The 144,179-nt window shown below is 42.0% G+C and overlaps 2 protein-coding genes across 2 annotated transcripts in view; both read left to right on the top strand.

Annotated features, from left to right (window-relative positions):
* The window catches only part of LOC136629118 (zinc finger protein 585A-like), a 24,758-nt gene extending 3,756 nt beyond the window's left edge, over nt 1–21,002 (top strand). Inside the window, exons 2-7 of the mRNA XM_066605253.1 lie at nt 2,567–2,670; nt 16,137–16,316; nt 16,399–16,522; nt 16,605–16,669; nt 17,167–17,269; nt 17,945–21,002. Of these exons, the coding sequence (XP_066461350.1) occupies nt 2,567–2,670; nt 16,137–16,316; nt 16,399–16,522; nt 16,605–16,669; nt 17,167–17,269; nt 17,945–20,043 (2,675 nt within the window). The 3' untranslated portion in view covers nt 20,044–21,002. The remainder of the gene's footprint in view (nt 1–2,566; nt 2,671–16,136; nt 16,317–16,398; nt 16,523–16,604; nt 16,670–17,166; nt 17,270–17,944) is intronic.
* A 13,512-nt stretch (nt 21,003–34,514) lies between these two features.
* On the top strand, nt 34,515–136,329 carry LOC136629178 (zinc finger protein 773-like). Its single transcript, XM_066605342.1, has 7 exons — nt 34,515–34,532; nt 111,561–111,664; nt 132,851–133,030; nt 133,113–133,236; nt 133,315–133,379; nt 133,880–133,982; nt 134,658–136,329. The coding sequence occupies exons 1-7, from the start codon at nt 34,526–34,528 to the stop codon at nt 135,578–135,580; spliced, it is 1,506 nt and encodes a 501-aa protein (XP_066461439.1). The 5' UTR covers nt 34,515–34,525; the 3' UTR covers nt 135,581–136,329.
* The last annotated feature ends 7,850 nt before the right edge of the window (nt 136,330–144,179 follow it).

Here is a 144,179-nt window from a genome sequence, read left to right as displayed (position 1 = left end):
AGGATCAGTATATTAGTGTAGTGTAGGTGTAGTAGGATCAGTATATTAGTGTAGCGTAGGTGTAGTAGGATCAGTATATTAGTGTAGCGTAGGTGTAGTGCGATCAGTATATTAGTGTAGTGTAAGTGTAGTGCGATCAGTATATTAGTGTAGTGTAGGTGTAGTGCGATCAGTATATTAGTGTAGTCTAGCTGTAGTGTGATCAGTATATTAGTATAGTGTAGGTGTAGTGGGATCAGTATATTAGTGTAGGGTAGGTGTAGTGCGATCAGTATATTAGTGTAGTGTAGGTATACTATGATCAGTATATTAGTGTAGTGTAGGTGTAGAGGGGTCAGTATATTAGGATGGTATAGGTGTAGTTTTATCAGTATATTAGTGTAGGTGTAGTGTGATCAGTGTATTAGTGTAGTGTGATTATTATTAGGGAGTGACAAAAAAACTAGCTGGCAAAAAAATAATAATTATATACTCACCTCTTTGCCGCTCAGTTGTGTCCTCCGTCTGGCTCCCCATTGATGAATGGCTGTGCGCTGCTTGTGATTAGCTGAGCGCTCAGCCAATTAGCACAGTCCATTCAGTAGGCAGGGATTTTTAAATCCCTGCCTGCTGAATGGGCTTCACAGCAGTCCCGGGGAGCCAGCCGGAGCCAGCCGGAGGAAGCGCCAGAGCGGCGGAGAGGTAAGTAAATAGTTTTTCTTTTTTTCACCAGCCAGGGATGATTTTCAGAGAGAGGTGATTTTCAGCTAGGGATGATTTTCAAGCCATTCCCCAAAAATTATTGTTGCAGGGGTTGCCTGAAAAACCACTGCTTTCAATGGGGCCGCAGCAGCGCTGATCCCATTGAAAGCAATGGGATAGCATCCTGGACTTCTGCCACAGCTGTGATAGAGGACTCCTTCATCCCCACAGTGACCGCAGAGATGAAGGAAACCTCTGCCATAGCTGTGGCAGAAGTCTGCGAATACTCATTATGTTTTCAATGGGGCTGGTGTTGCTGCTGCCGGCCCCATTGAAAGCATTTAGTGATATTGCAGAGTTTTCTATGCGCAGTAAGACGTGTATTTTTACTCGCTCTCACAGCGCAAAAAAAAAATATCGCTAGTGGGTCGGCAGGCACCCTTAGGATGGAAAAGGGAGGTTTTTTGTTGCATATATTTCAGGCTTCATAAAACTCCTAATAGGTTCTCTTTAATATCTACTCAAAGGGGTTTTCCCAAAATGTGCTTAACTATCATTCTATCATCCTTGGTTGCTGCTGACCAGGACATGTGACTGTGGCAGCCAATCACTGGCCACAGCAGTGAGCTTTTATAGTCAGTGATTGGCTGCAGCAGTCACATGTCCTGGTCAGCAGCAACCAGGAAGTACACAGGGGTTTGTAAGTAATTTTAAGTAATGGGATAACTCCTTCCCGCTGCAGGGAAAACATTTATGTTCTTAAGCATTGGGGTATGTATGGCAGAACATCGTGTGGCAATCTCCCATCTCCCGGGTGCCGGCTGTTTCTGACAGCCAGCTGATTAAAGCTGCTAACCCTTTAAATGCCGCTGTCAATTGTGAGATTGCAGGGAGCTGTACAGGTGTCATGGCAGAATGCCCATGAAGCTGTCCCCATAGGATAGCCTGATAGACTGTCTGGCGAACGCAGTATGATGTAAGGCTATGGCAGGTTGTTGTCCCCTATGGGGACTAAAGATAAAGTAAAAACAAGATCAATAAAGTTTTACTAATTGTAGAAAAAAAAAGCAATTAAAGTTTAAATCACCACCGTTTTGCCATATTTATAATAAAGGAATCTAAATCATAAATTAAAAATACATGTTTGGTATCGCTGCATAAAAGTCTGATCTATCAAATTAATGCCTTATTTACCCCGCACGGTGAACGTCATCAGAAAAAAAAATAACACCAGAAATGCTTTTTTTTGGTCATCGTGTCTCCAAGAAACAATGAAATAAAAAGCTATTAAAAAGTCGTATGTATTACAAAATAGTACCAACAGAAACTACAGGATGTCCTGCAAAAAATGAGCCCTCGCACAACTATGAAAAAAATAAAAATGTTATTGGGCGCAGAAGAGGACGGCAGAAAATAATTTAAAAAAATTAAATGTACAATATGTGAAAACCAATAAAACTAGTATGGCCAAAAAAAAAAAAGTTTTGTATCATATTAATTGTACTGACCTATATGATTAAATTATCATGTCATTTTTGTTGCCGTAGAAACAAGACGCACCGAAAAATGTTGGAATGTCATTTTTTTTTTCCCTTTTACTACACTTAGATTTTTTTTACAGTTTTTCAGTACATTATATGGTACATTAAATAAAAGCATTGAAAACTACAACTCGTCCTGCAAAAAACAAGCCCTCATACAGCGACGTCGATGGATAAATAAAGGAGTTACAATTTTTTTAAAAGGGGGGGAGGAAAAAACGAAAGCAGAATAAAAGGCCATGTCCATAAGTGGTTAAATGTTTCCTATTATTATCACCAGTAAATGTATTTTTATGTTGTTGGTTTTTGTGGTTTTTATATTTGTTTATATTTTCTCCATTCAGGCCCCTACATGATTGATTCATTAATGATGGAGGAAGACAGAAAGAAGATGGCAGAAAGTGTATTAAGAGTCACCTTAGAGATACTCTTCCAGCTTACTGGAGAGGTGAGCGATTCTGATGATGTCACATTACTTCATTCTAATCTATGGTAATAGCAATTTATGTCACTGGAGAGGTGATGGAATCTAGAAATGTCTGTAGCATCGGCATACTGTTAAGAGTCACAGTGGTGACCAGGCCCCTGCGCTGAGGGAGCCCAGAGGCCACCTTCTGCCATATACAAATGCACATTCAGTGCATTACCGGCTGGTTGCACTGTCAGCCGCACCGCACGAAACACGCAGCCAGCAGTGCGACTAGCCTGAGAGAAAGCTGAAAAAAGGAAAAGGGAGGCAGACATCGTACTGAGTGAGAGGAGTCGGGTGATGATGTCATCACCCTGCTGCTCCTGCATACACAGTGTGCAGCGGCCACATCTGCCTGCCCTGCTGCTCTCCTCACACAGAGAAGTGGCCCGGCCCGGGGTATGCATGTATCTATTGTAGCAACGCAGGGGGACACACTTGAGGCCACAACCAGAATATTGTCCGCATTTTTTTCTTTATTTACGGGCTGAACATAACATAAATGCACTCGTAATCTCTAGATAACAGAAAACAGGAAGAAAACGTCCTTCTTCAAGCCAACAGTCCAACAAAGCAAAACATACAAGTCCTAAATCAGGGTGGCAAAGGCCCAGCAAACCTCAGTTGCAGTGTGTTGTGGTGTCTCCAGTTCAGCTTGCTTTGCGTCTGTGTCTCTCACACCAGGCAGCTCTGAACTCCCCCTTCACACTGCAGCCACTTATACACCTCACCTGTCTGGGCAAGGTGGAACTCAGTACTGGAGTGAGGAACAGATTGGGTTTACAACCCGGATGCTAGTAGTCTCCATGATATGTACCTTCCGTCCCACACTTCACCTCTCACTCTACTACACTATCTATCTGTCTATCTATCTATCTATCTATCTATCTATCTATCTCTCATATCTATCTATCTCTCATATCTATCTATCTATCTATCTATCTATCTATCTATCTATCTATCTATCTATCTATCTCTCCATCTCTCCGTTTCTCACATCTATCTCTGTTTCTCACATCTATCTCTGTTTCTCACATCTATCTCTGTTTCTCACATCTATCTCTGTTTCTCACATCTATCTCTCTTTCTCACATCTATCTCTCTTTCTCACATCTATCTCTCTTTCTCACATCTATCCCTCTCTCATATCTATCTCTTTCTCATATCTATCTCTTTCTCATCTCTCTCATATCTATCTATCTGTTGCTGATATACATCTCTCTTTATATACTGTATACAATTGCAGACTTTCCACACAATTAAAAAACGCATCAAAAACACATGCAGTTTATAATAGTGTATGCAGTTTCTTAAAAACGTATGTGGTCTTTAAGGCCTCATGTCCACGGGGAAAATCAGGCCCGCTATGGATTCTACATGGAGAATCTGCAGCAGGTCCCTCCTGCCCCGCGGACATGAGCGCTGAAAATAGGAATTTAAAAGAATTTACCCATCCGGAGCGGACCGGGAAGGTCTTCTCTTCCTCACAGACGGATCTTCTTTTTCGGCCGGCGGATGGACTCGTCACGCCGGCGGCACGTCACCGACGTGCCACGCGCATGCGCCGGGCACATCTGCCGAGCTGAAGCAAGAAAGATCAGGCCGTGAGGAATAGAAGACCTTCCCGGTCCGCTCCGGATGAGTAAATTCTTTTAAATTCCTATTTTAGGTCTCCCGCGGATCCGGACGGCTTCCATAGGCTTCAATTAGAAGCCCGCGGAGACCTGCACGAAAATGGAGCATGGTCCAGATTTTTTCATGCTCCATTTTTTTTAAAAATCCCTTTTATTGACCATCCGCGGGTATTTATCTACCCGCGGGTGGTCAATGCATCCCTATGGGGTGCGGATCCGCGCGCGGGAGAAGAGTTCAAATCCGCTGCGGATTTTAATTCTTCTTTTGCCCGTGGACATGAGGCCTGAATACTGCATGCAGTTTTTTCTTAGATGTTTTTCTTAATTGTGGTTCAAAAGAACAACAATAAACATGAACCACCCTAAGGCCACTTACAGATGCATCCAGAAAACGCAGGTCGATATCGTGGCATTTTTGCAGCAGTTTCAAGCTGCATTTTTGAACTCATGGAAATAGCAAAAGGGGACATTAATCACCGCCTCATCATAGGAAACATCATTCTCCAATGTATGCCTCCAATAAGTAATAAATAGCACTCACGTGGTGCTCAGTATATTACCCCCTCAGGAATATCCCCCGGCACCTAGTATGCTTGATTGCCTTTCATCCTCCTAAATCCTTGGTCTCTGATAATTCAAGAAGCCGCATGGGAAGGTAAGCACATTGGATAACAAGGGCTTAACACAGATCACCACAAAAAAAGCAAAAATCTTCCCCGCGCTCCAAGGGTTAAACCAAAAAATACAGACCACGGGTCCGTAAATTACCAATACTATTTCTTTTGCTACGCGTTTCAGCGTTCAAAATACGCCTTTTTCAAGCAACATATACAAACACATTAACAAAAATCTGTCTTATATACACACAAAATATAACACAGTCCTAAAACTGACCCGTGTGGTAGTCGCAGCGGACGCCATCAGAATGTCCGCCCTCCCTAGGGAGGTGATCCGAACATGTGACCTAGTCATGTGTCCATGATCACATGACTAGGATTCTCTACATGTGGAATGCATAATGCGTTCCACTCGCACTTCCTAAAACCATCTGCAATTAAGCCATATTTAACATATAACATATGGTAACTCCATCTGTATCAATCCACCTCATCAATATCAAAACTCTAGAACTATAGAAAAATAAGAATAATAAACATATATATATTTTTTTCTCATTAAAAAAATAACTTGCTAATGTCTCCTATAAAATAGGATTTATGTAAAAAAAAATTTGAATTATTTTTTTGATTATTTTTGTAAAAAATCTCAAACGATATATTTCTCCTTTTCCTCAAAATGTTTTTATATATAAATATATTTCAAGAATAATGACCATTATTCTTTATAATAAATGTAAAAAAAAACTAAAACTATTTAAGCTATATAAAGATGGATACATATGTATAATATATAATATATATATTATATGAAAACAGATTTAATACCATTAAAATTTAATTTCCTCTAAAACCTCATCCGAACCAGCTGGTATTCGTGTATTTAAAGGCCCTTTATTCCAGCATCCCACACAAGAAAGGGATCGGGGCAACTGAAAAGATTCTTCATGAAGATCCTCTCATGCCCAAGAACCAGGCTTCATTCATTAAGGAATCTTTATCGTTCATTCTTAAGAACAAATATTTTACCTACAATAAAAAATTCTATAAACAGCAACAGAAAAACGGCGATGGGAGCGAAATTCACCCCCCCATATGCAAACCTGTATATGGGTACATTCAAAGAAGAGTTTTTTAATGATAGTAGAATCAAGTGTCACAAGAGATTATTGACGATATTATCATTATATGGTAAGGGAACCAGGATGAATTAGGGAATTTTGTTAGAGAAGAAAGGGGTTGTCCCGCGGCCAAAACGAAAAAATGTTCACACCCCAGTCCCCCATGTTAAGCAAGCATCACAAACTACCCATGTAAATCGTTTTTTTAGAGCGTTTCTACTCACCTTGAAGCTGTTTCATGAAGTTATAAAAATCTTCTTCCAAGATGGCCGCCGTCATTTCCCAAGGTGCACCGCTGGTCTTCTCCCATGGTGCACTGCGGGTCTTCTCCCATAGTGCACCATGGATGTTCTTCTCCAGTCTGAGCTCCACTGCCGATTACAGCCACCTCATTGGCTGATCGGCACCACGTGATGGGGGCGGGGCTACGCGATGACGCTGAGAAGGGGGAGGAGCCAGGACGCAGCTCGTGAGCCCGGAGCCACCAGGAGATGATTCTTCTTTGCGCAAGCCCGACTGTTGCAGCGACCAGAGAAGAAGGCTTCAGTTGTCGCCATGGAGACGGGGACGCCAGCTCCGGAGGGGGTAAGTGTATAACTTCTGTATGGCCAATATTTAATGCACAATGTATATTACAAAGTGCATTAATATGGCCATACAGAAGTGTATACCCCCACTTGTTTCTGCGGGACAACCCCTTTAATAGCAATAATTATAATCTTAGATTTACTGATAATATTAATTCAAGCCAAATAGTATTTCTGAACCTGGAACCTAGTCATGATTCACATAAAATGATCACTAAAACCCATTTTAAGAAGGTCAATAGCAGCAGTTATGTTGACTTCTATAGCTGTCATGCGCGACATTGGAAGGTAAATAATTCAATTAGACAATTAAAAAGAATACGCAGGAACTGTTCTAGGGATGAAGATTTTAGAAATCAAGCCCAGGATCTGAAGAAGCGCTTTTTAGAAAAGAAATATCCAGAAAATTAATTGATTCCGCCTATGGTAGAATATTAGAAGAAAAAGAAGTAGGAGAGAAAGTATCTATTAATAGGGCCAAGCATGATGGAGAAAAGGGGACATAAAAAGGGATAAAGTGAAAAATATGGGACCGTGTTTTATCACTACGTCTTGTAGCCACCAATTAGGAAAATTATTACCAAGAATTGGAGTATTTTGGGTGATGAGCCGATCCTCACTGAATCCGTTAGTAAGAATACCAAATTAGTGTTTAGAAGAAATAAAACGATACAGAACATCCTGGCTGTAGAGTAATATGACACATAGTAGTGATCTGGGGGCGGAGATATTTAAGTGAAAGAAGAAAAACTGTAAATGTCGTCCGGATATTATACAGAATAGAAAATGTATTGAAATGGGGGGAGGAAAAAACCAATTTTATCTAGATAGAGATTGAGCTGTGACACTACATTTGCTGTTTATTTATTAGAATGCCCTTGTGGCTTGAAATATGTCAAAAAATGTACTTAGAGGTCAGGTTTGTAGCCATAAGGGTGCATTCACACGAACGTATATCGGCTCGGTTTTCATGCTGAGCCGATATACGTCGTCTCTCTCTCTGCAGGGGGGGGGGGGGGGGATGGAAGAGCCAGGAGCAGGAACTGAGCCTCCGCCCCCTCTCTGCCTCCTCTCCACCCCTCTGCACTATTTGCAATGGGGAGAGGTGGGATGGGGTCGAGGCTAATTCTCGGAACTTAGCCCCGCTCCCGTCCCACCTACTTTCATTGAAAATAGTGCAGAGGGGGCAGAGAGGGGGCGGGAGCTCAGTTCCTGCTCCTGGCTCTTCCATCCTCCCCCTCTGCACACGAGGACAACGTATATCAGCTCGGCGTGAAAACGAGCCGATATACATTCGTGGGAATGCACCTTAAGTTTAATATTAGAAGGGAAGTCAATAAACATGGTGTATCCTGTCATTTTTCGGAGGTCCATAATCATCAGACGACATGTCTCAAAGTCACTCCACTAGAGCGTATACCGTCCCATTCCATTAGTCAACTGAGAAGAAAAGAAATGTTCTAGACTTAAATACACCAATACCAGCTGGTCTGAATGAGGTTTTAGAAAAAATGTAATTTTAATAATGGTATTAAATCTGATTATATCATATATATATATATCAATAATCTCTTGTGGAACTTGATTCTACTATCATTAAAAAACTCTTCTTCAAATGTACATATATATATAGGTTTGCGTACGGGGGGGGTGAATTTCGCTCCCATCGCCGTTTCCTGTTGCTGTTTATAGAATTTTTTACTGTAGGTAAAATAATTGTTCTTAAGAATGAACGATAAAGATTCCTTAATGAATGAAGCCTGGTTCTTGGGCATGAGAGGATCTTCCTGAAGAATCTTTTCAATTGCCCCGATCCTTTTCCCGTGTGGGATGCTGGAATAAAGGGCCTTTAAATACACTAATACCAGCTGGTTCGGATGAGGTTTTAGAAAAAAATAATTTTAATAATGGTATTAAATCTGTTTATATCGGCAGAGCCGAAAGGTGATGGCAGCTTAGGCTGAAAGATCCATCACAGAGGCGCCGATACAGACATCCTGCAGAAGCTACACTAACCCAAAATGGGTAAAATAAGCAAAGAAAAGAGTGGAAAACAGATGGGGACCCCTCGCAAAGCTCGGGGCCAGACGGGTATGCAGAAATACCCGAAAGAACGGAGCGCACGCTCCCCCCGTCCCGCAGGCAAGTTGACGCCAGTCACCGCCGCTATGTCGGAGGCTGAGAGAGGGGATGAGTCCTCCTCGGAGGAAGAAGATGGGGTCCAGATTTCCAGGGGATTTATGAAAGAACTGATGGCCAAAGCTATGAAACCTGTGAGAGCCGACTTAGCAGAGATCAAGGAGGACTTGAGACAGCTGGGGAGACGGATAGAGGACCTCGAGTGCACATCTGCAGCTATAACATCACATTCCCTGGAGATGGAGCAAATTCTGAAGGACCAACACTCATATTTAAACAAAACGCTCCTCATCCAAGAAGACCTGGAGAACCGCAGCCGCCGCAGCAATGTGCGTATAAAAGGCATCCCAGAATCGTGGGCGGCAGAGGCAATACCGAAAGTGCTGAAGGAAATCTTCTCCTCACTAGTGGGTACAGATAGAGCGGCCACTATGGCAATCGAGAGAGCACATAGGGCGCTGAGACCACAACCTGCAGCCTCTGACCCACCGAGGGATATCATATGTAAATTTCTGGCCTTCCCGGATGCCGCCGCCATCCTAGAAGCAGCAAGGAATAGCAGAAACTTGAAATACGCCGATGCGGACATACAGATCTTTCAGGACTTGTCCCCCACAACATTAGCTAAGAGACGCCTACTACGTCCCCTATTGGACATCTTGAGGTCCAAGAATATCAGGTATGCGTGGTTGTTCCCCTTCGGGCAGGGAATAACGTACAAGGGCAAGAGACACAACATCCGCACACCTGAGGACCTTCAGATGTGCTGGCAACATTTGGACTTAGAACTCATTGATCTCCCTAACTGGTTGCCGCTCCCGGAATTCCCCAGCATGCCCAAATTAGCATTACCTGACACGTGGAGCCTAGTGGGACAAGCAAAATCCCCAAAGAACAAACAAAAGAAAAGAACCAAAGAAGATGGGGAAAACGGCGACACCTGAAGGAACAACTAGGTCCTCAAGGTGGACTTTGAACCCCAGCTTAAAAGGATGAGTGAGGGGAGAAGACCCCTCACCTAGCATTATGCAGTTAACCCCCCCCCCCCACCCCCCCCCCACTGTTGGTTTGTCCAGTTCAGCATTCAGGGCAACATAAAGTTTGACAGAAGCTTAGGCTCGCTACGGGTCTAACCATTCCACTTGCACCTGAAGAAGGAACTTGAAACGTTACCCATCAAGGATCAGGATGCCTGGGCGCCTCAACCCGATCAGGCAGAGAGAAGTTTAAAGAGGACTTTATAATAAAAGCACCTCTCCAAGTTTTTTACGGACGTAGCCTAGAGTTTACCGCATACGTCCGTGCCCTCGCTAGAGGGTGTTTGTTGCTATACTTCCGACCGTAAAGTATACTAGTTATATTTACTTTCTACACCTTCCTATTCCCTTCTTCCCTTTCCAAGTCCCTTTTTCGCCTACCTGCTCTTCCTCCCAGTCTCTTTCCCAGAGCAGCTTATTTCATCACTCCCCATTGAAACGAAAACGCTAAATCTCCACCTAAATTGAGCCAAGATAACAAAGGGTTAGAACGACTTGATAGGAGAGTATAGAAACAATATCATTAACGTATTTTATTGCTATAACCTCTGTATCTCTTGAGCAGGATTCGAGACTTCCTTCGGCTGTCACGTCCGACTTGGAACGCAATGTCCACAGAAGCACTTCGCATCACGTCCTTCAATGTCCGGGGCCTCAACACGCCACAGAAGAGATTCAACATAGCACAGCTTGTGAAAAGGTACAACACCAAAATCCTCCTTCTACAGGAGACACATTTTAAGGGGGGAAAATGCATTGCCTTGCCAGGTAAGGCATTCTCCCAGGCCTTCCACAGTTCACATCCTCACTCCGCTTCCAAGGGTGTCTCCACACTATTCCACAGATCCATTAACTTTGTCCATACAGGGGAATACTCAGACGAAATGGGGAGGGTCCTCCTACTAAAAGGCACAATTAATAACGTAAAAATAACCATCGCCAACATGTACGCCCCGAACGTCAACCAAACCGAGTGGTTAATCAAACAGATTAAAATATTAAAGGAGTTCGCAGAGGGGTATATAATAGCCGGGGGAGACTGGAACGTAACTCTGAACCCTATCCTAGACTCATCAAGGTCTCGCGGGGGTGCCTAAACAAATTGAACAAAGCATTACTAGAATTGGGCACCGTAGACGCATGGCGAATGCTAAACCCCTCCTCGAAGGACTTCACATTTTATTCACAAATCCATCTATCCTATCAGAGGTTAGACTATGTTTTTATCTCCTCGAGCCTCCTGACAAAAGTAGTAAAAACAAATATCGATATAATATCAATCTCAGACCACGCCCCCCACACACGTAGATGTTAAAATAGGCTCGGAAGGGCCCGGGGAATGGAGATGGTGATTAAATGAGTCTTTGCTGGACTCGGAGACGGAGAGAGCCAAACTAACTGAATTAATAGAAGAATACTTCCACGTGAACACTACTGAGGATATGGAATATCCCGTGGTGTGGGAGGCTCATAAAGCCGTCATGAGGGGGGCCCTCATATCACTGGGATCCAGACTGAAAAAACTTCAACAGAGGGAGATTGATAGCCTATTATCGCAGATAGCAAAATTGGAGCAAACATCAAAATTGTCACATACCATAAAGGTACAGGAGGAACTGACTTCCAAGAGACGAGACCTTAAACGTCTATTGGAGGTAAGGTTCAACAAGAGACACCTCTTCCTGAAGCAGACTGTGTATTTTCATGGAAATAAGGGGAGCAGGTTTATGACAGCCATGCTCAAAAAATCAAGGTCACGGAATTTCATTAGCTCGGTCAAAAACCAAACAGGAACCAAGGTTACCTCATCCCAGGAAATAGCTAAAGCTTTCCAACACTTTCATTCGCAACTATACAATCTAAGAGGAGGGGAAGGAGCGACCCAGCAAGGGGCCCTCAAAAAGAGAATTGATCTATTCTTGAGCACAGTCAAATTACCAAAATTAGGGGATGAGGTCTCACAGACCCTGCTGTCCCAAGCGACAGATCAGGAAGTTGAAGATTTAATCACTTCGAGTCCGTCGGGTAAATCCCCAGGGCCTGATGGCCTATCATCGGCTTATTACAAAACCTTCAAAACATCACTAGCCCCAAGACTAAAAGAACTATTTAACTCCCTACTACAAGGAAGTAGATTACCCACACAAGCACAGGAAGCCCACATAATACTCATCCATAAGGACAACAAGGATCCAGAAGCATGCGCTAGTTACAGACCCATTTCTTTAATTAATTTGGACGTAAAACTGTGGGCCAAATTTTTATCTAAGAGAATGGAGGACCTTATCCCTTCTCTGATAAATAGGGAGCAGACAGGTTTCATTAGAGGCAGGGAAGGAAAAGAAAACTGCTACAGACTGCTTCATGCGGTCAGATACGCACAATCAAAAAAGATCCCAATGTTATTGATAGGAACAGACGCTGAAAAAGCGTTCGACCGAGTCAACTGGTTGTATATGAAGATCGCTCTAGAGAAATTTAATTTCCCCCCAGCATTCATATCTGCAATATTTGCATTATATAGTAACCCGCATGCAAGATTGAGTATTAACAATACCCTCTCCCCCACCTTTGACATTCGGAATGGCACCCGCCAAGGGTGTCCACTTTCCGCGACGCTGTTCGTGCTAGCTTTGGAACCCCTTCTACAAAAAGTGAGATCTCACCCAGGAATAAAAGGGATCTCTGTCGGGCCGCACTCGCTCCAGCTGGCCGCGTTTGCGGACGATATTATGTTCCTGCTCACGGAACCGGAAAAAGGGATCTCGAACCTAATATCACTTTTAGAGAAATTTGGAGAAATCTCAGATTTTAAGGTCAACTACTCCAAATCCAACATACTAAACGTCTCAGTCCCAAAGGCCAGCAGTGAATCATTAAAAGCTAATACACCATTCGTGTGGTCCGAATCCTCCATAGATTACCTAGGCATAAAGATTACTAAAAAAGCCGAAAACCTCTTCGCCGTGAACTTTCAACCACTCCTCATACAGGTCAAGAATCTGCTCCGCTCATTTGATATTCCATATATCTCTTGGTTTGGTAGAAAAAATATCATAAAATCTTATGTTATGCCAACCATTACCTACAAAATACGCATGCTCCCTATCCATATACCCAATGTATTTTTCAAAAACATACGCATGACATTCTCCAGCTACGTATGGAAACAGAAAAGACCCCGCTTAGCCCATAACACGCTGATCAAGAGGAGATGGGAGGGGGGGATTGACATGCCATGCGTTTACGAGGTATATAGAGCCTCACAGCTGAGCTACTGGCTGGAGCTGGTGAGCCCCGTAAGAGACCCAATGCTGCAACAATTAGCAGGGAGCACATACGGAGAGACCCTGATAGAAGATCTCTGGCTCCCAAGAAGGACCCAATATAATTCCAAGAATTTCCACCCTTTGCTGAAGGGCCCCTGTGAGGCCTGGGATAAACTGAAAAACACACTAGCCCCAGACCCATCCCCAGTGGCCCCAATAGGAACCCTATGCAAACTAATGAACATCCCCACAGACCCTGTGACTAGAGGGATTTGGAAGCGTTTGCCGGAGCTAAGAGTGGGGGACATCCAGGTACTAGCACACAAAGAAGCTGGTGAAATCCTACAAACACTATGCCCGGATGTCCAACTCCCATTTCTACAGAAAGCACACGTGATAAAGACTCTAGAGAACTTTCTTAAGTCTTACAAATCAACTAGACCAACAACTACATTTGAAAAAGCAATAGAAAAGGGATTCCCGCGCCATAAAATAATCTCACACATCCACAGGAAATTTATCTCAGCATCAACAACCTCTAGACCAGGTTTTATTAACTCATGGGAGAAGGAGCTGAACGTATCCCTATCAGAAGCAGAGGTAAAACTCACCCTTAAGCTATCCTTCGGCCTCTCTCCGTGTGTCCTTCTTCAAGAGGGACATTACAAACTACCATCGAGGTGGTACAAAACCCCTCAATGGCTACACGCATACAAATTAGCGCCCCACGACAGGTGCTGGAGGTGTGACATCACGACGGGATCCTTTCGACATATCTGGTGGGACTGCACAAAACTACTTACCTTCTGGAGAAAGGTGGAGAATACACTGAGGACTATAAAACCGGGTTTGGTCCTAACAGCAGAAAAAGTTTTCCTGTGGAAAACATCTGCGGATTTCCATCCGCTCAAAGACAGATTAATTGCAATTCTTATTGACGCAGCGAAAGCACTGATTCCTTTAATGTGGCTACAAAAATCTCCTCCCTCAATCGCACAGTGGAAAGAGAAGGTTGACTTAATTTGCAACCTAGAGGAACTCTCCAGCTGGAAAAGCGGGAGGCGGGACGTTTTTGTGGAAATGTGGACACCCTGGAAGCGGATACCTTAAAAAGAAGCATTCAAACATAACATAACGAATACGCTATCAGAAAGCCCAACGGGTCATAAAGATAGGAAAGAGGGTAGAGACCCCACCTCTTCACATGTGGTTGCCGAACACGGAGATGCCCCGGACAGAGGATGGACGGACGAAGTGGATATTAATCATACCAAGCAGGTCGGATGGGAGAGCCCCGGGAACCCTTTGAAACAAACAAAGAGACTGGAGATGGAAGATAGAAGGTAGGAGCATTTACCCCCCCCCCTCCCTTCCCCCACCCCAACCCCTCGCCCTGTGAGTTTCCCTTACCCCCACCCCTGTTCTTTATTTACAAATGTTTAGAACACTATTGTTTCGCAGATATAGATGTGTTAATAGAGGTTCAGACATACTGACTTATAGTCGTACAATAGTGGATGGCAAAGGCGAGATTTTGATGTATTCCATTCCATTGAAGTTCGTCATATTAATGTGCTACTATGTCTAGACCCTCTGGGTTTAATGTTGGAAAAAATATAAAACTCAATAAAGATTGATTTATAAAAAAATAAAAATCTGTTTATATCTTTATATATATGTATGTAGAATAGTCATTTACCACATTAGCAATGTATAGAGTGCATTTGTTTAAAGTTAGGACTAGTTTAAAGTTATCTTCATTGAAAAGTTCAGTGCTTTTCCTTCAAAAATAAGGACATTATAATGTGACCCCAAACTTTTGAACGGTAGTGTATATATATATTATATATTATACATATGTATCCATCTTTATATAGCTTAAATAGTTTTCGTTTTTAGAACAAAATTATTATGAAGAATAACGGTCATTATTCTTGAAATATAGTTATATATAAAAACATTTTGAGGAAAAGGAGAAATATATCGTTTGAGATTTTTTACAAAAATAATCAAAAAAATAATTCAAATTTTTTTTTTTTACATAAATCCTATTTTATAGGAGACATTAGCAAGTTATTTTTTTAATGAGAAAAAAATATATATATGTTTATTATTCTTATTTTTCTATAGTTTAATGAGCGTTTTGATATTGATGAGGTGGATTGACACAGATGGAGTTACCATATGTTATATGTTAAATATGGCTTAATTGCAGATGGTTTTAGGAAGTGCGAGTGGAACGCATTATGCATTCCACATGTAGAGAATTCTAGTCATGTGATCATGGACACATGACTAGGTCACATGATCGGATCACCTCCCTAGGGAGGACGGACATTCTGATGGCGTCCGCTGCGACTACCACACGGGTCAGTTTTAGGACTGTGTTATATTTTGTGTGTATATAAGACAGATTTTTGTTAATGTGTTTGTATATGTTGCTGAAACGCGTAGCAAAATAAATAGTATTGGTAATTTACGGACCTGTGGTCTTCATCTTTTGGTTTAACCCTTGGAGCGCGGGGAAGATTTTTGCTTCTTTTGTGGTGATTTTTGAACTCGTGGTACAGTGTTTAACAGTGTTTATTAATGCACCCCATCATTGTGATGGGTAAGGAGGTGCGTTAAAAAACGTGAAGCCACAAATATAGAACAGACAGCTTTTGAGAATCATAACATTAAAAAACGTGCGTTCCAGCTCAGGTCTGAGTAACCCCATTAAAATCAACCAGAGCGATCTACCGCAGTTAATATGGTGCTCAGGACGCTGCACTGTTAGCGGTAAAAAGCGGTCTGTGTGTCTGAGAGTGGCCTACGGGGCTACAAACAAATTGTCATATAGTGTAAGAAATGAGTCATGTTTGGAATGATTACACCAAGGGGCAGATCATGTATGGAAATTTGTTTTGCAGCTGTATGCAGCATGGTTTAGGTATGGGTACTGGGGTGGGGCAGAGCTGAACTTTTTGCATCCAGGCCCCTGGGCCTTTAATTACGCCCCTGGTCTGTAGTGATATTAATCAATGTCTCTCAATATACAGGATTACACAGTAGTGAAGAAGACCTCTAGTGATGGCTGTTGGGCCCCCATATGTGATGGATGGGGAAGACCCCTGAGCCCAATCACAAGGCCCCCACCTCACCCCCTGATACATGAGGACATCAATGTACAGAAGATTCTAGAACTCACCAAGAAGATGATTGAGCTGCTGACTGGAGAGGTGATGGTGCAGGGAATGCTGGGACATTATACAGTAACAGCACTGGAGGCTTCTGGGTGATGACTGTATATTGTGTTGTCAGGTTCCTATAAGGTGTCAGGATGTCGCTGTCTATTTCTCCATGGAGGAGTGGGAGTATTTAGAAGGACACAAGGATCTGTACAAGGAGGCCATGATGGAGGACCACCAGCCGCTCCCATCACCAGGTAATAGACGGGACTAAATACACGGGGACTTTATTATCTGTATGTAAAGAATGACTTCAGTGTCTGTCTGTGTTTCCTCCAGTTCCATCCAGTAAGAGAAGCCCACCAGAGATATGTCCCCGTCCTCTTCTTCCACAGGACCATCAGGTAGATGGAGATGTCCCTCTAAACTGTAGAAGGCTGTGAAGCTCTTGTCTTCAGTCTTATTAGATGTCTTCTCCTTGTCTGATGAGGCCGGTGGAGATGGCAGGATTACCGCTGACCAGAGACATTACATGTTGTCTGGATCTTCTCCCAGTTTTCTGGCGGTGGAGACTGCTGGTGGGAATAAGGAGCCAACAGGTTGGATTTATATCTATCTGCTCCTTCATTTCCCCCGAGACAAACAGTGGATGTATCTGGTAGACGCTGATCTCCACTGAGACAACGTGCAGCGTGTCTAGCCATGCCAGATATACATGTGTATGAGGTTCCTGGGGGGTCATTGACCCGTCATCTAATATCTATGTCCGGCTTCTAGACCTGCAGCTATGTGGCTCAGATAACTACTCCAGTCAGGTCATTTGGAGTTTTCATGATGATTAATGATCATTTCACACGACTTCTCCAACCGTCTGCTGACTTTTACAATATTTGTCTCACAGCTTTTGGATCAGGATGAAGATCTGACTGATATTAATACTACAGAGACAATTGTGATGGTCAAAGAGGAGTTTGAAGAGGAGATTCCTACAGGTAACCGCCCAGGTGAGTAGTAACCACTAAATACAGCAGAGAGGAGTCACCGATTCTCCTCGGTCAGCGGCTGCAGATAGTTCTGTAGATTCATAAGCTCTGGGATCTGTCAGTTTCCGCTGGATGTTCCCCAATTCATCCAAAGTACAAACTAAATGTGGATGACATGTGATACCGTTCTAGGCGCTAACACATGATGGGCATCTATAATATGGGTGTAATTATGTGCACCACATCATAATAATGACCCGATTATCTTGTGTATTGTATCCATTATTTAGAAGAATAAATGTTTTGAAATAGATGAGTGTAAAATCCATCTGTAGTCCGGATATATAATATATCTATGTGAACGAGGCCGATTCCTTCATTGTTTGCTGTGAGTACTATTGAGAGAAGAATATCTTCCCAATTTTAGAACTAAGTAAACCCTATTACTCTATCTCCTAATGAAATGTTCTCTTGCACATTGGTTGTCATGGAGATGTGGAGAGGGAGGAAGATAACACCTTGGTGTCAGAACATCAAGATCTACTGGTCCTCTCTCTGAGGTCTACTGTTAGATTGTGATCTAATTGCTTATTTCTGTCTAATTGCATTTTGCTATGTGACCTGTAATTTATATAGAAATGTCAATATCATTTTTCTTATGTTCAATAATGGTAAAATCAGCTTTATACTTGACAGGTGATGGTACCAGGAGCTCAGAGGGACGTCTGATATCTGTAGATTTTGAATTGGATGATAATGGTAGACAAGATGCATATGAAGAACCTGCCATTATCCCAAATATACCTTCAGCCCTTCATAGCAAAGATCCATCATCTAGTGCTTTTATACAGGCCCCATCCTCTGATCCATCACAGACTGTTAAGCAGAAGAAAAGTTACAGAAGAGGAGAACATCAAAGAGCTCACACAGGGGAGAAGCCATTTTCATGTTCGGAATGTGGGAAATGCTTTACTACCAAAGAATATCTTGTTATACATCAGAGAATTCACACAGGGGAGAAGCCATTTTCATGTTCGGAATGTGGGAAATGTTTTACTAGCAAATCAAATTTGGTAAAGCATCAGAGAACCCACACAGGAGAGAAGCCGTTTTCATGTTCAGAATGTGGGAATTGTTTTACTAGCAAAGCAAATCTTGTAACACACCAGAAAATTCACACAGGGGAGAAGCCATTTTCATGTTCAGAATGTGGGAAATGTTTTACTAGCAAAGCATATCTTGTAACACACCAGAAAATTCACAGAGGGGAGAAGCCATTTTCATGTTCAGAATGTGGCAAATGTTTTATTCATAAAGCATATCTTGTTGCACATCAGAGAACTCACACAGGAGAAACGCCATTTTTATGTTCAGAATGTGGGAAATATTTTACTAGCAAATCAAATCTTGTAACGCACCAGAAAATTCACACAGGGGAGAAGCCATTTTCATGTTCAGATTGTGGCAAAGGTTTTACTAGCAAATCAAATCTTGTAACACACCAGAAAATTCACACAGGGGAGAAGCCATTTTCATGTTCAGATTGTGGCAAAGGTTTTGCTCATAAAGCAAATCTGGTTATACATCAGAGAAGTCACACAGGGGAGAAGCCATTTTCATGTTCAGAATGTGGGAAATGCTTTACTACCAAAGAATATCTTGTTATACATCAGAGAATTCACACAGGGGAGAAGCCATTTTCTTGCTCAGAATGTGGCAAATGTTTTACTAGCAAATCAAATCTTGTAACACACCAGACAATTCACACAGGAGAGAAGCCATTTTCATGTTCAGATTATGGCAAAGGTTTTGCTAGCAACGCAAATCTGGTTATACATCAGAGAAGTCACACAGGAGAAAAGCCATTTTCATGTTCAGAATGTGGGAAATGCTTTACTACCAAAGAATATCTTGTTATACATCAGAGAATTCACACAGGGGAGAAGCCATTTTCTTGCTCAGAATGTGGCAAATATTTTACTAGCAAATCAAATTTTGTAAAGCACCAGAGAATTCACACAGGGCAGAAGCCATTTTCATGTTCAGAATGTGACAAATGTTTTACTAGCAAAGCAAATCTTGTAACACACCAGAAAATTCACACAGGGGAGAAGCCATTTTCATGTTCAGAATGTGGGAAATGTTTTACTAGCAAAGCATATCTTGTAACACACCAGAAAATTCACACAGGGGAGCAGCCATTTTCATGTTCAGAATGTGGCAAATGTTTTACTAGCAAATCAAATCTTGTAACACACCAGAAAATTCACACAGGGGAGAAGCCATTTACATGTTCAGAATGTGGCAAATGTTTTACTAGCAAAGCATATCTTGTAACACACCAGAAAATTCACACAGGGGAGCAGCCATTTTCATGTTCAGAATGTGGCAAATGTGTTACTAGCAAAGCATATCTTGTAACACACCAGAAAATTCACACAGGGGAGAAGCCATTTTCTTGCTCAGAATGTGGCAAATGTTTTACTAGCAAATCAAATCTTGTAACACACCAGAAAATTCACACAGGGGAGAAGCCATTTTCATGTTCAGAATGTGGGAAATGTTTTACTAGCAAAGCATATCTTGTAACACACCAGAAAATTCACACAGGGGAGAAGCCATTTTCATGTTCAGATTATGGCAAAGGTTTTGCTAGCAACGCAAATCTGCTTATACATCAGAGAAGTCACACAGGAGAAAAGCCATTTTCATGTTCAGAATGTGGGAAATGTTTTACTCTGAAATCAAATCTTGTTAAACATCAAAAAGATCACACAGAAGAGAAGGCTTATTGATGTTCACTAGGAAATCACGAGTTTTTAAATATCCAAGTACTCACACAGAAAAGTGACTATTTTTTTGTTAAACTCCTCTGATTAGCAAATGCTCCAAAACAAGCAAAAACTGCTACGATTGGATGTTAACTAAAGGTCATTAAGGACTTTTTTAGATCTGCTGTAAACAGTGCCTTTTTTTACAACCGCAACAGGGCGAAGGTTTAGAACTTCTTATTCTGGCTTTTTTCTAATAGCTATTTTACTAAGGCAGCTGCACACGACCATATTTCCGCGCAAAACGCATAGCATACAGTCCATTGATTTCAATGGGTTCATTCTTGGGCCCCTTTCACGTGACCCAGAAAATCGTGCGATTTTTGTGCGGTGTGAGATGCACAAATCTGGCATGCATATGAACGCAATTGTTTTGAATGGGGTCATTTACATGAGTGATTTTTTTTACATCAGGGAAGTCATACAGGAGAAAAGTGTTTTTCATGTTCAGATTGTAGGAAATATTTTTACTATCAAATCTTGTTACGCCCCTGCGTGTGGACACTGCATGTGGTACGCAGGAGAAATAAATTGAACATGCTCTATTTCTCCACATATCATATGTGGCCCTTAAAGGGCTGTTCGTATGCAGGCATTGCGAAGGGGCAGCAATTCCCCGCAGAGTGGGGGAATTTGAAAAAACATAAACCACACTGCTACTCAGTCCCGAACAGCAGAACGAAAGGTCTGCGATTAGGGATGAGCGAGTATACTCGCTAAGGCACTACTCGCTCGAGTAATGTGCCTTAGCCGAGTATCTCCCCGCTCGTCCCTAAAGATTCGGGGGCCGCCGCAGCTGACAGGTGAGTTGCAGCGGGGAGCAGGGGAGAGCGGGTGGGAGAGAGAGATCTCCCCTCCATTCCTCCCCGCAGCTCCCCGCCCCGCGCCGGCCCCCGAATCTTTAGGGACGAGCGGGGAGATACTCGGCTAAGGCACATTACTCGAGCGAGTAGTGCCTTAGCGAGTATACTCGCTCATCCCTATCTGCGATGCATACAATGCATGGGATACTCGCAGCGTTACATGCTTACACTCGTGTGAATGAGCCCTAAAGATAGTTTCACATGGGCGAGGGCAATATCGGGCCGTGAATCACCCATGTGAATGCCCAGTGATGTGAGGCATTTTCATGTGAAACAAACCTCGCATCACTGCAGGGATGAAGGGAATCGCAAAGCTCTGCCATAGCTTTTAACGGGGCGGCGCTGCTGCCGATACGCTTTGATTTGTTGCCTGCAGAGCATCGCATTGCGGTGGTATGCAGGAAAGCATTGCTCATGTGTATGACTCACAACGCACAAATCTGGTGGAGTCTTCTCGGCCGTATCAAACCAGCCTAACGGAGAAACCACGTCATACAAGAGAAAAGGCAAATAGTCTCCAGGGCAAAATGATGGGGATAAAAATAATCGAAAGATTGTTTCCAACTGATCCCTATTTTATTTTTGGCTCCACGACCGTGAGGGATGGTTAGGAGTTCTGTTTATTTAATGGCAACATCTTGGGGTATGATAACTTATATTTTCTACCATTCAGGGCTTATTCATACGTCCGTATATTGGCCTTGTTTTCACGCCCGGCCTATATACGGTGTCTCTATCTGCAGGGAGAGGAGGCAAGCCGGGCCGGGAGCAGTGCAATAGGAGGGGTGGGGGCGGAGCTAAGTTTCAACCCGCCCCCTCCCATTGGAAATAGTGGCGGAGAATGGGCGGATGCTCAGTGCACTGCTCCTCCCCCTGCAGAAAGAGACACCGTATATCTGCCGGGCGTGAAAACCCGGCCGATATACGGACGTGTAAATAAGCCCTCTGTCTGTGACATAACTAACGAGTAATCTTCATTCTGCAGGTGAGTGCAGTTACTGCAATACCATGTGTTTAGAGTTATATAAAAAATAGGGTGAGGCAAAAGTCAGGACACACCCATTTAACTGGTGTAATAACGAAAAAAGTTTTAATTGGGAGGGAGGCTGCATTTTTTTTATGGAGATGTTTTTATATCTATTTTATCTATATCTATAATGTATTCCTGGGAAAAACTGGGCACTCCACGCCCTCTTTGGATTCTATAGATTTATATGGAGATAAGAAAAATAAATCTGGTTTTTAGAAGGTCTTACAATTAGGTGAATAGGGTCAACTACTCAAGAGCATTTGGCATCTGGTTGCTACTTTCCCTCTTACTTCCTATGGAAGCCGTAAAGGTGGTTTTAATTTTTCACACACTGCTTCTGCATTTTGCCCTACGTTCTCTTAATGACTCGGTGTAATTTGTCATGTGTTCTTCATCTGAGGTTATATTTACCTGATGTTAAGATCTGCCTATAACCAGATGTTTATTATGTCCTGAAACCTATATACTTGTGTACAATAAAAGCATTTCTCATTAAAGATAGTTAGCATTAATATGTTAGAACATTTTTATTTTTCTATCAGTTTAGCTTAGTGCTGGCTTGTTTTTTGGGGGGCAGTATGTATTTTTTTATTGCAAGCATTTTGGGATACATGCAATTTTTTGAACCCTTTATTTTCAGGAAATGCGATATGTACTTTTTAAGCGTTTTTCCTTCACATAGTAAACCAATGTGACGTTTTTTTGTTTTGCTTATTTTTACATTCTATTAAATTTTTTTCAATTTAAAAAAAAAAAACTTTTTAAAAACAACGATGGAGTAAAGATAATAAAGACTCATTCTGTGCAATATGATTTCACATGCAAATAGAGTTCAATATGTATCGAAAAATAAAAAAAGTATGAAAATCTGAACTCAAAGCCTGATATTATTAAATGTGGGGAAAAAAACTAGAAATGGGAGGAGTTATAGGAATATTAGTTTTTCCTCCAATAGAAGGACATTAAGCAGACTCGGGTTAGACGGCCTTTTTACCCCTTAGTGACCAGCCCATAATGTTTCTACATCCTAGTTAAATGGGCTTTTTATCCCCGAGGACGTAAAAACCAGCTTCCTGTGGGAATTAAAACCGCGTGGCCTATGGACATGACAGCTCCATGCTGTCAGTGCCAAGAGGTAGATAACAACATGGAGCTGTCATGGGGGGCCTTGGGGAGTCTCCCACCCTCCGGCAATGCAATCGGCGCAAAGATTCAGCTGCCCTCATGGATTGAATCTATGGGGCAGCTGAGATTACTCACCCTGGTCTTCCATGCCATCCTGTGGTGATTTGGTCCTCCAGCACCTGACGCCGCTTTCTCTGCATGTGTGACAGGCATCATATGTCAGCCGCATGCACAGAAGGCCATAAGCCTTGGCAAATTGGAAATCTCCTGGCTGCCAGCTCCTGAAGGTAGCCGGGAGGCAGGAGATGTCACCGGGATACTGCGGTGAGCGGTGCCCGAGTCTGTGATCGCCGTTACCCACGTCATCACTGTGCGACGGAGGATGGGGGGGGGAATATAAACAAAAAAAGGTGTACTGCGCATGACCGCCTGTGTGAATATGCAGTTATGCGCAGTACATTACGTGGCCGTACGCAGGGCCACAGCCAGGTTCACAGCTGGTATCTGCTGTGGGCCTCTGCAAGCAGATCCCACATCCGGCCGTATGAGCCGGGCGTTATTGAGACCGCTACCTGTAGTACGTAATTTACAAGAAGCCTTGGGAACGCTCGCCTTCCTGCAGTTCCAGGAGCAGCTTGTTGGGCGCCTTCTGTGTGAGACCGTCGCACCTCATCAAGCTTACGAAGCCTCACAGAGCACCACTTTTTACACCCCATCCCTGCCGCTGGGGTCAAGAAATAACCCCCAAAAAAGCATGGGAGGAAGAGGGGATACTATGTTTTGGTCGGAATACATCTAGCCGCTGCACAAGCTCCTATGGGAGCCCATGGCAGCGGCCGTAGGTGGGAGGGAGTTTAGCAGCATGGCTGCTAAACTTCCTCCCTCTGTTCTCCCCCCCCCCCCCCCACTCGTGCAGGCTTACCTCTCCCCCCCCCCCCCCTTTAGTTCTGTGCAATGGACATTGATGTTATGGACAAGAGGCGGGATGGCCCCTCCCATTGCACAGAACGAAAGGGGAGGAAGACAGGTAAGCCTGCAATGAGGAGGGAGGGGAAATGGGAGATGGCCTGGAAATGGGAGATTGCGCCGTCCTTACCAGGCTATATAAACGGGCGCACAAACGTTTGAGTTGTGCGCCCGTTCACCCAATCTTTCACTTACAACGAAGCGTATATTGGCTGGCTGTGAAAACAGCCGGCCAATATGCGCTCTTGTGAACGAAGCCTTAGGGTGAATTCACATGAACGTATATCGGCTCGGTTTTCACGCCGAGCCGATATACGTCGTACTCGTGTGCAGGGGGGGGAGGATGGAAGAGCCTTAGAGCAGGAACTGAGCTCCCGCCCCCTCTTTGCCTCTTCTCCGCCCCTCTGCATTATTTGCAATGGGGAGAGGCGGGACGGGGGCGGGGCCAATTCGCACCACTTAGCCCCGCCCTGCCCCGCCTCTCCCCATTGCGAATAGTGCAGAGGGGCGGAGAGGAGGCAGAGAGGGGGGCGGGAGCTCAGTTCCTGCTCCTGGCTCTTCCATCCCCCCCCTGCACACGAGGACAACGTATATCGGCTCGGCGTGAAAACCGAGCCGATATACGTTCGTGTGAACGCACCCTCAGTTTGTCTTTTTTTTATCAGTAGTTCCACTACTGCGTTTGTACACAGAATACACAGAATGATGAAAAAAGGGAATTTCCCTAATTAGTTACATGCTATGTCATTTACATCTGCTAATTGTAATTAACATTGTGGTCAAAAGGTCAAGAATAAACAATAAGTAACATAATTACCGACATCTTGTTGTAAAATCTGATTAATTAGAGATTTCACACAGAAGGAGTGTCAGGACAGGCTATGTGCTCCGCAGTACAACAGTCCATGCACTACTAATCCCAACATTCTGGCCAAAAAGGTCGGCCTATCTGAGTCAAACTCAAAGGATGAGCATGATGATGATACTGACCCTGGTATGCCCTAGCCCCTGGATCTGTAGTAGGTCTGGTGCAGAGTACTGGGGTAGAAAGGGTTAATATGGCCAAACACTCCATCTCTGCTTAGGGAATCTGTTAAAAATGATGTTGAAAAGGACAAATTTGGGATTTATGATGTAATGTTGGAATCTGTAACACTGTATAGATAATGATGTGATAACGTCTGGTGTGTGAACTCTTTATATTCATAGTTGGGGTCCCGTTTCACCTTCTCCATTCTTTGTAGTAACATTATACTCGTAATATGGGACGTGTAGTATCCTTGGTGAGATGTATCGTTGGAAAGCTCACATGTCTAGTTCCATTATAATGCCATTGCAACGGTTAGAATACTGCATTGCAGAATCCTCATGCGTATCATTATAATATGGCCCAGGCGTTATTTTGGATCTGGTATGGTGCTGTAATTCTGACATATGGAGTCTCAATATAATATCATATTTGTTATGTTTTTATGCCTTTCCTATTTTTGTTCACCATTACTATATGGAACGTATAAGTGATGTGGCACTGTGAAATTCACACACTTGCTCAAGGTTTACTATTGGAATTAGAGATGAGCGAGCACATTCGTCCGAGCTTGATGCTCGTTCGAGTATTAGGGTACTCGAGATGTTCGTTACTCGAGACGAACACCACGCGGTACTCGAGTCAATTGCATTTCCTTCCCCGCATGTTTAGCGCCATTTTCTAGCCAATAGACATGGGGGGAAGGCATTACCACTTCCTGCTGTGATGTGCCAGCCCTCTCTTCCCCCCAGTAGTGAGTGGCTGGGCCGATCAGGTGACCGCCGAGTACTTAAACTGGTCCCGCCCGCGGCTCGCCTCAGACGCATGCTGGCAGAGGTTAGGGGAAGTGCTGCTGCTTATACAGGGAAAGTGTTAGCATAGGATCCTGTCTTCAAGAACCCCAACGGTCCTTCTTAGGGCTACTCCTCATCGTGTGCATTATAGTTGTGGCTGGCTGGGAGCAGGAGTGCACCAATTTGTTTTTTTAAGCATCCCGGGCTGTGCAGACCATTTCAGCTATACCGTTCTGTGTGTGCTGTGCATAAGGCAGAGTGTAGGGACAGAGCTACTTATATAGGGAAAGTTATACAGTCCTCCATACAAGAACTCCAACGCTCCTTCTTAGGGTTACATCTTACCATGTGCATTATAGTTGTGGCTGGCTGGGAGCAGTAGTGCATCAATTTTTGTATTATGCATCTAGGCCTGTTCTCAGCCTTTCAGTAATAGCTTTCTCAGCCTGCAGTGCCGTACAACCAGCTCTCACCGTGAAACTGCTCTCTAATATTTCCTAGCCTACTGCAAACTACCGTTCTATGTCTGCAGTGCATTAGACAGAGGTCTCACCGGTAAACAGTACTGTAATATTTCCTGGGCCACTGCAACATATTTCAGCTCTGCCGCTATGCAGAGCGTCTCACAATACCCTTTCCTTGGTGGGGTTGAGATAGCCGCAGTTACCAGCACTATCCACTGGCTTTAGAGTCTTCTCTCACTCCACACAGCCTCTATTATCTACAAGTCTCTGTGAGCAGTAAATTACCCCTAGGTATCAGCGCAAGACAGCGGGTTACTTTTTTCAAGTCACAGCATAGAGCCTCCGCTATCTACGAGTCTCTGCGTGCGGTGAATTAAGCCACAGTTGTCAGTACTGTACAGTGGGGTAATTTATTTGGGCCCTGCTCTATCCTTAATCCGCCATAATGAGGAGTAGGGGTAAGGGTCGAGGATGCGGACGTCCAAGTGAGGGTGTGGGCATAGGCCGAGTTTCTGGGCATGGTGAATCACAGCCGGCTGCTGCGGGATTAGGAGAGGGGCAAGTTTCTGGGCTCCCTAGCTTCATATCACAATTTATGAGTCAACGTGGTAGACCTTTATTACAAACAGAGCAGTGTGAGCACGTCCTGTCATGGATGGCAGAAAACGCGTCCAGCAATGTGTCGACCACACAATCTTCTCCGCAGTCCACTACTCCCGGCCTAGGGACTGCAACTCTGAATCCAATGGCTGCTGCTCCTCCTTCCTCCCAGCCTCGTCACTCCGGGAAAAGGAGAGATTCTGAGCAGGCAGACTCCCAGAAACTGTTCTCGGGTCCCTGCCCTAAGTGGGAAAAAACGGTTCCTCACCCGAGTTTCTTGTGAACGATGCCCAACATTTGGAAATTTCCCTGAGTCCGGGTGATGAGGCTGGGCACTTCCGGCAACTGTCTCAAGAGCTTTTTGTGGAAGAGGAGGATGAAACACAGTTGTCTGTCAGTGAGGTTGTTGTAAGGGCAGTAAGTCCAAGGGAGGTGCAGACAGAGGATTCAGAGGAAGAGCTGCTGGACGATGAGGTGACTGACCCCACCTGGCTTGCTAAGCTTCAGAGGGGGAGGCAAGTGCAGCAGCAGGACAGGGCCACTGGAAGAGGCAGTGGGGTGGTCAGGGGGAGAGACAGGGCCAGAGCAAATAATCCCCCAACTGTTTCCCACAGCACCTCCTCACAGCAAGCCTCCGTGCAGAGGGCTAGGTGTTCAGAGGTGTGAATGTTTTTTAGTGAGAGCGCGGACGTCCAATGAACAGTGGTGTGCAACCTGTGCTGCACTAAGATCAGTCGGGAGCCACCACTACCAGCCTCACCACCACCAACATACGTAGGCGTATGATGGCCAAGCACCCCACAAGGTGGAACGAAGGCCATTCATAGCCTCCGGGTAACACCACTGCCTCTTCCCTTGTGCCACAACCTGGCACACAGATCCAATCCCCCTCTCAGGATGCAAGCACAAGCACCTCCTGGCCTGCACCCAAACCCTCACCTCCATGGTCCTCCACTGCCTCCAGCAATGTCTCCCAGCAGAACGTTCACCTGTCGCTAACACAAGTGTTGGAGTGAAAGCGGGAATACGCCACCACCCACACGCATGCACAATCTTTAAACGTGCACATTGCAAAATTACTAAGCCTGGAGATGATGCCATACAGGCTAGTCGAAACTGAGGCTTTCAAAAACATGAATGCAGTGGCGGTCTCCAGCCACTACAATTCTTCCTGGTGCGCCATCCCCGCCCTACACCAGCATGTCTCCTGCAACATAAACCGTGCCCCCACCAACGCTGTTACTGGGAAGGTCTACTTAACGATGGACACGTGGACAAGTGCTGCCGGGCAGGGACACTACATCTCCCTGAAGGCATATTGGGTGAACTTGGTGGAGGCTGGGACCGAGTCAGAGCCTGGAACTGCTCATGTGCTACCCACACCGAGAATAGCAGGTCCTACCTCGGCGATGGTTACTCCGTCGTATTATCACTCTTCCTCCTCTGCCACCTCCACCTCTCAATTAAGAAGTGTGAGCACATCACCAGCAGTCAGTAGCGCGCGGTGCGGCAGCACTGCGGTGGGGAAGTGTCAGCAAGCCGTGCTGAAACTAATCAGCTTAGGTGACAAGAGGCACACCACCCCCAAGCTGTTACAGGGTCTGACGGAGCAGACCGATCTCTGGCTTTCTCCAACCAGGCATGGTCGTGTGTGACAATGGCCATAACCTGGTGGCGGCTCTGCAGCTTGGCAGCCTCACACACGTGCAAAGCCTGGCCCACATGTTCAATCTGGTGGTTCAGCGGTTTCTGAAAAAGTACGCCCCCTTGTCTGACCTGCTCGGCAAAGTGCGCCACGTGAGCGTACATTTCCGCAAGTCCACCATGGATGCAGCCAGGACATTGCAACATCGCTTTCAGCTGCCAGAGCACCAACTGCTGTGCGACGTGCCCACGCGCTGGAATTCTACGCTGCACATGTTGGCCAGAGTTTATGAGCAGCGTAGAGCAATTGTAGAATACCAGCTGCAGCATAGCCGGCAGAGTGGTAGTCAGCCTCCGCAGTTCTTCACAGAGGAGTGGGCATGGATGGCCGACATCTGCCAGGTCCTCGGAAACTTTGAGGAGTCTACACAAATGGTGAGTGGCGATGTGGTCTTTATTAGCGTTACCATCCCGCTGCTTTGCCTGCTGAGAAGTTCGCTGCTAAGCTTTAAGGCTGACACTTTGTGGTTAGAACAGGAGATGGGGGATGACAGTATGTTGCTTTATAGCCAGATCACCCTCACGTCTGTATCTCAGTGCATTTTGGAGGAGGAGGATGGGTTAGAGACTGCTGGCCACACTGCAGAGGGTACCCATGGTGCTTCCCTCTCATCTGTTCAGCGTGTATGGGCTGAAGAGGAGGAGGATCATGAAATTGATCCTTCTAGTAAGGACAGCGATGTGTTGCGTACTGTGATTCTAGCACACATGGCTGACTTCATGTTAGGCTGCCTTTCCTGTGACCCTCACGTTAGATTCATTCTGGCCAACACGGATTACTGGGTGTACACCCTTCTCAACCCACTGTATAAGGAGAACCTTTCCACTCTCATTCCCGAAGAGGAAAGGAGTACGAGAGTGATGTAATACCACAGGGCCCTGGGGGAAAAAATGATGCTAATGTTCACATCTGCCAGCGCTAGCAATAGAAGACGTAGTTCAGAGGGCCAACTAGCAGGGGAGCCGTGGGGATCAAGCAGCATGTCCAGCGCAGGCAGGGGAACACTCTCCAAGGCCTTTGCCAGCTTTATGGCTCCCCAGCATGACTGTGTCACCACTCCCCAGTCAAGGCTGAGTCGGAGGGAGCACTGTAAAAAGATGGTGAGGGAGTACATAGCTGATCGTACCACCATACTCCGCGATCCCTCTGCTCCATACAACTATTGGGTGTGAAAGCTGGACACGTGGCACAAACTTTCGCTGTACACACTGAAGGTGCTGGCCTGCCCTGCCGCTAGCGTGTTATCAGAGAGGGTGTTTAGTGTTGCTGGGGGGATCATCACGGATAAGCGTACCTGCCTGTCAACTGACAGCACCGACATGCTTACACTCATTAAGATGAACAAATGCAGGATTTCCCCAGACTTCTCTTCTCCACCAGTGGAAAGCAGCGGATCATAAGATTTTTTAGCTGCAACAGGAGAAATATGCATCCTCTATCACCCCAAAAAAGGGGAGAAGTAGCTTGGTCTATCCCTCTCGGAACTTATTCCTCCTCCTCTTAAAACAGCATGTAATCATGCTGAACTGCCAATGTTTCTGCGGGCCAAAAGGCTCTGTTAAAACCAATTTTTTTGGAGGGCTGCCTCCAGGCTCTGTTGCGAATTAAGCAACAATGAGCTCTAGCTTTAAAAAATGTTTATGGGTTTCACCTGCCCTCCGGGTAAACCAATTTTTTAGCGGTACACTTATATTTTTAGTACACCAATTTTTCAGGCCTTCGCTTATACTCTTCGCAAACTAATTTTTCCAGGCTTCGCCTATACTCTTGGTAAACTAGTTTTTTCTGGTGTTCGCCTATACTCTTGGTACACCAATGTTTCAGGGGTTCGCCTATACTCTTGGTACACAAATTTTTTTAGGTATTCGCCTATACTCTTGGTACACCAATGTTTCAGGGGTTCACCTATACTCTTGGTACACAATTGTTTTCAGGTGTTCGCCTATACTCTTGGTACACCAATGTTTCAGGGGTTCGCCTATACTCTTGGTACACCAATGTTTCAGGGGTTCGCCTATACTCTTGGTACACCAATGTTTCAGGGGTTCGCCTATACTCTTGGTACACAATTTTTTTTCAGGTGTTCGCCTATACTCTTGGTACACCAATGTTTCAGGGGTTTGCCTATACTCTTGGTACACCAATGTTTCAGGGGTTCGCCTATACTATTGGTACACAAATGTTTCAGGGGTTCACCTATACGCTTGCTACATAAAGGTTTGAGGGGTTCGCCTAGTCTGTGGGTACAGAAATCTTTCAATGGTTCGCCGATACACTTGCTACAGAAATGTTTGAGGAGTTCGCCTATACTCTTGCTACATAAATGTTTCAGGGGTTCACCTTTACACTTGCTACAGCAAGGTTTCAGGGTTTTGCCTATACTCTTGCTACAGAAATGTTTCAGGGGTTCGCCTATACTATTACTAGAGAAAGGTTTCAGGGTTTCGCCTATACTCTTGCTACAGAAATGTTTGGGGGGGTTTGCCCATACGCTTGCTGCAGAAATGTTTCAGGTGTTCGCCTATACTCTTGGTACAGAAACGTTTCAGGGTTTCGCCTATACTCTTGCTACAGAAATGTTTCAGGGGTTCGCCTATACTCTTGGTACACCAATGTTTCAAGGGTTCGACTATACTCTTGGTACACCAATGTTTCAGGGGGTTCGCCTATATTCTTGGTACACCAATGTTTCAGGGGTTCACCTAAACTCTTGGTACACACATTTTTTAGGGGTTCGCCTATAATCCTGGTACACCAATGTTTTAGGGGTTCGCCTATACTCTTGGTACACAAATGTTTCAGGGTTTCGCCTATACTCTTGGTACACCAATGTTTCAGGGGCTCGCCCATACTCTTGGTGCACAAATGTTTCAGGGATTCGCCTGTACACTTGCTACATAAAGGTTTGAGAGGTTTGCCTATACTGTGGGTATAGAAATGTTTAAGGGGTTCGCCGATACACTTGCTACAGAAATGTTTGAGGAGTTCGCCTATACTCTTGCTACAGAAATGATTCAGGGGTTCGCCTCCACACTTGCTACAGCAAGGTTTCAGTGTTTCGCCTATACTCTTGCTACAGAAATGTTTCAGGGGTTCGCCTATACTATTGCTACAGAAAGGTTTTAGGGTTTCGCCTATACGCTTGCTACAGAAATGTTTGAGGGGTTCGCCTATACGCTTGCTATAGAAATGTTTCAGGTGTTCGCCTATACTCTTGGTACACCAATGTTTCAGGGGTTTGCCTATACCCTTACTACATAAAGGTTTGAGGGGTTCGCCTATACTGTAGGTACAGAAATTTTCAGGGGTTCGCGATACACTTACTACAGAAATGTTTGAGGAGTTCGCCTGTACTCTTGCTACATAAATGTTTCAGGGGTTCGGCTTTTCCATTGCGGTGTTCAGCTGTCTGGCACATAAACAGAATAAATTGGGCAGAAGTGTGGGCAGAGGCCGAGGTCCTGGGCGGGGTGAAGCTCTGCCATGTTTGGGCACTCTCATTTCTTCATGTTTAATACTGGCCTTGGGTTTCATGGGCTCGCCTATGCTGTGGGTGCACAAAAGTTTTCAATGGCGGTGTTCAGCTGTCTGGTACAAATACACTGAATGACTTGGGTAGGGTGCAGTCGGCTTTCCCATCGTGGTGTGCAGCTGGGTCATACAAGGTAGGGGCTGGGACCGAGCCTGACCCTGGGCCCGCTCATGTACTTCCCACACATAGGATGGTGGGTCCTGCCTCGGTCACGGTTTCTTGGGCTTATTATGCCACCTCCCTCTCCTGCTTGGGGTCTGGGGATCAGCGCTGGTTGACATGTATTTGCTGTTGTGTTACCACAGTTATCTGAGACACTGATTTGGACCAATCTGAAGAAGTGTAACTGAATGAATGAGACGTTCACAGCAGTACTAGCATCCAAGTCCACTTTATGCCCACGATTGTAGAGGGTGTGGGCAGAGGCCGAGGTCCTGGGGGGGGAAGGGAATGCAATTGTGCCAGGTTTGGCCTGTGGAACTTCTTCATGGTACATCCAGTCTTTGGAGCAATGAAAGCAACCGTAACTGATTTAATGAGACGTTCACAGGATCACTGTATACCTGTGGTAGCTACTTTTGCGACAACTCCTGCTTCAAACCAATCTTTGGTGTTAGTATGCGCTGCTGCATTGTGGAGATGTGTAGAAGTGCTGGCATCTGAGTCCCCTTTATGCCAATGTTTGTGGCTCCTGACAATTTTGTGACGGAGGTGGCACTGTATTGGAATGATGATCGTACGTCAATCTATCATCATTTCTCATTAGCATTGTGGGCTATCACCCACACTTTCGAAGAGGGTCGCTGCCAGGCCCTGCCAACCCTCTGCAGTGGGTGTCTCTGGTTCCTCCCCATCCAAGACGCACTTATAAATAGACATGAGGGTGGTGTGGCTATCAAGCCAGCGTGTGGTATGAGGGCAGCTGAACGCTGCGCAGGGAAAATTTTGTGTGCACTGTGGACGCAGGCTCGTGCGGAGACTTGGACAGCAATGCCAGTATGTAACCCAGGAGAAGAGGCAGCGGTGTCATCCGCAGGCGGTGATTGGCCTTCATTGCACCTAGTGTGGTGCTTAGCTAAGATGTGCCAGTGCGTGTGCCTTGCTGCTTATGGTCGGCCCCAAGTAAATTGTTAGGGGGGTGACGCCAGGCTCTTGCCCCCAATTTGGCTTATTAGTGCGACCTGGGAGCCTTAGATGCTGCCCCTGCCATCCCCTATCCGCTTCTGTGGTGTTTCCGTGACTTTTTGATGTTTTCAGGTGATTCTTTAAATCAGGTAAATGCTTTCGTCTCCCATTTACTTCAATGGGGTTCGTTACTCAAAATGAGCTCTCAAGCATTACGAAAAGCTCGACTTGAGTAACGAGCACCTTTGGTACTTGCTTATCTCTACTAATGAGGTTTTTTTAAAGTTGACAGAAAAATAAACTTAAAAAAAAACGTGAACAAGGTAGCAATCTTTTTTTACCCCGCATTCACACTGAACAATTATTGCTCAAATTCTCTGAATTCGCTAATTCGACTGAACTAATTTTGAGCGATAATTGTTATGTGTAAAGAGGCCTTATATGTCGGTCGGCACCAGATGGATCTTTGGCTTTTATCTAATCCTGAATTAAGGGGAGCATCAGTCTGGTTTGGGTAACACAGGCCCCCTCGGGGTTCTCTCCGTCTTCTGCTGGCAGCTCTATTTCTGCTCCGGTTAGTCTCATCTCTTCCAGGGTTATAAGAAGATCTCCAGAACCTCCAGGACGTCTTCTGGCACCGAGCCTTGGGGGCTCTGAGGTCTGCTGGGGATAGCTGTCCTGTTGGAGGGTCTGATGCCTCCCGAGCTTCAGCCTCCTCACAGCAGACATGACGGTCTCTCCTGTGGCTTATCTATCTGGTTTTGGCCATATTGGGGTGACTTGTCTTGTGCTTCGGGTGACATCTTGGGGTTCAGGGTAGAAGACCTTCAGTGTTCAATCTGCACCTAACAGAGCAGATGGGCCCCTCAGTGCTGCGGCCACCAGATCTTGCTGCAGGGGGTTTGCAGTCATTCAGGGATTTTTATCTTCTTCCTCAGGGATCTTGTGCACCCCGTGATAGCGCCCCCTTTCTGCCGTGTCCAAGTAATGCAGCTCTGCTGCATGTGCATCACATGAACACAGCTCTGCTATATCCATCCTGACCCCACACATCCCTTCAGCTCACCCAGCAGGGATCACAACCAGCACAGCAGAATACCCTCTGGTCATGTGACCCCTGACTCCTCCCACACAGGTGATCACATGACAGTGACATCATCACAGCTCCTGGAAGCTGCTCTCTGGCTCTACAGCTGGAGGTCTGTGTGTCCCCTCATGTCAGGTCAGTGGGGAAGAAGAGGATTAACCCCTTCAGGACCGCTGGGGGAGGATTAACCCCTTTTGACCATCTTCCTCCTCAGGGATCTTGTGCAGCCGGTGATAGCGCCCCCTTTCTGCCGTGTCCTTATAGTGTAGCTCTGCCCCATGTAGGTCTCATGCGCGGCTCTGCTCCCTGTGCTCCTTCAGTGACGCCTGCTTACTTGTCCAGCGTCTTCTATTCGGTTCTGCGGATGTGCCGGCCGGCGCTCATGCACAGTATAGAATACGCCACGCCGTTGCTAGGTGATGGCGCTGATCTCACAACCATTGCTGCAATGATGATTGCAGGATTGATGGCTTTCATTGTCTTCAAGGAAGCCGTCCGTGGGGAGACCGCACAAAATCGATTTCCGCTTGTGGACATGAAATTGTGTATTGCCGTAGTGTGCTGCGGTTTTTGCAATGCAAATCCCCCCGTCTGCAGGCGGCCTTAATCAGTAGACTATTGAAGTATTGATTTATTTCTCTACCCATCCTGTTCTGGTATTGTTTGTGCAATTTAATCACACCATGTCTGTGCCTTGTTATATAGATATGTGTGTGTGCGTGTGTATATATATATATGTGTATATATGTGTGTGTGTGTATATATATATGCAGGCCTCTTCGGATCTATATTATCATGCCTGAGGAAGAATCCTGAGAGGCTTGAAAGTTTGCCATAATATGTATTCGGTTAGCCAATGTAAAGGTATCATATCTACAAGATTACTTGGTTTCACTTGCTGGGAACAATCACACTTTGGCCTGAAGATACTAACCGGCAAGTAATATGCACTTCAGTTTTCGGGGTCTTAGGGAGAGGGACAATCCTATTATACAGTGACGGACCCCACTGCAGGAGACACCAAACCCAGGGTCCGGGACCCGGTAGACAGGCTGGTGAGCATCTCATATGGCTCCATCTATAATCAGCCACCATCCTTCAATCATTATCTTTGCCATTTGTAAGTTCAGATTTCTCCCAGCACTGAAAGGCCAGGTGGCTCTGGGAGTGCAGAACTCACAGAGATAGGAATCTAGGACAGAGCCTATATTAGTGTAGTGTAGGTGTAGTGGGATCAGTATATTAGTGTAGTGTAGGTATAGTGTGATCAGTATATTAGTGTAGTGTAGGTATAGTGTGATCAGTATATTAGTGTAGTGTAGGTGTAGTGTGATCAGTATATTAGTGTAGTGTAGGTGTAGTGGGATCAGTATATTAGTGTAGTGTAGGTGTAGTGTGATCTGTATATTAGTGTAGTGTAGGTGTAGTGTGATCAGTATATTAGTGTAGTGTAGGTGTAGTGCGATCAGTATATTAGTGTACTGTAGGTGTAGTGGGATCAGTATATTAGTGTAGTGTAGGTGTAGTGGGATCAGTATATTAGTGTAGTGTAGGTGTAGTGGGATCAGTATATTAGTGTAGTGTAGGTGTAGTGTGATCAGTATATTAGTGTAGTATAGGTGTAGTGGGATCAGTATATTAGTGTAGTGTAGGTGTAGTGGGATCAGTATATTAGTGTAGGTGTAGTGGGATCAGTATATTAGTGTAGTGTAGTGGGATCAGTATATTAGTGTAGTGTAGGTGTAGTGGGATCAGTATATTAGTGTAGTGTAGGTATATTGTGATCAGTATATTAGTGTAGTGTAGGTGTAATGTGATCAGTATATTAGTGTATTGTAGCTGTAGTGGGATCAGCATATTAGTGTAGTGTAGGTGTAGTGGGATCAGTATATTAGTGGAGTGTAGGTGTAGTGGGATCAGTATATTAGTGTAGTGTAGGTGTAGTGGGATCAGTATATTAGTGTAGTGTAGGTGTAGTGTGATCAGTATATTAGTGTAGTGTAGGTGTAATGGGATCAGTATATTAGTGCAGTGTAGATGTAATGTGATCAGTATATTAGTATAGTGTAGGTTTAGTGGGATCAGTATATTAGTGTAGTGTAGGTGTAGTGGGATCAGTATATTAGTGTAGGTGTAGTGGGATCAGTATATTAGTGTAGGTGTAGTGGGATCAGTATATTAGTGTAGTGTAGGTGTAGTGGGATCAGTATATTAGTGTAGTGTAGTGGGATCAGTATATTAGTGTAGTGTAGGTGTAGTGGGATCAGTATATTAGTGTAGTGTAGGTATATTGTGATCAGTATATTAGTGTAGTGTAGGTGTAATGTGATCAGTATATTAGTGTATTGTAGCTGTAGTGGGATCAGCATATTAGTGGAGTGTAGGTGTAGTGGGATCAGTATATTAGTGGAGTGTAGGTGTAGTGGGATCAGTATATTAGTGGAGTGTAGGTGTAGTGTGATCAGTATATTAGTGTAGTGTAGGTGTAATGGGATCAGTATATTAGTGTAGTGTAGGTGTAATGGGATCAGTATATTAGTGCAGTGTAGATGTAATGTGATCAGTATATTAGTATAGTGTAGGTTTAGTGGGATCAGTATATTAGTGTAGTGTAGGTGTAGTGGGATCAGTATATTAGTGTAGGTGTTGTGGGATCAGTATATTAGTGTAGTGTAGGTGTACTGGGATCAGTATATTAGTGTAGTGTAGGTGTAGTGGGATCAGTATATTAGTGTAGTGTGGGTGTAGTGGGATCAGTATATTAGAGTAGTGTAGGTTTAGTGGGAAAAGTATATTAGTGTAGTGTAGGTGTAGTGTGATCAGTATATTAGAGTAGTGTAGGTTTAGTGGGATCAGTATATTAGTATAGTGTAGGTTTAGTGGGATCAGTATATTAGTGTAGTGTAGGTGTACTGGGATCAGTATCTTAGTGTAGTGTAGGTGTAGTGGGATCAGTATATTAGTGTAGTGTAGGTGTAGTGGGATCAGTATATTAGTGTAGTGTAGGTGTAGTGTGATCAGTATATTAGTGTAGTGTAGTGTAATGTGATCAGTATATTAGTGTAGTGTAGGTGTAGTGTGATCAGTATATTAGAGTAGTGTAGGTTTAGTGGGATCAGTATATTAGTGTAGTGTAGCTGTAGTGGGATCAGTATATTAGTGTAGTGTAGGTGTAGTGGGATCAGTATATTAGTGTAGTGTAGGTGTAGTGGGATCAGTATATTAGTGTAGTGTAGGTGTAGTGGGATCAGTATATTAGTGTAGTGTAGGTTTAGTGGGATCAGTATATTAGTGTAGTGTAGTTGTAGTGGGATCAGTATATTAGTGTAGTGTAGTTGTAGTGGGATCAGTATATTAGTGTAGTGTAGGTGTAGTGGGATCAGTATATTAGTGTAGTGTAGGTGTAGTGGGATCAGTATATTAGTGTAGTGTAGGTGTAGTGGGATCAGTACATTAGTGTAGTGTAGTTGTAGTGGGATCAGTACATTAGTGTAGTGTAGTTGTAGTGGGATCAGTACATTAGTGTAGTGTAGGTGTAGTGGGATCAGTACATTAGTGTAGTGTAGATGTAGTGTGATCAGTATATTAGTGTAGTGTAGATGTAGTGGGATCAGTACATTAGTGTAGTGTAGATGTAGTGTGATCAGTATATTAGTGTAGTGTAGGTGTAGTGGGATCAGTATATTAGTGTAGTGTAGGTGTAGTGGGATCAGTATATTAGTGTAGTGTAGGTGTAGTGGGATCAGTATATTAGAGTAGTGTAGGTTTAGTGGGATCAGTATATTAGAGTAGTGTAGGTGTAGTGTGATCAGTATATTAGAGTAGTGTAGGTGTAGTGTGATCAGTATATTAGAGTAGTGTAGGTTTAGTGGGATGAGTATATTAGTGTAGTGTAGCTGTAGTGGGATCAGTATATTAGTGTAGTGTAGGTGTAGTGGGATCAGTATATTAGTGTAGTGTAGGTCTAGTGGGATCAGTATATTAGTGTAGTGTAGGTGTAGTGGGATCAGTATATTAGTGTAGTGTAGGTGTAGTGGGATCAGTATATTAGAGTAGTGTAGGTTTAGTGGGATCAGTATATTAGTGTAGTGTAGTTGTAGTGGGATCAGTATATTAGTGTAGTGTAGGTGTAGTGGGATCAGTATATTAGTGTAGTGTAGGTGTAGTTGGATCAGTATATTAGTGTAGTGTAGTTGTAGTGGGATCAGTATATTAGTGTAGTGTAGTTGTAGTGGGATCAGTACATTAGTGTAGTGTAGGTGTAGTGGCATCAGTACATTAGTGTAGTGTAGGTGTAGTGGGATCAGTACATTAGTGTAGTGTAGGTGTAGTGGGAATAGTACATTAGTGTAGTGTAGGTGTAGTGGGATCAGTACATTAGTGTAGTGTGATCAGTATATTACTATAGTGTAGGTGTAGTGGGATCAGTATATTAGTGTAGTGTAGGTGTAGTGAGATCAGTATATTACTGTAGTGTAGGTGTAGTGGGATCAGTATATTAGTGTAGTGTAGGTGTAGTGGGATCAGTATATTAGTGTAGTGTGGGTGTAGTGGGATCAGTATATTAGAGTAGTGTAGGTTTAGTGGGAAAAGTATATTAGTGTAGTGTAGGTGTAGTGTGATCAGTATATTAGAGTAGTGTAGGTTTAGTGGGATCAGTATATTAGTATAGTGTAGGTTTAGTGGGATCAGTATATTAGTGTAGTGTAGGTGTACTGGGATCAGTATCTTAGTGTAGTGTAGGTGTAGTGGGATCAGTATATTAGTGTAGTGTAGGTGTAGTGGGATCAGTATATTAGTGTAGTGTAGGTGTAGTGTGATCAGTATATTAGTGTAGTGTAGTGTAGTGTAATGTGATCAGTATATTAGTGTAGTGTAGGTGTAGTGTGATCAGTATATTAGAGTAGTGTAGGTTTAGTGGGATCAGTATATTAGTGTAGTGTAGCTGTAGTGGGATCAGTATATTAGTGTAGTGTAGCTGTAGTGGGATCAGTATATTAGTGTAGTGTAGGTGTAGTGGGATCAGTATATTAGTGTAGTGTAGGTGTAGTGGGATCAGTATATTAGTGTAGTGTAGGTGTAGTGGGATCAGTATATTAGTGTAGTGTAGGTTTAGTGGGATCAGTATATTAGTGTAGTGTAGTTGTAGTGGGATCAGTATATTAGTGTAGTGTAGGTGTAGTGGGATCAGTATATTAGTGTAGTGTAGGTGTAGTGGGATCAGTATATTAGTGTAGTATAGGTGTAGTGGGATCAGTACATTAGTGTAGTGTAGTTGTAGTGGGATCAGTACATTAGTGTAGTGTAGTTGTAGTGGGATCAGTACATTAGTGTAGTGTAGGTGTAGTGGGATCAGTACATTAGTGTAGTGTAGATGTAGTGTGATCAGTATATTAGTGTAGTGTAGATGTAGTGGGATCAGTACATTAGTGTAGTGTAGATGTAGTGTGATCAGTATATTAGTGTAGTGTAGGTGTAGTGGGATCAGTATATTAGTGTAGTGTAGGTGTAGTGGGATCAGTATATTAGTGTAGTGTAGGTGTAGTGGGATCAGTATATTAGAGTAGTGTAGGTTTAGTGGGATCAGTATATTAGAGTAGTGTAGGTGTAGTGTGATCAGTATATTAGAGTAGTGTAGGTGTAGTGTGATCAGTATATTAGAGTAGTGTAGGTTTAGTGGGATGAGTATATTAGTGTAGTGTAGCTGTAGTGGGATCAGTATATTAGTGTAGTGTAGGTGTAGTGGGATCAGTATATTAGTGTAGTGTAGGTGTAGTGGGATCAGTATATTAGTGTAGTGTAGGTGTAGTGGGATCAGTATATTAGTGTAGTGTAGGTGTAGTGTGATCAGTATATTAGAGTAGTGTAGGTTTAGTGGGATCAGTATATTAGTGTAGTGTAGTTGTAGTGGGATCAGTATATTAGTGTAGTGTAGGTGTAGTGGGATCAGTATATTAGTGTAGTGTAGGTGTAGTTGGATCAGTATATTAGTGTAGTGTAGTTGTAGTGGGATCAGTATATTAGTGTAGTGTAGTTGTAGTGGGATCAGTACATTAGTGTAGTGTAGGTGTAGTGGCATCAGTACATTAGTGTAGTGTAGGTGTAGTGGGATCAGTACATTAGTGTAGTGTGATCAGTATATTACTATAGTGTAGGTGTAGTGGGATCAGTATATTAGTGTAGTGTAGGTGTAGTGAGATCAGTATATTACTGTAGTGTAGGTGTAGTGGGATCAGTATATTAGTGTAATGTAGGTGTAGTGGGATCAGTATATTACTGTAGTGTAGGTGTAGTGTGATCAGTATATTAGTGTAGTGTAGGTGTAGTGTGATCAGTATATTAGTGTAGTGTAGGTGTAGTGTGATCAGTATATTAGTGTAGTGTAGGTGTAGTGGGATCAGTATATTAGTGTAGTGTAGTTGTAGTGGGATCAGTACATTAGTGTAGTGTAGATGTAGTGTGATCAGTATATTAGTGTAGTGTAGGTGTAGTGTGATCAGTATATTAGTGTAGTGTAGTTGTAGTGGGATCAGTACATTAGTGTAGTGTAGTTGTAGTGGGATCAGTACATTAGTGTAGTGTAGGTGTAGTGGGATCAGTACATTAGTGTAGTGTAGATGTAGTGGGATCAGTATATTAGTGTAGTGTAGATGTAGTGTGATCAGTATATTAGTGTAGTGTAGGTGTAGTGTGATCAGTATATTAGTGTAGTGTAGGTGTAGTGGGATCAGTATATTAGTGTAGTGTAGTTGTAGTGGGATCAGTACATTAGTGTAGTGTAGGTGTAGTGGGATCAGTACATTAGTGTAGTGTAGATGTAGTGTGATCAGTATATTAGTGTAGTGTAGGTGTAGTGGGATCAGTATATTAGTGTAGTGTAGGTGTAGTGGGATCAGTATATTAGTGTAGTGTAGGTGTAGTGGAATCAGTATATTAGTGTTGTGTAGTTGTAGTGGGATCAGTACATTAGTGTAGTGTAGGTGTAGTGGGATCAGTATATTAGTGTAGTGTAGGTGTAGTGGAATCAGTACATTAGTGTAGTGTAGTTGTAGTGGGATCAGTACATTAGTGTAGTGTAGGTGTAGTGGGATCAGTATATTAGTGTAGTGTAGGTGTAGTGGGATCAGTACATTAGTGTAGTGTAGTTGTAGTGGGATCAGTACATTAGTGTAGTGTAGTTGTAGTGGGATCAGTACATTAGTGTAGTGTAGTTGTAGTGGGATCAGTACATTAGTGTAGTGTGGGTGTAGTGGGATCAGTATATTAGAGTAGTGTAGGTTTAGTGGGAAAAGTACATTAGTGTAGTGTAGGTGTAGTGGGATCAGTACATTAGTGTAGATGTAGTGTGATCAGTATATTAGTGTAGTGTAGGTGTAGTGGGATCAGTACATTAGTGTAGATGTAGTGTGATCAGTATATTAGTGTAGTGTAGGTGTAGTGTGATCAGTATATTAGTGTAGTGTAGGTGTAGTGGGATCAGTATATTAGTGTAGTGTAGTTGTAGTGGGATCAGTACATTAGTGTAGTGTAGATGTAGTGTGATCAGTATATTAGTGTAGTGTAGGTGTAGTGGGATCAGTACATTAGTGTAGTGTAGATGTAGTGTGATCAGTATATTAGTGTAGTGTAGGTGTAGTGGCATCAGTATATTAGTGTAGTGTGGGTGTAGTGGGATCAGTATATTAGAGTAGTGTAGGTTTAGTGGGAAAAGTATATTAGTGTAGTGTAGGTGTAGTGTGATCAGTATATTAGAGTAGTGTAGGTTTAGTGGGATCAGTATATTAGTATAGTGTAGGTTTAGTGGGATCAGTATATTAGTGTAGTGTAGGTGTACTGGGATCAGTATCCTAGTGTAGTGTACGTGTAGTGGGATCAGTATATTAGTGTAGTGTAGGTGTAGTGGGATCAGTATATTAGTGTAGTGTAGGTGTAGTGTGATCAGTATATTAGTGTAGTGTAGTGTAATGTGATCAGTATATTAGTGTAGTGTAGGTGTAGTGTGATCAGTATATTAGAGTAGTGTAGGTTTAGTGGGATCAGTATATTAGTGTAGTGTAGCTGTAGTGGGATCAGTATATTAGTGTAGTGTAGGTGTAGTGGGATCAGTATATTAGTGTAGTGTAGGTGTAGTGGGATCAGTATATTAGTGTAGTGTAGGTGTAGTGGGATCAGTATATTAGTGTAGTGTAGGTGTAGTGGGATCAGTATATTAGAGTAGTGTAGGTTTAGTGGGATCAGTATATTAGTGTAGTGTAGTTGTAGTGGGATCAGTATATTAGTGTAGTGTAGGTGTAGTGGGATCAGTATATTAGTGTAGTGTAGGTGTAGTGGGATCAGTATATTAGTGTAGTGTAGGTGTAGTGGGATCAGTACATTAGTGTAGTGTAGTTGTAGTGGGATCAGTACATTAGTGTAGTGTAGTTGTAGTGGGATCAGTACATTAGTGTAGTGTAGGTGTAGTGGGATCAGTACATTAGTGTAGTGTAGATGTAGTGTGATCAGTATATTAGTGTAGTGTAGATGTAGTGTGATCAGTATATTAGTGTAGTGTAGATGTAGTGTGATCAGTATATTAGTGTAGTGTAGGTGTAGTGTGATCAGTATATTAGTGTAGTGTAGGTGTAGTGGGATCAGTATATTAGTGTAGTGTAGTTGTAGTGGGATCAGTACATTAGTGTAGTGTAGGTGTAGTGGGATCAGTACATTAGTGTAGTGTAGATGTAGTGTGGTCAGTATATTAGTGTAGTGTAGGTGTAGTGGGATCAGTATATTAGTGTAGTGTAGGTGTAGTGGGATCAGTATATTAGTGTAGTGTAGGTGTAGTGGGATCAGTATATTAGAGTAGTGTAGGTTTAGTGGGATCAGTATATTAGTGTAGTGTAGGTGTAGTGTGATCAGTATATTAGAGTAGTGTAGGTGTAGTGTGATCAGTATATTAGAGTAGTGTAGGTTTAGTGGGATGAGTATATTAGTGTAGTGTAGCTGTAGTGGGATCAGTATATTAGTGTAGTGTAGGTGTAGTGGGATCAGTATATTAGTGTAGTGTAGGTGTAGTGGGATCAGTATATTAGTGTAGTGTAGGTGTAGTGGGATCAGTATATTAGTGTAGTGTAGGTGTAGTGTGATCAGTATATTAGAGTAGTGTAGGTTTAGTGGGATCAGTATATTAGTGTAGTGTAGTTGTAGTGGGATCAGTATATTAGTGTAGTGTAGGTGTAGTGGGATCAGTATATTAGTGTAGTGTAGGTGTAGTTGGATCAGTATATTAGTGTAGTGTAGTTGTAGTGGGATCAGTATATTAGTGTAGTGTAGTTGTAGTGGGATCAGTACATTAGTGTAGTGTAGGTGTAGTGGCATCAGTACATTAGTGTAGTGTAGGTGTAGTGGGATCAGTACATTAGTGTAGTGTAGGTGTAGTGGGAATAGTACATTAGTGTAGTGTAGGTGTAGCGGGATCAGTACATTAGTGTAGTGTGATCAGTACATTACTATAGTGTAGGTGTAGTGGGATCAGTATATTAGTGTAGTGTAGGTGTAGTGAGATCAGTATATTACTGTAGTGTAGGTGTAGTGGGATCAGTATATTAGTGTAATGTAGGTATAGTGGGATCAGTATATTACTGTAGTGTAGGTGTAGTGTGATCAGTATATTAGTGTAGTGTAGGTGTAGTGTGATCAGTATATTAGTGTAGTGTAGGTGTAGTGTGATCAGTATATTAGTGTAGTGTAGGTGTAGTGGGATCAGTATATTAGTGTAGTGTAGTTGTAGTGGGATCAGTACATTAGTGTAGTGTAGGTGTAGTGGGATCAGTACATTAGTGTAGTGTAGATGTAGTGTGATCAGTATATTAGTGTAGTGTAGGTGTAGTGTGATCAGTATATTAGTGTAGTGTAGTTGTAGTGGGATCAGTACATTAGTGTAGTGTAGTTGTAGTGGGATCAGTACATTAGTGTAGTGTAGGTGTAGTGGGATCAGTACATTAGTGTAGTGTAGATGTAGTGTGATCAGTATATTAGTGTAGTGTAGATGTAGTGTGATCAGTATATTAGTGTAGTGTAGATGTAGTGTGATCAGTATATTAGTGTAGTGTAGGTGTAGTGTGATCAGTATATTAGTGTAGTGTAGGTGTAGTGGGATCAGTATATTAGTGTAGTGTAGTTGTAGTGGGATCAGTACATTAGTGTAGTGTAGGTGTAGTGGGATCAGTACATTAGTGTAGTGTAGGTGTAGTGGGATCAGTATATTAGTGTAGTGTAGGTGTAGTGGGATCAGTATATTAGTGTAGTGTAGGTGTAGTGGAATCAGTATATTAGTGTTGTGTAGTTGTAGTGGGATCAGTACATTAGTGTAGTGTAGGTGTAGTGGGATCAGTATATTAGTGTAGTGTAGGTGTAGTGGAATCAGTACATTAGTGTAGTGTAGTAGTAGTGGGATCAGTACATTAGTGTAGTGTAGGTGTAGTGGGATCAGTATATTAGTGTAGTGTAGGTGTAGTGGGATCAGTACATTAGTGTAGTGTAGTTGTAGTGGGATCAGTACATTAGTGTAGTGTAGTTGTAGTGGGATCAGTACATTAGTGTAGTGTAGTTGTAGTGGGATCAGTACATTAGTGTAGTGTAGGTGTAGTGGGATCAGTACATTAGTGTAGTGTAGGTTTAGTGGGAAAAGTATATTAGTGTAGTGTAGGTGTAGTGTGATCAGTATATTAGAGTAGTGTAGGTGTAGTGTGATCAGTATATTAGAGTAGTGTAGGTTTAGTGGGATGAGTATATTAGTGTAGTGTAGCTGTAGTGGGATCAGTATATTAGTGTAGTGTAGGTGTAGTGGTATCAGTATATTAGTGTAGTGTAGGTGTAGTGTGATCAGTATATTAGAGTAGTGTAGGTTTAGTGGGATCAGTATATTAGTGTAGTGTAGGTGTAGTGGGATCAGTACATTAGTGTAGTGTGATCAGTATATTACTATAGTGTAGGTGTAGTGGGATCAGTATATTAGTGTAGTGTAGGTGTAGTGGGATCAGTATATTAGTGTAGTGTAGGTGTAGTGGGATCAGTATATTAGTGTAGTGTAGGTGTAGTGGGATCAGTACATTAGTGTAGTGTAGGTGTAGTGGGATCAGTACATTAGTGTAGTGTAGATGTAGTGTGATCAGTATATTAGTGTAGTGTAGGTGTAGTGGGATCAGTATATTAGTGTAGTGTAGTTGTAGTGGGATCAGTACATTAGTGTAGTGTAGATGTAGTGTGATCAGTATATTAGTGTAGTGTAGGTGTAGTGGGATCAGTACATTAGTGTAGTGTAGATGTAGTGTGATCAGTATATTAGTGTAGTGTAGATGTAGTGTGATCAGTATATTAGTGTAGTGTAGGTGTAGTGGGATCAGTATATTAGTGTAGTGTAGGTGTAGTGGGATCAGTATATTAGTGTAGTGTAGTTGTAGTGGGATCAGTACATTAGTGTAGTGTAGGTGTAGTGGGATCAGTACATTAGTGTAGTGTAGATGTAGTGGGATCAGTATATTAGTGTAGTGTAGATGTAGTGTGATCAGTATATTAGTGTAGTGTAGGTGTAGTGTGATCAGTATATTAGTGTAGTGTAGGTGTAGTGGGATCAGTATATTAGTGTAGTGTAGTTGTAGTGGGATCAGTACATTAGTGTAGTGTAGGTGTAGTGGGATCAGTACATTAGTGTAGTGTAGATGTAGTGTGATCAGTATATTAGTGTAGTGTAGGTGTAGTGGGATCAGTATATTAGTGTAGTGTAGGTGTAGTGGGATCAGTATATTAGTGTAGTGTAGGTGTAGTGGAATCAGTATATTAGTGTTGTGTAGTTGTAGTGGGATCAGTACATTAGTGTAGTGTAGGTGTAGTGGGATCAGTATATTAGTGTAGTGTAGGTGTAGTGGAATCAGTACATTAGTGTAGTGTAGTTGTAGTGGGATCAGTACATTAGTGTAGTGTAGGTGTAGTGGGATCAGTATATTAGTGTAGTGTAGGTGTAGTGGGATCAGTACATTAGTGTAGTGTAGTTGTAGTGGGATCAGTACATTAGTGTAGTGTAGTTGTAGTGGGATCAGTACATTAGTGTAGTGTAGTTGTAGTGGGATCAGTACATTAGTGTAGTGTAGGTGTAGTGGGATCAGTACATTAGTGTAGTGTAGGTTTAGTGGGAAAAGTATATTAGTGTAGTGTAGGTGTAGTGTGATCAGTATATTAGAGTAGTGTAGGTGTAGTGTGATCAGTATATTAGAGTAGTGTAGGTTTAGTGGGATGAGTATATTAGTGTAGTGTAGCTGTAGTGGGATCAGTATATTAGTGTAGTGTAGGTGTAGTGGTATCAGTATATTAGTGTAGTGTAGGTGTAGTGGGATCAGTATATTAGAGTAGTGTAGGTTTAGTGGGATCAGTATATTAGTGTAGTGTAGGTGTAGTGGGATCAGTACATTAGTGTAGTGTGATCAGTATATTACTATAGTGTAGGTGTAGTGGGATCAGTATATTAGTGTAGTGTAGTTGTAGTGGGATCAGTATATTAGTGTAGTGTAGGTGTAGTGGGATCAGTATATTAGTGTAGTGTAGGTGTAGTGGGATCAGTACATTAGTGTAGTGTAGGTGTAGTGGGATCAGTACATTAGTGTAGTGTAGATGTAGTGTGATCAGTATATTAGTGTAGTGTAGGTGTAGTGTGATCAGTATATTAGTGTAGTGTAGGTGTAGTGGGATCAGTATATTAGTGTAGTGTAGTTGTAGTGGGATCAGTACATTAGTGTAGTGTAGATGTAGTGTGATCAGTATATTAGTGTAGTGTAGGTGTAGTGGGATCAGTACATTAGTGTAGTGTAGATGTAGTGTGATCAGTATATTAGTGTAGTGTAGGTGTAGTGGCATCAGTATATTAGTGTAGTGTGGGTGTAGTGGGATCAGTATATTAGAGTAGTGTAGGTTTAGTGGGAAAAGTATATTAGTGTAGTGTAGGTGTAGTGTGATCAGTATATTAGAGTAGTGTAGGTTTAGTGGGATCAGTATATTAGTATAGTGTAGGTTTAGTGGGATCAGTATATTAGTGTAGTGTAGGTGTACTGGGATCAGTATCCTAGTGTAGTGTACGTGTAGTGGGATCAGTATATTAGTGTAGTGTAGGTGTAGTGGGATCAGTATATTAGTGTAGTGTAGGTGTAGTGTGATCAGTATATTAGTGTAGTGTAGTGTAATGTGATCAGTATATTAGTGTAGTGTAGGTGTAGTGTGATCAGTATATTAGAGTTTTGTAGGTTTAGTGGGATCAGTATATTAGTGTAGTGTAGCTGTAGTGGGATCAGTATATTAGTGTAGTGTAGGTGTAGTGGGATCAGTATATTAGTGTAGTGTAGGTGTAGTGGGATCAGTATATTAGTGTAGTGTAGGTGTAGTGGGATCAGTATATTAGTGTAGTGTAGGTGTAGTGGGATCAGTATATTAGAGTAGTGTAGGTTTAGTGGGATCAGTATATTAGTGTAGTGTAGTTGTAGTGGGATCAGTATATTAGTGTAGTGTAGGTGTAGTGGGATCAGTATATTAGTGTAGTGTAGGTGTAGTGGGATCAGTATATTAGTGTAGTGTAGGTGTAGTGGGATCAGTACATTAGTGTAGTGTAGTTGTAGTGGGATCAGTACATTAGTGTAGTGTAGTTGTAGTGGGATCAGTACATTAGTGTAGTGTAGGTGTAGTGGGATCAGTACATTAGTGTAGTGTAGATGTAGTGTGATCAGTATATTAGTGTAGTGTAGATGTAGTGTGATCAGTATATTAGTGTAGTGTAGATGTAGTGTGATCAGTATATTAGTGTAGTGTAGGTGTAGTGTGATCAGTATATTAGTGTAGTGTAGGTGTAGTGGGATCAGTATATTAGTGTAGTGTAGTTGTAGTGGGATCAGTACATTAGTGTAGTGTAGGTGTAGTGGGATCAGTACATTAGTGTAGTGTAGATGTAGTGTGGTCAGTATATTAGTGTAGTGTAGGTGTAGTGGGATCAGTATATTAGTGTAGTGTAGGTGTAGTGGGATCAGTATATTAGTGTAGTGTAGGTGTAGTGGGATCAGTATATTAGAGTAGTGTAGGTTTAGTGGGATCAGTATATTAGTGTAGTGTAGGTGTAGTGTGATCAGTATATTAGAGTAGTGTAGGTGTAGTGTGATCAGTATATTAGAGTAGTGTAGGTTTAGTGGGATGAGTATATTAGTGTAGTGTAGCTGTAGTGGGATCAGTATATTAGTGTAGTGTAGGTGTAGTGGGATCAGTATATTAGTGTAGTGTAGGTGTAGTGGGATCAGTATATTAGTGTAGTGTAGGTGTAGTGGGATCAGTATATTAGTGTAGTGTAGGTGTAGTGTGATCAGTATATTAGAGTAGTGTAGGTTTAGTGGGATCAGTATATTAGTGTAGTGTAGTTGTAGTGGGATCAGTATATTAGTGTAGTGTAGGTGTAGTGGGATCAGTATATTAGTGTAGTGTAGGTGTAGTTGGATCAGTATATTAGTGTAGTGTAGTTGTAGTGGGATCAGTATATTAGTGTAGTGTAGTTGTAGTGGGATCAGTACATTAGTGTAGTGTAGGTGTAGTGGCATCAGTACATTAGTGTAGTGTAGGTGTAGTGGGATCAGTACATTAGTGTAGTGTAGGTGTAGTGGGAATAGTACATTAGTGTAGTGTAGGTGTAGCGGGATCAGTACATTAGTGTAGTGTGATCAGTACATTACTATAGTGTAGGTGTAGTGGGATCAGTATATTAGTGTAGTGTAGGTGTAGTGAGATCAGTATATTACTGTAGTGTAGGTGTAGTGGGATCAGTATATTAGTGTAATGTAGGTATAGTGGGATCAGTATATTACTGTAGTGTAGGTGTAGTGTGATCAGTATATTAGTGTAGTGTAGATGTAGTGTGATCAGTATATTAGTGTAGTGTAGGTGTAGTGTGATCAGTATATTAGTGTAGTGTAGGTGTAGTGGGATCAGTATATTAGTGTAGTGTAGTTGTAGTGGGATCAGTACATTGGTGTAGTGTAGGTGTAGTGGGATCAGTACATTAGTGTAGTGTAGGTGTAGTGGGATCAGTATATTAGTGTAGTGTAGGTGTAGTGGGATCAGTATATTAGTGTAGTGTAGGTGTAGTGGAATCAGTATATTAGTGTTGTGTAGTTGTAGTGGGATCAGTACATTAGTGTAGTGTAGGTGTAGTGGGATCAGTATATTAGTGTAGTGTAGGTGTAGTGGAATCAGTACATTAGTGTAGTGTAGTAGTAGTGGGATCAGTACATTAGTGTAGTGTAGGTGTAGTGGGATCAGTATATTAGTGTAGTGTAGGTGTAGTGGGATCAGTACATTAGTGTAGTGTAGTTGTAGTGGGATCAGTACATTAGTGTAGTGTAGTTGTAGTGGGATCAGTACATTAGTGTAGTGTAGTTGTAGTGGGATCAGTACATTAGTGTAGTGTAGGTGTAGTGGGATCAGTACATTAGTGTAGTGTAGGTTTAGTGGGAAAAGTATATTAGTGTAGTGTAGGTGTAGTGTGATCAGTATATTAGAGTAGTGTAGGTGTAGTGTGATCAGTATATTAGAGTAGTGTAGGTTTAGTGGGATGAGTATATTAGTGTAGTGTAGCTGTAGTGGGATCAGTATATTAGTGTAGTGTAGGTGTAGTGGTATCAGTATATTAGTGTAGTGTAGGTGTAGTGTGATCAGTATATTAGAGTAGTGTAGGTTTAGTGGGATCAGTATATTAGTGTAGTGTAGGTGTAGTGGGATCAGTACATTAGTGTAGTGTGATCAGTATATTACTATAGTGTAGGTGTAGTGGGATCAGTATATTAGTGTAGTGTAGGTGTAGTGTGATCAGTATATTAGAGTAGTGTAGGTGTAGTGTGATCAGTATATTAGGGTAGTGTAGGTTTAGTGGGATGAGTATATTAGTGTAGTGTAGCTGTAGTGGGATCAGTATATTAGTGTAGTGTAGGTGTAGTGGGATCAGTATATTAGTGTAGTGTAGGTGTAGTGGGATCAGTATATTAGTGTAGTGTAGGTGTAGTGGGATCAGTATATTAGTGTAGTGTAGGTGTAGTGTGATCAGTATATTAGAGTAGTGTAGGTTTAGTGGGATCAGTATATTAGTGTAGTGTAGTTGTAGTGGGATCAGTATATTAGTGTAGTGTAGGTGTAGTGGGATCAGTATATTAGTGTAGTGTAGGTGTAGTTGGATCAGTATATTAGTGTAGTGTAGTTGTAGTGGGATCAGTATATTAGTGTAGTGTAGTTGTAGTGGGATCAGTACATTAGTGTAGTGTAGGTGTAGTGGCATCAGTACATTAGTGTAGTGTAGGTGTAGTGGGATCAGTACATTAGTGTAGTGTAGGTGTAGTGGGAATAGTACATTAGTGTAGTGTAGGTGTAGCGGGATCAGTACATTAGTGTAGTGTGATCAGTACATTACTATAGTGTAGGTGTAGTGGGATCAGTATATTAGTGTAGTGTAGGTGTAGTGAGATCAGTATATTACTGTAGTGTAGGTGTAGTGGGATCAGTATATTAGTGTAATGTAGGTATAGTGGGATCAGTATATTACTGTAGTGTAGGTGTAGTGTGATCAGTATATTAGTGTAGTGTAGGTGTAGTGTGATCAGTATATTAGTGTAGTGTAGGTGTAGTGTGATCAGTATATTAGTGTAGTGTAGGTGTAGTGGGATCAGTATATTAGTGTAGTGTAGTTGTAGTGGGATCAGTACATTAGTGTAGTGTAGGTGTAGTGGGATCAGTACATTAGTGTAGTGTAGATGTAGTGTGATCAGTATATTAGTGTAGTGTAGGTGTAGTGTGATCAGTATATTAGTGTAGTGTAGTTGTAGTGGGATCAGTACATTAGTGTAGTGTAGTTGTAGTGGGATCAGTACATTAGTGTAGTGTAGGTGTAGTGGGATCAGTACATTAGTGTAGTGTAGATGTAGTGTGATCAGTATATTAGTGTAGTGTAGATGTAGTGTGATCAGTATATTAGTGTAGTGTAGGTGTAGTGTGATCAGTATATTAGTGTAGTGTAGGTGTAGTGGGATCAGTATATTAGTGTAGTGTAGTTGTAGTGGGATCAGTACATTAGTGTAGTGTAGGTGTAGTGGGATCAGTACATTAGTGTAGTGTAGGTGTAGTGGGATCAGTATATTAGTGTAGTGTAGGTGTAGTGGGATCAGTATATTAGTGTAGTGTAGGTGTAGTGGAATCAGTATATTAGTGTTGTGTAGTTGTAGTGGGATCAGTACATTAGTGTAGTGTAGGTGTAGTGGGATCAGTATATTAGTGTAGTGTAGGTGTAGTGGAATCAGTACATTAGTGTAGTGTAGTAGTAGTGGGATCAGTACATTAGTGTAGTGTAGGTGTAGTGGGATCAGTATATTAGTGTAGTGTAGGTGTAGTGGGATCAGTACATTAGTGTAGTGTAGTTGTAGTGGGATCAGTACATTAGTGTAGTGTAGTTGTAGTGGGATCAGTACATTAGTGTAGTGTAGTTGTAGTGGGATCAGTACATTAGTGTAGTGTAGGTGTAGTGGGATCAGTACATTAGTGTAGTGTAGGTTTAGTGGGAAAAGTATATTAGTGTAGTGTAGGTGTAGTGTGATCAGTATATTAGAGTAGTGTAGGTGTAGTGTGATCAGTATATTAGAGTAGTGTAGGTTTAGTGGGATGAGTATATTAGTGTAGTGTAGCTGTAGTGGGATCAGTATATTAGTGTAGTGTAGGTGTAGTGGTATCAGTATATTAGTGTAGTGTAGGTGTAGTGTGATCAGTATATTAGAGTAGTGTAGGTTTAGTGGGATCAGTATATTAGTGTAGTGTAGGTGTAGTGGGATCAGTACATTAGTGTAGTGTGATCAGTATATTACTATAGTGTAGGTGTAGTGGGATCAGTATATTAGTGTAGTGTAGGTGTAGTGGGATCAGTATATTAGTGTAGTGTAGGTGTAGTGGGATCAGTATATTAGTGTAGTGTAGGTGTAGTGGGATCAGTACATTAGTGTAGTGTAGGTGTAGTGGGATCAGTACATTAGTGTAGTGTAGATGTAGTGTGATCAGTATATTAGTGTAGTGTAGGTGTAGTGGGATCAGTATATTAGTGTAGTGTAGTTGTAGTGGGATCAGTACATTAGTGTAGTGTAGATGTAGTGTGATCAGTATATTAGTGTAGTGTAGGTGTAGTGGGATCAGTACATTAGTGTAGTGTAGATGTAGTGTGATCAGTATATTAGTGTAGTGTAGGTGTAGTGGGATCAGTATATTAGTGTAGTGTAGGTGTAGTGGGATCAGTATATTAGTGTAGTGTAGGTGTAGTGGGATCAGTATATTAGTGTAGTGTAGGTGTAGTGGGATCAGTATATTAGTGTAGTGTAGTTGTAGTGGGATCAGTACATTAGTGTAGTGTAGTTGTAGTGGGATCAGTACATTAGTGTAGTGTAGGTGTAGTGGGATCAGTATATTAGTGTAGTGTAGGTGTAGTGGGATCAGTACATTAGTGTAGTGTAGTTGTAGTGGGATCAGTACATTAGTGTAGTGTAGTTGTAGTGGGATCAGTACATTAGTGTAGTGTAGTTGTAGTGGGATCAGTACATTAGTGTAGTGTAGGTGTAGTGGGATCAGTACATTAGTGTAGTGTAGGTTTAGTGGGAAAAGTATATTAGTGTAGTGTAGGTGTAGTGTGATCAGTATATTAGAGTAGTGTAGGTGTAGTGTGATCAGTATATTAGAGTAGTGTAGGTTTAGTGGGATGAGTATATTAGTGTAGTGTAGCTGTAGTGGGATCAGTATATTAGTGTAGTGTAGGTGTAGTGGGATCAGTATATTAGTGTAGTGTAGGTGTAGTGTGATCAGTATATTAGAGTAGTGTAGGTTTAGTGGGATCAGTATATTAGTGTAGTTGTAGTGGGATCAGTATATTAGTGTAGTGTAGGTGTAGTGGGATCAGTATATTAGTGTAGTGTAGGTGTAGTTGGATCAGTATATTAGTGTAGTGTAGTTGTAGTGGGATCAGTATATTAGTGTAGTGTAGTTGTAGTGGGATCAGTATATTAGTGTAGTGTAGGTGTAGTGGGATCAGTACATTAGTGTAGTGTAGGTGTAGTGGGATCAGTACATCAGTGTAGTGTAGGTGTAGTGGCATCAGTACATTAGTGTAGTGTAGGTGTAGTGGGATCAGTACATTAGTGTAGTGTAGGTGTAGTGGGAATAGTACATTAGTGTAGTGTAGGTGTAGTGGGATCAGTACATTAGTGTAGTGTGATCAGTATATTACTATAGTGTAGGTGTAGTGGGATCAGTATATTAGTGTAGTGTAGGTGTAGTGAGATCAGTATATTACTGTAGTGTAGGTGTAGTGGGATCAGTATATTAGTGTAATGTAGGTGTAGTGGGATCAGTATATTACTGTAGCAGAGGTGTAGTGTGATCAGTATATTAGTGTAGTGGAGGTGTAGTGTGATCAGTATATTAGTGTAGTGGAGGTGTAGTGGGATCAGTATATTAGTGTAGTGTAGGTGTAGTGTGATTAGTATATTAGTGTAGTGTAGGTGTAGTGTGATCAGTATATTAGTGTAGTGTGATCAGTATATTACTGTAGTGTAGGTGTAGTGAGATCAGTATATTAGTGTAGTGTAGGTTTAGTGGGAAAAGTATATTAGTGTAGTGTAGGTTTAGTGTGATCAGTATATTAGAGTAGTGTAGGTGTAGTGGGATCAGTATATTACTATAGTGTAGGTGTAGTGGGATCAGTATATTAGTGTAGTGTAGGTGTAGTGAGATCAGTATATTACTGTAGTGTAGGTGTAGTGGGATCAGTATATTAGTGTAATGTAGGTGTAGTGGGATCAGTATATTACTGTAGTGTAGGTGTAGTGTGATCAGTATATTACTGTAGTGGAGGTGTAGTGTGATCAGTATATTAGTGTAGTGTAGGTGTAGTGGGATCAGTATATTAGTGTAGTGTAGGTGTAGTGTGATCAGTATATTACTGTAGTGGAGGTGTAGTGTGATCAGTATATTACTGTAGTGGAGGTGTAGTGTGATCAGTATATTAGTGTAGTGGAGGTGTAGTGTGATCAGTATATTAGTGTAGTGTAGGTGTAGTGGGATCAGTATATTAGTGTAGTGTAGGTGTAGTGTGATTAGTATATTAGTGTAGTGTAGGTGTAGTGTGATTAGTATATTAGTGTAGTGTAGGTGTAGTGTGATTAGTATATTAGTGTAGTGTAGGTGTAGTGGAATCAGTATATTAGTGTAGTGTAGGTGTAGTGGGATCAGTATATTAGTGTAGTGTAGGTGTAGTGGGATCAGTATATTAGTGTAGTGTAGGTGTAGTGGGATCAGTATATTAGTGTACTGTAGGTGTAGTGGGATCAGTATATTAGTGTAGTGTAGGTGTAGTGGGATCAGTATATTAGTGTAGTGTAGGTGTAGTGGGATCAGTATATTACTGTAGTGGGATCAGTATATTAGTGTAGTGTAGGTGTAGTGGGATCAGTATATTAATGTAGTGTGATCAGTACATTAGTGTAGTGTAGGGGTAGTGGGATCTGTATATTAGTGTAGTGTAGCTGTAGTGGGATCTGTATATTAGTGTAGTGTAGGTGTAGAGGGATCCTTATATTAGTGTAGTGTAGCTGTAGTGGGATCAGTATATTAGTGTAGTGTAGGTGTAGTGTGATCAGTATATTAGTGTAGTGTAGGTGTAGTGGGATCAGTATATTAGTGTAATGTAGGTGTAGTGGGATCAGTATATTAGTGTAGTGTAGGTGTAGTGGGATCAGTATATTAGTGTAGTGTAGGTGTAGTGGGATCAGTATATTAGTGTAGGTGTAGTGGAATCAGTACATTAGTGTAGTGTAGGTGTAGTGGGATCAGTACATTAGTGTAGTGTAGGTGTAGTGGGATCAGTATATTAGTGTAGTGTGATCAGTATATTACTGTAGTGTAGGTGTAGTGGGATCAGTATATTAGTGTAATGTAGGTGTAGTGGGATCAGTGTATTAGTGTCGTGTAGGTGTAGTGTGATCAGTATATTAGTGTAGTGTAGTTGTAGTGGGATCAGTATATTAGTGTAGTGTAGTTGTAGTGGGATCAGTATATTAGTGTAGTGTAGGTGTAGTGGGATCAGTACATTAGTGTAGTGTAGGTGTAGTGGGATCAGTACATTAGTGTAGTGTAGGTGTAGTGGCATCAGTACATTAGTGTAGTGTAGGTGTAGTGGGATCAGTACATTAGTGTAGTGTAGGTGTAGTGGGAATAGTACATTAGTGTAGTGTAGGTGTAGTGGGATCAGTACATTAGTGTAGTGTGATCAGTATATTACTATAGTGTAGGTGTAGTGGGATCAGTATATTAGTGTAGTGTAGGTGTAGTGAGATCAGTATATTACTGTAGTGTAGGTGTAGTGGGATCAGTATATTAGTGTAATGTAGGTGTAGTGGGATCAGTATATTACTGTAGTAGAGGTGTAGTGTGATCAGTATATTAGTGTAGTGGAGGTGTAGTGTGATCAGTATATTAGTGTAGTGGAGGTGTAGTGGGATCAGTATATTAGTGTAGTGTAGGTGTAGTGTGATTAGTATATTAGTGTAGTGTAGGTGTAGTGTGATCAGTATATTAGTGTAGTGTGATCAGTATATTACTGTAGTGTAGGTGTAGTGAGATCAGTATATTAGTGTAGTGTAGGTTTAGTGGGAAAAGTATATTAGTGTAGTGTAGGTTTAGTGTGATCAGTATATTAGAGTAGTGTAGGTGTAGTGGGATCAGTATATTACTATAGTGTAGGTGTAGTGGGATCAGTATATTAGTGTAGTGTAGGTGTAGTGAGATCAGTATATTACTGTAGTGTAGGTGTAGTGGGATCAGTATATTAGTGTAATGTAGGTGTAGTGGGATCAGTATATTACTGTAGTGTAGGTGTAGTGTGATCAGTATATTACTGTAGTGGAGGTGTAGTGTGATCAGTATATTAGTGTAGTGTAGGTGTAGTGGGATCAGTATATTAGTGTAGTGTAGTTGTAGTGGGATCAGTATATTAGTGTAGTGTAGTTGTAGTGGGATCAGTATATTAGTGTAGTGTAGGTGTAGTGGGATCAGTACATTAGTGTAGTGTAGGTGTAGTGGGATCAGTACATTAGTGTAGTGTAGGTGTAGTGGCATCAGTACATTAGTGTAGTGTAGGTGTAGTGGGATCAGTACATTAGTGTAGTGTAGGTGTAGTGGGAATAGTACATTAGTGTAGTGTAGGTGTAGTGGGATCAGTACATTAGTGTAGTGTGATCAGTATATTACTATAGTGTAGGTGTAGTGGGATCAGTATATTAGTGTAGTGTAGGTGTAGTGAGATCAGTATATTACTGTAGTGTAGGTGTAGTGGGATCAGTATATTAGTGTAATGTAGGTGTAGTGGGATCAGTATATTACTGTAGTAGAGGTGTAGTGTGATCAGTATATTAGTGTAGTGGAGGTGTAGTGTGATCAGTATATTAGTGTAGTGGAGGTGTAGTGGGATCAGTATATTAGTGTAGTGTAGGTGTAGTGTGATTAGTATATTAGTGTAGTGTAGGTGTAGTGTGATCAGTATATTAGTGTAGTGTGATCAGTATATTACTGTAGTGTAGGTGTAGTGAGATCAGTATATTAGTGTAGTGTAGGTTTAGTGGGAAAAGTATATTAGTGTAGTGTAGGTGTAGTGGGATCAGTATATTACTATAGTGTAGGTGTAGTGGGATCAGTATATTAGTGTAGTGTAGGTGTAGTGAGATCAGTATATTACTGTAGTGTAGGTGTAGTGGGATCAGTATATTAGTGTAATGTAGGTGTAGTGGGATCAGTATATTACTGTAGTGTAGGTGTAGTGTGATCAGTATATTACTGTAGTGGAGGTGTAGTGTGATCAGTATATTAGTGTAGTGTAGGTGTAGTGGGATCAGTATATTAGTGTAGTGTAGGTGTAGTGTGATCAGTATATTACTGTAGTGGAGGTGTAGTGTGATCAGTATATTACTGTAGTGGAGGTGTAGTGTGATCAGTATATTAGTGTAGTGTAGGTGTAGTGGGATCAGTATATTAGTGTAGTGTAGGTGTAGTGTGATTAGTATATTAGTGTAGTGTAGGTGTAGTGTGATTAGTATATTAGTGTGGTGTAGTGTGATTAGTATATTAGTGTAGTGTAGGTGTAGTGGAATCAGTATATTAGTGTAGTGTAGGTGTAGTGGGATCAGTATATTAGTGTAGTGTAGGTGTAGTGGGATCAGTATATTAGTGTAGTGTAGGTGTAGTGGGATCAGTATATTAGTGTAGTGTAGGTGTAGTGGGATCAGTATATTAGTGTAGTGTAGGTGTAGTGGGATCAGTATATTAGTGTAGTGTAGGTGTAGTGGGATCAGTATATTAGTGTAGTGTAGGTGTAGTGGGATCAGTATATTACTGTAGTGGGATCAGTATATTAGTGTAGTGTAGGTGTAGTGGGATCAGTATATTAATGTAGTGTGATCAGTACATTAGTGTAGTGTAGGGGTAGTGGGATCTGTATATTAGTGTAGTGTAGCTGTAGTGGGATCTGTATATTAGTGTAGTGTAGGTGTAGAGGGATCCTTATATTAGTGTAGTGTAGCTGTAGTGGGATCAGTATATTAGTGTAGTGTAGGTGTAGTGTGATCAGTATATTAGTGTAGTGTAGGTGTAGTGTGATCAGTATATTAGTGTAGTGTAGGTGTAGTGGGATCAGTATATTAGTGTAGTGGAGGTGTAGTGTGATCAGTATATTAGTGTAGTGGAGGTGTAGTGGGATCAGTATATTAGTGTAGTGTAGGTGTAGTGTGATTAGTATATTAGTGTAGTGTAGGTGTAGTGTGATCAGTATATTAGTGTAGTGTGATCAGTATATTACTGTAGTGTAGGTGTAGTGAGATCAGTATATTAGTGTAGTGTAGGTTTAGTGGGAAAAGTATATTAGTGTAGTGTAGGTTTAGTGTGATCAGTATATTAGAGTAGTGTAGGTGTAGTGGGATCAGTATATTACTATAGTGTAGGTGTAGTGGGATCAGTATATTAGTGTAGTGTAGGTGTAGTGAGATCAGTATATTACTGTAGTGTAGGTGTAGTGGGATCAGTATATTAGTGTAATGTAGGTGTAGTGGGATCAGTATATTACTGTAGTGTAGGTGTAGTGTGATCAGTATATTACTGTAGTGGAGGTGTAGTGTGATCAGTATATTAGTGTAGTGTAGGTGTAGTGGGATCAGTATATTAGTGTAGTGTAGGTGTAGTGTGATCAGTATATTACTGTAGTGGAGGTGTAGTGTGATCAGTATATTACTGTAGTGGAGGTGTAGTGTGATCAGTATATTAGTGTAGTGTAGGTGTAGTGGGATCAGTATATTAGTGTAGTGTAGGTGTAGTGTGATTAGTATATTAGTGTAGTGTAGGTGTAGTGTGATTAGTATATTAGTGTGGTGTAGTGTGATTAGTATATTAGTGTAGTGTAGGTGTAGTGGAATCAGTATATTAGTGTAGTGTAGGTGTAGTGGGATCAGTATATTAGTGTAGTGTAGGTGTAGTGGGATCAGTATATTAGTGTAGTGTAGGTGTAGTGGGATCAGTATATTAGTGTAGTGTAGGTGTAGTGGGATCAGTATATTAGTGTAGTGTAGGTGTAGTGGGATCAGTATATTAGTGTAGTGTAGGTGTAGTGGGATCAGTATATTACTGTAGTGGGATCAGTATATTAGTGTAGTGTAGGTGTAGTGGGATCAGTATATTAATGTAGTGTGATCAGTACATTAGTGTAGTGTAGGGGTAGTGGGATCTGTATATTAGTGTAGTGTAGCTGTAGTGGGATCTGTATATTAGTGTAGTGTAGGTGTAGAGGGATCCTTATATTAGTGTAGTGTAGCTGTAGTGGGATCAGTATATTAGTGTAGTGTAGGTGTAGTGTGATCAGTATATTAGTGTAGTGTAGGTGTAGTGTGATCAGTATATTAGTGTAGTGTAGGTGTAGTGGGATCAGTATATTAGTGTAGTGTAGGTGTAGTGGGATCAGTATATTAGTGTAATGTAGGTGTAGTGGGATCAGTATATTAGTGTAGTGTAGGTGTAGTGGGATCAGTATATTAGTGTAGTGTAGGTGTAGTGGGATCAGTATATTAGTGTAGGTGTAGTGGAATCAGTACATTAGTGTAGTGTAGGTGTAGTGGGATCAGTACATTAGTGTAGTGTAGGTGTAGTGGGATCAGTATATTAGTGTAGTGTGATCAGTATATTACTGTAGTGTAGGTGTAGTGGGATCAGTATATTAGTGTAATGTAGGTGTAGTGGGATCAGTGTATTAGTGTCGTGTAGGTGTAGTGGGATCAGTATATTAGTGTAGTGTAGGTGTAGTGTGATCAGTACATTAGTGTAGTGTAGGGGTAGTGGGATCAGTATATTAGTGTAGTGTAGGGGTAGTGGGATCAGTATATTAGTGTAGTGTAGGGGTAGTGGGATCAGTATATTAGTGTAGTGTAGGGGTAGTGGGATCAGTATATTAGTGTAGTGTAGGGGTAGTGGGATCAGTATATTAGTGTAGTGTAGGGGTAGTGGGATCAGTATATTAGTGTAGTGTAGGTGTAGTTGGATCAGTGTATTACTGTAGTGTAGGTGTAGTGGGATCAGTGTATTAGTGTAGTGTAGGTGTAGTGGGATCAGTATATTAGTGTAGTGGGATCAGTATATTACTGTAGTGTAGGTGTAGTGGGATCAGTATATTACTGTAGTGTAGGTGTAGTGTGATCAGAATATTAGTGGAGTGTAGGTGTAGTGGGATCAGTATATTAGTGTAGTGTAGTGTAGGTGTAGTGTGATCAGTATATTAGTGTAGTGTAGGTGTAATGGGATCAGTATATTAGTGTAGTGTAGTGTAGGTGTAATGGGATCAGTATATTAGTGTAGTGTAGGTGTAATGGGATCAGTATATTAGTATAGTGTAGGTTTAGTGGGATCAGTATATTAGTGTAGTGTAGGTGTAGTGGGATCAGTATATTAGTGTAGTGTAGGTGTAGTGGGATCAGTATATTAGTGTAGTGTAGGTGTAGTGGGATCAGTATATTAGTGTAGTGTAGCTGTAGTGGGATCAGTATATTAGTGTAGTGTAGGTGTAGTGTGATCAGTATATTAGAGTAGTGTAGGTGTAGTGTGATCAGTATATTAGAGTAGTGTAGGTTTAGTGGGATGAGTATATTAGTGTAGTGTAGCTGTAGTGGGATCAGTATATTAGTGTAGTGTAGCTGTAGTGGGATCAGTATATTAGTGTAGTGTAGGTGTAGTGGGATCAGTATATTAGTGTAGTGTAGGTGTAGTGTGATCAGTATATTAGAGTAGTGTAGGTTTAGTGGGATCAGTATATTAGTGTAGTGTAGTTGTAGTGGGATCAGTATATTAGTGTAGTGTAGCTGTAGTGGGATCAGTATATTAGTGTAGTGTAGGTGTAGTTGGATCAGTATATTAGTGTAGTGTAGTTGTAGTGGGATCAGTATATTAGTGTAGTGTAGTTGTAGTGGGATCAGTACATTAGTGTAGTGTAGGTGTAGTGGCATCAGTACATTAGTGTAGTGTAGGTGTAGTGGGATCAGTACATTAGTGTAGTGTAGGTGTAGTGGGAAAAGTACATTAGTGTAGTGTAGGTGTAGTGGGATCAGTACATTAGTGTAGTGTGATCAGTATATTACTATAGTGTAGGTGTAGTGGGATCAGTATATTAGTGTAGTGTAGGTGTAGTGAGATCAGTACATTACTGTAGTGTAGGTGTAGTGGGATCAGTATATTAGTGTAATGTAGGTGTAGTGGGATCAGTATATTACTGTAGTGTAGGTGTAGTGTGATCAGTATATTACTGTAGTGGAGGTGTAGTGTGATCAGTATATTAGTGTAGTGTAGGTGTAGTGTGATCAGTATATTAGTGTAGTGTAGTTGTAGTGGGATCAGTACATTAGTGTAGTGTAGTTGTAGTGGGATCAGTACATTAGTGTAGTGTAGGTGTAGTGGGATCAGTACATTAGTGTAGTGTGATCAGTATATTAGTGTAGTGTAGATGTAGTGTGATCAGTATATTAGTGTAGTGTAGGTGTAGTGTGATCAGTATATTAGTGTAGTGTAGGTGTAGTGGGATCAGTATATTAGTGTAGTGTAGTTGTAGTGGGAACAGTACATTAGTGTAGTGTAGGTGTAGTGGGATCAGTGCATTAGTGTAGTGTAGATGTAGTGTGATCAGTATATTAGTGTAGTGTAGGTGTAGTGGGATCAGTATATTAGTGTAGTGTAGGTGTAGTGGGATCAGTATATTAGTGTAGTGTAGGTGTAGTGGAATCAGTATATTAGTGTTGTGTAGTTGTAGTGGGATCAGTATATTAGTGTAGTGTAGGTGTAGTGGAATCAGTACATTAGTGTAGTGTAGTTGTAGTGGGATCAGTACATTAGTGTAGTGTAGGTGTAGTGGGATCAGTACATTAGTGTAGTGTAGGTGTAGTGGGATCAGTACATTAGTGTAGTGTAGGTGTAGTGGGATCAGTACATTAGTGTAGTGTAGTTGTAGTGGGATCAGTACATTAGTGTAGTGTAGTTGTAGTGGGATCAGTACATTAGTGTAGTGTAGGTGTAGTGGGATCAGTACATTAGTGTAGTGTAGGTTTAGTGGGAAAAGTATATTAGTGTAGTGTAGGTGTAGTGTGATCAGTATATTAGAGTAGTGTAGGTGTAGTGTGATCAGTATATTAGAGTAGTGTAGGTTTAGTGGGATGAGTATATTAGTGTAGTGTAGCTGTAGTGGGATCAGTATATTAGTGTAGTGTAGGTGTAGTGGGATCAGTATATTAGTGTAGTGTAGGTGTAGTGTGATCAGTATATTAGAGTAGTGTAGGTTTAGTGGGATCAGTATATTAGTGTAGTTGTAGTGGGATCAGTATATTAGTGTAGTGTAGGTGTAGTGGGATCAGTATATTAGTGTAGTGTAGGTGTAGTGGGATCAGTATATTAGTGTAGTGTAGGTGTAGTTGGATCAGTATATTAGTGTAGTGTAGTTGTAGTGGGATCAGTATATTAGTGTAGTGTAGTTGTAGTGGGATCAGTATATTAGTGTAGTGTAGGTGTAGTGGGATCAGTACATTAGTGTAGTGTAGGTGTAGTGGCATCAGTACATTAGTGTAGTGTAGGTGTAGTGGGATCAGTACATTAGTGTAGTGTAGGTGTAGTGGGAATAGTACATTAGTGTAGTGTAGGTGTAGTGGGATCAGTACATTAGTGTAGTGTGATCAGTATATTACTATAGTGTAGGTGTAGTGGGATCAGTATATTAGTGTAGTGTAGGTGTAGTGAGATCAGTATATTACTGTAGTGTAGGTGTAGTGGGATCAGTATATTAGTGTAATGTAGGTGTAGTGGGATCAGTATATTACTGTAGTGTAGGTGTAGTGTGATCAGTATATTACTGTAGTGGAGGTGTAGTGTGATCAGTATATTAGTGTAGTGGAGGTGTAGTGTGATCAGTATATTAGTGTAGTGGAGGTGTAGTGTGATCAGTATATTAGTGTAGTGGAGGTGTAGTGGGATCAGTATATTAGTGTAGTGTAGGTGTAGTGTGATTAGTATATTAGTGTAGTGTAGGTGTAGTGTGATCAGTATATTAGTGTAGTGTGATCAGTATATTACTGTAGTGTAGGTGTAGTGAGATCAGTATATTAGTGTAGTGTAGGTTTAGTGGGAAAAGTATATTAGTGTAGTGTAGGTTTAGTGTGATCAGTATATTAGAGTAGTGTAGGTGTAGTGGGATCAGTATATTACTATAGTGTAGGTGTAGTGGGATCAGTATATTAGTGTAGTGTAGGTGTAGTGAGATCAGTATATTACTGTAGTGTAGGTGTAGTGGGATCAGTATATTAGTGTAATGTAGGTGTAGTGGGATCAGTATATTACTGTAGTGTAGGTGTAGTGCGATCAGTATATTACTGTAGTGGAGGTGTAGTGTGATCAGTATATTAGTGTAGTGGAGGTGTAGTGTGATCAGTATATTAGTGTAGTGTAGGTGTAGTGGGATCAGTATATTAGTGTAGTGTAGGTGTAGTTGGATCAGTATATTAGTGTAGTGGAGGTGTAGTGTGATCAGTATATTACTGTAGTGGAGGTGTAGTGTGATCAGTATATTAGTGTAGTGGAGGTGTAGTGTGATCAGTATATTAGTGTAGTGTAGGTGTAGTGGGATCAGTATATTAGTGTAGTGTAGGTGTAGTGTGATTAGTATATTAGTGTAGTGTAGGTGTAGTGTGATTAGTATATTAGTGTAGTGTAGGTGTAGTGTGATTAGTATATTAGTGTAGTGTAGGTGTAGTGGAATCAGTATATTAGTGTAGTGTAGGTGTAGTGGAATCAGTATATTAGTGTAGTGTAGGTGTAGTGGGATCAGTATATTAGTGTAGTGTAGGTGTAGTGGGATCAGTATATTAGTGTAGTGTAGGTGTAGTGGGATCAGTATATTAGTGTAGTGTAGGTGTAGTGGGATCAGTATATTAGTGTAGTGTAGGTGTAGTGGGATCAGTATATTAGTGTAGTGTAGGTGTAGTGGGATCAGTATATTAGTGTAGTGTAGGTGTAGTGGGATCAGTATATTACTGTAGTGGGATCAGTATATTAGTGTAGTGTAGGTGTAGTGGGATCAGTATATTAGTGTAGTGTAGGTGTAGTGGGATCAGTATATTACTGTAGTGGGATCAGTATATTAGTGTAGTGTAGGTGTAGTGGGATCAGTATATTACTGTAGTGGGATCAGTATATTAGTGTAGTGTAGGTGTAGTGGGATCAGTACATTAGTGTAGTGTAGGTGTAGTGGGATCAGTACATTAGTGTAGTGTAGGTGTAGTGGGATCAGTATATTAGTGTAGTGTGATCAGTATATTACTGTAGTGTAGGTGTAGTGGGATCAGTATATTAGTGTAATGTAGGTGTAGTGGGATCAGTGTATTCGTGTCGTGTAGGTGTAGTGGGATCAGTATATTAGTGTAGTGTAGGTGTAGTGTGATCAGTACATTAGTGTAGTGTAGGGGTAGTGGGATCAGTATATTAGTGTAGTGTAGGGGTAGTGGGATCAGTATATTAGTGTAGTGTAGGGGTAGTGGGATCAGTATATTAGTGTAGTGTAGGGGTAGTGGGATCAGTATATTAGTGTAGTGTAGGGGTAGTGGGATCAGTATATTAGTGTAGTGTAGGTGTAGTGTGATCAGTATATTAGTGTAGTGTAGGTGTAGTTGGATCAGTGTATTACTGTAGTGTAGGTGTAGTGGGATCAGTGTATTAGTGTAGTGTAGGTGTAGTGGGATCAGTATATTAGTGTAGTGGGATCAGTATATTACTGTAGTGTAGGTGTAGTGGGATCAGTATATTACTGTAGTGTAGGTGTAGTGTGATCAGAATATTAGTGGAGTGTAGGTGTAGTGGGATCAGTATATTAGTGTAGTGTAGTGTAGTGTAGGTGTAGTGTGATCAGTATATTAGTGTAGTGTAGGTGTAATGGGATCAGTATATTAGTGTAGTGTAGTGTAGGTGTAATGGGATCAGTATATTAGTGTAGTGTAGGTGTAATGGGATCAGTATATTAGTATAGTGTAGGTTTAGTGGGATCAGTATATTACTGTAGTGTAGGTGTAGTGGGATCAGTATATTAGTGTAGTGTAGGTGTAGTGGGATCAGTATATTAGTGTAGTGTAGGTGTAGTGGGATCAGTATATTAGTGTAGTGTAGCTGTAGTGGGATCAGTATATTAGTGTAGTGTAGGTGTAGTGGGATCAGTATATTAGTGTAGTGTAGGTTTAGTGGGATCAGTATATTAGTGTAGTGTAGTTGTAGTGGGATCAGTACATTAGTGTAGTGTAGGTGTAGTGGGATCAGTACATTAGTGTAGTGTAGATGTAGTGTGATCAGTATATTAGTGTAGTGTAGATGTAGTGTGATCAGTATATTAGTGTAGTGTAGATGTAGTGTGATCAGTATATTAGTGTAGTGTAGGTGTAGTGTGATCAGTATATTAGTGTAGTGTAGGTGTAGTGGGATCAGTATATTAGTGTAGTGTAGTTGTAGTGGGATCAGTACATTAGTGTAGTGTAGGTGTAGTGGGATCAGTACATTAGTGTAGTGTAGGTGTAGTGGGATCAGTATATTAGTGTAGTGTAGGTGTAGTGGGATCAGTATATTAGTGTAGTGTAGGTGTAGTGGAATCAGTATATTAGTGTTGTGTAGTTGTAGTGGGATCAGTACATTAGTGTAGTGTAGGTGTAGTGGGATCAGTATATTAGTGTAGTGTAGGTGTAGTGGAATCAGTACATTAGTGTAGTGTAGTAGTAGTGGGATCAGTACATTAGTGTAGTGTAGGTGTAGTGGGATCAGTATATTAGTGTAGTGTAGGTGTAGTGGGATCAGTACATTAGTGTAGTGTAGTTGTAGTGGGATCAGTACATTAGTGTAGTGTAGTTGTAGTGGGATCAGTACATTAGTGTAGTGTAGTTGTAGTGGGATCAGTACATTAGTGTAGTGTAGGTGTAGTGGGATCAGTACATTAGTGTAGTGTAGGTTTAGTGGGAAAAGTATATTAGTGTAGTGTAGGTGTAGTGTGATCAGTATATTAGAGTAGTGTAGGTGTAGTGTGATCAGTATATTAGAGTAGTGTAGGTTTAGTGGGATGAGTATATTAGTGTAGTGTAGCTGTAGTGGGATCAGTATATTAGTGTAGTGTAGGTGTAGTGGTATCAGTATATTAGTGTAGTGTAGGTGTAGTGTGATCAGTATATTAGAGTAGTGTAGGTTTAGTGGGATCAGTATATTAGTGTAGTGTAGGTGTAGTGGGATCAGTACATTAGTGTAGTGTGATCAGTATATTACTATAGTGTAGGTGTAGTGGGATCAGTATATTAGTGTAGTGTAGGTGTAGTGGGATCAGTATATTAGTGTAGTGTAGGTGTAGTGGGATCAGTATATTAGTGTAGTGTAGGTGTAGTGGGATCAGTACATTAGTGTAGTGTAGGTGTAGTGGGATCAGTACATTAGTGTAGTGTAGATGTAGTGTGATCAGTATATTAGTGTAGTGTAGGTGTAGTGGGATCAGTATATTAGTGTAGTGTAGTTGTAGTGGGATCAGTACATTAGTGTAGTGTAGATGTAGTGTGATCAGTATATTAGTGTAGTGTAGGTGTAGTGGGATCAGTACATTAGTGTAGTGTAGATGTAGTGTGATCAGTATATTAGTGTAGTGTAGATGTAGTGTGATCAGTATATTAGTGTAGTGTAGGTGTAGTGGGATCAGTAGATTAGTGTAGTGTAGGTGTAGTGGGATCAGTATATTAGTGTAGTGTAGTTGTAGTGGGATCAGTACATTAGTGTAGTGTAGGTGTAGTGGGATCAGTACATTAGTGTAGTGTAGATGTAGTGGGATCAGTATATTAGTGTAGTGTAGATGTAGTGTGATCAGTATATTAGTGTAGTGTAGGTGTAGTGTGATCAGTATATTAGTGTAGTGTAGGTGTAGTGGGATCAGTATATTAGTGTAGTGTAGTTGTAGTGGGATCAGTACATTAGTGTAGTGTAGGTGTAGTGGGATCAGTACATTAGTGTAGTGTAGATGTAGTGTGATCAGTATATTAGTGTAGTGTAGGTGTAGTGGGATCAGTATATTAGTGTAGTGTAGGTGTAGTGGGATCAGTATATTAGTGTAGTGTAGGTGTAGTGGAATCAGTATATTAGTGTTGTGTAGTTGTAGTGGGATCAGTATATTAGTGTAGTGTAGGTGTAGTGGGATCAGTATATTAGTGTAGTGTAGGTGTAGTGGAATCAGTACATTAGTGTAGTGTAGTTGTAGTGGGATCAGTACATTAGTGTAGTGTAGGTGTAGTGGGATCAGTATATTAGTGTAGTGTAGGTGTAGTGGGATCAGTACATTAGTGTAGTGTAGTTGTAGTGGGATCAGTACATTAGTGTAGTGTAGTTGTAGTGGGATCAGTACATTAGTGTAGTGTAGTTGTAGTGGGATCAGTACATTAGTGTAGTGTAGGTGTAGTGGGATCAGTACATTAGTGTAGTGTAGGTTTAGTGGGAAAAGTATATTAGTGTAGTGTAGGTGTAGTGTGATCAGTATATTAGAGTAGTGTAGGTGTAGTGTGATCAGTATATTAGAGTAGTGTAGGTTTAGTGGGATGAGTATATTAGTGTAGTGTAGCTGTAGTGGGATCAGTATATTAGTGTAGTGTAGGTGTAGTGGTATCAGTATATTAGTGTAGTGTAGGTGTAGTGGGATCAGTATATTAGAGTAGTGTAGGTTTAGTGGGATCAGTATATTAGTGTAGTGTAGGTGTAGTGGGATCAGTACATTAGTGTAGTGTGATCAGTATATTACTATAGTGTAGGTGTAGTGGGATCAGTATATTAGTGTAGTGTAGTTGTAGTGGGATCAGTATATTAGTGTAGTGTAGGTGTAGTGGGATCAGTATATTAGTGTAGTGTAGGTGTAGTGGGATCAGTACATTAGTGTAGTGTAGGTGTAGTGGGATCAGTACATTAGTGTAGTGTAGATGTAGTGTGATCAGTATATTAGTGTAGTGTAGGTGTAGTGTGATCAGTATATTAGTGTAGTGTAGGTGTAGTGGGATCAGTATATTAGTGTAGTGTAGTTGTAGTGGGATCAGTACATTAGTGTAGTGTAGATGTAGTGTGATCAGTATATTAGTGTAGTGTAGGTGTAGTGGGATCAGTACATTAGTGTAGTGTAGATGTAGTGTGATCAGTATATTAGTGTAGTGTAGGTGTAGTGGCATCAGTATATTAGTGTAGTGTGGGTGTAGTGGGATCAGTATATTAGAGTAGTGTAGGTTTAGTGGGAAAAGTATATTAGTGTAGTGTAGGTGTAGTGTGATCAGTATATTAGAGTAGTGTAGGTTTAGTGGGATCAGTATATTAGTATAGTGTAGGTTTAGTGGGATCAGTATATTAGTGTAGTGTAGGTGTACTGGGATCAGTATCCTAGTGTAGTGTACGTGTAGTGGGATCAGTATATTAGTGTAGTGTAGGTGTAGTGGGATCAGTATATTAGTGTAGTGTAGGTGTAGTGTGATCAGTATATTAGTGTAGTGTAGTGTAATGTGATCAGTATATTAGTGTAGTGTAGGTGTAGTGTGATCAGTATATTAGAGTTTTGTAGGTTTAGTGGGATCAGTATATTAGTGTAGTGTAGCTGTAGTGGGATCAGTATATTAGTGTAGTGTAGGTGTAGTGGGATCAGTATATTAGTGTAGTGTAGGTGTAGTGGGATCAGTATATTAGTGTAGTGTAGGTGTAGTGGGATCAGTATATTAGTGTAGTGTAGGTGTAGTGGGATCAGTATATTAGAGTAGTGTAGGTTTAGTGGGATCAGTATATTAGTGTAGTGTAGTTGTAGTGGGATCAGTATATTAGTGTAGTGTAGGTGTAGTGGGATCAGTATATTAGTGTAGTGTAGGTGTAGTGGGATCAGTATATTAGTGTAGTGTAGGTGTAGTGGGATCAGTACATTAGTGTAGTGTAGTTGTAGTGGGATCAGTACATTAGTGTAGTGTAGTTGTAGTGGGATCAGTACATTAGTGTAGTGTAGGTGTAGTGGGATCAGTACATTAGTGTAGTGTAGATGTAGTGTGATCAGTATATTAGTGTAGTGTAGATGTAGTGTGATCAGTATATTAGTGTAGTGTAGATGTAGTGTGATCAGTATATTAGTGTAGTGTAGGTGTAGTGTGATCAGTATATTAGTGTAGTGTAGGTGTAGTGGGATCAGTATATTAGTGTAGTGTAGTTGTAGTGGGATCAGTACATTAGTGTAGTGTAGGTGTAGTGGGATCAGTACATTAGTGTAGTGTAGATGTAGTGTGGTCAGTATATTAGTGTAGTGTAGGTGTAGTGGGATCAGTATATTAGTGTAGTGTAGGTGTAGTGGGATCAGTATATTAGTGTAGTGTAGGTGTAGTGGGATCAGTATATTAGAGTAGTGTAGGTTTAGTGGGATCAGTATATTAGTGTAGTGTAGGTGTAGTGTGATCAGTATATTAGAGTAGTGTAGGTGTAGTGTGATCAGTATATTAGAGTAGTGTAGGTTTAGTGGGATGAGTATATTAGTGTAGTGTAGCTGTAGTGGGATCAGTATATTAGTGTAGTGTAGGTGTAGTGGGATCAGTATATTAGTGTAGTGTAGGTGTAGTGGGATCAGTATATTAGTGTAGTGTAGGTGTAGTGGGATCAGTATATTAGTGTAGTGTAGGTGTAGTGTGATCAGTATATTAGAGTAGTGTAGGTTTAGTGGGATCAGTATATTAGTGTAGTGTAGTTGTAGTGGGATCAGTATATTAGTGTAGTGTAGGTGTAGTGGGATCAGTATATTAGTGTAGTGTAGGTGTAGTTGGATCAGTATATTAGTGTAGTGTAGTTGTAGTGGGATCAGTATATTAGTGTAGTGTAGTTGTAGTGGGATCAGTACATTAGTGTAGTGTAGGTGTAGTGGCATCAGTACATTAGTGTAGTGTAGGTGTAGTGGGATCAGTACATTAGTGTAGTGTAGGTGTAGTGGGAATAGTACATTAGTGTAGTGTAGGTGTAGCGGGATCAGTACATTAGTGTAGTGTGATCAGTACATTACTATAGTGTAGGTGTAGTGGGATCAGTATATTAGTGTAGTGTAGGTGTAGTGAGATCAGTATATTACTGTAGTGTAGGTGTAGTGGGATCAGTATATTAGTGTAATGTAGGTATAGTGGGATCAGTATATTACTGTAGTGTAGGTGTAGTGTGATCAGTATATTAGTGTAGTGTAGATGTAGTGTGATCAGTATATTAGTGTAGTGTAGGTGTAGTGTGATCAGTATATTAGTGTAGTGTAGGTGTAGTGGGATCAGTATATTAGTGTAGTGTAGTTGTAGTGGGATCAGTACATTAGTGTAGTGTAGGTGTAGTGGGATCAGTACATTAGTGTAGTGTAGGTGTAGTGGGATCAGTATATTAGTGTAGTGTAGGTGTAGTGGGATCAGTATATTAGTGTAGTGTAGGTGTAGTGGAATCAGTATATTAGTGTTGTGTAGTTGTAGTGGGATCAGTACATTAGTGTAGTGTAGGTGTAGTGGGATCAGTATATTAGTGTAGTGTAGGTGTAGTGGAATCAGTACATTAGTGTAGTGTAGTAGTAGTGGGATCAGTACATTAGTGTAGTGTAGGTGTAGTGGGATCAGTATATTAGTGTAGTGTAGGTGTAGTGGGATCAGTACATTAGTGTAGTGTAGTTGTAGTGGGATCAGTACATTAGTGTAGTGTAGTTGTAGTGGGATCAGTACATTAGTGTAGTGTAGTTGTAGTGGGATCAGTACATTAGTGTAGTGTAGGTGTAGTGGGATCAGTACATTAGTGTAGTGTAGGTTTAGTGGGAAAAGTATATTAGTGTAGTGTAGGTGTAGTGTGATCAGTATATTAGAGTAGTGTAGGTGTAGTGTGATCAGTATATTAGAGTAGTGTAGGTTTAGTGGGATGAGTATATTAGTGTAGTGTAGCTGTAGTGGGATCAGTATATTAGTGTAGTGTAGGTGTAGTGGTATCAGTATATTAGTGTAGTGTAGGTGTAGTGTGATCAGTATATTAGAGTAGTGTAGGTTTAGTGGGATCAGTATATTAGTGTAGTGTAGGTGTAGTGGGATCAGTACATTAGTGTAGTGTGATCAGTATATTACTATAGTGTAGGTGTAGTGGGATCAGTATATTAGTGTAGTGTAGGTGTAGTGTGATCAGTATATTAGAGTAGTGTAGGTGTAGTGTGATCAGTATATTAGGGTAGTGTAGGTTTAGTGGGATGAGTATATTAGTGTAGTGTAGCTGTAGTGGGATCAGTATATTAGTGTAGTGTAGGTGTAGTGGGATCAGTATATTAGTGTAGTGTAGGTGTAGTGGGATCAGTATATTAGTGTAGTGTAGGTGTAGTGGGATCAGTATATTAGTGTAGTGTAGGTGTAGTGTGATCAGTATATTAGAGTAGTGTAGGTTTAGTGGGATCAGTATATTAGTGTAGTGTAGTTGTAGTGGGATCAGTATATTAGTGTAGTGTAGGTGTAGTGGGATCAGTATATTAGTGTAGTGTAGGTGTAGTTGGATCAGTATATTAGTGTAGTGTAGTTGTAGTGGGATCAGTATATTAGTGTAGTGTAGTTGTAGTGGGATCAGTACATTAGTGTAGTGTAGGTGTAGTGGCATCAGTACATTAGTGTAGTGTAGGTGTAGTGGGATCAGTACATTAGTGTAGTGTAGGTGTAGTGGGAATAGTACATTAGTGTAGTGTAGGTGTAGCGGGATCAGTACATTAGTGTAGTGTGATCAGTACATTACTATAGTGTAGGTGTAGTGGGATCAGTATATTAGTGTAGTGTAGGTGTAGTGAGATCAGTATATTACTGTAGTGTAGGTGTAGTGGGATCAGTATATTAGTGTAATGTAGGTATAGTGGGATCAGTATATTACTGTAGTGTAGGTGTAGTGTGATCAGTATATTAGTGTAGTGTAGGTGTAGTGTGATCAGTATATTAGTGTAGTGTAGGTGTAGTGTGATCAGTATATTAGTGTAGTGTAGGTGTAGTGGGATCAGTATATTAGTGTAGTGTAGTTGTAGTGGGATCAGTACATTAGTGTAGTGTAGGTGTAGTGGGATCAGTACATTAGTGTAGTGTAGATGTAGTGTGATCAGTATATTAGTGTAGTGTAGGTGTAGTGTGATCAGTATATTAGTGTAGTGTAGTTGTAGTGGGATCAGTACATTAGTGTAGTGTAGTTGTAGTGGGATCAGTACATTAGTGTAGTGTAGGTGTAGTGGGATCAGTACATTAGTGTAGTGTAGATGTAGTGTGATCAGTATATTAGTGTAGTGTAGATGTAGTGTGATCAGTATATTAGTGTAGTGTAGGTGTAGTGTGATCAGTATATTAGTGTAGTGTAGGTGTAGTGGGATCAGTATATTAGTGTAGTGTAGTTGTAGTGGGATCAGTACATTAGTGTAGTGTAGGTGTAGTGGGATCAGTACATTAGTGTAGTGTAGGTGTAGTGGGATCAGTATATTAGTGTAGTGTAGGTGTAGTGGGATCAGTATATTAGTGTAGTGTAGGTGTAGTGGAATCAGTATATTAGTGTTGTGTAGTTGTAGTGGGATCAGTACATTAGTGTAGTGTAGGTGTAGTGGGATCAGTATATTAGTGTAGTGTAGGTGTAGTGGAATCAGTACATTAGTGTAGTGTAGTAGTAGTGGGATCAGTACATTAGTGTAGTGTAGGTGTAGTGGGATCAGTATATTAGTGTAGTGTAGGTGTAGTGGGATCAGTACATTAGTGTAGTGTAGTTGTAGTGGGATCAGTACATTAGTGTAGTGTAGTTGTAGTGGGATCAGTACATTAGTGTAGTGTAGTTGTAGTGGGATCAGTACATTAGTGTAGTGTAGGTGTAGTGGGATCAGTACATTAGTGTAGTGTAGGTTTAGTGGGAAAAGTATATTAGTGTAGTGTAGGTGTAGTGTGATCAGTATATTAGAGTAGTGTAGGTGTAGTGTGATCAGTATATTAGAGTAGTGTAGGTTTAGTGGGATGAGTATATTAGTGTAGTGTAGCTGTAGTGGGATCAGTATATTAGTGTAGTGTAGGTGTAGTGGTATCAGTATATTAGTGTAGTGTAGGTGTAGTGTGATCAGTATATTAGAGTAGTGTAGGTTTAGTGGGATCAGTATATTAGTGTAGTGTAGGTGTAGTGGGATCAGTACATTAGTGTAGTGTGATCAGTATATTACTATAGTGTAGGTGTAGTGGGATCAGTATATTAGTGTAGTGTAGGTGTAGTGGGATCAGTATATTAGTGTAGTGTAGGTGTAGTGGGATCAGTATATTAGTGTAGTGTAGGTGTAGTGGGATCAGTACATTAGTGTAGTGTAGGTGTAGTGGGATCAGTACATTAGTGTAGTGTAGATGTAGTGTGATCAGTATATTAGTGTAGTGTAGGTGTAGTGGGATCAGTATATTAGTGTAGTGTAGTTGTAGTGGGATCAGTACATTAGTGTAGTGTAGATGTAGTGTGATCAGTATATTAGTGTAGTGTAGGTGTAGTGGGATCAGTACATTAGTGTAGTGTAGATGTAGTGTGATCAGTATATTAGTGTAGTGTAGGTGTAGTGGGATCAGTATATTAGTGTAGTGTAGGTGTAGTGGGATCAGTATATTAGTGTAGTGTAGGTGTAGTGGGATCAGTATATTAGTGTAGTGTAGTTGTAGTGGGATCAGTACATTAGTGTAGTGTAGTGTAGTTGTAGTGGGATCAGTACATTAGTGTAGTGTAGGTGTAGTGGGATCAGTATATTAGTGTAGTGTAGGTGTAGTGGGATCAGTACATTAGTGTAGTGTAGTTGTAGTGGGATCAGTACATTAGTGTAGTGTAGTTGTAGTGGGATCAGTACATTAGTGTAGTGTAGTTGTAGTGGGATCAGTACATTAGTGTAGTGTAGGTGTAGTGGGATCAGTACATTAGTGTAGTGTAGGTTTAGTGGGAAAAGTATATTAGTGTAGTGTAGGTGTAGTGTGATCAGTATATTAGAGTAGTGTAGGTGTAGTGTGATCAGTATATTAGAGTAGTGTAGGTTTAGTGGGATGAGTATATTAGTGTAGTGTAGCTGTAGTGGGATCAGTATATTAGTGTAGTGTAGGTGTAGTGGGATCAGTATATTAGTGTAGTGTAGGTGTAGTGTGATCAGTATATTAGAGTAGTGTAGGTTTAGTGGGATCAGTATATTAGTGTAGTTGTAGTGGGATCAGTATATTAGTGTAGTGTAGGTGTAGTGGGATCAGTATATTAGTGTAGTGTAGGTGTAGTTGGATCAGTATATTAGTGTAGTGTAGTTGTAGTGGGATCAGTATATTAGTGTAGTGTAGTTGTAGTGGGATCAGTATATTAGTGTAGTGTAGGTGTAGTGGGATCAGTACATTAGTGTAGTGTAGGTGTAGTGGGATCAGTACATCAGTGTAGTGTAGGTGTAGTGGCATCAGTACATTAGTGTAGTGTAGGTGTAGTGGGATCAGTACATTAGTGTAGTGTAGGTGTAGTGGGAATAGTACATTAGTGTAGTGTAGGTGTAGTGGGATCAGTACATTAGTGTAGTGTGATCAGTATATTACTATAGTGTAGGTGTAGTGGGATCAGTATATTAGTGTAGTGTAGGTGTAGTGAGATCAGTATATTACTGTAGTGTAGGTGTAGTGGGATCAGTATATTAGTGTAATGTAGGTGTAGTGGGATCAGTATATTACTGTAGTAGAGGTGTAGTGTGATCAGTATATTAGTGTAGTGGAGGTGTAGTGTGATCAGTATATTAGTGTAGTGGAGGTGTAGTGGGATCAGTATATTAGTGTAGTGTAGGTGTAGTGTGATTAGTATATTAGTGTAGTGTAGGTGTAGTGTGATCAGTATATTAGTGTAGTGTGATCAGTATATTACTGTAGTGTAGGTGTAGTGAGATCAGTATATTAGTGTAGTGTAGGTTTAGTGGGAAAAGTATATTAGTGTAGTGTAGGTTTAGTGTGATCAGTATATTAGAGTAGTGTAGGTGTAGTGGGATCAGTATATTACTATAGTGTAGGTGTAGTGGGATCAGTATATTAGTGTAGTGTAGGTGTAGTGAGATCAGTATATTACTGTAGTGTAGGTGTAGTGGGATCAGTATATTAGTGTAATGTAGGTGTAGTGGGATCAGTATATTACTGTAGTGTAGGTGTAGTGTGATCAGTATATTACTGTAGTGGAGGTGTAGTGTGATCAGTATATTAGTGTAGTGTAGGTGTAGTGGGATCAGTATATTAGTGTAGTGTAGGTGTAGTGTGATCAGTATATTACTGTAGTGGAGGTGTAGTGTGATCAGTATATTACTGTAGTGGAGGTGTAGTGTGATCAGTATATTAGTGTAGTGTAGTTGTAGTGGGATCAGTACATTAGTGTAGTGTAGTTGTAGTGGGATCAGTACATTAGTGTAGTGTAGTTGTAGTGGGATCAGTACATTAGTGTAGTGTAGGTGTAGTGGGATCAGTACATTAGTGTAGTGTAGGTTTAGTGGGAAAAGTATATTAGTGTAGTGTAGGTGTAGTGTGATCAGTATATTAGAGTAGTGTAGGTGTAGTGTGATCAGTATATTAGAGTAGTGTAGGTTTAGTGGGATGAGTATATTAGTGTAGTGTAGCTGTAGTGGGATCAGTATATTAGTGTAGTGTAGGTGTAGTGGGATCAGTATATTAGTGTAGTGTAGGTGTAGTGTGATCAGTATATTAGAGTAGTGTAGGTTTAGTGGGATCAGTATATTAGTGTAGTTGTAGTGGGATCAGTATATTAGTGTAGTGTAGGTGTAGTGGGATCAGTATATTAGTGTAGTGTAGGTGTAGTTGGATCAGTATATTAGTGTAGTGTAGTTGTAGTGGGATCAGTATATTAGTGTAGTGTAGTTGTAGTGGGATCAGTATATTAGTGTAGTGTAGGTGTAGTGGGATCAGTACATTAGTGTAGTGTAGGTGTAGTGGGATCAGTACATCAGTGTAGTGTAGGTGTAGTGGCATCAGTACATTAGTGTAGTGTAGGTGTAGTGGGATCAGTACATTAGTGTAGTGTAGGTGTAGTGGGAATAGTACATTAGTGTAGTGTAGGTGTAGTGGGATCAGTACATTAGTGTAGTGTGATCAGTATATTACTATAGTGTAGGTGTAGTGGGATCAGTATATTAGTGTAGTGTAGGTGTAGTGAGATCAGTATATTACTGTAGTGTAGGTGTAGTGGGATCAGTATATTAGTGTAATGTAGGTGTAGTGGGATCAGTATATTACTGTAGTAGAGGTGTAGTGTGATCAGTATATTAGTGTAGTGGAGGTGTAGTGTGATCAGTATATTAGTGTAGTGGAGGTGTAGTGGGATCAGTATATTAGTGTAGTGTAGGTGTAGTGTGATTAGTATATTAGTGTAGTGTAGGTGTAGTGTGATCAGTATATTAGTGTAGTGTGATCAGTATATTACTGTAGTGTAGGTGTAGTGAGATCAGTATATTAGTGTAGTGTAGGTTTAGTGGGAAAAGTATATTAGTGTAGTGTAGGTTTAGTGTGATCAGTATATTAGAGTAGTGTAGGTGTAGTGGGATCAGTATATTACTATAGTGTAGGTGTAGTGGGATCAGTATATTAGTGTAGTGTAGGTGTAGTGAGATCAGTATATTACTGTAGTGTAGGTGTAGTGGGATCAGTATATTAGTGTAATGTAGGTGTAGTGGGATCAGTATATTACTGTAGTGTAGGTGTAGTGTGATCAGTATATTACTGTAGTGGAGGTGTAGTGTGATCAGTATATTAGTGTAGTGTAGGTGTAGTGGGATCAGTATATTAGTGTAGTGTAGGTGTAGTGTGATCAGTATATTACTGTAGTGGAGGTGTAGTGTGATCAGTATATTACTGTAGTGGAGGTGTAGTGTGATCAGTATATTAGTGTAGTGGAGGTGTAGTGTGATCAGTATATTAGTGTAGTGTAGGTGTAGTGGGATCAGTATATTAGTGTAGTGTAGGTGTAGTGTGATTAGTATATTAGTGTAGTGTAGGTGTAGTGTGATTAGTATATTAGTGTAGTGTAGGTGTAGTGTGATTAGTATATTAGTGTAGTGTAGGTGTAGTGGAATCAGTATATTAGTGTAGTGTAGGTGTAGTGGGATCAGTATATTAGTGTAGTGTAGGTGTAGTGGGATCAGTATATTAGTGTAGTGTAGGTGTAGTGGGATCAGTATATTAGTGTACTGTAGGTGTAGTGGGATCAGTATATTAGTGTAGTGTAGGTGTAGTGGGATCAGTATATTAGTGTAGTGTAGGTGTAGTGGGATCAGTATATTACTGTAGTGGGATCAGTATATTAGTGTAGTGTAGGTGTAGTGGGATCAGTATATTAATGTAGTGTGATCAGTACATTAGTGTAGTGTAGGGGTAGTGGGATCTGTATATTAGTGTAGTGTAGCTGTAGTGGGATCTGTATATTAGTGTAGTGTAGGTGTAGAGGGATCCTTATATTAGTGTAGTGTAGCTGTAGTGGGATCAGTATATTAGTGTAGTGTAGGTGTAGTGTGATCAGTATATTAGTGTAGTGTAGGTGTAGTGGGATCAGTATATTAGTGTAATGTAGGTGTAGTGGGATCAGTATATTAGTGTAGTGTAGGTGTAGTGGGATCAGTATATTAGTGTAGTGTAGGTGTAGTGGGATCAGTATATTAGTGTAGGTGTAGTGGAATCAGTACATTAGTGTAGTGTAGGTGTAGTGGGATCAGTACATTAGTGTAGTGTAGGTGTAGTGGGATCAGTATATTAGTGTAGTGTGATCAGTATATTACTGTAGTGTAGGTGTAGTGGGATCAGTATATTAGTGTAATGTAGGTGTAGTGGGATCAGTGTATTAGTGTCGTGTAGGTGTAGTGTGATCAGTATATTAGTGTAGTGTAGTTGTAGTGGGATCAGTATATTAGTGTAGTGTAGTTGTAGTGGGATCAGTATATTAGTGTAGTGTAGGTGTAGTGGGATCAGTACATTAGTGTAGTGTAGGTGTAGTGGGATCAGTACATTAGTGTAGTGTAGGTGTAGTGGCATCAGTACATTAGTGTAGTGTAGGTGTAGTGGGATCAGTACATTAGTGTAGTGTAGGTGTAGTGGGAATAGTACATTAGTGTAGTGTAGGTGTAGTGGGATCAGTACATTAGTGTAGTGTGATCAGTATATTACTATAGTGTAGGTGTAGTGGGATCAGTATATTAGTGTAGTGTAGGTGTAGTGAGATCAGTATATTACTGTAGTGTAGGTGTAGTGGGATCAGTATATTAGTGTAATGTAGGTGTAGTGGGATCAGTATATTACTGTAGTAGAGGTGTAGTGTGATCAGTATATTAGTGTAGTGGAGGTGTAGTGTGATCAGTATATTAGTGTAGTGGAGGTGTAGTGGGATCAGTATATTAGTGTAGTGTAGGTGTAGTGTGATTAGTATATTAGTGTAGTGTAGGTGTAGTGTGATCAGTATATTAGTGTAGTGTGATCAGTATATTACTGTAGTGTAGGTGTAGTGAGATCAGTATATTAGTGTAGTGTAGGTTTAGTGGGAAAAGTATATTAGTGTAGTGTAGGTTTAGTGTGATCAGTATATTAGAGTAGTGTAGGTGTAGTGGGATCAGTATATTACTATAGTGTAGGTGTAGTGGGATCAGTATATTAGTGTAGTGTAGGTGTAGTGAGATCAGTATATTACTGTAGTGTAGGTGTAGTGGGATCAGTATATTAGTGTAATGTAGGTGTAGTGGGATCAGTATATTACTGTAGTGTAGGTGTAGTGTGATCAGTATATTACTGTAGTGGAGGTGTAGTGTGATCAGTATATTAGTGTAGTGTAGGTGTAGTGGGATCAGTATATTAGTGTAGTGTAGTTGTAGTGGGATCAGTATATTAGTGTAGTGTAGTTGTAGTGGGATCAGTATATTAGTGTAGTGTAGGTGTAGTGGGATCAGTACATTAGTGTAGTGTAGGTGTAGTGGGATCAGTACATTAGTGTAGTGTAGGTGTAGTGGCATCAGTACATTAGTGTAGTGTAGGTGTAGTGGGATCAGTACATTAGTGTAGTGTAGGTGTAGTGGGAATAGTACATTAGTGTAGTGTAGGTGTAGTGGGATCAGTACATTAGTGTAGTGTGATCAGTATATTACTATAGTGTAGGTGTAGTGGGATCAGTATATTAGTGTAGTGTAGGTGTAGTGAGATCAGTATATTACTGTAGTGTAGGTGTAGTGGGATCAGTATATTAGTGTAATGTAGGTGTAGTGGGATCAGTATATTACTGTAGTAGAGGTGTAGTGTGATCAGTATATTAGTGTAGTGGAGGTGTAGTGTGATCAGTATATTAGTGTAGTGGAGGTGTAGTGGGATCAGTATATTAGTGTAGTGTAGGTGTAGTGTGATTAGTATATTAGTGTAGTGTAGGTGTAGTGTGATCAGTATATTAGTGTAGTGTGATCAGTATATTACTGTAGTGTAGGTGTAGTGAGATCAGTATATTAGTGTAGTGTAGGTTTAGTGGGAAAAGTATATTAGTGTAGTGTAGGTTTAGTGTGATCAGTATATTAGAGTAGTGTAGGTGTAGTGGGATCAGTATATTACTATAGTGTAGGTGTAGTGGGATCAGTATATTAGTGTAGTGTAGGTGTAGTGAGATCAGTATATTACTGTAGTGTAGGTGTAGTGGGATCAGTATATTAGTGTAATGTAGGTGTAGTGGGATCAGTATATTACTGTAGTGTAGGTGTAGTGTGATCAGTATATTACTGTAGTGGAGGTGTAGTGTGATCAGTATATTAGTGTAGTGTAGGTGTAGTGGGATCAGTATATTAGTGTAGTGTAGGTGTAGTGTGATCAGTATATTACTGTAGTGGAGGTGTAGTGTGATCAGTATATTACTGTAGTGGAGGTGTAGTGTGATCAGTATATTAGTGTAGTGTAGGTGTAGTGGGATCAGTATATTAGTGTAGTGTAGGTGTAGTGTGATTAGTATATTAGTGTAGTGTAGGTGTAGTGTGATTAGTATATTAGTGTGGTGTAGTGTGATTAGTATATTAGTGTAGTGTAGGTGTAGTGGAATCAGTATATTAGTGTAGTGTAGGTGTAGTGGGATCAGTATATTAGTGTAGTGTAGGTGTAGTGGGATCAGTATATTAGTGTAGTGTAGGTGTAGTGGGATCAGTATATTAGTGTAGTGTAGGTGTAGTGGGATCAGTATATTAGTGTAGTGTAGGTGTAGTGGGATCAGTATATTAGTGTAGTGTAGGTGTAGTGGGATCAGTATATTACTGTAGTGGGATCAGTATATTAGTGTAGTGTAGGTGTAGTGGGATCAGTATATTAATGTAGTGTGATCAGTACATTAGTGTAGTGTAGGGGTAGTGGGATCTGTATATTAGTGTAGTGTAGCTGTAGTGGGATCTGTATATTAGTGTAGTGTAGGTGTAGAGGGATCCTTATATTAGTGTAGTGTAGCTGTAGTGGGATCAGTATATTAGTGTAGTGTAGGTGTAGTGTGATCAGTATATTAGTGTAGTGTAGGTGTAGTGTGATCAGTATATTAGTGTAGTGTAGGTGTAGTGGGATCAGTATATTAGTGTAGTGGAGGTGTAGTGTGATCAGTATATTAGTGTAGTGGAGGTGTAGTGGGATCAGTATATTAGTGTAGTGTAGGTGTAGTGTGATTAGTATATTAGTGTAGTGTAGGTGTAGTGTGATCAGTATATTAGTGTAGTGTGATCAGTATATTACTGTAGTGTAGGTGTAGTGAGATCAGTATATTAGTGTAGTGTAGGTTTAGTGGGAAAAGTATATTAGTGTAGTGTAGGTTTAGTGTGATCAGTATATTAGAGTAGTGTAGGTGTAGTGGGATCAGTATATTACTATAGTGTAGGTGTAGTGGGATCAGTATATTAGTGTAGTGTAGGTGTAGTGAGATCAGTATATTACTGTAGTGTAGGTGTAGTGGGATCAGTATATTAGTGTAATGTAGGTGTAGTGGGATCAGTATATTACTGTAGTGTAGGTGTAGTGTGATCAGTATATTACTGTAGTGGAGGTGTAGTGTGATCAGTATATTAGTGTAGTGTAGGTGTAGTGGGATCAGTATATTAGTGTAGTGTAGGTGTAGTGTGATTAGTATATTAGTGTAGTGTAGGTGTAGTGTGATTAGTATATTAGTGTGGTGTAGTGTGATTAGTATATTAGTGTAGTGTAGGTGTAGTGGAATCAGTATATTAGTGTAGTGTAGGTGTAGTGGGATCAGTATATTAGTGTAGTGTAGGTGTAGTGGGATCAGTATATTAGTGTAGTGTAGGTGTAGTGGGATCAGTATATTAGTGTAGTGTAGGTGTAGTGGGATCAGTATATTAGTGTAGTGTAGGTGTAGTGGGATCAGTATATTAGTGTAGTGTAGGTGTAGTGGGATCAGTATATTACTGTAGTGGGATCAGTATATTAGTGTAGTGTAGGTGTAGTGGGATCAGTATATTAATGTAGTGTGATCAGTACATTAGTGTAGTGTAGGGGTAGTGGGATCTGTATATTAGTGTAGTGTAGCTGTAGTGGGATCTGTATATTAGTGTAGTGTAGGTGTAGAGGGATCCTTATATTAGTGTAGTGTAGCTGTAGTGGGATCAGTATATTAGTGTAGTGTAGGTGTAGTGTGATCAGTATATTAGTGTAGTGTAGGTGTAGTGTGATCAGTATATTAGTGTAGTGTAGGTGTAGTGGGATCAGTATATTAGTGTAGTGTAGGTGTAGTGGGATCAGTATATTAGTGTAATGTAGGTGTAGTGGGATCAGTATATTAGTGTAGTGTAGGTGTAGTGGGATCAGTATATTAGTGTAGTGTAGGTGTAGTGGGATCAGTATATTAGTGTAGGTGTAGTGGAATCAGTACATTAGTGTAGTGTAGGTGTAGTGGGATCAGTACATTAGTGTAGTGTAGGTGTAGTGGGATCAGTATATTAGTGTAGTGTGATCAGTATATTACTGTAGTGTAGGTGTAGTGGGATCAGTATATTAGTGTAATGTAGGTGTAGTGGGATCAGTGTATTAGTGTCGTGTAGGTGTAGTGGGATCAGTATATTAGTGTAGTGTAGGTGTAGTGTGATCAGTACATTAGTGTAGTGTAGGGGTAGTGGGATCAGTATATTAGTGTAGTGTAGGGGTAGTGGGATCAGTATATTAGTGTAGTGTAGGGGTAGTGGGATCAGTATATTAGTGTAGTGTAGGGGTAGTGGGATCAGTATATTAGTGTAGTGTAGGGGTAGTGGGATCAGTATATTAGTGTAGTGTAGGGGTAGTGGGATCAGTATATTAGTGTAGTGTAGGTGTAGTTGGATCAGTGTATTACTGTAGTGTAGGTGTAGTGGGATCAGTGTATTAGTGTAGTGTAGGTGTAGTGGGATCAGTATATTAGTGTAGTGGGATCAGTATATTACTGTAGTGTAGGTGTAGTGGGATCAGTATATTACTGTAGTGTAGGTGTAGTGTGATCAGAATATTAGTGGAGTGTAGGTGTAGTGGGATCAGTATATTAGTGTAGTGTAGTGTAGTGTAGGTGTAGTGTGATCAGTATATTAGTGTAGTGTAGGTGTAATGGGATCAGTATATTAGTGTAGTGTAGTGTAGGTGTAATGGGATCAGTATATTAGTGTAGTGTAGGTGTAATGGGATCAGTATATTAGTATAGTGTAGGTTTAGTGGGATCAGTATATTAGTGTAGTGTAGGTGTAGTGGGATCAGTATATTAGTGTAGTGTAGGTGTAGTGGGATCAGTATATTAGTGTAGTGTAGGTGTAGTGGGATCAGTATATTAGTGTAGTGTAGCTGTAGTGGGATCAGTATATTAGTGTAGTGTAGGTGTAGTGTGATCAGTATATTAGAGTAGTGTAGGTGTAGTGTGATCAGTATATTAGAGTAGTGTAGGTTTAGTGGGATGAGTATATTAGTGTAGTGTAGCTGTAGTGGGATCAGTATATTAGTGTAGTGTAGCTGTAGTGGGATCAGTATATTAGTGTAGTGTAGGTGTAGTGGGATCAGTATATTAGTGTAGTGTAGGTGTAGTGTGATCAGTATATTAGAGTAGTGTAGGTTTAGTGGGATCAGTATATTAGTGTAGTGTAGTTGTAGTGGGATCAGTATATTAGTGTAGTGTAGCTGTAGTGGGATCAGTATATTAGTGTAGTGTAGGTGTAGTTGGATCAGTATATTAGTGTAGTGTAGTTGTAGTGGGATCAGTATATTAGTGTAGTGTAGTTGTAGTGGGATCAGTACATTAGTGTAGTGTAGGTGTAGTGGCATCAGTACATTAGTGTAGTGTAGGTGTAGTGGGATCAGTACATTAGTGTAGTGTAGGTGTAGTGGGAAAAGTACATTAGTGTAGTGTAGGTGTAGTGGGATCAGTACATTAGTGTAGTGTGATCAGTATATTACTATAGTGTAGGTGTAGTGGGATCAGTATATTAGTGTAGTGTAGGTGTAGTGAGATCAGTACATTACTGTAGTGTAGGTGTAGTGGGATCAGTATATTAGTGTAATGTAGGTGTAGTGGGATCAGTATATTACTGTAGTGTAGGTGTAGTGTGATCAGTATATTACTGTAGTGGAGGTGTAGTGTGATCAGTATATTAGTGTAGTGTAGGTGTAGTGTGATCAGTATATTAGTGTAGTGTAGTTGTAGTGGGATCAGTACATTAGTGTAGTGTAGTTGTAGTGGGATCAGTACATTAGTGTAGTGTAGGTGTAGTGGGATCAGTACATTAGTGTAGTGTGATCAGTATATTAGTGTAGTGTAGATGTAGTGTGATCAGTATATTAGTGTAGTGTAGGTGTAGTGTGATCAGTATATTAGTGTAGTGTAGGTGTAGTGGGATCAGTATATTAGTGTAGTGTAGTTGTAGTGGGAACAGTACATTAGTGTAGTGTAGGTGTAGTGGGATCAGTGCATTAGTGTAGTGTAGATGTAGTGTGATCAGTATATTAGTGTAGTGTAGGTGTAGTGGGATCAGTATATTAGTGTAGTGTAGGTGTAGTGGGATCAGTATATTAGTGTAGTGTAGGTGTAGTGGAATCAGTATATTAGTGTTGTGTAGTTGTAGTGGGATCAGTATATTAGTGTAGTGTAGGTGTAGTGGAATCAGTACATTAGTGTAGTGTAGTTGTAGTGGGATCAGTACATTAGTGTAGTGTAGGTGTAGTGGGATCAGTACATTAGTGTAGTGTAGGTGTAGTGGGATCAGTACATTAGTGTAGTGTAGGTGTAGTGGGATCAGTACATTAGTGTAGTGTAGTTGTAGTGGGATCAGTACATTAGTGTAGTGTAGTTGTAGTGGGATCAGTACATTAGTGTAGTGTAGGTGTAGTGGGATCAGTACATTAGTGTAGTGTAGGTTTAGTGGGAAAAGTATATTAGTGTAGTGTAGGTGTAGTGTGATCAGTATATTAGAGTAGTGTAGGTGTAGTGTGATCAGTATATTAGAGTAGTGTAGGTGTAGTGTGATCAGTATATTAGAGTAGTGTAGGTTTAGTGGGATGAGTATATTAGTGTAGTGTAGCTGTAGTGGGATCAGTATATTAGTGTAGTGTAGGTGTAGTGGGATCAGTATATTAGTGTAGTGTAGGTGTAGTGTGATCAGTATATTAGAGTAGTGTAGGTTTAGTGGGATCAGTATATTAGTGTAGTTGTAGTGGGATCAGTATATTAGTGTAGTGTAGGTGTAGTGGGATCAGTATATTAGTGTAGTGTAGGTGTAGTGGGATCAGTATATTAGTGTAGTGTAGGTGTAGTTGGATCAGTATATTAGTGTAGTGTAGTTGTAGTGGGATCAGTATATTAGTGTAGTGTAGTTGTAGTGGGATCAGTATATTAGTGTAGTGTAGGTGTAGTGGGATCAGTACATTAGTGTAGTGTAGGTGTAGTGGCATCAGTACATTAGTGTAGTGTAGGTGTAGTGGGATCAGTACATTAGTGTAGTGTAGGTGTAGTGGGAATAGTACATTAGTGTAGTGTAGGTGTAGTGGGATCAGTACATTAGTGTAGTGTGATCAGTATATTACTATAGTGTAGGTGTAGTGGGATCAGTATATTAGTGTAGTGTAGGTGTAGTGAGATCAGTATATTACTGTAGTGTAGGTGTAGTGGGATCAGTATATTAGTGTAATGTAGGTGTAGTGGGATCAGTATATTACTGTAGTGTAGGTGTAGTGTGATCAGTATATTACTGTAGTGGAGGTGTAGTGTGATCAGTATATTAGTGTAGTGGAGGTGTAGTGTGATCAGTATATTAGTGTAGTGGAGGTGTAGTGTGATCAGTATATTAGTGTAGTGGAGGTGTAGTGGGATCAGTATATTAGTGTAGTGTAGGTGTAGTGTGATTAGTATATTAGTGTAGTGTAGGTGTAGTGTGATCAGTATATTAGTGTAGTGTGATCAGTATATTACTGTAGTGTAGGTGTAGTGAGATCAGTATATTAGTGTAGTGTAGGTTTAGTGGGAAAAGTATATTAGTGTAGTGTAGGTTTAGTGTGATCAGTATATTAGAGTAGTGTAGGTGTAGTGGGATCAGTATATTACTATAGTGTAGGTGTAGTGGGATCAGTATATTAGTGTAGTGTAGGTGTAGTGAGATCAGTATATTACTGTAGTGTAGGTGTAGTGGGATCAGTATATTAGTGTAATGTAGGTGTAGTGGGATCAGTATATTACTGTAGTGTAGGTGTAGTGCGATCAGTATATTACTGTAGTGGAGGTGTAGTGTGATCAGTATATTAGTGTAGTGGAGGTGTAGTGTGATCAGTATATTAGTGTAGTGTAGGTGTAGTGGGATCAGTATATTAGTGTAGTGTAGGTGTAGTTGGATCAGTATATTAGTGTAGTGGAGGTGTAGTGTGATCAGTATATTACTGTAGTGGAGGTGTAGTGTGATCAGTATATTAGTGTAGTGGAGGTGTAGTGTGATCAGTATATTAGTGTAGTGTAGGTGTAGTGGGATCAGTATATTAGTGTAGTGTAGGTGTAGTGTGATTAGTATATTAGTGTAGTGTAGGTGTAGTGTGATTAGTATATTAGTGTAGTGTAGGTGTAGTGTGATTAGTATATTAGTGTAGTGTAGGTGTAGTGGAATCAGTATATTAGTGTAGTGTAGGTGTAGTGGAATCAGTATATTAGTGTAGTGTAGGTGTAGTGGGATCAGTATATTAGTGTAGTGTAGGTGTAGTGGGATCAGTATATTAGTGTAGTGTAGGTGTAGTGGGATCAGTATATTAGTGTAGTGTAGGTGTAGTGGGATCAGTATATTAGTGTAGTGTAGGTGTAGTGGGATCAGTATATTAGTGTAGTGTAGGTGTAGTGGGATCAGTATATTAGTGTAGTGTAGGTGTAGTGGGATCAGTATATTACTGTAGTGGGATCAGTATATTAGTGTAGTGTAGGTGTAGTGGGATCAGTATATTAGTGTAGTGTAGGTGTAGTGGGATCAGTATATTACTGTAGTGGGATCAGTATATTAGTGTAGTGTAGGTGTAGTGGGATCAGTATATTACTGTAGTGGGATCAGTATATTAGTGTAGTGTAGGTGTAGTGGGATCAGTACATTAGTGTAGTGTAGGTGTAGTGGGATCAGTACATTAGTGTAGTGTAGGTGTAGTGGGATCAGTATATTAGTGTAGTGTGATCAGTATATTACTGTAGTGTAGGTGTAGTGGGATCAGTATATTAGTGTAATGTAGGTGTAGTGGGATCAGTGTATTCGTGTCGTGTAGGTGTAGTGGGATCAGTATATTAGTGTAGTGTAGGTGTAGTGTGATCAGTACATTAGTGTAGTGTAGGGGTAGTGGGATCAGTATATTAGTGTAGTGTAGGGGTAGTGGGATCAGTATATTAGTGTAGTGTAGGGGTAGTGGGATCAGTATATTAGTGTAGTGTAGGGGTAGTGGGATCAGTATATTAGTGTAGTGTAGGGGTAGTGGGATCAGTATATTAGTGTAGTGTAGGTGTAGTGTGATCAGTATATTAGTGTAGTGTAGGTGTAGTTGGATCAGTGTATTACTGTAGTGTAGGTGTAGTGGGATCAGTGTATTAGTGTAGTGTAGGTGTAGTGGGATCAGTATATTAGTGTAGTGGGATCAGTATATTACTGTAGTGTAGGTGTAGTGGGATCAGTATATTACTGTAGTGTAGGTGTAGTGTGATCAGAATATTAGTGGAGTGTAGGTGTAGTGGGATCAGTATATTAGTGTAGTGTAGTGTAGTGTAGGTGTAGTGTGATCAGTATATTAGTGTAGTGTAGGTGTAATGGGATCAGTATATTAGTGTAGTGTAGTGTAGGTGTAATGGGATCAGTATATTAGTGTAGTGTAGGTGTAATGGGATCAGTATATTAGTATAGTGTAGGTTTAGTGGGATCAGTATATTACTGTAGTGTAGGTGTAGTGGGATCAGTATATTAGTGTAGTGTAGGTGTAGTGGGATCAGTATATTAGTGTAGTGTAGGTGTAGTGGGATCAGTATATTAGTGTAGTGTAGCTGTAGTGGGATCAGTATATTAGTGTAGTGTAGGTGTAGTGGGATCAGTATATTAGTGTAGTGTAGGTTTAGTGGGATCAGTATATTAGTGTAGTGTAGTTGTAGTGGGATCAGTATATTACTGTAGTGTAGGTGTAGTGGGATCAGTATATTAGTGTAGTGTAGGTGTAGTGGGATCAGTATATTAGTGTAGTGTAGGTGTAGTGGGATCAGTACATTAGTGTAGTGTAGGTGTAGTGGGATCAGTATATTAGTGTAGTGTAGGTGTAGTGGGATCAGTACATTAGTGTAGTGTAGGTGTAGTGGCATCAGTACATTAGTGTAGTGTAGGTGTAGTGGGATCAGTACATTAGTGTAGTGTAGGTGTAGTGGGATCAGTACAGTAGTGTAGGTGTAGTGGGATCAGTACATTAGTGTAGTGTAGGTGTAGTGGGATCAGTACATTAGTGTAGTGTAGGTGTAGTGGGATCAGTACATTAGTGTAGTGTAGGTGTAGTGGGATCAGTATATTAGTGTAGTGTAGGGGTAGTGGGATCAGTATATTAGTGTAGTGTAGGGGTAGTGGGATCAGTATATTAGTGTAGTGTAGGGGTAGTGTCATCAGTATATTAGTGTAGTGTAGGTGTAGTTGGATCAGTGTATTACTGTAGTGTAGGTGTAGTGGGATCAGTGTATTAGTGTAGTGTAGGTGTATTGGGATCAGTATATTAGTGTAGTGGGATCAGTATATTACTGTAGTGTAGGTGTAGTGGGATCAGTATATTACTGTAGTGTAGGTGTAGTGTGATCAGAATATTAGTGGAGTGTAGGTGTAGTGGGATCAGTATATTAGTGTAGTGTAGTGTAGGTGTAGTGTGATCAGTATATTAGTGTAGTGTAGGTGTAATGGGATCAGTATATTAGTGTAGTGTAGGTGTAATGGGATCAGTATATTAGTGTAGTGTAGGTGTAATGTGATCAGTATATTAGTATAGTGTAGGTTTAGTGGGATCAGTATATTAGTGTAGTGTAGGTGTAGTGGGATCAGTATATTAGTGTAGTGTAGGTGTAGTGGGATCAGTATATTAGTGTAGTGTAGGTGTAGTTGGATCAGTGTATTACTGTAGTGTAGGTGTAGTGGGATCAGTGTATTAGTGTAGTGTAGGTGTAGTGGGATCAGTATATTAGTGTAGTGGGATCAGTATATTACTGTAGTGTAGGTGTAGTGGGATCAGTATATTACTGTAGTGTAGGTGTAGTGTGATCAGAATATTAGTGGAGTGTAGGTGTAGTGGGATCAGTATATTAGTGTAGTGTAGTGTAGGTGTAGTGTGATCAGTATATTAGTGTAGTGTAGGTGTAATGGGATCAGTATATTAGTGTAGTGTAGTGTAGGTGTAATGGGATCAGTATATTAGTGTAGTGTAGGTGTAATGGGATCAGTATATTAGTATAGTGTAGGTTTAGTGGGATCAGTATATTACTGTAGTGTAGGTGTAGTGGGATCAGTATATTAGTGTAGTGTAGGTGTAGTGGGATCAGTATATTAGTGTAGTGTAGGTGTAGTGGGATCAGTATATTAGTGTAGTGTAGCTGTAGTGGGATCAGTATATTAGTGTAGTGTAGGTGTAGTGGGATCAGTATATTAGTGTAGTGTAGGTTTAGTGGGATCAGTATATTAGTGTAGTGTAGTTGTAGTGGGATCAGTATATTACTGTAGTGTAGGTGTAGTGGGATCAGTATATTAGTGTAGTGTAGGTGTAGTGGGATCAGTATATTAGTGTAGTGTAGTGTAGGTGTCGTGGGATCAGTATATTAGTGTAGTGTAGTTGTAGTGGGATCAGTATATTAGTGTAGTGTAGGTGTAGTGGGATCAGTACATTAGTGTAGTGTAAGTGTAGTGGGATCAGTACATTAGTGTAGTGTAGGTGTAGTGGGATCAGTACATTAGTGTAGTGTAGGTGTAGTGGGATCAGTACATTAGTGTAGTGTAGGTGTAGTGGGATCAGTACAGTAGTGTAGGTGTAGTGGGATCAGTACATTAGTGTAGTGTAGGTGTAGTGGGATCAGTACATTAGTGTAGTGTAGGTGTAGTGGGATCAGTACATTAGTGTAGTGTAGGTGTAGTGGGATCAGTATATTAGTGTAGTGTAGGGGTAGTGGGATCAGTATATTAGTGTAGTGTAGGGGTAGTGGGATCAGTATATTAGTGTAGTGTAGGGGTAGTGTCATCAGTATATTAGTGTAGTGTAGGTGTAGTTGGATCAGTGTATTACTGTAGTGTAGGTGTAGTGGGATCAGTGTATTAGTGTAGTGTAGGTGTAGTGGGATCAGTATATTAGTGTAGTGGGATCAGTATATTACTGTAGTGTAGGTGTAGTGGGATCAGTATATTACTGTAGTGTAGGTGTAGTGTGATCAGAATATTAGTGGAGTGTAGGTGTAGTGGGATCAGTATATTAGTGTAGTGTAGTGTAGGTGTAGTGTGATCAGTATATTAGTGTAGTGTAGGTGTAATGGGATCAGTATATTAGTGTAGTGTAGGTGTAATGGGATCAGTATATTAGTGTAGTGTAGGTGTAATGTGATCAGTATATTAGTATAGTGTAGGTTTAGTGGGATCAGTATATTAGTGTAGTGTAGGTGTAGTGGGATCAGTATATTAGTGTAGTGTAGGTGTAGTGGGATCAGTATATTAGTGTAGTGTAGGTGTAGTGGGATCAGTATATTAGTGTAGTGTAGGTGTAGTGGGATCAGTATATTAGTGTAGTGTAGCTGTAGTGGGATCAGTATATTAGTGTAGTGTAGGTGTAGTGGGATCAGTATATTAGTGTAGTGTAGGTTTAGTGGGATCAGTATATTAGTGTAGTGTAGTTGTAGTGGGATCAGTATATTACTGTTGTGTAGGTGTAGTGGGATCAGTATATTAGTGTACTGTAGGTGTAGTGGGATCAGTATATTAGTGTAGTGTAGTGTAGGTGTAGTGGGATCAGTATATTAGTGTAGTGTAGGTGTAGTGGGATCAGTACATTAGTGTAGTGTAGGTGTAGTGGGATCAGTACATTAGTGTAGTGTAGGTGTAGTGGGATCAGTACATTAGTGTAGTGTAGGTGTAGTGGGATCAGTACATTAGTGTAGTGTAGGTGTAGTGGGATCAGTACATTAGTGTAGTGTAGGTGTAGTGGGATCAGTACATTAGTGTAGTGTAGGTGTAGTGGGATCAGTACATTAGTGTAGTGTAGGTGTAGTGGGATCAGTACATTAGTGTAGTGTAGGTGTAGTGGGATCAGTACATTAGTGTAGTGTAGGTGTAGTGGGATCAGTACATTAGTGTAGTGTAGGTGTAGTGGGATCAGTACATTAGTGTAGTGTAGGTGTAGTGGGATCAGTACATTAGTGTAGTGTAGGTGTAGTGGGATCAGTACATTAGTGTAGTGTAAATGTAGTGTGATCAGTATATTAGTGTAGTGTAGGTGTAGTGTGATCAGTATATTAGTGTAGTGTGAACAGTATATTACTGTAGTGTAGGTGTAGTGGGATCAGTATATTAGTGTAGTGTAGGTGTAGTGTGATCAGTATATTAGCGTAATGTAGGTGTAGTGGGATCAGTATATTACAGTAGTGTAGGTGTAGTGGGATCAGTATATTAGTGTAGTGTGATCAGTATATTACTGTAGTGTAGGTGTAGTGGGATCAGTATATTACTGTAGTGTAGGTGTAGTGTGATCAGTATATTAGTGTAGTGGAGGTGTAGTGTGATCAGTATATTAGTGTAGTGGAGGTGTAGTGTGATCAGTATATTAGTGTAGTGGAGGTGTAGTGTGATCAGTATATTAGTGTAGTGGAGGTGTAGTGGGATCAGTATATTACTGTAGTGTAGGTGTAGTGGGATCAGTATATTAGTGTAGTGGAGGTGTAGTGGGATCAGTATATTAGTGTAGTGGAGGTGTAGTGGGATCAGTATATTAGTGTAGTGTAGCTGTAGTGGGATCAGTATATTAGTGTAATGTAGGTGTAGTGGGATCAGTGTATTAGTGTAGTGTAGGCGTAGTGGGATCAGTATATTAGTGTAGTGTGATCAGTATATTACTGTAGTGTAGGTGTAGTGTGATCAGTATAATACTGTAGTGTAGGTGTAGTGGGATCAGTATATTAGTGTAGTGGAGGTGTAGTGTAGTATAGGTGTAGTGGGATCAGTATATTACTGTAGTGTAGGTGTAGTGGGATCAGTATATTACTGTAGTGTAGGTGTAGTGGGATCAGTATATTACTGTAGTGTAGGTGTAGTGGGATCAGTATATTACTGTAGTGTAGGTGTAGTGGGATCAGTATATTAGTGTAGGTGTAGTGGGATCAGTATATTAGTGTAGTGGAGGTGTAGTGTGATCAGTATATTAGTGTAGTGGAGGTGTAGTGTGATCAGTATATTAGTGTAGGTGTAGTGGGATCAGTATATTAGTGTAGTGGAGGTGTAGTGTGATCAGTATATTAGTGTAGTGGAGGTGTAGTGTGATCAGTATATTAGTGTAGTGGAGGTGTAGTGGGATCAGTACATTAGTGTAGGTGTAGTGGGATCAGTATATTAGTGTAGTGTGATCAGTATATTACTGTAGTGTAGGTATAGTGGGATCAGTATATTAGTGTAATGTAGGTGTAGTGGGATCAGTGTATTAGTGTCGTGTAGGTGTAGTGGGATCAGTATATTAGTGTAGTGTAGGTGTAGTGTGATCAGTATATTAGTGTAGTGTGATCAGTACATTAGTGTAGTGTAGGGGTAGTGGGATCAGTATATTAGTGTAGTGTAGGGGTAGTGGGATCAGTATATTAGTGTAGTGTAGGGGTAGTGGGATCAGTGTAGGTGTAGTGTGATCAGTATATTAGTGTAGTGTAGGTGTAGTTGGATCAGTGTATTACTGTAGTGTAGGTATAGTGGGATCAGTGTATTAGTGTAGTGTAGGTGTAGTGGGATCAGTATATTAGTGTAGTGGGATCAGTACATTACTGTAGTGTAGGTGTAGTGGGATCAGTATATTACTGTAGTGTAGGTGTAGTGTGATCAGAATATTAGTGGAGTGTAGGTGTAGTGGGATCAGTATATTAGTGTAGTGTAGGTGTAGTAGCATCAGTATATTAGTATAGTGTAGGTGTAGTGTGATCAGTATATTAGTGTAGTGTAGGTGTAATGGGATCAGTATATTAGTGTAGTGTAGGTGTAATGGGATCAGTATATTAGTATAGTGTAGGTTTAGTGGGATCAGTATATTAGTGTAGTGTAGGTGTAGTGGGATCAGTATATTAGTGTAGTGTAGGTGTAGTGGGATCAGTATATTAGTGTAGTGTAGGTGTAGTGGGATCAGTATATTAGTGTAGTGTAGGTGTAGTGGGATCAGTATATTAGTGTAGTGTAGGTTTAGTGGGATCAGTATATTAGTGTAGTGTAGTTGTAGTGGGATCAGTATATTAGTGTAGTGTAGGTGTAGTGGGATCAGTATATTAGTGTAGGTGTAGTGGGATCAGTACATTAGTGTAGTGTAGGTGTAGTGGGAACAGTACATTAGTGTAGTGTAGGTGTAGTGGGATCAGTACATTGGTGTAGTGCGATCAGTACATTAGTGTAGTGTAGGTGTAGTGGGATCAGTACATTAGTGTAGTGTAGGTGTAGTGGGATCAGTATATTAGTGTAGTGTAGGTGTAGTGTGATCAGTATATTAGTGTAGTGGAGGTGTAGTGTGATCAGTATATTAGTGTAGTGTGGGTGTAGTGGGATCAGTATATTACTGTAGTGTAGGTGTAGTGGGATCAGTATATTAGTGTACTGGAGGTGTAGTGTGATCAGTATATTAGTGTAGTGGAGGTGTAGTGTGATCAGTATATTAGTGTAGTGTAGGTGTAATGGGATCAGTATATTAGTGTAGTGTAGGTGTAATGTGATCAGTATATTAGTATAGTGTAGGTTTAGTGGGATCAGTATATTAGTGTAGTGTAGGTGTAGTGGGATCAGTATATTAGTGTAGTGTAGGTGTAGTGGGATCAGTATATTAGTATAGTGTAGGTGTAGTGGGATCAGTATATTAGTGTAGTGTAGGTGTAGTGGGATCAGTATATTAGTGTAGTGTAGCTGTAGTGGGATCAGTATATTAGTGTAGTGTAGGTGTAGTGGGATCAGTATATTAGTGTAGTGTAGGTTTAGTGGGATCAGTATATTAGTGTAGTGTAGTTGTAGTGGGATCAGTATATTACTGTTGTGTAGGTGTAGTGGGATCAGTATATTAGTGTACTGTAGGTGTAGTGGGATCAGTATATTAGTGTAGTGTAGTGTAGGTGTAGTGGGATCAGTATATTAGTGTAGTGTAGGTGTAGTGGGATCAGTACATTAGTGTAGTGTAGGTGTAGTGGGATCAGTACATTAGTGTAGTGTAGGTGTAGTGGGATCAGTACATTAGTGTAGTGTAGGTGTAGTGGGATCAGTACATTAGTGTAGTGTAGGTGTAGTGGGATCAGTACATTAGTGTAGTGTAGGTGTAGTGGGATCAGTACATTAGTGTAGTGTAGGTGTAGTGGGATCAGTACATTAGTGTAGTGTAGGTGTAGTGGGATCAGTACATTAGTGTAGTGTAGGTGTAGTGGGATCAGTACATTAGTGTAGTGTAGGTGTAGTGGGATCAGTACATTAGTGTAGTGTAGGTGTAGTGGGATCAGTACATTAGTGTAGTGTAGGTGTAGTGGGATCAGTACATTAGTGTAGTGTAGGTGTAGTGGGATCAGTACATTAGTGTAGTGTAGGTGTAGTGGGATCAGTACATTAGTGTAGTGTAAATGTAGTGTGATCAGTATATTAGTGTAGTGTAGGTGTAGTGTGATCAGTATATTAGTGTAGTGTGAACAGTATATTACTGTAGTGTAGGTGTAGTGGGATCAGTATATTAGTGTAGTGTAGGTGTAGTGTGATCAGTATATTAGTGTAATGTAGGTGTAGTGGGATCAGTATATTACAGTAGTGTAGGTGTAGTGGGATCAGTATATTAGTGTAGTGTGATCAGTATATTACTGTAGTGTAGGTGTAGTGGGATCAGTATATTACTGTAGTGTAGGTGTAGTGTGATCAGTATATTAGTGTAGTGGAGGTGTAGTGTGATCAGTATATTAGTGTAGTGGAGGTGTAGTGTGATCAGTATATTAGTGTAGTGGAGGTGTAGTGTGATCAGTATATTAGTGTAGTGGAGGTGTAGTGGGATCAGTATATTACTGTAGTGTAGGTGTAGTGGGATCAGTATATTAGTGTAGTGGAGGTGTAGTGGGATCAGTATATTAGTGTAGTGGAGGTGTAGTGGGATCAGTATATTAGTGTAGTGTAGCTGTAGTGGGATCAGTATATTAGTGTAATGTAGGTGTACTGGGATCAGTGTATTAGTGTAGTGTAGGTGTAGTGGGATCAGTATATTAGTGTAGTGTGATCAGTATATTACTGTAGTGTAGGTGTAGTGTGATCAGTATAATACTGTAGTGTAGGTGTAGTGGGATCAGTATATTAGTGTAGTGGAGGTGTAGTGTAGTATAGGTGTAGTGGGATCAGTATATTACTGTAGTGTAGGTGTAGTGGGATCAGTATATTACTGTAGTGTAGGTGTAGTGGGATCAGTATATTACTGTAGTGTAGGTGTAGTGGGATCAGTATATTACTGTAGTGTAGGTGTAGTGGGATCAGTATATTAGTGTAGGTGTAGTGGGATCAGTATATTAGTGTAGTGGAGGTGTAGTGTGATCAGTATATTAGTGTAGTGGAGGTGTAGTGTGATCAGTATATTAGTGTAGGTGTAGTGGGATCAGTATATTAGTGTAGTGGAGGTGTAGTGTGATCAGTATATTAGTGTAGTGGAGGTGTAATGTGATCAGTATATTAGTGTAGTGGAGGTGTAGTGGGATCAGTACATTAGTGTAGGTGTAGTGGGATCAGTATATTAGTGTAGTGTGATCAGTATATTACTGTAGTGTAGGTATAGTGGGATCAGTATATTAGTGTAATGTAGGTGTAGTGGGATCAGTGTATTAGTGTCGTGTAGGTGTAGTGGGATCAGTATATTAGTGTAGTGTAGGTGTAGTGTGATCAGTATATTAGTGTAGTGTGATCAGTACATTAGTGTAGTGTAGGGGTAGTGGGATCAGTATATTAGTGTAGTGTAGGGGTAGTGGGATCAGTATATTAGTGTAGTGTAGGGGTAGTGGGATCAGTGTAGGTGTAGTGTGATCAGTATATTAGTGTAGTGTAGGTGTAGTTGGATCAGTGTATTACTGTAGTGTAGGTATAGTGGGATCAGTGTATTAGTGTAGTGTAGGTGTAGTGGGATCAGTATATTAGTGTAGTGGGATCAGTACATTACTGTAGTGTAGGTGTAGTGGGATCAGTATATTACTGTAGTGTAGGTGTAGTGTGATCAGAATATTAGTGGAGTGTAGGTGTAGTGGGATCAGTATATTAGTGTAGTGTAGGTGTAGTAGCATCAGTATATTAGTATAGTGTAGGTGTAGTGTGATCAGTATATTAGTGTAGTGTAGGTGTAATGGGATCAGTATATTAGTGTAGTGTAGGTGTAATGGGATCAGTATATTAGTATAGTGTAGGTTTAGTGGGATCAGTATATTAGTGTAGTGTAGGTGTAGTGGGATCAGTATATTAGTGTAGTGTAGGTGTAGTGGGATCAGTATATTAGTGTAGGTGTAGTGGGATCAGTACATTAGTGTAGTGTAGGTGTAGTGGGAACAGTACATTAGTGTAGTGTAGGTGTAGTGGGATCAGTACATTGGTGTAGTGGGATCAGTACATTAGTGTAGTGTAGGTGTAGTGGGATCAGTACATTAGTGTAGTGTAGGTGTAGTGGGATCAGTATATTAGTGTAGTGTAGGTGTAGTGTGATCAGTATATTAGTGTAGTGGAGGTGTAGTGTGATCAGTATATTAGTGTAGTGTGGGTGTAGTGGGATCAGTATATTACTGTAGTGTAGGTGTAGTGGGATCAGTATATTAGTGTACTGGAGGTGTAGTGTGATCAGTATATTAGTGTAGTGGAGGTGTAGTTTGATCAGTATATTAGTGTAGTGTAGGTGTAGTGGGATCAGTATATTAGTGTAGTGTAGGTGTAGTGGGATCAGTACATAGGTGTAGTGGGATCAGTATATTAGTGTAATGTAGGTGTAGTGGGATCAGTATATTACTGTAGCGTAGGTGTAGTGGGATCAGTATATTAGAGTAGTGTAGGTTTAGTGGGATCAGTATATTAGTGTAGTGTAGATGTAGTGGGATCAGTATATTTGTGTAGTGTAGGTGTAGTGGGATCAGTATATTAGTGTAGTGTAGGTGTAGTGGGATCAGTACATTAGTGTAGTGTAGGTGTAGTGGGATCAGTACATTAGTGTAGTGTAGGTGTAGTGGGATCAGTACATTGGTGTAGTGGGATCAGTACATTAGTGTAGTGTAGGTGTAGTGGGATCAGTACATTAGTGTAGTGTAGGTGTAGTGGGATCAGTATATTAGTGTAGTGTAGGTGTAGTGGGATCAGTACATTAGTGTAGTGTAGATGTAGTGTGATCAGTATATTAGTGTAGTGTAGGTGTAGTGTGATCAGTATATTAGTGTAGTGTGAACAGTATATTACTGTAGTGTAGGTGTAGTGGGATCAGTATATTAGTGTAGTGTAGGTGTAGTGTGATCAGTATATTACTGCAGTGTAGGTGTAGTGGGATCAGTATATTAGTGTAATGTAGGTGTAGTGGGATCAGTATATTACTGTAGCGTAGGTGTAGTGGGATCAGTATATTAGTGTAGTGTGATCAGTATATTACTGTAGTGTAGGTGTAGTGTGATCAGTATATTACTGTAGTGTAGGTGTAGTGTGATCAGTATATTAATGTAGTGGAGGTGTAGTGTGATCAGTATATTAGTGTAGTGGAGGTGTAGTGTGATCAGTATATTAGTGTAGTGGAGGTGTAGTGTGATCAGTATATTAGTGTAGTGGAGGTGTAGTGTGATCAGTATATTAGTGTAGTGGAGGTTTAGTGGGATCAGTATATTACTGTAGTGTAGGTGTAGTGGGATCAGTATATTAGTGTAGTGGAGGTGTAGTGTGATCAGTATATTAGTGTAGTGTAGGTGTAGTGGGATCAGTATATTAGTGTAGTGTGATCAGTACATTAGTGTAGTGTAGGGGTAGTGGGATCAGTATATTAGTGTAGTGTAGCTGTAGTGGGATCAGTATATTAGTGTAATGTAGGTGTAGTGGGATCAGTATATTACTGTAGTGTAGGTGTAGTGGGATCAGTATATTAGTGTAGTGTGATCAGTATATTACTGTAGTGTAGGTGTAGTGTGATCAGTATAATACTGTAGTGTAGGTGTAGTGTGATCAGTATATTAGTGTAGTGGAGGTGTAGTGTGATCAGAATATTAGTGTAGTGGAGGTGTAGTGTGATCAGTATATTAGTGTAGTGTAGGTGTAGTGGGATCAGTATATTACTGTAGTGTAGGTGTAGTGGGATCAGTATATTAGTGTACTGGAGGTGTAGTGTGATCAGTATATTAGTGTAGTGGAGGTGTAGTGTGATCAGTATATTAGTGTAGTGTAGGTGTAGTGGGATCAGTATATTAGTGTAGTGTAGGTGCAGTGTGATCAGTATATTAGTGTAGTGTAGGTGTAGTGGGATCAGTATATTAGTGTAGTGTAACTGTAGTGGGATCAGTATATTAGTGTAGTGTAGGTGTAGAGGGATCCTTATATAAGTGTAGTGTAGCTGTAGTGGGATCAGTACATTAGTGTAGTGTAGGTGTAGTGGGATCAGTGCATTAGTGTAGTGTAGGTGTAATAGGATCAGTACATTAGTGTAGTGTAGGTGTAGTGGGATCAGTATATTAGTGTAGTGTAGGAATAGTGGGATCAGTATATTAGTGTAGTGTAGGTGTAGTGGGATCAGTATATTAGTGTGTAGATGTATTGTTATCAGTATATTAGTGTAGTGTAGGTGTAGTGGGATCCTTATATTAGTGTAGTGTAGGTGTAGTGGGATCAGTATATTAGTGTAGTGTAGGAATAGTGGGATAAGTATATTAGTGTAGGTGTAGTGGAATCAGTGTATTAGTGTGTAGATGTATTGTTATCAGTATATTAGTGTAGGGTAGGTGTAGTGGGATCAGTATATTAGTGCAGGTGTAGTGGCATCAGTATATTAGTGTAGAGTAGGTGTAGTGGGATCAGTATATTAGTGTAGTGTAGGTGTAGTGGGATCAGTATATTAGTATAGTGTAGGTGTAGTAGGATCAGTATATTAGTGTAGTGTAGGTGTAGTGAGATCAGTATATTAATGTAGTGTAGGTGTAGTGTGATCAGTATATTAGTGTAGTGGGATCAGTATATTATTGTTGTGTAGGTGTAGTGGGATCAGTATATTAGTGTAGTGAAGGTGTAGTGGGATCAGTGTATTAGTGTAGTGTAGGTGTAGTGGGATCAGTATATTAGTGTAGAGAAGGTGTAGTGGGATCAGCATATTAGTGTAGTGTAGCTGTAGTTGGATCAGTATATTAGTGTAGTGTAGGTGTAGAGGGATCCTTATATTAGTGTAGTGTGATCAGTATATTAGTGTAGTGTAGGTGTAGTGGGATCAGTATATTAGTGTAGTGGAGGTGTAGTGTGATCAGTATATTAGTGTAGTGGAGGTGTAGTGTGATCAGTATATTAGTGTAGTGTAGGTGTAGTGTGATCAGTATATTAATGTAGTGTAGGTGTAGTGTGATCAGTATTTTATTGTAGTGTAGGTGTAGTGGGATCAGTATATTAGTGTAGTGTAGGTATAGTGGGATCAGTATATTAGTGTAGTGTAGGTGTAGTTGGATCAGTACATTAGTGTAGTTTAGGTGTAGTGGGATCAGTAAATTAGTGTAGTGTAGGTGTAGTGGGATCAGTTTATTAGTGTAGTGTAGGTGTAGTGGGATCAGTTTATTAGTGTAGTGTAGGTAAAGTGGGATCAGTATATTAGTGTAGTGTAGGTGTAGTGGGATCAGTATATTAGTGTAGTGTAGGTGTAGTGGGATCAGTATATTAGTATAGTGTAGGTGTAGTGAGATCACTATATTATTGTAGTGTAGGTGTAGTGGGATCAGTATATTAGTGTAGAGTAGGTGTAGTGGGATCAGTATATTAGTGTAGTGAAGGTGTACTGGGATCAGTGTATTAGTGTAGTGTAGGTGTAGTGGGATCAGTATATTAGAGTAGTGTAAGTCTAGTGGGATCAGTATATTAGTGTAGTGTAGGTGTAGTGGGATCAGTATATTAGTGTAGTGTAGTGTAGGTGTAGTGGGATCAGTATATTAGTGTAGTGTAGTTGTAGTGGGATCAGTATATTAGTGTAGTGTAGGTGTAGTGGGATCAGTACATTAGTGTAGTGTAGGTGTAGTGGGATCAGTACATTAGTGTAGTGTAGGTGTAGTGGGATCAGTACATTAGTGTAGTGTAGGTGTAGTGGGATCAGTACATTAGTGTAGTGTAGGTGTAGTGGGATCAGTACATTAGTGTAGTGTAGGTGTAGTGGGATCAGTACATTAGTGTAGTGTAGGTGTAGTGGGATCAGTACATTAGTGTAGTGTAGGTGTAGTGGGATCAGTACATTAGTGTAGTGTAGGTGTAGTGGGATCAGTACATTAGTGTAGTGTAGGTGTAGTGGGATCAGTACATTAGTGTAGTGTAGGTGTAGTGGGATCAGTACATTAGTGTAGTGTAGGTGTAGTGGGATCAGTACATTAGTGTAGTGTAGGTGTAGTGGGATCAGTACATTAGTGTAGTGTAGGTGTAGTGGGATCAGTACATTAGTGTAGTGTAGATGTAGTGTGATCAGTATATTGGTGTAGTGTAGGTGTAGTGTGATCAGTATATTAGTGTAGTGTGAACAGTATATTACTGTAGTGTAGGTGTAGTGGGATCAGTATATTAGTGTAGTGTAGGTGTAGTGTGATCAGTATATTAGTGTAATGTAGGTGTAGTGGGATCAGTATATTACTGTAGTGTAGGTGTAGTGGGATCAGTATATTAGTGTAGTGTGATCAGTATATTACTGTAGTGTAGGTGTAGTGGGATCAGTATATTACTGTAGTGTAGGTGTAGTGTGATCAGCATATTAGTGTAGTGGAGGTGTAGTGTGATCAGTATATTAGTGTAGTGGAGGTGTAGTGTGATCAGTATATTAGTGTAGTGGAGGTGTAGTGTGATCAGTATATTAGTGTAGTGGAGGAGTAGTGTGATCAGTATATTAGTGTAGTGGAGGTGTAGTGGGATCAGTATATTACTGTAGTGTAGGTGTAGTGGGATCAGTATATTAGTATAGTGGAGGTGTAGTGGGATCAGTATATTAGTGTAGTGTAGGTGTAGTGGGATCAGTATATTAGTGTAGTGTGATCAGTATATTAGTGTAGTGGAGGAGTAGTGTGATCAGTATATTAGTGTAGTGGAGGTGTAGTGGGATCAGTATATTACTGTAGTGTAGGTGTAGTGGGATCAGTATATTAGTATAGTGGAGGTGTAGTGGGATCAGGATATTAGTGTAGTGTAGGTGTAGTGGGATCAGTATATTAGTGTAGTGTAGCTGTAGTGGGATCAGTATATTAGTGTAATGTAGGTGTAGTGGAATCAGTATATTACTGTAGTGTAGGTGTAGTGGGATCAGTATATTAGTGTAGTGTGATCAGTATATTACTGTAGTGTAGGTGTAGTGTGATCAGTATATTAGTGTAGTGGAGGTGTAGTGTAGTGTAGGTGTAGTGGGATCAGTATATTACTGTAGTGTAGGTGTAGTGGGATCAGTATATTACTGTAGTGTAGGTGTAGTGGGATCAGTATATTAGTGTAGGTGTAGTGGGATCAGTATATTAGTGTAGTGGAGGTGTAGTGTGATCAGTATATTAGTGTAGTGGAGGTGTAGTGTGATCAGTATATTAGTGTAGGTGTAGTGGGATCAGTATATTAGTGTAGTGGAGGTGTAGTGTGATCAGTATATTAGTGTAGTGGAGGTGTAGTGTGATCAGTATATTAGTGTCGTGTAGGTGTAGTGGGATCAGTATATTAGTGTAGTGTAGGTGTAGTGGGATCAGTATATTAGTGTAGTGTGATCAGTACATTAGTGTAGTGTAGGGGTAGTGGGATCAGTATATTAGTGTAGTGTAGGCGTAGTGGGATCAGTATATTAGTGTAGTGTAGGGGTAGTGGGATCAGTGTAGGTGTAGTGTGATCAATATATTAGTGTAGTGTAGGTGTAGTTTGATCAGTGTATTACTGTAGTGTAGGTGTAGTGGGATCAGTACATTAGTGTAGTGTAGGTGTAGTGGGATCAGTATATTAGTGTAGTGTAGGTGTAGTGGGATCAGTACATTAGTGTAGTGTAGATGTAGTGTGATCAGTATATTAGTGTAGTGTAGGTGTAGTGTGATCAGTATATTAGTGTAGTGTGAACAGTATATTACTGTAGTGTAGGTGTAGTGTGATCAGTATATTAGTGTAGTGTAGGTGTAGTGTGATCAGTATATTAGTGTAGTGTGAACAGTATATTACTGTAGTGTAGGTGTAGTGGGATCAGTATATTAGTGTAGTGTAGGTGTAGTGTGATCAGTATATTACTGCAGTGTAGGTGTAGTGGGATCAGTATATTAGTGTAATGTAGGTGTAGTGGGATCAGTATATTACTGTAGCGTAGGTGTAGTGGGATCAGTATATTAGTGTAGTGTGATCAGTATATTACTGTAGTGTAGGTGTAGTGTGATCAGTATATTACTGTAGTGTAGGTGTAGTGTGATCAGTATATTAATGTAGTGGAGGTGTAGTGTGATCAGTATATTAGTGTAGTGGAGGTGTAGTGTGATCAGTATATTAGTGTAGTGGAGGTGTAGTGTGATCAGTATATTAGTGTAGTGGAGGTGTAGTGTGATCAGTATATTAGTGTAGTGGAGGTTTAGTGGGATCAGTATATTACTGTAGTGTAGGTGTAGTGGGATCAGTATATTAGTGTAGTGGAGGTGTAGTGTGATCAGTATATTAGTGTAGTGTAGGTGTAGTGGGATCAGTATATTAGTGTAGTGTGATCAGTACATTAGTGTAGTGTAGGGGTAGTGGGATCAGTATATTAGTGTAGTGTAGCTGTAGTGGGATCAGTATATTAGTGTAATGTAGGTGTAGTGGGATCAGTATATTACTGTAGTGTAGGTGTAGTGGGATCAGTATATTAGTGTAGTGTGATCAGTATATTACTGTAGTGTAGGTGTAGTGTGATCAGTATAATACTGTAGTGTAGGTGTAGTGTGATCAGTATATTAGTGTAGTGGAGGTGTAGTGTGATCAGTATATTAGTGTAGTGGAGGTGTAGTGTGATCAGTATATTAGTGTAGTGGAGGTGTAGTGTGATCAGTATATTAGTGTAGTGTAGGTGTAGTGGGATCAGTATATTACTGTAGTGTAGGTGTAGTGGGATCAGTATATTACTGTAGTGTAGGTGTAGTGGGATCAGTATATTAGTGTACTGGAGGTGTAGTGGGATCAGTATATTAGTGTACTGGAGGTGAAGTGTGATCAGTATATTAGTGTAGTGGAGGTGTAGTGTGATCAGTATATTAGTGTAGTGTAGGTGTCGTGGGATCAGTATATTAGTGTAGTGTAGGTGTAGTGTGATCAGTATATTAGTGTAGTGTGATCAGTACATTAGTGTAGTGTAGGGGTAGTGGGATCAGTATATTAGTGTAGTGTAGCTGTAGTGGGATCAGTATATTAGTGTAGTGTAGGTGTAGAGGGATCCTCATATTAGTGTAGTGTAGCTGTAGTGGGATCAGTATATTAGTGTAGTGTAGGTGTAGTGTGATCAGTATATTAGTGTAGTGTAGGTGTAGTGGGATCAGTATATTAGTGTAGTGTAGGTGTAGTGGGATCAGTATATTAGTGTAGTGTAGCTGTAGTGGGATCAGCATATTAGTGTAGTGTAACTGTAGTGGGATCAGTATATTAGTGTAGTGTAGGTGTAGAGGGATCCTTATATAAGTGTAGTGTAGCTGTAGTGGGATCAGTGCATTAGTGTAGTGTAGGTGTAATAGGATCAGTACATTAGTGTAGTGTAGGTGTAGTGGGATCAGTATATTAGTGTAGTGTAGGAATAGTGGGATCAGTATATTAGTGTAGTGTAGGTGTAGTGGGATCAGTATATTAGTGTGTAGATGTATTGTTATCGGTATATTAGTGTAGTGTAGGTGTAGTGGGATCCTTATATTAGTGTAGTGTAGGTGTAGTGGGATCAGTATATTAGTGTAGTGTAGGAATAGTGGGATCAGTATATTAGTGTAGGTGTAGTGGAATCAGTGTATTAGTGTGTAGATGTATTGTTATCAGTATATTAGTGTAGGGTAGGTGTAGTGGGATCAGTATATTAGTGTAGGGTAGGTGTAGTGGGCTTAGTATATTAGTGTAGTGTAGGTGTAATGTGATCAGTATATTAGTGTAGTGTAGGTGTAATGTGATCAGTATATTAGTGTAGTGTAGGTGTAGTGGGATCAGTATATTAGTATAGTGTAGGTGTAGTAGGATCAGTATATTAGTGTAGTGTAGGTGTAGTGAGATCAGTATATTAATGTAGTGTAGGTGTAGTGAGATGAGTATATTAGTGTAGTGTAGATGTAATGTGATCAGTATATTAGTGTAGTGTAGGTGTAGTGTGATCAGTATATTAGTGTAGTGGGATCAGTATATTATTGTTGTGTAGGTGTAGTGGGATCAGTATATTAGTGTAGAGTAAGTGTAATGGGATCAGTATATTAGGGTAGTGAAGGTGTAGTGGGATCAGTGTATTAGTGTAGTGTAGGTGTAGTGGGATCAGTATATTAGTGTAGAGAAGGTGTAGTGGGATCAGCATATTAGTGTAGTGTAGCTGTAGTGGGATCAGTATATTAGTGTAGTGTAGGTGTAGAGGGATCCTTATATTAGTGTAGTGTAGCTGTAGTGGGATCAGTATATTAGTGTAGTGGAGGTGTAGTGTGATCAGTATATTAGTGTAGTGTAGGTGTAGTGTGATCAGTATATTAATGTAGTGTAGGTGTAGTGTGATCAGTATATTATTGTAGTGTAGGTGTAGTGGGATCAGTATATTAGTGTAGTGTAGGTATAGTGGGATCAGTATATTAGTGTAGTGTAGGTGTAGTGGGATCAGTACATAAGTGTAGTGTAGGTGTAGTTGGATCAGTACATTAGTGTAGTTTAGGTGTAGTGGGATCAGTACATTAGTGTAGTGTAGGTGTAGTGGGATCAGTTTATTAGTGTAGTGTAGGTGTAGTGGGATCAGTATATTAGTGTAGTGTAGGTAAAGTGGGATCAGTATATTAGTGTAGTGTAGGTGTAGTGGGATCAGTATATTAGTGTAGTGAAGGTGTAGTGGGACCAGTATATTAGTATAGTGTAGGTGTAGTGAGATCAGTATATTAGTGTAGTGTAGATGTAATGTGATCAGTATATTAGTGTAGTGTAGGTGTAGTGTGATCACTATATTAGTGTAGTGAAGGTGTAGTGGGATCAGTAAATTATTGTAGTGTAGGTGTAGTGGGATCAGTATATTAGTGTAGAGTAGGTGTAGTGGGATCAGTATATTAGTGTAGTGAAGGTGTACTGGGATCAGTGTATTAGTGTAGTGTAGGTGTAGTGGGATCAGTATATTAGAGTAGTGTAGGTGTAGTGGAATCAGTATGTTAGTATAGTGTAGGTGTAGTGGGATCAGTATATTAGTATAGTGTAGGTGTAGTGGGATCAGTATATTAGTATAGTGTAGGTGTAGTGGGATCAGTATATTAGTGTAGTGTAGGTGTAGTGGGATCAGTATATTAGTGTAGTGTAGGTGTAGTGGGATCAGTATATTAGTGTAGTGTAGGTGTAGTGGGATCAGTATATTAGTGTAGTGTAGGTGTAGTGGGATCAGTATATTAGTGTAGTGTAGGTGTAGTGGGATCAGTATATTAGTGTAGGTGTAGTGAGATCAGTATATTAGTGTCGATGTAATGTGATCAGTATATTAGTGTAGTGTAGGTGTAGTGTAATCAGTATATTAGTGTAGTGAAGGTGTAGTGGAATCAGTATATTAGTGTAGAGTAGGTGTTGTGTGATCAGTATATTAGTGTAGTGTAGGTGTAGTGGGATCAGTATATTAGTGTAGTGTAGATGTAGTGGGATAAATATATTAGTGTAGGTGTAGTGGGATCAGTATATTAGTGTAGTGTAAGTGTAGTGTAGGTGTAATGTGATCAGTATATTAGTGTAGTGTAGGTGTAGTGGGATCAGTATATTAGTGTAGATGTAGTGGGATCAGTATATTGGTGTAGATGTAGTGGGATCAGTATATTAGTGTAGGTGTAGTGGGATCAGTATATTAGTGTAGTGTAAGTGTAGTGTGATTAGTATATTAGTGTAGTGTATGTGTAGTGTGATTAGTATATTAGTGTAGTGTAGGTGTAGTGTGATCAGTATATTGTAGGGTAGGTGTAGTGTGATCAGTATATTAGTGTAGGTGTTATGTGATCAGTATATTAGTGTAGTGTAGGTGTAGTGGGTTCAGTATATTAGTGTAGTGTAGGTGTAGTGTGATCTGTATATTAGTGTAGTGTAGGTGTAGTGGGATCAGTATATTAGTGTAGTGTAGGTGTAGTGGGATCACTTGCTGTACTTGCTGTCCGACTCTGCCAGTGGAGGTCTGTATGTCCCCTCATGTCAGGTCATTGGAGGAAGGGAGGATTAACCCCTTCAGGGCTGCTTGGTGAGGTAATTATTAATACCACCATCTTCCTCCTCAGGAATCTTCTGGCAGCCGATGATAGCGCCATCTTTCTGCTGTGTCCTTATAGTGTAGCTCTGTCCCAGGCAGGTCGCAGTCGCGTGGCTCTGCCCCTGGTAGGTCACAAGTGCGCGGCTCTGCCCCACGTAGGTCGCAGGCGCGCGGCTCTGCCCCACGTAGGTCGCAGGCGCGCGGCTCTGCCCCACGTAGGTCGCAGGCGCGCGGCTCTGCCCCACGTAGGTCGCAGCCGCGCGGCTCTGCCCCACGTAGGTCGCAAGCGCGCGGCTCTGCCCTACTTGCTTCAGACATAACCCAACCCTGTGCCCTTCCACTGACGCCTGCGTACCTGTCCAGCGTCTTCTATTCTGTACTGCGGATGTGCCGGTATGTTAGTGCAGTGTAGGTTTAGTGTGAATAGTATATTGTTGGAGTGGGATCAGTATATTACGGTAGTGTAGGTGTAGTGTGATAAGTATATTAGTGTAGTGTAGGTGTAGAGGGATCCTTATATTAGTGTAGATGTAATGGGATCAGTATATTAGTGTAGTGTAGTGTAGTGGGATCAGTATATTAGTGTAGTGTAGGTGTAGTGTGATCAGTATATTAGTGTAGATGTAATGGGATCAGTATATTAGTTTAGTGTAGGTGTATTGGGATAAGTATATTAGTGTAGTGTAGGTATAGTGTAGGTGTATTGGGATCAGTATATTAGTGTAGTGTAGGTGTAGTGGGATCAGTATATTAGTGTAGTGTAGGTGTAGTGGGATCAGTATATTGGTGTAGTGGGATCAGTGCATTGGTGTAGTGGGATCAGTATATTAGTGTAGTGTAGGTGTAGTGGGATCAGTATATTAGGGTAGTGTAGGTGTAGTGGAATCAGTATATTAGTGTAGTGTAGGTGTAGTGTGATCAGTATATTAGTGTAGTGTAGGTGTAGTGTGATCAGTATATTAGTGTAGTGTAGGAGTAGTGGGATCATTATATTGATGTAGTGTAGGTGTAGTGGGATCAGTATTTTAGTGTAATGTAGGTGTAGTGTGATCAGTAGGTTAGTGTAGATATAGTGTGATCAGTATATTAGTGTAGTAGAATCAGTATATTAGTGAAGGTGTAGTGGGATCAGTATATTAGTCTAATGTAGATGTAGTGTGATCAGTATTTTAGTGTAGTGTAGATATAGTGTGATCACTATATTAGTGTAGTAGGATCAGTATATTAGTGTAGTGTAGGTGTAATGGGATCAGTATATTAGTGTAGTGTAGGTGTAGTGGGATCAGCATATTAGTGTAGTGTAGGTGTAGTGTGATCAGTATATTAGTAGAGTGGAGGTGTAGTGTGATCAAAATATTAGTGTAGTGTAGGTTTAGTGGGAACAGTATATTAGTGTAGTGTAGGTGTAGTGGGATCAGTATATTAGTGTAGTGTAGATATGATCAGTATATTAGTGTAGTGTAGGTGTAGTGGGATCAGTATATTAGTGTAGTGTAGGTGTAATGTGATCAGTATATTAGTGTAGTGTAGTGGGATCACTATATTAGTGTAGTGTGAACAGTATATTAGTGTAGGTGTAGTGTGCTCAGTGCATTGGTGTAGTAGGATCAGTATATTAATGTAGTGTAGGTGTAGTGTGATCAGTGTATTAGTGTAGTGTATGTGTAGTGGGATCAGTATATTAGTGAAGTGTGATCAGTACATTAGTGTAGTGTAGGTGTAGTGTGATCAGTACATTAGTGTAGTGTAGGTGTAGTGTGATCAGTACATTAGTGTAGTGTAGGTGTAGTGTGATCAGTGTATTAGTGTAGTGTAGGTGTAGTGTGATCAGTATATTAGTGAAGTGTGATCAGTACATTAGTGTAGTGTAGGTGTAGTGTGATCAGTACATTAGTGTAGTGTATGTGTAGTGGGATCAGTACATTAGTGTAGTGTAGGTGTAGTGGGATCAGTGTATTAGTGTAGTGGGATCAGTACATTAGTGTAGTGTAGGTGTAGTGTGATCAGTACATTAGTATAGTGTAGGTGTAGTGTGATCAGTGTATTAGTGTAGTGTATGTGTAGTGGGATCAGTACATTAGTGTAGTGTAGGTGTAGTGTGATCAGTGTATTAGTGTACTCTAGGTGTAGTGTGATCAGTATATTTGTGTAGTGTAGGTGTGGTGTGATCAGTTTATTAGTGTAGTGTAGGTGTAGTGTAGGTGTAGTGTGATCAGTATATTAGTGTAGTGTAGGTGTAGTGGGATCAGTATATTAGTGTAGTGTAGATATAGTGTGATCAGTATATTAGTGTAGTGTAGATATAGTGTGATCAGTATATTAGTGTAGTGTAGGTGGAGTGGGATCAGTATATTAGTGTAGTGTAGATATAGTGCGATCAGTATATTAGTGTAGTGTAGGTGGAGCATGATCAGTATATTAGTGTAGTGTAGATGTAATGGAATCAGTATCTTAGTGTAGTATAGGTGTAGTGGGATCAGTATATTAGTTTAGTGTAGGTGTAATGGGATCAGCATATTAGTGTAGGTGTAGGGTGATCATTATATTAGTGTAGTGTAGGTGTAGTGTGATCATTATATTAGTGTAGGTGTAGTGTGATCAGTAGATTAGTGTGGTGTAGATGTAATGTGATCAGTATATTAGTGTAGTGTAGATGTAATGTGATCAGTATATTAGTGTAGTGTAGGTGTAGTGGGATCAGTATATTAGTGTAGGTAAGGTGTAGTGTGATCAGTATATTAGTGTAGTGTAGGTGTTTTGGGATCACTATATTAGTGTAGTGGAGGTATAGTGGGATCAGTACATTAGTGTAGTGTAGGTGCAGTGTGATCAGTATATTAGTGTAGTGTAGGTGTAGTGTGATCAGTATATTGGTGTAGTGTAGGTGTAGTGTGATCAGTATATTAGTGTAGTGTAGGTGTAGTGGGATCAGAATATTGGTGTAGTGTAGGTATAGTGTGATCAGTATATTAGTGTAGTGTAGGTGTAGTGGGATCAGTATATTAGTGTAGTGGGATCAGTATATTAGTGTAGTGTGATCAGTATATTAGTGTAGTGTAGGTGTAGTGGGATCAGTATATTACTGTGATGTAGGTGTAGTGTAATATGATTATTATTGTAGTGTGTAGATATATGGGGATGCATGTTGCAGGACACTTGTGAAACAATGACGGCAATATATTTAATTTCCATTCGTCATTCAATAGGAAAGTTATTAGGAAGTTACAAAAAAACTAGCTGGCAAAAAAAAATTATTATATTCTCCCCTCTTTGCTGCTCAGTCGTGTCCTCCGTCTGGTTCGCCATTGAAGAATGGCTGTGTGCTGCGTGGGATTGGCTGAGCGCTCTGCCAATTAGCATAGTCTATTCAGTAGGCAGGGATTTTTAAATCCCTGCCTGCTGAATGGGCTTCACAGCAGTACCGGGGAGCCAGCCGGAGGACACGCCAGAGCGGCGGAGAGGTAAGTAAAAAAATTTTTTTTTTTCAACAGCCAGGGATGATTTTCAGAGAGAGGTGATTTTCAGCTAGGGATGATTTTCAAGCCACAGCTGTGATAGAGGACTCCTTCATCCCCACAGTGACCGCCGAGATGAAGGAAACCTCTGCCATAGCTGTGGCAGAAGTCTGCGAATACTCATTATGTTTTCAATGGGGCTGGTGTTGCGCGGTAAGGCGTGTATTTTTACTCGCTCACAGCGCAAAAAAAAAAATCTCGCTAGTGGGTCGGCACCCTTAGGATGGAAAAGGGAGGTTTTTTGTTGCATGTATTTAAGGCTTCATAAAACTCCTAATAGGTTCCCTTTAATATCTACTTAAAGGGGTTTTCCCATAATGTGCTTAACTATCATTCTATCATCCTTGGTTGCTGCTGATCAGGACATGTGACTGTGGCAGCCAATCACTGGCCACAGCAGTGAGCTTTTATAGTCAGTGATTGGCTGCAGCAGTCACATGTCCTGGTCAGCAGCAACCAGGAAGTACACAGGGGTTTGTAAGTAATTTTAAGTAATGGGATAACTCCTTCCTGCTACAGGGCAAACATTTATGTTCTTAAGCATTGGGGTATGTATGGCAGAACATCGTGTGGCAATCTCCCATCTCCCGGGTGCCGGCTGTTTCTGACAGCCAGCTGATTAAAGCGGCTAACCCTTTAAATGCCGCTGTCAATTGTGAGATTGCAGGGAGCTGTACAGGTGTCATAGCAGAATGCCCATGAAGCTGTCCCCATAGGATAGCCTGATAGACTGCCTGGCGAACGCAGTATGATGTAAGGCTATGGCAGGTTGTTGTCCCCTATGGGGACTAAAGATAAAGTAAAAACAAGATCAATAAAGTTTTACTAATTGTAGAAAAAAAAAGCAATTAAAGTTTAAATCACCACCGTTTTGCCATATTTATAATAAAGGAATCTAAATCATAAATTAAAAATACATATTTGGTATCGCTGCATAAAAGTCTGATCTATCAAATTAATGCCTTATTTACCCCGCACGGTGAACGTCATCAGAAAAAAAAATAACACCAGAAATGCATTTTTTTGGTCATCGTGTCTCCAAGAAACAATGAAATAAAAAGCTATTAAAAAGTCGTATGTATTACAAAATAGTACCAACAGAAACTACAGGATGTCCTGCAAAAAATGAGCCCTCGCACAACTATGTTGATGGAAAAATAAAAATGTTATTGGGCGCAGAAGATGACGGCAGAAAATAATTTTAAAAAATTAAATGTACAATATGTGAAAACCAATAAAAGTAGTACGGCAAAAAAAAAAGTTTTGTATCATAGTAATTGTACTGACCCGTATGATTAAATTATCGAGTCATTTTTAATGCCGTAGAAACAAGACGCACCGAAAAATGTTGGAATGTCATTTTTTTTTTCCATTTTACTACACTTAGATTTTTTTTACCGTTTTTCAGTGCATTATATGGTACATTAGATAGAAGAATTGAAAAATACAACTCGTCCAGCAAAAAACAAGCCCTCATACAGCGACGTCCATGGATAAATAAAGGAGTTACAATTTTTTAAGGGTTGGGGGGGGGACGAAAGTGGAAAAAAAGGCCATGCATGTCCTTTAGGGGTTAAATGTTTCTTATTGTTATCACCAGTAAATGTATTTTTATGTTGTTGGTTTTTATATTTGTTCATATTTTCTCCATTCAGGCCCCTACATGATTAATTCATTAAAGATGGAGGAAGACAGAAAGAAGATGGCAGAAAGTGTATTAAGAGTCATCCTAGAGATACTCTTCCAGCTTACTGGAGAGGTGAGAGATTCTGATGATGTCACATTATATCATTCTAATCTATGGTAATAACAGATGATGTCACTGGAGAGGTGATGGAATCTAGAAATGTCTGTAGCATAGGCATACTGTTAAGGGTCACAGTGGTGACCAGGCCCCTGCGCTGAGGGAGCCCAGAGGCCACCTTATGCCATATACAAATGCACATTCAGTCCATTACCGGCTGGTTGCACTGGTTGTCGGCCGCACCGCACAAATCACGCAGCCAGCAGTGCGACTAGCCTGAGAGAAAGCTGAAGAAGAACAGAGGAAAAGGGAGGCAGACACTGTACTGAGTGAGCGGAGCGGGGTGATGATGTCATCACCCTGCTGCTCCTGCATACACAGTGTACAGGGGCCACATCTGCCTGCCCTGCTGCTCTCCTCACACAGAGAAGTGGTCCGCCCCAGGGTATGCATGTGTCTATTGTAGCAACGCAGGGGTACACACTGCAGGCCACAACCAGAATACTGTCCGCGTTTTTTTTAATTTACGGGCTGAACATAACATAAATGCACTCGTAATCTCTAGATAACAGAAAACAGGAAGAAAACGTCCTTCTTCAAGCCAACAGTCCAACAAAGCAAAACATACAAGTCCTTAAATCAGGGTGGCAAAGGCCCAGCAAACCTCAGTTGCAGTGTGTTGTGGTGTCTCCAGTTCAGCTTGCTTTGCGTCTGTGTCTTTCACACCAGGCAGCTCTGAACTCCCCCTTCACACTGCAACCTGCACCCATTTATACACCTCACCTGTCTGGGCCAGGTGGAACTCAGTACTGGAGTGAGGAACAGATTGGGTTTACAACCCGGATGCTAGTAGTCTCTATGATATGTACCTTCCGTCCCACACTTCACCTCTCACTCTACTACACTATCTATCTATCTATCTATCTATCTATCTATCTATCTATCTATCTATCTATCTATCTATCTATCTATCTATCTATCTATCTATCTATCTATCTCTCCATCTCTCTCTTTCTCACATCTATCTCTCTTTCTCACATCTATCTCTCTTTCTCACATCTATCTCTCTTTCTCACATCTATCTCTCTTTCTCACATCTATCTCTCTTTCTCACATCTATCTCTCTTTCTCACATCTATCTCTCTTTCTCACATCTATCTCTCTTTCTCACATCTATCTCTCATATCTATCTCTTTCTCATCTACCTATCTATCTATCTATCTATCTATCTATCTATCTATCTCACATCTATCTATCTATCTATCTATCTATCTATCTATCTATCTATCTATCTCACATCTATCTATCTATCTATCTCACATCTATCTATCTATCTATCTATCTATCTATCTATCTATCTATCTATCTATCTATCTATCTATCTATCTATCTATCTATCGCTGATATACATCTCCCTGGATTTACTGAATATAATTGCAGACTTTCCACAGAATTAAAAAACGCATCGAAAACACATGCAGTTTATAATAGTGTAGGCAGTTTCTTAAAAATGCATGTGGTCTTTAAATACTGCATGCAGTTTTTTCTTAGATGTTTTTCTTAATTGTGGTTCAAAAGAACAACAATAAACATGAACCACCTTAAAGGGGTTGTCTCGCGCCGAAACAGGTTTTTTTTTTTTTCAATAGGCCCCCGTTCGGCGCGAGACAAACCCAAAGGATGGGTTAAAAAAAAAAAAGATATATTACTTACCCGAATCCCCGCTCTGCGACGACTTCTTTCTTCCTTCTCCAAGATGGCCGCCGGGATCTTCACCCACGATGCACCGCGGGTCTTCTCCCATGGTGCACCGTGGGCTCTGTGCGGTCCATTGCCGATTCCAGCCTCCTGATTGGCTAGAATCGGCACACGTGACGGGGCGGAGCTACGATGACGACGCGGGACCAGCTCTCCGGCACGAGCGGCCCCATTCACAAGACAGAAGACCGGACTGCGCAAGCGCATCTAAAAACGCCAGAAGACAGTGAATTTAGACGGATCCATGGCGACGGGGACGCTAGCAACGGAGCAGGTAAGTGAATAACTTCTGTATGGCTCATAATTAATGCACGATGTATATTACAAAGTGCATTAATATGGCCATACAGAAGTGTATAACCCCACTTGCTGCCGCGAGCCAACCCCTTTAAGGCCACTTACACATGCATCCAGAAAACGCAGGTCGATATCGTGGCATTTTTGCAGCAATTTCAAGCTGCATTTTTGAACTCATGGAAATAGCAAAAGGGGACATAAATCAGCGCCTCATCATAGGAAACATCATTCTCCAATGTATGCCTCCAATAAGTAATAAATAGCACTCACGTGGTGCTCAGTATATTACCCCCTCAGGAATATCCGCCGGCACCTAGTATGCTTGATTGCCTTTCATCCTCCTAAATCCTTGGTCTCTGTTAATGCAAGAAGCCGCATGGGAAGGTAAGCACACTGGATAACAAGGGCTTAACACAGATCACCACAAAAAAAGCAAAAATCTTCCCCGCGCTCCAAGGGTTAAACCAAAAGATACAGACCACGGGTCCGTAAATTACCAATACTATTTATTTTGCTACGCGTTTCAGCAACATATACAAACACATTAACAAAAATCTGTCTTATATACACACAAAATATAACACAGTCCTAAAACTGACCCGTGTGGTAGTCGCAGCGGACGCCATCAGAATGTCCGTCCTCCCTAGGGAGGAGATCCGAACATGTGACCTAGTCATGTGTCTATGATCACATGACTAGAATTCTCTACATGTGGAACGCGTAATGCGTTCCACTCGCACTTCCTAAAACCATCTGCAATTAAGCCATATTTAACATATAACATATGGTAACTCCATCTGTATCAATCCACCTCATCAATATCAAAACGCTCATTAAACTATAGAAAAATAAGAATAATATACATATATATATTTTTTAACTTGCTAATGTCTCCTATAAAATAGGATTTATGTAAAAAAAATTTGAATTTTTTTGATTATTTTTTGTAAAAAATCTCAAACGATATATTTCTCCTTTTCCTCAAAATGTTTTTATATATAAATATATTTCAAGAATAATGACTCGAGAGCAGCGAACGTACTCGTCCGAGCTTGATGCTCGGGCGAATATTAGCGTGTTCGGGATGCTCGTTACTCGTAACGAGTACCACGCGGTGTTCCGGTTACTTTCAGTTTCCTCTCTGAGACGTTTGCGTGCTTTTCTGGCCAATTGAAAGACAGGGAAGGCATTACAACTTCCCCCTGTGACGTTCAAGCCCTATACCACCCCCCTGCTGTGAGTGGCTGGGGCGATCAGATGTCACCTGAGTATAAAAATCAGCCCCTCCCGCGGCTCGCCTCAGATGCCTTGTGAGTTAGCTGAGGGAAAGTGCTATATCGGTGGAGCTGCTGTAGGGAGAGTGTTAGGAGTTAGTGTAGGCTTCAAGAACCCCAACGGTCCTTCTCAGGGCCACATCTAATAGTGTGCAGTACTGTGTTAGCACTGTATTTTTTTTTTTTTTTTCAAAATTGGATCTGCAGAGCATTGCGCCCTGCAATAGGGACAGAAGTGGTGGTTAGGCAGGGAGAGTGTTAGCAGTGAGTGTAGGCTTCAAGAACCCCAACGGTCCTTTCTAGGGCCACATCTATCCGTGTGCAGTACTGTCCAGGCTGCTGTTAGCAGTGTTGCATTTTTATTTTTTTTTCTCAAAACAGGCTGTGCAGACCATTGCACCCGGCATTAATACTACAGGGATAGAATTGTGTAGGCAGGGCCAGAAGACATACATTATTCATTGAATAGACGCAGTGTGGCTTTTTCTTTGAAAAACAAGGGAAAAAATTCTATTTCGCCTGCCTCTGACAGTCCTCAGGGCTCTGGGTACGTGTGTGCTGCGTACAGAACGTTAAAAAAAATCAGACGCAGCCAGCTACGTTTTACTGCAGGCTTGCGCCAATTTTTTTCCTGCATGGGAAATCCCTGATCTGCTGTAGCAAATAACTTTGCATCACTGCAGTTCTCTGACACATTTGCAGGGCCACAACACAGTTATTAAACTTAGTAGTATTCATTGAATACACGCAGTGTGGCTTGTCCTTTGAAAAACAAGGGAAAAAATTCTATTTTGGCTGCAGGCTTGCGCCACTTTCTTTCCTGCCTGGGAAATCAAATCACTGGTAATACACCATGCTGAGGGGTAGGGGTAGGCCTATAGGACGTGGACGCGGGCGAGGACGCGGAGGCCCAAGTCAGGGTGTGGGCACAGGCCGAGCCAGTGCGGTGGCCAGGGGTAGAGGCAGGGCCAGACCGAATAATCCACCAACTGTTTCCCAAAGCGCCCCCTCGCGCCATGCCACCCTGCACAGGTCAAGGTGCTCTACGGTGTGGAAGTTTTTCACAGAGATGCCTGACGACCGACGAACAGTGGTGTGCAACCTTTGTCGCGCCAAGATCAGCTGGGGAGGCACCACCAACAGCATGCGCAGGCATATGATGGCCAAGCACCCCACAAGGTGGGACGATGCCCGTTCACCGCCTCCGGTTTGCACCACTGCCTCTCCCCCTGTGCCCCAACCTGCCACTGAGATCCAACCCCCCTCTGAGGACACAGGCACTACCGTCTCCTGGCCTGCACCCACACCCTCACCTCCGCTGTCCTCGGCCCCATCCAGCAATATCTGTCAGCGTAGCGTCCAGACGTCGCTAGCGCCACAGTTTGAGCGCAAGCGCAAGTACGACGCCACGCACCCGCACGCTCAAGCGTTAAACGTGCACATTGCAAAATTGATCAGCCTAGAGATGCTGCCGTATAGGCTTGTGGAAACGGAGGCTTTCAAAAGCATGATGGCGGCGGCTGCCCCGCGCTACTCGGTTCCCAGTCGCCACTACTTTTCCCGATGTGCCGTCCCAGGCCTGCACGACCACGGCTCCCGCAACATTGTACGCTCCCTCACCAACGCGGTTACTGCCAAGGTCCACTTAACAACAGACACGTGGACAAGCACAGGCGGGCAGGGCCACTATATCTCGCTGACGGCACATTGGGTGAATTTAGTGGAGGCTGGGACAGAGTCAGAGCCTGGGACCGCTCACGTCCTACCCACCCCCAGAATTGCGGGCCCCAGCTCGGTGGTGGTATCTGCGGCGGTGTATGCTTCCTCCACTAAAGCACCTTCCTCCTCCTCCTCCAACGCAACCTCTGTCTCGCAATCAAGATGTGTCAGCAGCACGTCGCCAGCAGTCTGTGTCACGCGGCGTGGCAGCACAGCGGTGGGCAAGCGTCAGCAGGCCGTGCTGAAACTACTCAGCTTAGGAGAGAAGAGGCACACGGCCCACGAACTGCTGCAGGGTCTGACAGAGCAGACCGACCGCTGGCTTGCGCCACTGAGCCTCCAACCGGGCATGGTCGTGTGTGACAGCGGCCGTAAGCTGGTGGCGGCTCTGCAGCTCAGCAGCCTCACGCACGTGCCATGCCTGGCCCATGTCTTTAATTTGGTGGTTCAGCGCTTTCTGAAAAGCTACCCCCACTTGTCATACCTGCTCGGAAAGGTGCGCCAGCTCTGCGCACATTTCCGCAAATCCCACACGCACGCTGCCACCCTGCGGACACTGCAACATCGGTTTAATCTGCCAGTGCACCGACTGCTGTGCGACGTGCCCACACAGTGGAACTCTACGCTCCACATGTTGGCCAGACTCTATGAGCAGCGTAGAGCTAAAGTGGAATACCAACTCCAACTTGCGCGGCGCAGTGTGAGTCAGCCTCCTCAATTATTTACAGAAGAGTGGGCCTGGTTGGCAGCCATCTGCCAGGTCCTTGGAAAATTTGAGGAGTCTACCCAGGTGGTGAGCGGCGATGCTGCAATCATTAGCGTCACCATTCCTCTGCTATGCATCTTGAGAAGTTCCCTGCAAAGCATAAAGGCAGACGCTTTGCGCTCGGAAACAGAGCCGGGGAAAGACAGTATGTCGCTGGATAGTCAGAGCACCCTCCTGTCTATATCTCAGCGCGTTCAGGAGGAGGAGGAGGAGCATGAGGAGGATGAGGAGGAGGGGGAAGAGACAGCTTGGCCCACTGCTGAGGGTACCCATGCTGCTTGCCTGTCATCCTTTCAGCGTGTATGGCCTGAGGAGGAGCAAGAGGAGGAGGAGGAGGATCCTGAAAGTGATCTTCCTAGTGAAGACAGCCATGTGTTGCGTACAGGTACCCTGACACACATGGCTGACTTCATGTTAGGATGCCTTTCTCGTGACCCTCGCGTTACACGCATTCTGGCCACTACGGATTACTGGGTGTACACACTGCTCGACCCACGGTATAAGGAGAGCCTTTGCACTCTCATTCCCGAAGAGGAAAGGGGTTCGAGAATGATGCTATACCACAGGGCGCTGGTGGACAAACTGATGGTAAACTTCCCATCCGACAGCGCTAGTGGCAGAAGGCGCAGTTCCGAGGGCCAGGTAGCAGGGGAGGCGCAGAGATCATGCAGCATGTACAGCGCAGGCAGGGGAACATTCTCCAAGGCCTTTGCCAGCTTTATGGCTCCCCAGCAAGACTGTGTCACCGCTCCCCAGTCAAGGCTGAGTCTGCGGGAGCACTGTAAAAGGATGGTGAGGGAGTACGTAGCCGATCGCACGACCGTCCTCCGTGACGTCTCTGCCCCCTACAACTACTGGGTGTCGAAGCTGGACACGTGGCCTGAACTCGCGCTGTATGCCCTGGAGGTGCTTGCTTGTCCTGCGGCTAGCGTCTTGTCAGAGAGTGTGTTTAGTGTGGCTGGGGGAATCATCACGGATAAGCGTACCCACCTGTCAACCGACAGTGCCGACAGGCTTACACTCATCAAGATGAACAAAGCCTGGATTTCCCCAGACTTCTCTTCTGCACCAGCGGACAGCAGCGATACCTAAGCAATACGTATTATGCACCCGCGGATGGAAGCTACGTTCTCTCTCACCATCCAAAATGGGGACATTTCTGCTTCATCAATCTGTGTATAATATTCCTCCTCCTCCTCCTCCTGCTCCTCCTCCTGAAACCTGACGTAATCACGCCGAACGGGCAATTTTTCTTAGGGCCACAAGGCTCACTCATATAATTTTTCTAAACACTTTTTATACGTTTCAATGCTCTTAAAAGCGTTGAAACTTTAACTTGAACCAATTTTTCGTTAAACTGGGCTGCCTCCAGGCCTAGTTACCACTTAAGCCACATTAACCAAAGCGATTAATAGGTTTCACCTGCCCTCTTGGTTGGCCATGGCCAATTTTTTGGATGTACATTAGTACTGTTGATACAGCAATTTTTGTGGCCCCTCGCCTACAGTGTAATCATAGCAATTTCTATGTTCTTCGCCTGCACTCATGGTACAGAAAGGTGTGTGGGGTTGGCCTACACTTTAGCTACATAAATGTAACTTGTGCCTTGTCTATACTGCAGCTACTGAAATGGAACGAAGACTGCGCTCCCACTATACTGCTGCTTCGGAATTGTTACTGGGGCCTGTCTTGAGTGCTACTATTACTGAAATGGAACGCATACTGTGCTCCCCCTATAATGCTGCTAGTGATATGTTAGTGGGGCCTGTCCTAATGCTACGGCTGAAATGTTACTAATTATGGGCTCTGCCTATACCGCTGCTAATGGTATGTCTCTGGGGTGTGGAAACAGAGGCTTCCCAAAGACATGATGGCGGCGAGGCCATTTCCCACCAACGCTGTTACTGTTAAGGTGCATATAACCACGGACACGTGGAGAGGACACATTGTGCCTCAAAAACATCCCCCGCCACAGCCCACTTAATCCTGGCCACATTCCGAAAACCAACAAAATAAAACCGCGCTACTAGGTCCGCAGTCACCAACACATTACCACCAACGCGGTTACTGTTAAGGTACATATTACCAGTCTGACTGGGGCATGCAGTGTGGGCCGAAGCCCACCTGCATTAAGCACGACATTACTACCTCAGCTGTGTTGGGCAATGCAATGGGATGTTTTTATGTACCGCCGGTGGCTTCCTGGCACCCACCCATGCTGTGGGTCCACAGAGAATTATAAATGCATCTGAAAGCACATCTAAAGAACCCCAGTCAGACAGGGGCATGCAGTGTGGGCCGAAGCCCACCTGCATTAAGCACGACATTACTACCTCAGCTGTGTTGGGCAATGCAATGGGATATTTTTATGTACCGCCGGTGGGTTCCAGGGAGCCACCCATGCTGTGGGTCCACAGGGAATTATAAATGCATCTGTTTCCACTTCTAAAGAACCCAAGTCTGACTAGGGCATGCAGTGTGGGCCGAAACCCACCTGCATTAAGCACGACATTACTACCTCAGCTGTGTTGGGCAATGCAATGGGATATTTTTATGTACCGCCGGTGGCTTCCTGGCACCCACCCATGCTGTCGGTCCACAGGGACTTGTAAATGCATCTGTTTCCACTTGTAAAGAACCCCAGTCAGACTGGGGCATGCAGTGTGGGCCGAAGCCCACCTGCATTAAGCACGACATTACTACCTCAGCTGTGTTGGGCAATGCAATGGGATATTTTTATGTACCGCCGGTGGCTTCCTGGCACCCACCCATGCTGTCGGTCCACAGGGACTTGTAAATGCATCTGTTTCCACTTGTAAAGAACCCCAGTCTGACTGGGGCATGCAGTGTGGGCCGAAGCCCACCTGCATTAAGCACAACATTACTACCTCAGCTGTGTTGGGCAATGCAATGGGATATTTTTATGTACCGCCGGTGGGTTCCAGGGAGCCACCCATGCTGTGGGTGCACACGGAATTCGCATTGCAGAGTTGTACCTGCCTGTGACTATTTATAAAAAACCGCGGTCTGACTGGGGCATGCAGACACCTTGACAGAATGAATAGTGTGTGGCACATAGGTTCCCCATTGCTATGCCCACGTGTGCAGCTCCTGATGGCGGTGGCACAGGATTATATTTCTCATTGCTTCTGTACAGCATTGTGGGCTATCGCCCGGCCCCTTTTAAAGAGGGTCGCTGCCTAGCCGTGCCAACCCTCTGCAGTGTGTGCCTGCGGTTCCTCGTCATGGCAGACGCACTTATAAATAGACATGAAGGTGGTGTGGCATGAGGGCAGCTGAAGGCTGCGCAGGGACACTTTGGTGTGCGGTGTGGGGGGGGGGGGTCAGCATGTAACCCAGGAGAAGTGGCAGCGGAGTGTCATGCAGGCAGTGATTGTGCTTTGTTGGAGGTAGTGTGGTGCTTAGCTAAGGTATGCATTGCTAATGAGGGCTTTTCAGAAGTAAAAGTTGTTGGGAGGGGGGGGGAGCCCACTCTTGCCGCTATTGTGGCTTAATAGTGGGACCTGGGAACTTGAGATGCAGCCCAACATGTAGCCCCTCGCCTGCCCTATCCGTTGCTGTGTCGTTCCCATCACTTTCTTGAATTGCCCAGATTTTCACACATGAAAACCTTAGCGAGATACAAAAATGCTCGGGTCGCCCATTGACTTCAATGGGGTTCGTTACTCGAAACGAACCCTCGAGCATCGCGATAATTTCGTCCCGAGTAACGAGCACCCGAGCATTTTGGTGCTCGCTCATCTCTAATAATGACCATTATTCTTTATAATATTTTTTTTTTTTAACTAAAACTATTTAAGCTATATAAAGATGGATACATATGTATAATATATAATATATAAAAACAGATTTAATACCATTAAAATTTAATTTCCTCTAAAACCTCATCCGAACCAGCTGGTATTCGTGTATTATAATATTATAATAAAAAATTCTATAAACAGCAACAGGAAACGGCGATGGGAGCGAAATTCACCCCCGCGTACGCAAACCTATATATGGGTACATTTGAAGAAGAGTTTTTTAATGATAGTAGAATCAAGTTCCACTAGAGATTTATTGACGGTATTATCATTATATGGGAAGGGAACCAGGATGAATTAGGAAATTTTGTTAGAGAACTTAAAGGGGTTGTCCCACGGCCAAAACGAAAAAAATTTTCACACCCCAGTCCCCCATGTTAAGCAAGCATCACAAACTACCCATGTAAATCGTTTTTTTTAGAGCGTTTCTACTCACCTTGAAGCTGTTTCATGAAGTTATAAAAATCTTCTTCCAAGATGGCCGCCGTCATTTCCCAAGGTGCACCGCTGGTCTTCTCCCATGGTGCACTGCGGGTCTTCTCCCATAGTGCACCATGGATGTTCTTCTCCAGTCTGAGCTCCACTGCCGATTACAGCCACCTCATTGGCTGATCGGCACCACGTGATGGGGGCGGGGCTACGTGATGACGCTGAGAAGGGGGAGGAGCCAGGACGCAGCTCGTGAGCCCGGAGCCACCAGGAGCGACTGTTGCAGCGACCAGAGAAGAAGGCTTCAGTCGTCGCCATGGAGACGGGGACGCCAGCTCCGGAGGGGGTAAGTGTATAACTTCTGTATGGCCAATATTTAATGCACAATGTATATTACAAAGTGCATTAATATGGCCATACAGAAGTGCTTAACCCCACTTGTTTCTGCGGGACAACCCCTTTAATAGCAATAATTATAATCTTAGATTTACTGATAATATTAATTCAAGCCAAATAGTATTTCTGGACCTGGAACCTAGTCATGATTCACATAAAATGATCACTAAAACCCATTTTAAGAAGGTCAATAGCAGCAGTTATGTTGACTTCTATAGCTGTCATGCGCGACATTGGAAGGTAAATAATTAGGGATGAGCGAGCGTACTCGGAAAAGCACTACTCGCTCGAGTAATGTGCTTTATCCGAGTATCGCTGTGCTCGTCCCTGAAGATTACGGATTACGGAGCGGGGAGCTGCAGGGGAGAGCGGGGAGGAACGGAGGGGAGATCTTTCTCTCCCGCCCGCTCTCCCCTGCTCCCCGCTGCGACTCACCTGTCAGCCGCAGCGGCACCCGAATCTTCAGACCCGAGCACAGCGATACTCGGATAAAGCACATTACTCGAGCGAGTAGTGCTTTTCCGAGTACGCTCGCTCATCTCTATAAATAATCCATTTGGACAATTAAAAAGAATACGCAGGAACTGTTCTGGGGATGAAGATTTTAGAAATCAAGCCCAGGATCTGAAGAAGCGCTTTTTAGAAAAGAAATATCCAGAAAATTAATTGATTCCGCCTATGGTAGAATATTAGAAGAAAAAGAAGTAGGAGAGAAAGTATCTATTAATAGGGCCAAGCATGATGGAGAAAAGGGGACATAAAAAGGGATAAAGTGAAAAATATGGGACCGTGTTTTATCACTACATCTTGTAGCCACCAATTAGGAAAATTATTACCAAGAATTGGAGTATTTTGGGTGATGAGCCGATCCTCACTGAATCCGTTAGTAAGAATCCCAAATTGGTGTTTAGAAGAAATAAAACGATACAGAACATCCTGGCTGTAGAGTAATATGACACATAGTAGTGATCTGGGGGCGGAGATATTTAAGTGAAAGAAGAAAAACTGTAAATGTCGTCCGGATATTATACAGAATAGAAAATGTATTGAAATGGGGGGAGGAAAAAAACAATTTTCTCTAGATAGAGATTGAGCTGTGACACTACATTTGCTGTTTATTTATTAGAATGCCCTTGTGGCTTGAAATATGTCAAAAAATGTACTTAGAGGTCAGGTTTGTAGCCATAAGGGTGCATTCACACGAACGTATATCGGCTCGGTTTTCACGCCGAGCCGATATACGTCGTCTCTCTCTCTGCACGGGGGGGGGGGGGGGGGATGGAAGAGCCAGGAGCAGGAACTGAGCCTCCGCCCCCTCTCTGCCTCCTCTCCACCCCTCTGCACTATTTGCAATGGGGAGAGGTGGGATGGGGTCGAGGCTAATCCTCGGAACTTAGCCCCGCTCCCGTCCCACCTACTTTCATTGAAAATAGTGCAGAGGGGGCAGAGAGGGGGCGGGAGCTCAGTTCCTGCTCCTGGCTCTTCCATCCTCCCCCCCCCCCCCTGCACACGAGGACAACGTATATCAGCTCGGCGTGAAAACGAGCCGATATACATTCGTGGGAATGCACCTTAAGTTTAATATTAGAAGGGAAGTCAATAAACATGGTGTATCCTGTCATTTTTCGGAGGTCCATAATCATCAGACGACATGTCTCAAAGTCACTCCACTAGAGCGTATACCGTCCCATTCCATTAGTCAACTGAGAAGAAAAGAAATGTTCTAGACTTAAATACACCAATACCAGCTGGTCTGAATGAGGTTTTAGAAAAAATGTAATTTTAATAATGGTATTAAATCTGTTTATATCATATATATATATATATATATATATATATATACACACATCCATTTTTATATAGCTAAAATAGTTGTCATCCTGTTCCCTTCCCATATAATGATAATATCGTCAATAATCTCTTGTGGAACTTGATTCTACTATCATTAAAAAACTCTTCTTCAAATGTACATATATATATAGGTTTGCGTACGGGGGGGGTGAATTTCGCTCCCATCGCCGTTTCCTGTTGCTGTTTATAGAATTTTTTATTATAGGTAAAATAATTGTTCTTAAGAATGAACGATAAAGATTCCTTAATGAATGAAGCCTGGTTCTTGGGCATGAGAGGATCTTCATGAAGAATCTTTTCAATTGCCCCCATCCTTTTCCCGTGTGGGATGCTGGAATAAAGGGCCTTTAAATACACTAATACCAGCTGGTTCGGATGAGGTTTTAGAAAAAAATAATTTTAATAATGGTATTAAATCTGTTTATATCGGCAGAGCCGAAAGGTGATGGCAGCTTAGGCTGAAAGATCCATCACAGAGGCGCCGATACAGACATCCTGCAGAAGCTACACTAACCCAAAATGGGTAAAATAAGCAAAGAAAAGAGTGGAAAACAGATGGGGACCCCTCGCCAAGCTCGGGGCCAGACGGGTATGCAGAAATACCTGAAAGAACGGAGCGCACGCTCCCCCCGTCCCGCAGGCAAGTTGACGCCAGTCACCGCCGCTATGTCGGAGGCTGAGAGAGGGGATGAGTCCTCCTCGGAGGAAGAAGATGGGGTCCAGATTTCCAGGGGATTTATGAAAGAACTGATGGCCAAAGCTATGAAACCTGTGAGAGCCGACTTAGCAGAGATCAAGGAGGACTTGAGACAGCTGGGGAGACGGGTAGAGGACCTCGAGTGCACATCTGCAGCTATAACATCACATTCCCTGGAGATGGAGCAAATTCTGAAGGACCAACACTCATATTTAAACAAAACGCTCCTCATCCAAGAAGACCTGGAGAACCGCAGCCGCCGCAGCAATGTGCGTATAAAAGGCATCCCAGAATCGTGGGCGGCAGAGGCAATACCGAAAGTGCTGAAGGAAATCTTCTCCTCACTAGTGGGTACAGATAGAGCGGCCACTATGGCAATCGAGAGAGCACATAGGGCGCTGAGACCACAACCTGCAGCCTCTGACCCACCGAGGGATATCATATGTAAATTTCTGGCCTTCCCGGATGCCGCCGCCATCCTAGAAGCAGCAAGGAATAGCAGAAACTTGAAATACGCCGATGCGGACATACAGATCTTTCAGGACTTGTCCCCCACAACATTAGCTAAGAGACGCCTACTACGTCCCCTATTGGACATCTTGAGGTCCAAGAATATCAGGTATGCGTGGTTGTTCCCCTTCGGGCTGGGAATAACGTACAAGGGCAAGAGACACAACATCCGCACACCTGAGGACCTTCAGATGTGCTGGCAACATTTGGACTTAGAACCCATTGATCTCCCTAACTGGTTGCCGCTCCCGGAATTCCCCAGCATGCCCAAATTAGCATTACCTGACACGTGGAGCCTAGTGGGACAAGCAAAATCCCCAAAGAACAAACAAAAGAAAAGAACCAAAGAAGATGGGGAAAACGGCGACACCTGAAGGAACAACTAGGTCCTCAAGGTGGACTTTGAACCCCAGCTTAAAAGGATGAGTGAGGGGAGAAGACCCCTCACCTAGCATTATGCAGTTAACCATCCCCCCCCCCCCCCACTGTTGGTTTGTCCAGTTCAGCATTCAGGGCAACATAAAGTTTGACAGAAGCTTAGGCCCGCTACGGGTCTAACCATTCCACTTGCACCTGAAGAAGGAACTTGAAACGTTACCCATTAAGGATCAGGATTAGAGATGAGCGAACGTACTCAGATAAGCACTACTCGTCCGAGTAATGTACTTTATCCGAGTGCCTCTCCGCTCGTCCTGAAAGATTCGGGATGCGCTGCAGAGCGGGGAGCTGGAGGGGAGAGCGGGAGGAACGGAGGGGAGATCTTTCTCTCCTTCTCTCCCGCCCGCTCTGCCCCGCTCCCCGCTGCGACTCACCTGTCAGCAGCGGAGCGCCCCGAATCTTTCAGGACGAGCAGAGAGATACTCGGATAAAGCACATTACTCGGACGAGTAGTGCTTATCCGAGTACGTTCGCTCATCTCTAATCAGGATGCCTGGGCGCCTCAACCCGATCAGGCAGAGAGAAGTTTAAAGAGGACTTTATAATAAAAGCACCTCTCCAAGTTTTTTACGGACGTAGCCTAGAGTTTACCGCATACGTCCGTGCCCTCACTAGAGGGTGTTTGTTGCTATACTTCCGACCGTAAAGTATACTAGTTATATTTACTTTCTACACCTTCCTATTCCCTTCTTCCCTTTCCAAGTCCCTTTTTCGCCTACCTGCTCTTCCTCCCAGTCTCTTTCCCAGAGCAGCTTATTTCATCACTCCCCATTGAAACGAAAACGCTAAATCTCCACCTAAATTGAGCCAAGATAACAAAGGGTTAGAACGACTTGATAGGAGAGTATAGAAACAATATCATTAACGTATTTTATTGCTATAACCTCTGTATCTCTTGAGCAGGATTCGAGACTTCCTTTGGCTGTCACGTCCGACTTGGAACGCAATGTCCACAGAAGCACTTCGCATCACGTCCTTCAATGTCCGGGGCCTCAACACGCCACAGAAGAGATTCAACATAGCACAGCTTGTGAAAAGGTACAACACCAAAATCCTCCTTCTACAGGAGACACATTTTAAGGGGGGAAAATGCATTGCCTTGCCAGGTAAGGCATTCTCCCAGGCCTTCCACAGTTCACATCCTCACTCCGCTTCCAAGGGTGTCTCCACACTATTCCACAGATCCATTAACTTTGTCCATACAGGGGAATACTCAGACGAAATGGGGAGGGTCCTCCTACTAAAAGGCACAATTAATAACGTAAAAATAACCATCGCCAACATGTACGCCCCGAACGTCAACCAAACCGAGTGGTTAATCAAACAGATTAAAATATTAAAGGAGTTCGCAGAGGGGTATATAATAGCCGGGGGAGACTGGAACGTAACTCTGAACCCTATCCTAGACTCATCAAGAGGAAAATCCCAGGTCTCGCGGGGGTGCCTAAACAAATTGAACAAAGCATTACTAGAATTGGGCACCGTAGACGCATGGCGAATGCTAAACCCCTCCTCGAAGGACTTCACATTTTATTCACAAATCCATCTATCCTATCAGAGGTTAGACTATGTTTTTATCTCCTCGAGCCTCCTGACAAAAGTAGTAAAAACAAATATCGATATAATATCAATCTCAGACCACGCCCCCCACACACGTAGATGTTAAAATAGGCTCGGAAGGGCCCGGGGAATGGAGATGGTGATTAAATGAGTCTTTGCTGGACTCGGAGACGGAGAGAGCCAAACTAACTGAATTAATAGAAGAATACTTCCACGTGAACACTACTGAGGATATGGAATATCCCGTGGTGTGGGAGGCTCATAAAGCCGTCATGAGGGGGGCCCTCATATCACCTGGGATCCAGACTGAAAAAACTTCAACAGAGGGAGATTGATAGCCTATTATCGCAGATAGCAAAATTGGAGCAAACATCAAAATTGTCACATACCATAAAGGTACAGGAGGAACTGACTTCCAAGAGACGAGACCTTAAACGTCTATTGGAGGTAAGGTTCAACAAGAGACACCTCTTCCTGAAGCAGACTGTGTATTTTCATGGAAATAAGGGGAGCAGGTTTATGACAGCCATGCTCAAAAAATCAAGGTCACGGAATTTCATTAGCTCGGTCAAAAACCAAACAGGAACCAAGGTTACCTCATCCCAGGAAATAGCTAAAGCTTTCCAGCACTTTTATTCGCAACTATACAATCTAAGAGGAGGGGAAGGAGCGACCGAGCAAGGGGCCCTCAAAAAGAGAATTGATCTATTCTTGAGCACAGTCAAATTACCAAAATTAGGGGATGAGGTCTCACAGACCCTGCTGTCCCAAGCGACAGATCAGGAAGTTGAAGATTTAATCACTTCGAGTCCGTCGGGTAAATCCCCAGGGCCTGATGGCCTATCACCGGCTTATTACAAAACCTTCAAAACATCACTAGCCCCAAGACTAAAAGAACTATTTAACTCCCTACTACAAGGAAGTAGATTACCCACACAAGCACAGGAAGCCCACATAATACTCATCCATAAGGACAACAAGGATCCAGAAGCATGCGCTAGTTACAGACCCATTTCTTTAATTAATTTGGACGTAAAACTGTGGGCCAAATTTTTATCTAAGAGAATGGAGGACCTTATCCCTTCTCTGATAAATAGGGAGCAGACAGGTTTCATTAGAGGCAGGGAAGGAAAAGAAAACTGCTACAGACTGCTTCATGCGGTCAGATACGCACAATCAAAAAAGATCCCAATGTTATTGATAGGAACAGACGCTGAAAAAGCGTTCGACCGAGTCAACTGGTTGTATATGAAGATCGCTCTAGAGAAATTTAATTTCCCCCCAGCATTCATATCTGCAATATTTGCATTATATAGTAACCCGCATGCAAGATTGAGTATTAACAATACCCTCTCCCCCACCTTTGACATTCGGAATGGCACCCGCCAAGGGTGTCCACTTTCCGCGACGCTGTTCGTGCTAGCTTTGGAACCCCTTCTACAAAAAGTGAGATCTCACCCAGGAATAAAAGGGATCTCTGTCGGGCCGCACTCGCTCCAGCTGGCCGCGTTTGCGGACGATATTATGTTCCTGCTCACGGAACCGGAAAAAGGGATCTCGAACCTAATATCACTTTTAGAGAAATTTGGAGAAATCTCAGATTTTAAGGTCAACTACTCCAAATCCAACATACTAAACGTCTCAGTCCCAAAGGCCAGCAGTGAATCATTAAAAGCTAATACACCATTCGTGTGGTCCGAATCCTCCATAGATTACCTAGGCATAAAGATTACTAAAAAAGCCGAAAACCTCTTCGCCGTGAACTTTCAACCACTCCTCATACAGGTCAAGAATCTGCTCCGCTCATTTGATATTCCATATATCTCTTGGTTTGGTAGAAAAAATATCATAAAATCTTATGTTATGCCAACCATTACCTACAAAATACGCATGCTCCCTATCCATATACCCAATGTATTTTTCAAAAACATACGCATGACATTCTCCAGCTACGTATGGAAACAGAAAAGACCCCGCTTAGCCCATAACACGCTGATCAAGAGGAGATGGGAGGGGGGAATTGACATGCCATGCGTTTACGAGGTATATAGAGCCTCACAGCTGAGCTACTGGCTGGAGCTGGTGAGCCCCGTAAGAGACCCAATGCTGCAACAATTAGCAGGGAGCACATACGGAGAGACCCTGATAGAAGATCTCTGGCTCCCAAGAAGGACCCAATATAATTCCAAGAATTTCCACCCTTTGCTGAAGGGCCCCTGTGAGGCCTGGGATAAACTGAAAAACACACTAGCCCCAGACCCATCCCCAGTGGCCCCAATAGGAACCCTATGCAAACTAATGAACATCCCCACAGACCCTGTGACTAGAGGGATTTGGAAGCGTTTGCCGGAGCTAAGAGTGGGGGACATCCAGGTACTAGCACACAAAGAAGCTGGTGAAATCCTACAAACACTATGCCCGGATGTCCAACTCCCATTTCTACAGAAAGCACACGTGATAAAGACTCTAGAGAACTTTCTTAAGTCTTACAAATCAACTAGACCAACAACTACATTTGAAAAAGCAATAGAAAAGGGATTCCCGCGCCATAAAATAATCTCACACATCCACAGGAAATTTATCTCAGCATCAACAACCTCTAGACCAGGTTTTATTAACTCATGGGAGAAGGAGCTGAACGTATCCCTATCAGAAGCAGAGGTAAAACTCACCCTTAAGCTATCCTTCGGCCTCTCTCCGTGTGTCCTTCTTCAAGAGGGACATTACAAACTACCATCGAGGTGGTACAAAACCCCTCAATGGCTACACGCATACAAATTAGCGCCCCACGACAGGTGCTGGAGGTGTGACATCACAACGGGATCCTTTCGACATATCTGGTGGGACTGCACAAAACTACTTAACTTCTGGAGAAAGGTGGAGAATACACTGAGGACTATAAAACCGGGTTTGGTCCTAACAGCAGAAAAAGTTTTCCTGTGGAAAACATCTGCGGATTTCCATCCGCTCAAAGACAGATTAATTGCAATTCTTATTGACGCAGCGAAAGCACTGATTCCTTTAATGTGGCTACAAAAATCTCCTCCCTCAATCGCACAGTGGAAAGAGAAGGTTGACTTAATTTGCAACCTAGAGGAACTCTCCAGCTGGAAAAGCGGGAGGCGGGACGTTTTTGTGGAAATGTGGACACCCTGGAAGCGGATACCTTAAAAAGAAGCATTCAAACATAACATAACGAATACGCTATCAGAAAGCCCAACGGGTCATAAAGATAGGAAAGAGGGTAGAGACCCCACCTCTTCACATGTGGTTGCCGAACACGGAGATGCCCCGGACAGAGGATGGACGGACGAAGTGGACATTAATCATACCAAGCAGGTCGGATGGGAGAGCCCCGGGAACCCTTTGAAACAAACAAAGAGACTGGAGATGGAAGATAGAAGGTAGGAGCATTTACCCCCCCCCCCTCCCTTCCCCCCCCCCCAACCCCTCGCCCTGTGAGTTTCCCTTACCCCCACCCCTGTTCTTTATTTACAAATGTTTAGAACACTATTGTTTCGCAGATATAGATGTGTTAATAGAGGTTCAGACATACTGACTTATAGTCGTACAATAGCGGATGGCAAAGGCGAGATTTTGATGTATTCCATTCCATTGAAGTTCGTCATATTAATGTGCTACTATGTCTAGACCCTCTGGGTTTAATGTTGGAAAAAATATAAAACTCAATAAAGATTGATTTATAAAAAAAAAAAAATCTGTTTATATCTTTATATATATATATGTGTGTGTGTGTGTGTGTGTGTGTGTATGTGTATGCATCTTTATATACCGTATATACCGGCGTATAAGACGACTTTTGAACCCCGAAAAATCTGCTCTGCAGTCGGGGGTCGTCTTATGCGCCGGTAATACAAAAAAAAAAAGTGTAAAAAAAAAAATTTTTTTTACTCACCTCCCACGGCGTCCTGTCGCGCTCCGGCAGGCTGTCGCTCGCTCCGGCAGGCTGTCGCTCGCTCCTCGTCCCCGCCGCAGCATAGCTTTCTGAATGCGGGGCTTGAAATCCCCGCTTCCAGAAAGCTAAGACACACGCCGGCAGCCATGACAGCATTGAATGGCTGTGATTGGCTAAAGCACACGTGGCTTCAGCCAATCACACTATTCAATGACATCATTGAATGGCTGTGATTGGCTGAAGGCGCACGTGTTAGCAATCACACCCATTCAATGATGTCATTGAATAGTGTGATTGGCTGAAGCCACGTGTGCTTTAGCCAATCACAGCCATTCAATGATGTCATGGCTGCCGGCGTGTGTATTAGCTTTCTGGAAGCGGGGATTTCAAACCCCGCATTCAGAAAGCTATGCTGCGGCGGGGACGAGGAGCGAGCGACAGCCTGCCGGAGCGAGCGACATCCTGCCCGAGCGCGACAGGACGCCGGGGGAGGTGAGTAATAAATTTTTTTTTTTTTTCTCCACTGAATACCGGCGTATAAGGTGACAGTTGGGGGGTCGTCTTATACGCCCCGTCGCCTTATACGCCGGTATATACGGTAGCTAAAACTGTTTTAGTTTTAAAAAAAAATTTATTATAAAGAATAATGGTCATTATTTTTGAAATATATTTATATACAAAAAGATTTAGAGGAAAAGGAGAAATATATAGTTTAAGATTTTTAAAAAAATTATCAAAAAAATTATTCCATAATTATTTTTTTTACATAAATCCTATTTTACAGGAGATATTAGCTAGACATTTTTTAATGAGAAAATATATATATATATGAATATTTTTCTTATTTTTCTATAGTTTAATGAGCGTTTTGATATTGATGAGGTGGATTTATACAGATGGAGTTACCATATGTTATATGTTAAATATGGCTTAATTGCAGATGGTTTTAGGAAGTGCGAGTGGAACGCATTATGCATTCCACATGTAGAGAATTCTAGTCATGTGATCATGGACACATGACTAGGTCACATGTTCGGATCACCTCCCTAGGGAGGACGGACATTCTGATGGCGTCCGCTGCGACTACCACACGGGTCAGTTTTAGGACTGTGTTATATTTTGTGTGTATATAAGACAGATTTTTGTTAATGTGTTTGTATATGTTGCTGAAACGCGTAGCAAAATAAATAGTATTGGTCATTTACGGACCTGTGGTCTGTATCTTTTGGTTTAACCCTTGGAGCGCGGGGAAGATTTTTGCTTCTTTTGTGGTGATTTTTGAACTCGTGGTACAGTGTTTAACAGTGTTTATTAATGCACCCCATCATTGTGATGGGTGAGGAGGTGCGTTAAAAAACGTGAAGCCACAAATATAGAACAGACAGCTTTTGAGAATCATAACATTAAAAAACGTGCGTTCCAGCTCAGGTCTGAGTAACCCCATTAAAATCAACCAGAGCGATCTACCGCAGTTAATATGGTGCTCAGGACGCTGCACTGTTAGCGGTAAAAAGCGGTCTGTGTGTCTGAGAGTGGCCTACAGGGCTACAAACAAATTGTCATATAGTGTAAGAAATGAGTCATGTTTGGAATGATTACACCAAGGGGCAGATCATGTATGGAAATTTGTTTTGCAGCTGTATGCAGCATGGTTTAGGTATGGGTACTGGGGTGGGGCAGAGCTGAACTTTTTGCATCCGGGCCCCTGGGCCTTTAATTACGCCCCTGGTCTGTAGTGATATTAATCAATGTCTCTCAATATACAGGATTACACAGTAGTGAAGAAGACCTCTAGTGATGGCTGTTGGGCCCCCATATGTGATGGATGGGGAAGACCCCTGAGCCCAATCACAAGGCCCCCACCTCACCCCCTGATACATGAGGACATCAATGTACAGAAGATTCTAGAACTCACCAAGAAGATGATTGAGCTGCTGACTGGAGAGGTGATGGTGCAGGGAATGCTGGGACATTATACAGTAACAGCACTGGAGGCTTCTGGGTGATGACTGTATATTGTGTTGTCAGGTTCCTATAAGGTGTCAGGATGTCGCTGTATATTTCTCCATGGAGGAGTGGGAGTATTTAGAAGGACACAAGGATCTGTACAAGGAGGCCATGATGGAGGACTACCAGCCGCTCCCATCACCAGGTGACAGGACTAAATACACGGGGACTTTATTATCTGTATGTAAAGAATGACTTCAGTGTCTGTCTGTGTTTCCTCCAGTTCCATCCAGTAAGAGAAGCCCACCAGAGATATGTCCCCGTCCTCTTCTTCCACAGGACCATCAGGTAGATGGAGATGTCCCTCTAAACTGTAGAAGGCTGTGAAGCTCTTGTCTTCAGTCTTATTAGATGTCTTCTCCTTGTGTGATGAGGCCGGTGGAGATGGCAGGATTACCGCTGACCAGAGACCTTACATGTTGTCTGGATCTTCTCCCAGTTTTCTGGCGGTGGAGACTGCTGGTGGGAATAAGGAGCCAACAGGTTGGATTTATATCTATCTGCTCCTTCATTTCCCCCGAGACAAACAGTGGATGTATCTGGTAGACGCTGATCTCCTCCACTGAGACAACGTGCAGCGTGTCTAGCCATGCCAGATATACATGTGTATGAGGTTCCTGGGGGGTCATTGACCCGTCATCTAATATCTATGTCCGGCTTCTAGACCTGCAGCTATGTGGCTCAGATAACTACTCCAGTCAGGTCATTTGGAGTTTTCATGATGATTAATGATCATTTCACACGACTTCTCCAACCGTCTGCTGACTTTTACAATATTTGTCTCACAGCTTTTGGATCAGGATGAAGATCTGACTGATATTAATACTACAGAGACAATTGTGATGGTCAAAGAGGAGTTTGAAGAGGAGATTCCTACAGGTAACCGCCCAGGTGAGTAGTAACCACTAAATACAGCAGAGAGGAGTCACCGATTCTCCTCGGTCAGCGGCTGCAGATAGTTCTGTAGATTCATAAGCTCTGGGATCTGTCAGTTTCCGCTGGATGTTCCCCCATTCATCCAAAGTACAAACTAAATGTGGCTGACATGTGATACCGTTCTAGGCGCTAACACATGATGGGCATCTATAATATGGGTGTAATTATGGGCACCACATCATAATAATGACCCGATTATCTTCTGTATTGTATCCATTATTTAGAAGAATAAATGTTTTGAAATAGATGAGTGTAAAATCCATCTGTAGTCCTGATATATAATATATCTATGTGAACGAGGCCGATTCCTTCATTGTTTGCTGTCAGTACTATTGAGATAAGAATATCTTCCCAATTTTAGAACTAAGTAAACTCTATTACTCTATCTCCTAATGAAATGTTCTCTTGCACATTGGTTGTCATGGAGATGTGGAGAGGGAGGAAGATAACACCTTGGTGTCAGAACATCAAGATCTACTGGTCCTCTCTCTGAGGTCTACTGTTAGATTGTGATCTAATTGCTTATTTCTGTCTAATTGCATTTTGCTATGTGACCTGTAATTTATATAGAAATGTCAATATCATTTTTCTTATGTTCAATAATGGTAAAATCAGCTTTATTCTTGGCAGGTGACGGTACCAGGAGCTCAGAGGGACGTCTGATATCTGTAGATTTTGAATTGGATGATAATGGTAGACAAGATGCATATGAAGAACCTGCCATTGTCCCAAATATACCTTCAGCCCTTCATAGCAAAGATCCATCATCTAGTGCTTTTATACAGGCCCCATCCTCTGATCCATCACAGACTGTTAAGCAGAAGAAAAGTTACAGAAGAGGAGAACATCAAAGAGCTCACACAGGGGAGAAGCCATTTTCATGTTCGGAATGTGGGAAATGCTTTACTACCAAAGAATATCTTGTTATACATCAGAGAATTCACACAGGAGAGAAGCCATTTTCATGTTCGGAATGTGGGAAATGTTTTACTTATAAAGCAAATCTTTTTGTACATCAGAGAACCCACACAGGAGAGAAGCCGTTTTCATGTTCAGAATGTGGGAAATGTTTTACTAGCAAAGCAAATCTTGTTATACATCAGAGAAGTCACACAGGAGAGCAGCCATTTTTATGTTCAGAATGTGGGAAATATTTTACTAGAAAATCAAATCTTGTAACGCACCAGAAAATTCACACAGGGGAGAAGCCAGTTTCATGTTCAGATTGTGGCAAAGGTTTTACTAGCAAATCAAATCTTGTAACGCACCAGAAAATTCACACAGGAGAGAAGCCATTTTCATGTTCAGATTGTGGCAAAGGTTTTGCTCACAAAGCAAATCTGGTTAGACATCAAAGAACTCACACAGGAGAAACGCCATTTTTATGTTCAGAATGTGGGAAATATTTTACTAGCAAATCAAATCTTGTAACGCACCAGAAAATTCACACAGGGGAGAAGCAAGTTTCATGTTCAGAATGTGGGAAACATTTTACTCTGAAATCAAATCTTGTTAAACATCAAAAAGGTCACACAGAAGAGAAGGCTTATTGATGTTCACTAGGAAATCACCAGTTTTTAAATATCCAAGTACTCACACAGAAAAGTGACTATTTTTTTGTTAAACTCCTCTGATTAGCAAATGCTCCAAAACAAGCAAAAACTGCTACGATTGGATGTTAACTAAAGGTCATTAAGGACTTTTTTAGATCTGCTGTAAACAGTGCCTTTTTTTACAACTGCAACAGGGCGAAGGTTTGGAACTTCTTATTCTGGCTTTTTTCTAATAGCTATTTTACTAAGGCAGCTGCACACGACCATATTTCTGCGCAAAACGCAGAGAATACAGTCCATTGATTTCAATGGGTTCATTCTTGGGCCCCTTTCACGTGACCCAGAAAATCGTGCGATTTTTGTGCGGTATGAGATGCACAAATCTGGCATGCATATGAACGCAATTCTTTTGAATGGGGTCATTTACATGAGTGTTTTTTTTTACATCAGGGAAGTCATACAGGAGAAAAGTGTTTTTCATGTTCAGATTGTAGGAAATATTTTTACTATCAAATCTTGTTACGCCCCTGCGTGTGGACACTGCATGTGGTACGCAGGAGAAATAAATTGAACATGCTCTATTTCTCCACATATCATATGTGGCCCTTAAAGGGCTGTTCGTATGCAGGCATTGCGAAGGGGCAGCAATTCCCCGCAGAGTGGGGGAATTTGAAAAAAACATAAACCACACTGCTACTCAGTCCCGAACAGCAGAACGAAAGGTCTGCGATTAGGGATGAGCGAGTATACTCGCTAAGGCACTACTCGCTCGAGTAATGTGCCTTAGCCGAGTATCTCCCCGCTCGTCCCTAAAGATTCGGGGGCCGCCGCAGCTGACAGGTGAGTTGCAGCGGGGAGCAGGGGAGAGCGGGTGGGAGAGAGAGATCTCCCCTCCATTCCTCCCCGCAGCTCCCCGCCCCGCGCCGGCCCCCGAATCTTTAGGGACGAGCGGGGAGATACTCGGCTAAGGCACATTACTCGAGCGAGTAGTGCCTTAGCGAGTATACTCGCTCATCCCTATCTGCGATGCATACAATGCATGGGATACTCGCAGCGTTACATGCTTACACTCGTGTGAATGAGCCCTAAAGATAGTTTCACATGGGCGAGGGCAATATCGAGCCGTGAATCAGCCATGTGAATGTCCCAGAGATGTGAGGCGTTTTCATGTGAAACAAACCTCGCATCACTGCAGGGATGAAGGGAATCGCAAAGCTCTGCCATAGCTTTCAACAGGGCGGCGCTGCTGCCGATACGCTTTGATTTGTTGCCTGCAGAGCATCGCATTGCGGTGGTATGCAGGAAAGCATTGCTCATGTGTATGACTCACAGCGCACAAATCTGGTGGAGTCTTCTCGGCCGTATCAAACCGGCCTAACGGAGAAACCACGTCATACAAGAGAAAAGGCAAATAGTGTCCAGGACAAAATGATGGGGATAAAAATAATCGAAAGGTTGTTTCCAACTGATCTCTATTTTATTTTTGGCTCCACGACCGTGAGGGATGGTTAGGAGTTCTGTTTATTTAATGGCAACATTTTGGGGTATAATAACTTATATTTTCTACCATTCAGGGCTTGTTCATACATCCGTATATCGGCCGGGTTTTCACGCCCAGCCTATATACGGTGTCTCTATCTGCAGGGAGAGGAGGCAAGCCGGGCCGGGAGCAGTGCAATAGGAGGGGTGGGGGCGGAGCTAAGTTTCAACCCGCCCCCTCCCATTGGAAATAGTGGCAGAGAATGGGCGGATGCTCAGTGCACTGCTCCTCCCCCTGCAGAAAGAGACACCGTATATCTGCCGGGCGTGAAAACCCGGCCGATATACGGACGTGTAAATAAGCCCTCTGTCTGTGACATAACTAACGAGTAATCTTCATTCTGCAGGTGAGTGCAGTTACTGCAATACCATGTGTTTAGAGTTATATAAAAATAGCGTGAGGCAAAAGTCAGGACACACCCATTTAACTGGTGTAATAACGAAAAAAGTTTTAATTGGGAGGGAGGCTGCATTTTTTTTATGGAGATGTTTTTATATTTATTTTATCTATATCTATAATGTATTCCTGGGAAAAACTGGGCACTCCACGCCCTCTTTAGATTCTATAGATTTATATGGAGATAAGAAAAATAAATCTGGTCTTTAGAAGGTCTTACAATTAGGTGAATAGGGTCAACTACTCAAGAGCATTTGGCATCTGGTTGCTACTTTCCCTCTTACCTCGTATGGAAGCCGTAAAGGTGTTTTTAATTTTTCACACACTGCTTCTGCATTTTGCCCTACGTTCTCTTAATGACTCGGTGTAATTTGTCATGTGTTCTTCATTTGAGGTTATATTTACCTGATGTTAAGATCTGCCTATAACCAGATGTTTATTATGTCCTGAAACCTATATACTTGTGTACAATAAAAGCATTTCTCATTAAAGATAGTTAGCATTAATATGTTAGAACATTTTTATTTTTCTATCAGTTTAGCTTAGTGCTGGCTTGTTTTTTGGGGGGCAGTATGTATTTTTTTTATTGCAAGCATTTTGGGATACATGCAACTTTTTGAACCCTTTATTTTCAGGAAATGCGATATGTACTTTTTAAGCGTTTTTCCTTCACATAGTAAACCAATGTGACGTTTTTTTGTTTTGCTTATTTTTACATTTTATTACATTTTTTTCAATTTAAAAAAAAAAAAACTTTTTAAAAACAACGATGGAGTAAAGATAATAAAGACTCATTCTGTGCAATATGATTTCACATGCAAATAGAGTTCAATATGTATCGAAAAATAAAAAAAGTATGAAAATCTGAACTCAAAGCCTGATATTATTAAATGTGGGGAAAAAAACTAGAAATGGGAGGAGTTATAGGAATATTAGTTTTTCCTCCAATAGAAGGACATTAAGCAGACTCGGGTTAGACGGCCTTTTTACCCCTTAGTGACCAGCCCATAATGTTTCTACATCCTAGTTAAATGGGCTTTTTATCCCCGAGGACGTAAAAACCAGCTTCCTGTGGGAATTAAAACCGCGTGGCCTATGGACATGACAGCTCCATGCTGTCAGTGCCAAGAGGTAGATAACAACATGGAGCTGTCATGGGGGGCCTTGGGGAGTCCCCCACCCTCCGGCAATGCAATCGGCGCAAAGATTCAGCTGCCCTCATGGATTGAATCTATGGGGCAGCTGAGATTACTCACCCTGGTCTTCCATGCCATCCTGTGGTGATTTGGTCCTCCAGCACCTGACGCCGCTTTCTCTGCATGTATGACAGGCATCATATGTCAGCCGCATGCACAGAAGGCCATAAGCCTTGGCAAATTTGAAATCTCCTGGCTGCCAGCTCCTGAAGGTAGCCGGGAGGCAGGAGATGTCACCGGGATACTGCGGTGAGCGGTGCCCGAGTCTGTGATCGCCGTTACCCACGTCATCACTGTGCGACGGAGGATGGGGGGGGGAATATAAACAAAAAAAGGTGTACTGCGCATGACCGCCTGTGTGAATATGCAGTTATGCGCAGTACATTACGTGGCCGTACGCAGGGCCACAGCCAGGTTCACAGCTGGGATCTGCTGTGGGCCTCTGCAAGCAGATCCCACATCCGGCCGTATGAGCCGGGCGTTATTGAGACCGCTACCTGTAGTACGTAATTTACAAGAAGCCTTGGGAACGCTCGCCTTCCTGCAGTTCCAGGAGCAGCTTGTTGGGCGCCTTCTGTGTGAGACCGTCGCACCTCATCAAGCTTACGAAGCCTCACAGAGCACCACTTTTTACACCCCATCCCTGCCGCTGGGGTCAAGAAATAACCCCCAAAAAAGCATGGGAGGAAGAGGGGATACTATGTTTTGGCCGGAATACATCTAGCCGCTGCACAAGCTCCTATGGGAGCCCATGGCAGCGGCCGTAGGTGGGAGGGAGTTTAGCAGCATGGCTGCTAAACTTCCTCCCTCTGTTCTCCCCCCCCACTCGTGCAGGCTTACCTCTCCCCCCCCCCCCCTTTAGTTCTGTGCAATGGACATTGATGTTATGGACAAGAGGCGGGATGGCCCCTCCCATTGCACAGAACGAAAGGGGAGGAAGACAGGTAAGCCTGCAATGAGGAGGGAGGGGAAATGGGAGATGGCCTGGAAATGGGAGATTGCGCCGTCCTTACCAGGCTATATAAACGGGCGCACAAACGTTTGAGTTGTGCGCCCGTTCACCCAATCTTTCACTTACAACGAAGCGTATATTGGCTGGCTGTGAAAACAGCCGGCCAATATGCGCTCTTGTGAAAGAAGCCTTAGGGTGAATTCACATGAACGTATATCGGCTCGGTTTTCACGCCGAGCCGATATACGTCGTACTCGTGTGCAGGGGGGGGAGGATGGAAGAGCCTTAGAGCAGGAACTGAGCTCCCGCCCCCTCTTTGCCTCTTCTCCGCCCCTCTGCATTATTTGCAATGGGGAGAGGCGGGACGGGGGCGGGGCCAATTCGCACCACTTAGCCCCGCCCTGCCCCGCCTCTCCCCATTGCGAATAGTGCAGAGGGGCGGAGAGGAGGCAGAGAGGGGGGCGGGAGCTCAGTTCCTGCTCCTGGCTCTTCCATCCCCCCCCTGCACACGAGGACAACGTATATCGGCTCGGCGTGAAAACCGAGCCGATATACGTTCGTGTGAACGCACCCTCAGTTTGTCTTTTTTTTATCAGTAGTTCCACTACTGCGTTTGTACACAGAATACACAGAATGATGAAAAAAGGGAATTTCCCTAATTAGTTACATGCTATGTCATTTACATCTGCTAATTGTAATTAACATTGTGGTCAAAAGGTCAAGAATAAACAATAAGTAACATAATTACCGACATCTTGTTGTAAAATCTGATTAATTAGAGATTTCACACAGAAGGAGTGTCAGGACAGGCTATGTGCTCCGCAGTACAACAGTCCATGCACTACTAATCCCAACATTCTGGCCAAAAAGGTCGGCCTATCTGAGTCAAACTCAAAGGATGAGCATGATGATGATACTGACCCTGGTATGCCCTAGCCCCTGGATCTGTAGTAGGTCTGGTGCAGAGTACTGGGGTAGAAAGGGTTAATATGGCCAAACACTCCATCTCTGCTTAGGGAATCTGTTAAAAATGATGTTGAAAAGGACAAATTTGGGATTTATGATGTAATGTTGGAATCTGTAACACTGTATAGATAATGATGTGATAACGTCTGGTGTGTGAACTCTTTATATTCATAGTTGGGGTCCCGTTTCACCTTCTCCATTCTTTGTAGTAACATTATACTCGTAATATGGGACGTGTAGTATCCTTGGTGAGATGTATCGTTGGAAAGGTCACATGTCTAGTTCCATTATAATGCCATTGCAACGGTTAGAATACTGCATTGCAGAATCCTCATGCGTATCATTATAATATGGCACAGGCGTTATTTTGGATCTGGTATGGTGCTGTAATTCTGACATATGGAGTCTCAATATAATATCATATTTGTTATGTTTTTATGCCTTTCCTATTTTTGTTCACCATTACTATATGGAACGTATAAGTGATGTGGCACTGTGAAATTCACACACTTGCTCCAGGTTTACTATTGGAATTAGAGATGAGCGAGCACATTCGTCCGAGCTTGATGCTCGTTCGAGTATTAGGGTACTCGAGATGTTCGTTACTCGAGACGAACACCACGCGGTACTCGAGTCAATTGCATTTCCTTCCCCGCATGTTTAGCGCCATTTTCTAGCCAATAGACATGGGGGGAAGGCATTACCACTTCCTGCTGTGATGTGCCAGCCCTCTCTTCCCCCCAGTAGTGAGTGGCTGGGCCGATCAGGTGACCGCCGGGTACTTAAACTGGTCCCGCCCGCGGCTCGCCTCAGATGCATGCTGGCAGAGGTTAGGGCAAGTGCTGCTGCTTATACAGGGAAAGTGTTAGCATAGGATCCTGTCTTCAAGAACCCCAACGGTCCTTCTTAGGGCTACTCCTCATCGTGTGCATTATAGTTGTGGCTGGCTGGAAGCACTAGTGCACCATTTATTTTTTTTAAGCATCCCGAGCTGTGCAGGCCATTTCAGCTATACTGTTCTGTGTGTGCTGTGCATAAGGCAGAGTGTAGGGACAGAGCTACTTATATAGGGAAAGTTATACAGTCCTCCTGATCCTCCATACAAGAACCCCAATGGTCCTTCTTAGGGCTACATCTCACCTTGTGCATTATAGTTGTGGCTGGCTGGGAGCAGTCATGCATCCATTTTTGTATTACGCATCTAGGCCTGTTCCCAGCCTTTCAGTAATAGCTTTCTCAGCCTGCAGTGCCGTACAACCAGCTCTCACCGTGAAACTGCACTCTAATATTTCCTAGCCTACTGCAAACTACCGTTCTATGTCTGCAGTGCATTAGACAGAGGTCTCACCGGTAAACAGTACTGTAATATTTCCTGGGCCACTGCAACGTATTTCAGCTCTGCCGCTATGCAGAGCGTCTCACAATACCCTTTCCTTGGTGGGGTTGAGATAGCCACAGTTACCAGCACTATCCACTGGCTTTAGAGTCTTCTCTCACTCCACACAGCCTCTCTTATCTACAAGTCTCTGCGAGCAGTAAATTACCCCTAGGTATTAGCGCAAGACAGCGGGTTAATTTTTTCAAGTCACAGCATAGAGCCTCCGCTATCTACAAGTCTATGTGTGCGCTGAATTAAGGCCCAGTTGTCAGTGCTGTACAGTGGGGTAATTTATTTGGGCCCTGCTCTATCCTTAATCCGCCATGATGAGGAGTAGCGGTAAGGGTCAAGGATGCGGATGTCCAAGTGAGGGTGTGGGCATAGGCCGAGTTTCTGGGCGTGGTAAATCACAGCCGGCTGCTGCGGGATTAGGAGAGAGGCAAGTTTCTGGGCTCCCTAGCTTCATATCACAATTTACGGGTCAACGTGGTAGACCTTTATTACAAACAGAGCAGCATGAGCAGGTCCTGTCATGGATGGAAGAAAACGCGTCCAGCAATGTGTCGACCACACAATCTTCTCCGCAGTCCACTACTCCCGGCCTAGGCACTGCAACTCTGAATCCAATGGCTGCTACTCCTCCTTCCTCCCAGCCTCGTCACTCCAGGAAAAGGAGAGACTCTGAGCAGGCAGACTCCCAGGAACTGTTCTCGGGTCCCTGCCCTAAGTCGGAAAAAACGGTTCCTCACCCGAGTTTCTTGTGACCGATGCCCAACATTTGGAAATTTCCCTGAGTCCGGGTGATGAGGCTGGGCACTTCCGGCAACTGTCTCAAGAGCTTTTTGTGGAAGAGGAGGATGAAACACAGTTGTCTGTCAGTGAGGTTGTTGTAAGGGCAGTAAGTCCAAGGGAGGTGCAGACAGAGGATTCAGAGGAAGAGCTGCTGGACGATGAGGTGACTGACCCCACCTGGCTTGCTAAGCTTCAGAGGGGGAGGCAAGTGCAGCAGCAGGACAGGGCCACTGGAAGAGGCAGTGGGGTGGTCAGGGGGAGAGACAGGGCCAGAGCAAATAATCCCCCAACTGTTTCCCACAGCACCTCCTCACAGCAAGCCTCCGTGCAGAGGGCTAGGTGTTCAGAGGTGTGAATGTTTTTTAGTGAGAGCGCGGACGTCCAATGAACAGTGGTGTGCAACCTGTGCTGCACTAAGATCAGTCGGGAGCCACCACTACCAGCCTCACCACCACCAACATGCGTAGGCGTATGATGGCCAAGCACCCCACAAGGTGGAACGAAGGCCATTCATGGCCTCCGGGTAACACCACTGCCTCTTCCCTTGTGCCACAACCTGGCACACAGATCCAATCCCCCTCTCAGGATGCAAGCACAAGCACCTCCTGGCCTGCACCCAAACCCTCACCTCCATGGTCCTCCACTGCCTCCAGCAATGTCTCCCAGCAGAACGTTCACCTGTCGCTAACACAAGTGTTGGAGTGAAAGCGGGAATACGCCACCACCCACACGCATGCACAATCTTTAAACGTGCACATTGCAAAATTACTAAGCCTGGAGATGATGCCATACAGGCTAGTCGAAACTGAGGCTTTCAAAAACATGAATGCAGTGGCGGTCTCCAGTCACTACAATTCTTCCTGGTGCGCCATCCCCGCCCTACACCAGCATGTCTCCTGCAACATAAACCGTGCCCCCACCAACGCTGTTACTGGGAAGGTCTACTTAACGATGGACACGTGGACAAGTGCTGGCGGGCAGGGACACTACATCTCCCTGAAGGCATATTGGGTGAACTTGGTGGAGGCTGGGACCGAGTCAGAGCCTGGAACTGCTCATGTGCTACCCACACCGAGAATAGCAGGTCCTACCTCGGCGATGGTTACTCCGTCGTATTATCACTCTTCCTCCTCTGCCACCTCCACCTCTCAATTAAGAAGTGTGAGCACATCACCAGCAGTCAGTAGCGCGCGGTGCGGCAGCACTGCGGTGGGGAAGTGTCAGCAAGCCGTGCTGAAACTAATCAGCTTAGGTGACAAGAGGCACACCACCCCCAAGCTGTTACAGGGTCTGACGGAGCAGACCGATCTCTGGCTTTCTCCAACCAGGCATGGTCGTGTGTGACAATGGCCATAACCTGGTGGCGGCTCTGCAGCTTG

The sequence above is a fragment of the Eleutherodactylus coqui genome, chromosome 5 (assembly GCF_035609145.1).
Source record: "Eleutherodactylus coqui strain aEleCoq1 chromosome 5, aEleCoq1.hap1, whole genome shotgun sequence".
NCBI classification, from domain to species: Eukaryota; Metazoa; Chordata; class Amphibia; order Anura; family Eleutherodactylidae; genus Eleutherodactylus; species Eleutherodactylus coqui.
Note: the sequence above shows the minus strand (reverse complement) of the source record. Positions and strands in the feature narration are given on the sequence as shown.

Coding starts and splice junctions, on each gene's coding strand:
- LOC136629178 (XM_066605342.1), top strand. Junction 133,237..133,314: donor CCAGCCGCTCCCATCACCAG/GTGACAGGACTA, acceptor TGTTTCCTCCAG/TTCCATCCAGTAAGAGAAGC. Junction 133,983..134,657: donor TCCTACAGGTAACCGCCCAG/GTGAGTAGTAAC, acceptor TATTCTTGGCAG/GTGACGGTACCAGGAGCTCA.